This window comes from Rhinoderma darwinii, chromosome 11, assembly GCF_050947455.1.
Source record: "Rhinoderma darwinii isolate aRhiDar2 chromosome 11, aRhiDar2.hap1, whole genome shotgun sequence".
In the NCBI taxonomy this organism is placed as follows: domain Eukaryota; kingdom Metazoa; phylum Chordata; class Amphibia; order Anura; family Rhinodermatidae; genus Rhinoderma; species Rhinoderma darwinii.
The window spans coordinates 36,508,411-36,643,269 of record NC_134697.1 but is presented as its reverse complement, the minus strand read 5'-3'; the positions used below and the strand labels follow the sequence as shown (position 1 = coordinate 36,643,269).

The 134,859-nt window shown below is 41.9% G+C and overlaps 4 protein-coding genes and 1 pseudogene across 6 annotated transcripts; all 5 read left to right on the top strand.

The window, feature by feature from the left end:
- Window positions 1–33,580: 33,580 nt before the first annotated feature.
- On the top strand, window positions 33,581–40,908 carry LOC142663666 (calcium homeostasis modulator protein 3-like). 2 transcript variants are annotated; one of them, XM_075842418.1, is made up of 3 exons: window positions 33,581–33,858; window positions 37,626–37,881; window positions 40,262–40,908. In XM_075842418.1, exons 1-3 carry the CDS (start codon window positions 33,581–33,583, stop codon window positions 40,607–40,609), a joined length of 882 nt encoding a protein of 293 aa, XP_075698533.1. In that variant the 3' UTR covers window positions 40,610–40,908. The 2 variants fall into 2 exon arrangements, 1 of the variants encoding a protein (XP_075698533.1); XR_012851130.1 differs by lacking the exons at window positions 33,581–33,858; window positions 37,626–37,881 and adding an exon at window positions 39,705–39,791 and having other exon boundaries at window positions 40,262–40,336.
- A 413-nt stretch (window positions 40,909–41,321) lies between these two features.
- Window positions 41,322–44,705, top strand: CALHM3 (calcium homeostasis modulator 3). The gene is made up of 3 exons (XM_075842417.1): window positions 41,322–41,608; window positions 43,212–43,467; window positions 44,280–44,705. Exons 1-3 carry the CDS (start codon window positions 41,322–41,324, stop codon window positions 44,703–44,705), a joined length of 969 nt encoding a protein of 322 aa, XP_075698532.1.
- Window positions 44,706–66,630: 21,925 nt separating this feature from the next.
- CALHM1 (calcium homeostasis modulator 1) lies at window positions 66,631–71,526 on the top strand. The gene is made up of 2 exons (XM_075842763.1): window positions 66,631–67,179; window positions 71,065–71,526. The coding sequence occupies exons 1-2, from the start codon at window positions 66,631–66,633 to the stop codon at window positions 71,524–71,526; spliced, it is 1,011 nt and encodes a 336-aa protein (XP_075698878.1).
- Window positions 71,527–95,927: 24,401 nt separating this feature from the next.
- On the top strand, window positions 95,928–109,614 carry CALHM2 (calcium homeostasis modulator family member 2). Of its 2 annotated transcripts, none has more exons than XM_075842415.1 (3): window positions 95,928–96,005; window positions 105,007–105,592; window positions 107,997–109,614. In XM_075842415.1, exons 2-3 carry the CDS (start codon window positions 105,050–105,052, stop codon window positions 108,411–108,413), a joined length of 960 nt encoding a protein of 319 aa, XP_075698530.1. In that variant the 5' UTR covers window positions 95,928–96,005; window positions 105,007–105,049; the 3' UTR covers window positions 108,414–109,614. The 2 variants fall into 2 exon arrangements, with proteins under 2 accessions (XP_075698530.1, XP_075698531.1); XM_075842416.1 differs by having other exon boundaries at window positions 104,826–105,592.
- Window positions 109,615–117,512: 7,898 nt separating this feature from the next.
- On the top strand, window positions 117,513–134,263 carry LOC142663662 (RING finger protein 24-like; annotated as a pseudogene).
- Window positions 134,264–134,859: the final 596 nt, after the last annotated feature.

Sequence of the window (134,859 nt, the reverse complement as noted above, 5' to 3'; positions counted from 1 at the left end):
TTGACAGCTTAACTCCTCCTCCCTCTGCCCCTTCCCTGCGCAGTGACCTCTTCATATGTCACAGAGCATGCCCGTATGAAATACTACATTTACCCTGTAGTGGCAAATGCATGGCCAACCAGAGTCTACCTAGAAATAAAAACTGATTGCCATGAGTTTCTGTAGCCTAACTCCAAAAGATCAGATGATCTCTGAGACGGCTTGAGTATTAAAAAAGGGGTTGGATAAAGAGAAAACCCCTTAAAAATAAAAATGACCCTAAATTCCCGTTTTGTGGTCCTAAAATTAACCAGTAAACCAGGACAGGAAAATAATTCAAAACAACTGCCCAGACTAGGAGACATCCGTTCCCTCTTACTGGTGTGAGGGGAAGAAAAGAGAAATTTGATAACAGGGGCACAAAATGGACTATTACCCAGTAGTAACATTTGGATTGTAGCGACTGGATCATCCCGATCATGCTGGGTGTTTTTGAAAACTTCCCTTTAAGCACTAAGTGTACATTTCATCATATTTTTAGGTTTAATAAACATTAGAACATACATACAATAACTGGTAAAAATAAATATATGTCCTGTTTCTTAAATTCTCTATATGCCAGTGCACTAGGAACTGAATGTTTGCCAAAATGGACAAAATTCACTACAGTATATAAAAACGTACATAAATAAAACATACGCCATTCTAAAAAAAAATTGAGAGCATATAGGACTTTGTAAAGAGAAATGATTGGATGTCTATAGACAGTCCATTGTAGTGTGGCCCATTGGATGGCAGAAGCACAGACATTACAGACAATTAATAAATACACAATTTTACAGTTTATTTCTTTATTAAAGCATAAAAACTTGAGTAAATATTTTGCTTTACTTATGCAGCCTTAGGGTATGTTCACACACAAACTCGAAAACGTCGCAAAATACGGAGCTGTTTTCAAGGGAAAACAGCTCCTGATTTTCAGAAGTTTTTTAAGCCGTTTTTGAAGACGTTTTTAAGTTTTTCGCAGCATTTTTTACGGCCGTTTTTTGGAGCTTTTTTCGATAGTCAATGAAAAACGCCTCCAAAAACGTCCCAAGAAGTGACCTGCACTTATTTTTCACGGACGTTTATTTTACACGTAAAAAACGCAGCGAAAAATGCTCCGTCTGAAAAGAACGCCGTTTTCCAATTGAAATCAATGGGCAGATGTTTGGAGGCGTTCTGCACCCGATTTTTCGGCAACTTTTCGGCCGTTTATGGCCTGAAAAACAGCCGAAAATAAGTCGTGTGAACATACCCTTATAACCTGCAATATAGCCAATGCACCATTCTCCAAGTTACTGCTAGAACCTATTATTTAGCTGCTTATGATCTATGCTGCACTGCCTTCTGGGATGGTAATGTTTATTTTTTTTTAATTACTCTCCAGTGTATGCTGTAAAACCATTTTTGCTGAATGCAAATCACCACAGCAAAAGCTGTACAGACGTTGAACAATCAGGAAATACTGGGAGATTTTAGCTCAGAAACCAGATGTCTGAATGCAGCTCTAGAATAGGAGACATGCTTAAGAATGTTTAGGCATCTAAAATACATATAGGAATTAAAGGGGTTTTCCCATCTTGAACATTTATGGCATATTCATAGGATCCATATGGCCATTTCTGTAATACCAGTCACCTTGCCACTGATTGCCCACCTGGATGTGACAACCAACGGCTGCCTCACAAGATTGGATTGGGGAGCCCCATTTTTGAGATAGGTGCGGATCCCAAAAGCTGGGACCCACATCTATCAGACACTTATGGCATATCCTGTGAAAATGCCATGAATGTCTAAGATGGGAATACACCTTTAAGAATTCTGTAAAAATGGTTGTCTAAGCAAAAACATTGATAGAATTTGCTATCAATGTCTCATTGGGCAATAGTCCGACCACTGTGACTCCCGCGAGAATAAAGTGGCAACAATGCTAGGAGTTTAGCACCACTTAATCTCCTGTCAGCTCCATTCTGCTTTTTTCATAGGCCACGTGGCAGACCCAATACTACAACATTACAGTATGTAAACCCTGTTGTCTTTCTCCTTTTCTACTTCTCCGTGGTCAATATAATCTTTACAGGGGTATGCTGTCCGTTTCCCTAAATCAATCTCAAGCCTTTGCACAGTTCATAATTTTACCCTAGAAATCCACAGAAAGGCCTTCCGAAAACCGAAGGCATTTGCATAGATTAATCAAATTGTACATCAAAAAACAAGGCAGATAATTCTCATTCAAGGGCAGTGGGCATGTTAACATTGGCTAACTAGGCAACTAGTCGCGGTTACATCCCATTGTAAAGTCCCCTAGTGGAACTAAAAATACATATTTTTTTTTATAAAAGTCAAATAAGGTTTTATTTAAAAAAAATATATATTTTTTCCCATAAAAGTGGTTCTATTGTTCAAGAGTGTTAAAAAAATCCTGCGTTAAATAAAATTGTAATAATATTTGGTATCGCCGTAATCGTAATAAACCGTATAATAATGGTAACACGTACTTATTCCACACGTGTAAAAGAAAAATATGCAAATCCAAGTAAATCAATCAGTCCCATTGGGGGCCATTAAAATTTTTAATACAACTGATCCCGCTATAACACAAGCCCTCATACGGCTACTTTATAGGAAAAATAAAACAATGATGGCTTTCGGTATGAGATGATGGCCACAGGTAATTGAATAACTTTTTCTGTATTTGGCTATATATATATATATTCTGTGTCTCCCTTATCTGGGATCTGATTCTAGACATTGATTCCTTGGTGGATAAGTAGTGATACACACTGTGACTTGATACTAACCTGATTAGGGTCATGGTGTTTTTTTTTCACTTGAGGCTGTTTTTAAATTATGTTTTTTTTATCCTTTTGTATATATTTGTGTGGGGCGGGGTATTTTGTCCAAATTTTGGACTAATAGAGATTATATAATAAAGAACTTTTTTGGACTATTTGGTCCGTAGAACTGCTCTGGCCTACCCATTTTTTTGGTATTACTTGTGCAAGTATTTATGTCTTGATTTTTTAAATTATGCTCAGCATATATATAGGTGTATAAAGCATTTTAAAAATAACCTATACATATTTGTTATCGCCGTAATTGTTCCCACCCATAGAATAAAGTTAACATGTTATTTATGCTGCATGGTGAACAGTGTAAATTAAAAACAAAAATCAATGGAAGAATTATTGTTCTTTTTCCATTCCTTTTAAAAAAAAAAGTTACCTAATAAGTTTCATATACCCCACAATGGTGCCACATGTCAATAATAGAAGGAAACTAGTCACTGAATGAAAACCAAAATACAATTACTTAAAAAAAAATATCAAACGAAAAAAATCCCAAGCAACACAGTATTACCCATCGGAGTCTTCATTATAATTTTGATTAGTGTTGACTCTCAGCTGACCTGTATATATTCGCATAACTTACAAGAAAGAGTTAATGAGAGTCAACTAGAAGTGGGTAGAATGGAATCTGTCCGTGGAGGAGAGAAAGCCCCAGAGTTTAGATGTTTATACTGTGTAAATGATCTAGTAGGGTATACGGCCTCCCTGTGATTGCTATAGAATGTACTCATGGCTCCAATGCGCAGTGTTTATACATAAACGGTTTATTATGTAAAATGTACATTCGTTATATTAGACAAATGCTCAGAGGACTTTTCTGAAATTCAACCCTGATTCAAATCTGATGTTCGCGTAGATCTGGCTGTACATTGAACTAACTGGTTGTCAATAAAAAATTGTACAAACAGAAGCTGGGTCATGTACAATGTATTACAAAACCGCAATGGCCCCCATGTCATCACACTGCGATTCGCTAAAAGAGACCTCAGCGTCAATCCAAGGTCCTATGGATGCGCTGAGAAATGGAGTCTGTGGTTTGCTGGATGTGGAACATGTGAAATTCTGCAGAGAACTGTGGAAAATGCCGGTTGTATTATTGGTAATGGCTGGAATGTACTTATTAATCACCTGTACTATTTACTAAGGGAAACTGAATGGTTACAGAACTACAGTATAACGCACTTACCTCTTTGCAGCTTTGTGCTCAATTTATAGAAGATAGAAGAAGCCTTGTTCAGGGACAGGGGCAGAAGGAAACTGAAGAAAAAAAATAAAACTAAACGTTATAACACATTAAATAAAATAAAATAAAAACAGAATAGAAAAATATAAGAATGTCATATCATATTATTTATAATGATAAAAACAACGGTGATAAGTTTCCTTTAAGGATAAATCCTGTTAAGATAAGGAAAATCTTGGTTCTCCGTTTCTTCCTAAATATTTATCAAATTATTACGAAGCTGGGAGATCTTGATCCAAGACCCCAACAATGCATTGAATAAAATGGGGCTTGATTTGTGTATATTAAGGGGATTATCTGCTTTAGACAATTCCTATCAAGGGCATACAGACTTTAATAGATCAGGAGCAGACACTGACAACATAGAACAACTGTGCAAGAACAGTACACATGCTCCTTAAATATATGGTTTGACCACCCCTGAGCTTACCTGGCTAAAACTAGTTATGATGTCACAGTAGCTTACCTGACTAAAACTAGTGATGTCACAGATGCTTACCTGAGTGATGTAATAATAAAGCATGTTAACTGTCTAAAACCTGCGGTTTACTTCAATTTAACACTGACAGACGTTTACCTGACTGAGACCCACTTATGATGTCACAATAGTTTACCTGACTAAAACGGTTGTGATGTAAAGCCAGGTATGATGTCACAGCAGCTCACCTTACTGAAACCCATTTGTGATATCGCAGTGGTTTACCCAGGGGCAGACAAAAACACAGAGGGCAAAAACACACTATGAGCTCTATGTGCATTACACGGACCATCCATTACTTTCAATTGGCGCCGGGTAATTACTCATTGAGGAATAAAATTGAAAAGATTAAAATGGGAACTTGTGGCCGCTTTCCTCAGTGCAATCAGATGACTGCGGGTGAGTCCCACTATTGGGTGTGTGGCATGGCATGCCAAAGCTTTAGACTATGCAGAAGTAGAAAACACCTTGGGGGCTAAAGACCACCTGGCTACAGCATAATAGCAGAATTAAAAGAAGGTTGTGCAAGGTTCCTCTATTTATAAAATACTTGCGTTAAGATCATTTTGGCACGTTCTTGAACAGACTACACGGGCCATGCAATCAGACAAAAAAAAGTCCAAGATTTTTTTTTAATACATTTTGTCTCAGTGGGTAACCAGAATGAAACTTGCTATAAAATCACAATCTTCAATGGAGCAATCATTTGTAGGTCAGCTTTCTTAACACAGTACCTCATATAAGTCATAGACAAGGGCGCTATTAGGATAATTGGTGCTCTGTGCAGTACTTTCTGTTGTTTCCTTGCCCCACTTATGGTGTACCATATAGTGCCCAAATAACATGATAGTGTACAAACGGGGGGGGGGGGGGGGGCCTGAATAACGCTGCAGCTCTTTCTAAGGTATGTTAGTAATACATCATTTTTATTTAGATTAGGGCACCATTTGCTTTCTCTAAGGGTATGTTCACACGTAGTCAACCAAAACGTCTGAAAATCCAGAGCTGTTTTCAAGGGAAAACAGACCCTGCTTTTCAGACGTTTTTTTACCAACTCGCATTTTTCGCGGCGTTTTTCGCGCCGTTTTCGCAGCGTTTTTTACGTCCGTTTTTGGAGCTGTTTTCATTGGAGTCTATGAGAAAACAGCTCCAAAAACGTCCAAAGAAGTGTCCTGCACTTCTTTTAACGAGGCTGTATTTTTACGCGTCGTCGTTTGACAGCTGTAAATAACAGGTCGTCTGCACAGTACGTCGGCAAACCCATTCAAATGAATGGGCAGATGTTTGCCGACGTATTGGAGCCGTATTTTCAGACGTAAAACGAGGCATAATACGCCTCGTATACGTCTGAAATTTGGCCGTGTGAACATACCCTTATAATTGCCTCATAGGTCAGCCATATGAATTACTAATCTCATGATCACACAGTAAACTCCTGTAAACTTATGCGCGGTCAGATGTTTGGTTGTCACAGTAGTAAATGTGTAACTTGTTCAAGTGCTTTTATTACAGAGAATTTTTACATGGAATAAATTCCTGCAGTCACCTCAGCATTAGGTTTGTTCCCACGTTATTGTTTTTTTGTTTTTTTTTTCTTTTCAATGTTGCTTATAGTTTATTTATAGCAAAATCCTAACTCCTGAAATAAAACATTACAAGTAATGCAAACAATGGAGGGAATTTATTAACTTTTCTATTTACATCAGTACTCTGGCATAGAAAAGTCACAAATGGACAAGCATTTTTTTAATCACTGGCACACGAACAGCCAATTTATTAACCCCTTAGCAAAATGTGACGTAATTGTTCGTGAAAGACGCCAAGGGGGAGTATGGAGCGAGCTCACGGACTGAGCCTGATCCATACTCAGCGGGTGTTGGGTGTAACAGTCGACACCTCACTGCAACTCCGATCCTGGTTGTTTAACCACTTAGATGCTCTGGGCAATAGCGACCACGGCGTTTAAGCTGTTAGACAGAGAAGGTCAGCCCCCTCCAACAGCCCATTCCACCCCACCTCCCCGTGATGCGATTGCTGGGTGCCAGTTTGTCAAGGCAGCCTGGGGTCTAATAAAAACACCCAGGTCTGCAAACTTTGTATTTGTACGAGCGATCCAAATAAATGAATAAAAATTAACATAATTAGTATTGCCGCGTCTGTAAAATTATGAACTATTTTAATATAATATTTATTAACCCACACTGTGAATGCCGTAGGACACCTCACTTCCCCAAAAGGACGTAAAAAAAGGGATCAAAAAGTTGTATGTTCCCCTAAATAGTACCGATAAAAACTACAGCTAGCTCCACAAAAATAAGCCCTCACTCCACTCCATCGACAAAAAAAAATGTAAAAGTCATGGCTCTCAGAATATGGCCACATAAAACAGATTATTTTTTTTTTTTTTTTTTTTTTTTTTGTAAAAGTAGTACATTCTGAAAAGAACTATATCAATTTACTATCGCCATAATCACATTGACCTGCAGAATAAAGTTAACATGTCGTTTTTGCCGCATGGTAAACGCCATAAAAACGATACCCAAAGACTATTGGTAGAATCAAAGTTTTTTCCCATTCCAACCAACAAGTAATTTTTTTACAGTTTCCCAGTACATTATGTGGTACATTAAATAGTACAATTAAAAACTACAACTTGTACTGCAAAAAACGAGCCCTGATACGGCTATGTCGACAGAACAATTAAAAAGTTATGGCTATTGGAATGCAACCATGCAAAAACAAAAATTAAAAAGCAAAAATTATCTTGGTCACCAAGGGGTTAAGAGGCGTGCACCTCTTAATAAATTAGGTGCATCTTACTCCAGCGAGGTTTATGTTAAGACTGGCAAATGAAACGCCAATTTGAATAAATTTCCACAAATATGTTATAAAGACTCACATCAAAAGCCAGGATGACTGTGGCCCCCTGCTGGCCATGGCATCAAACAACTCTCCTAAATCTAAAAAAAGGGGTATAAGTATTGGAATTAAAGCCTATTTAATGTAAAACGTCAGGTAGAAAACCTAGAAAAAAGTACTCCTTGTGTTGGGGCTCTTGTGCTCATGTAAAATGTAAAAGTTTTGTAGTTTTGTATTTTTCCACTATACTTTGGGACAATACCTCACAATTTTCAAGATCTGCTTGTAGTCATTAAATAAAACTTCCAACAATTGAAAATCTGTCCCCGTCCTGTGATAAAGTAATTAGACTGTGTGAACTGGAAATGCTGCCCCATAGCAACTAAGGCGATCACTGTTTTCATATTTAGTTTTCTATTCTGAAAAAGTTAACCCTTTAATGACAAGCCATTTTTTTGTGTTTTCATTTTCACTTTTCCTCCACCTAGTTTTTAATGACAACATTTTATCTAAATTACCATATAATTTTCTAGGAAACATTTGAAAAATAATTTTGTGGGGTGGAATAGAAACAAAAACAGCAATTTTCCCATTTTTTTTAGGGGGATTTTATTTTATGGGTAACCGCAGTAAAAATTACATATTCACTTTATTCTGTGGGTCAATACGATTACGGCGATACCAAATTTATGAAGTAATTTTTATGTTTTACCATTTTCAAAATAAAAACATTTTCTAAAAAAAAATAAAAGTGTTTTGTGTCGCCATATTCTGAGACATAGAACTTGTTTCCTTCAATGGAGCTGTGTGAGGGCTTGTTTTTGCAGGGCAAGCTTTAGTTTTTATTGGTATCAATATGGGTCACATACAGTGGCGGATTATCATATGGGCGGTTCGGGCGGCCGCCTGGGGCCCGAGGCTCCCAGGGGGCCCATGGCAGCCCGAACCGCACATAGTCTGTCAAAACTATTCAGCGCGCTAGCGCTGCTAACTGCCGCTACGAAGATGGGGAGGAGCAGAGAATTGGCCAAGATAGGGGTAGGACACGCCTCCCTGACAAGTGCGGGCACCGCCATTGAGTAACAGAACAGCGACGGACAGCTGTTCTGTTACTCCAAAGCTGGAATAGAAGAGCCGGGCGGGCGGTCACCGGCGCTGAGGTTAGTACAGGCTTATCCTCCTGCCCAACTGGTTCCCGACCGCTGGATGTATTTTTACGGCCAGCGGTCAGGGACGGGTCCTTAAAAGCCGAGACATAGACTTTCTACGGCTCGGGTTTTAACTTGCTGCCCGCGCGATCGGGCAGCTGAATGTCGGGTCTCCGGCTGTCAGTGACTGCCGGGGACCGACCCTGAGGAGAAGACAGAAGCAGCTTTCGCTGCTTCTGTCTTCTCCGATGTCTTTTTACACAGCGCTCAATGAACGCTGTGTAAAGGAATAGAGATAGCAGCAGCGGCGCTGTGTCTATTCCTCCCGGTGATCATGTGACTGGTCACATGATCGCCGGGTGCCGTTAGTGGCAGGCTGCTACTGGGTCTTACTAGACCCAGCACAGCCCTATTAGTGACAATCGTCACTATGAGAGGGCTATGCAGCTCCAGTTACAGTGGAAAAGATGGTGTAAAAGAAAGAAAAAAATATATAAAGTTCCCCAAAGGTCTTTTTTGACCTTTGAGAAACAGACCATAGTAATAAAAAAATAGTAAAGTAAAGTGCAAAAAAAATAATAAACACACATAAAATACCCACCCCCAAAAAAAACATTCCCCCTGCCAATCATTGTTGTAACGCTAGCGCTGACCCAATTACCCTAATATAGACATGCAATATATTAAAATTTACGGTAAACAATGACGATTACAAATAAAAGGTCTATTTTAGGGTAAAACTACGTTATTACCAAAAAAAAATAGCTGAAACGTAAAAAAGCTTATTTTTTTACTATTATTTTCAAACTTTATGAATAAAAATTCTAAAATAGCAAAAAAGGTGTGTATAAAAACACGAAACCCGCATTGTCTACGGAAAAAACATCGCAAAAATCACGTCGGTTTTATTTATTTTTAATAAAAATGTGTGTTTGGTGCAACTTTGTAATTACGTTTTATTAAAAAATATTTTCACTTTTTGAGATACAGCTGCTTTGTATCCTGTATCTGTCAGGTCAGCAGGACTGAGTCGTTCTGAGTCATTCTGCAGAAATGAGTCATGGCCGGGAGAAGTCGTCATGAGCGCTGGACCGGATGGAGAAGAAAAGAGGAAAAAAACTACTAGAATCTGAGACGTCGTCACCTGTGAGTCACTAGATTTATAGAGAATCTGTCACCTCTCCTGACATGTTTATTATAGGAAATCCTTGTATTTCACAAAAAGTCTTTCTGCAGTCCAGGACTGATAGACAATTCCCCTTCTCAGGAGGATGTGTCCCTGCACAGTGTGATACTGTCAGTATGTAGGGACACCGCGCTGTGACAAGGGAAATCGTAACACTGTGTTAATGCTTGCCCAAAAAGGTAGTGTTAAAAATAGTTACGGCGCGGCAGGGCGGCGGTGAAGAAGGGGGGCCCAAGTTTGGGTAACAGCCCAGGGCCCATGGTCTACTTAATCCGCCACTGGTCACATATGACTTTTTTTGGGGGGAAAACGAGTAAATAAAACAGCAATTCTGGCATTTCTATTCATTCTTTTACTGCGTTCACCGTGCGGGTAAACAATGTTATATTGTAATAGTTCAGATGATTACGGATGCAGCGAAACCAGTTATGTTTTTTACATTACTCTTTGGGAAAAATGGGAAGAGGACGTCAATTTCCCCGCCGCCATATTGCCAATCGCCTAGGAACTGCTAACCTTACAATGAAACACAGTCAACCAAACAAAAAACAATTGCTACACGGAATACACACATGCAGATCCCACCTGATCCTCTTCTGTTCTTGTAAAACGTTCAGGAACAGTTTAGCATTTAGCATTGCAACAATTAAAAAAATAGTGATGGCCGTTCTTGACAGTCTCTTTCTGCACACCTTAGGATCCTACACCTTACTTATAGATGCAACATACGGAGCAATGAGATGAAACTATGATATTGAGTGGCTACAATTTAAACAACGCATAAAACTATTTTTATATGTAAACACAGATTTTTTTTTAATTTTTAAATATTTCTAACTGGTTATAACAAAAATGATAAGACATTTACACAGTTATGTAAATACACTACTCTACAATATACTTCATCGTCTGCTGACTGTTACCATTTCCTGAATATTCATCCAGGTAATATTAAATTTTCTGTCCACCAGAACAAATAGGGCGGCTCTGAGAAGTAGTCCACATAGAACGATGAGCACTTCTGCTAAATCATGTCAATGTTGCGAAGACTAAAGGCTCATTTACACGGACCAGTGATCGGGCAAACGTGCTTTCGTTCATACGAATGCTTTTTCCTGATCATAAACAGGGCAGCGATCAGTTGATGAACGAGCAAACGCTCATCCGTCAGCTGATTTAATCTTTCATGTTGCCCTGAAAAACATAGTTGTCGGGAGCCCATCTCCCACGTAAACAGGGTGAAGTGCTGCCAACATTACGTATTCTGTATAAGGACCAAACAATCGTATAAACGATCCTTCGTGGGAGTCGTGGGAGTCATGTGTCTTGAAAGGACATTCTCGGTCCTCCAGAGTGAGATGTTGTTTGTAACTGCTCTCCGATCCAGCTAATTGATGGCGGTTATGAATGAGGAACTTTACCCCCTAAACCCACTGCTAACTCAGAACGCTAATAAGGTATTCAAAATGGGTTGTTTTTCAAACCAGACTACTCCTTTAAGAATTATAAGATTAAACAGGGGCCATAGAACTACTGACTTGGTGGTAAATATGCATATACCTAAAAAAGAATGCAAAGAATGCCAGTAGATATGCCTTTGCATATTTAGAGTAATGGCCCTACGGTGCAGATTTACAGAATATATATATTCACACATACATAATGTTTATTTTTGGGTTCAAGTTAAAATTTTAGATGTGTTCTTTATAAGAATTTGTTTTTTCTTTGTGGTTAAACACTCAAACTTACTACATCAGTCCATGGTTTATGTTATTAAATAAGGCTGATATATTGCGGATTTCCAGCACCATGCTTTCCACAGTTTATGCCAGTGTATAAAAATGGAATATTAAAAAAGTTCAGAGATCTTTCTTAATATCAAACTACCATACAAGTTGAATTTATTATGAATTCCTAAAAATGGTTCCTGGATTCAAGGACAAGATAATGAGCAGCACAGCCCTTATATTCTATACTGTTAATAATACAGGATGGTAATTTATACAACAGTCTATATCTTGCATTCTATTCACAAACTATAGACTGTGGAACGGAGCGCATTTCCCTACTGAAGGATTCAATGGCATAAAATTTGTCATTCCCTTCATGTGTGTCCTATCCTATAGGTGGCACTAGAGGGACAGTTTTCTTCCTTCTGAAGGAGGGCTGTTTTGCATACTTTTCCCAGGGAGCATTGCTGGATCTCCACAAGGAGAAACAGTACTTTCCAAGAGCTACAATAACAACTGCAACTTACTTACTTCTATAACACATCTTTGTAGTTTTATTCAACTGTAAACCTATGATTTAAACATAAAAATAAGGCTTAAGAAAAAAAAAAAAAAAAGACAAAGATGGAAATAAATGTAAGTAGGAATCACACGAAACAGCTGTGTAGCCTAATGGCCTTAGAGGTGGGGTTTAGCCAAAGAGACAGCCAAAGAGACAGCGCTTAGTTTGCATGATTTCCATTGCAATTTTATTTCACCTTAGTATCCCTTTAACTAAAACTATATTTTAAGTCAGCTTGGCCCTGATGTCTGCACGGACATAAAAACTGATAGTTTAATGAATTAACAAAGCGAGTCCTATCATCCTCCCACAGAATAATAATAAGCACACGTTTTATTCTGCTGTAATTAATTAATAACTTCCTCAGTAATTGCCCCAGGAGCATGATCCCCTACCAGTGCCTTGATCTCCTCTCCTGACACCAGTCTATGCAGCTCTTGTCTTGTGACCTGCAAGCATGAGGTAATACTGAGGTTATCTCTGTACTGTGGCCATTCATAAATCAAGTTTGCCTTCCCACGGGAAAGTTCTTTTTTTCCAGTTATAAATGATCTCTTACTACAAAGATTAATCCATGACGTCTGTGCTGAAAGTCACCAATACTGCTCATTATAGACTTTAGAATTGCTGCATATATATCGCTGTGTTTACTTATGCAAAAGACAGAAAGAATTAATCAGAATTACAGAGACAGGTTTTTTTCTGAAGACTGAAATTTGATTTGACATGTTTGACAGAAAGGGTTAATATCACTTTGATATAACTTGAAATATTGTTCTACTACATTCTCATATGCTTGTGTAGGAAAAGTCAGACTGTTCTGCGAAGCAAAGTGCATAGAGAACCTCACAGTTGTATTTCTAGTTTCTAAACAGATCCATGCGATTCCCATACATACAAAAATGGCAATCAAAGCTGTTCTCGTTTTATCAGTACCCAGGACATGCAAACGAGGTGACTGAACAGTATTTACTCATTGTACCATGTTCATGTAAAAATAAGTGGAATTGTTCTCTATATTTGTGCAAAAAGAAGGACAAAACAATTTTGAAATAGAGAAGGAATTCTCTTTTAAATTAGAAAAAAAAACCTGAATGTGGTGCCAACCATAAGGCTATGTAAATACTGAATTCCGAGCTGTACAGGTGGTACTGCCCATCAGAGCCCATGCAAATAAAGGGCCCAAACTCACTTGTGAGCTGCCACTCACCTGCTACTCACTAGTCACCGCATTTGCACTTATTTAATAGATAATGATGTGCAAACCGGGTTCCTAACATGGTGCCCTAAATTTCACATGTGTAAATGCACAGGCATCAATTAATATTCGGTTCCCCTCCCACATGGACCAACTAAAAATATTATATGGACCTGAGGGGCTGCATTAAGATTATGTTTTTCCAATTAATATCAAATTCCCTGTGAGAAGTATAACCGCCTTTCCCAAGTGCTTATTAAATATGTTCACAAGGATGGTGTTTGGTGAACATAATAAGAAGTTCAGGGGCACTGACCATTTGCTTGTATGGGGCTAATATTTATAAATGCAGCCCAGTCTGAATTTCAGACAAAGGGCGCTATGGGACTTTTTTTTTTTTTTAACAATCTTAACATTATATCAGCCAATGACCATCAGGCCTGCAATTCTAAGTGGGTTATTTAGATATAGATTATGAAGCAAAATGTGCCAGAATTGGGTCAAATTGGGCACTCAATGGGCTCAAAATCACATCGCTCGACAACATAAATCTATTCAAAATACACACCAAAAATGATAAAAATTCTACTTCCTGTTAGGGGCGTAACTATAGGGGTGCAGAGGTTGCATAAGCACCTGAGCCTTAATGTCACCCCAAAAATTTTTTTTATATCAGTTTGATGTTAGTGTTTTATTAAAAACGTTTATATTTATTTGTGTGTTTGTGTGTTACTTTTTTTTATTTTTTAACTTTTTCTTCCCTATGGGGGCTGCCATTTTTTTCTCCATTTCTGTATGTGTCGATTAACGACACATACAGACATGGAGTACGGCAGCTACAGTCCCATAGTGAATGCGAACGGGGCCCGTTCCATCCACTATGGTGTACGCCGTCTGTGTGGGAACGGCGCATGCGCCACTCCCACACAGTCCAAGTTGAAATGTGCGCCGTCCGGCGCCATTTTCCTGTAGACCGGAAGTCGCGGCCGGACAGTAAGATTACTACTTCCGGTCGCGTCTTCCGGACTTGTGCACTTGGAGCAGCGGCAGCAGACGGAGCGGACGGACCGGAGGGAGCGGCGGCGACTGGAGCAGGTAAGTGATTTCTGTGTATGTAAGTGTTATACTGTGTGTTTACTAGTGTATGTTAACCTACTACACTGTGTGTTAGCTCAAAAAATGGCGACACACAGTGTAGGAGGTTAGACCGTTCAATCCCCTCGTTTCTCCCGGCACTAGCCAGGATAAAGGAGGGGGGGATTCTGAGAGCTCACTAGAGCGAGGGATTTTTTTCCAATTTTGCAGCATAAAGCAATGTGGTTGCTTTACCACATGCAATGCTGCAATTTTGGGAATTGCTCCATCTAGTGACCAGCACTGGGAAATATTATAAATTAGAATCCAATTTATAATATTTCCTGACTCGTGAAAAAAATAAAAAAAATTAGAACAATGTTTAATCACCTACACACTAATTGTTTAACTAAAAAAAAAAAAACATGTTTTGCTAAAAACACATTCCCTTTAAGGACCAATGGTATCTTTGTCAAATAAGGGCACACAAGTGTTTTTTTTATCCCTGCACTGACATTACTGCGTGCATTGTCCTTGTATTATGATGCTGTGTTTATTATCTCTGTGGTGTGAGATCACCATGTGCATTATCCTTGTATTACAATGCTGTGTTTACTATCTCTGTGGTGTGAGATCACTGTGTGCATTATCCTTGTATTCTGATGCTGTGTTTATTATCTCTGAGCTTTCATATCACTGTGGTCTTTAACCACTTGCTCTGACATCAATATGTTTATTATCTCTGTTCTGTGACATCAGTCTGCAATAACCCTTTTCTATGACATATCCATATATTGTGGCATCACTGTGTTTGTTATTCCTTCTTTGTGAGCATCTCTATATTGTGAAACACTGACCATAATTACTGCACTGTGACATCACTGTGTGCAATAACCCTTTCTTTCTATGAGCTCCCAGTATTTATTATAACTGTACTGTGACATTACTTCTACTATTCATGCTTTGCTGTTACTTCACTTTGGCAATGGCCCATGTGCTGTGACGTCACTTGGCTCATTATTCCCATACTGTGATATCACTGTGCACTATAACCTATCACTTCAGATGGTTAACTATCCATATACTGTCAGATCACTGTTTGTTATTTTTGTTTTGTGACATCACTGTGTGCATCATCCTTCTATTGTGATACCTCGGACTGTTAAAGAGGCTCTGTCACCAGATTTTGCAACACCTATCTGCTATTGCAGCAGATGGGCGCTGCAATGTAGATAAGAGTAACGTTTTTATTTTTTTAAAAACAAGCATTTTTGGCCAAGTTATGACCATTTTTGTATTTATGCAAATGAGGCTTGCTAAAGTCCAAGTGGGCGTGTTTAAAGTAAAAGTCCAACTGGGCGTGTATTGTGTTCGTTACATCTGGGCGTGTTTACTTCTTTTACTAGCTGGGCGTTCTGATGAGAAGTATCATCCACTTCTCTTCAAAACGCCCAGCTTCTGGCAGTGCAGACACACAGCGTGTTCTCGAGAGATCACGCTGTGTCGTCACTCACTTCCTGCCCCAGGTCCTGCATCGTGTCGTACGAGCGAGGACACATCGGCACCAGAGGCTACATTTGATTCTGCAGCAGCATCGGCGTTTGCAGGTAAGTCGATGTAGCTACTTACCTGCAAACGCTGATGCTGCTGCAGAATCAACTGTAGCCTCTGGTGCCGATGTGGCCGACACGATGCAGGACCTGGGGCAGGAAGTGAGTGACGTCACAGCGTGATCTCTCGAGAACACGCTGTGTGTCTGCACTGCCAGAAGCTGGGTGTTAACGAACAGAAGTGGATGATGGTGATTCGTCAGCATCATACACTCCCATTCCTAACGCCCAGCTAGTTAAAGAAGTAAACACGCCCCGATGTACGCACATAATACACGCCCAGTTGTACTTTTACTGTAAACACGCCGAGTTGTACTTTTGCAAGCCTCATTTGCATAAATACAAAAATGGTCATAACTTGGCCAAAAATGCTCGTTTTTTAAAAATAAAAACGTTACTGTAATCTACATTGCAGCGCCGATCTGCTGCAATAGCAGATAGGGGTTGCAAAATCTGGTGACAGAGCCTCTTTAAGCTGGCCATAGGCACGAGATATTTATCTGTAGACCATTGGCAGATCCAGCTAAATTTGGTGAGATCTGCTGACTATCGGATGTCTGTGGTGGTCATACACATACGATTAACAGCAGATGCTACAAAATTAGCTGTATTTTCCAATGATCTGCAGATAAATAATTAATGTCTATGGCCAGCATTATTCCTGTGCTGTTACTTCACTTTGGTTATTACTTATGTGCTGCGTCATCACAATCTGTATTATACCTGTGCAGATATATCACTGTTTATTATCTCATCTCTGTATTGTGACATCACTGTGTTTATTATCTCTGTACTATGACTTCACTCTGTTTATTCCCATCCCTGTGGTATATCAGTATTCCTTGGCAGTGAGATCATGGTGTGCGTTTCAGGGGTATAGATATATGAGGTCCAGAGGTTGTCCAATGGTTACTCTGCCTTAGAGGATACTACTATTGTAAATTACAGGTAAAATTAGGGGCCATGTTACAGAGTGTGTTAGGGCCCAGAAAAGTTATGCCTCTGCTTCCTATTACACGCAAATTTGATAATTATCATTCTAAAACCTTATAAGTATTCAAATATTATATATTACCATTACATCAATGAAGGCAAATAATGCTATAAACTTTTACTGTGCAAAATCGCTGACAAAATGACTGATACAACTAATTCTACAGCAAAAGCAATTAAAGGGATATTCTGGTAGTAGGAAATGATCACCAATCCACTGGATAGGTGATAACTGCTAGATCGGTGAGTGTCCAAATGCCGAGTCCCCATCGATTGCCAGAATGGGGGTCCTGTGTCCCTCAATTCCCCAGCTGCAGGATCGCTGTCCGGATGAGTTGAAGGGTGCAGAAGTATCTGTCAGTGCCATAGAGTTTTAAAATGGAGCGGCAGGGTACTCCTGGCAGAGGTATTGGGGCTGCGAGAATGGGAACACAGAACCCCATTCTAGTGATCAGTGGGAGTCCCAGTGGTCCCACTTCACGAATATAGCAATTATCACCTATCCAGTGGATAGGTGATAATTTGTTATTACCGGAATACCCCTTTAAAATATATTGAATTTGGTATAGGACCAGGATATGCAGTGCCCATATATCTAGTACTAAGTATACTAACAATCTTATAGACCGAAACAGACAGAGAATAGTGTGCGGTGTCTGAAAAACCATACCAGGAGCAGCTCTAAGTTTTAGGTGTCCCCTAATGAATGTGCAAAAGATTGAATGTTTATATTAAAGTGACAAGTATTCCCTCTCCAGTGTCTTCTGCCGAGAGGGAGTCGACTGCGCTATTGATTCCATCAAGGACAACGGTACCCTGTCACAACGGTGACATACGGAAACCATGAGCAACATTTTGATCAATGGTGAGGGAAACGGAAGCTAAGGTTTCAGTTTGCCTTTCCATTGAGGGGTTAACCCAATGGAAACCTCCGATGGAACCCCTCAACGGAAGGGCAACGCTGATGTGAACAGGCCCTAAGATGTTTCACCGAAAAGCAGAAATTTATTAGGCTGTGAAATAAAGTAAAAACCACTGGAGGGCACTGTCTACATTCATTTGTAAAAGTTGAATTGATGTCTAAGTGTTCTCTTGGTTACAGTTTCCCTTAGTATTATGATTATTATCCTCAATGCAGTATTATACTCTCATTAATTCATCAAAAGTGCAAAATAACAGATCAGATATTTAGAAAAGATTCAGAGAAACATTGCAGCCTTAAGAAAATATCCATTAATTTGCTGATCAAAGTATTTGCTTCAAGCCCATAAACGCCAAGACCCCACAGAGCACCATTGACACATTTGTGATGCAGCCGGCAGCTGAGCAGGCACTGGGTTTTCAACTTTGCAGTTAATAACCACACGGTATTGCTGGTAAAACAGCTATTTACCTGCAAAATCGTGCGGCCATTAACCCCTTCCCGCCGCAGACACTTTTGGACTAAATGACAAAGCCACATTTTTCAAATCTGACATGTGACACTTTATGTGGTAATAACTCTGGAATGCTTATACCTATCCAAGCTACCTATCCATGTTTTCACGTGACAAATTATACTTTATGTCAGGGGTAAAAAAGTGAAACATTTTTTCAAAAAGAATTCGCTTTAGCTCAAATTTTTTCATTTTCTCAACAAATAAAGGAGAAAAAGCACCCCAACATTTGTAAAGCAACTTCTCTGGAGTACAGAAATACCCCATATGTGGTTATAAACTGCTGTTTGGGCACACAGCAGGGCTTAGAAGGGAATTACTATTTTTAGTGCAGATTTTGCTGGATTGGTTTCTCCGCACCGTGTTGCTTTTACAAAGCCCCTAAGGTATCAGTACAGTAAAAACTACCCAATAGTGACTCCATTTTGCAAACTACACCCCTTGAGGAATTCATCTAGGGGTGTAGTGAGCATTTTGACCCTACAGGTGTTTCATAGATTTAATTAGAATTGGGCAGTGAAAAAATTACTTTTTTTCCCCCAATAACATGACAAATCGGCGCTGTAATGTAGATAACAGCAGTGGTTTTTATTTTGAAAAACAATCATTTTTTAGCAAGTTATGAGCAATTTTCGATTTCGTTTCTCAATGGACAACTGGGCGTGTTTTTACTTTTGACCAAGTGGGTGTTTGTAATGGCAGGAAGGGGGTGAAGGGAAGGTGAGCCCAAATCTACCCACCGCCCTGTCCCTGCCTACTTGCAACGACCCGCCCTAGGCGACGGGGTACAACTGGGCGGCGGTCCCTACGCTGACTAAGTGCACGGGAGAACAAACAGGGAACACGTAAGGGAAGGGGCAGTAGCCCACGGAACGCCGAGGAAAGGGAGTGGTGAATGAGATGTCAGGACCAGGATGAAGTGGAGTATACCCAAGTGAGCACGGAGGAGGAAGCAAGCCGGAGGCAAAGCAAAGCGGGTTAAGCAGAACAGCAGCAAGGCAGAAGCACGGCAGGAGCAGGCAGGAGCAAGCAGCAGTGGGGCCAGGAATCCAAAAGAATTACAAGCACTGAGGAGGAGAACACAGCATGTAATAAAGGACAGGGGGCGGAGCTAACTCAGACTGACCAGGCCGCGATAGGCTCTCCCACTCCTGAGCCTGCCACCCTGGTTGGTGGGAGATGGTGTCAGTCGAACAGGTCTGGCCTCAGGTGTGGATTTATTAATCCCAGGAGTATACCTAGACGTAGTACCTGGCAGATCCCTAACAGTACTCCCCCTTTTATGAGGGGCCACCGGACCCTTACTAAGAGGACCCGGTTTAGTAGGGATAGGATAAGGTAAATCAATAAAAGGCATTTTTAGAGACATAGCAAATTCCACAGACATGATATTAGCAGATGAGCCAGAATCCACGAAGGCACTGCCAGTGGCAGACCGGCCAGCAAACGAGACTTGAAAGGGAAGCAAAATTTTATTGCGTTTCACATTAACGGGAAATACCTGTGCGCCCAAGTGACCTCCCCGATGATCACTTAGGCGCGGAAGTTTTCCGGCTTTTTATTCTTGCGCCTGGGACAGGTGTTCAGAAGATGCTTGTCGTCCCCACAGTAGAAGCAGAGACCATTCATTCTGCGAAACTCCCTACGTTGTCGAGGGGACATTGAGACCCCGAGTTGCATAGGTACCTCCGAGTCCTCCGTGGAGGGGCGAGGAGAAGGGACCTCGGGGGGGATCGCAGAAAAGTCAGAGGGGAGCACATTGAAGCGTTCAAGCTGACGTTCCCTGAGACGTCGGTCAAGTCGTACTGCTAGGGCCATAACCTGGTCAAGGGAGTCAGAAGAGGGGTAGCTAACCAGCAGATCCTTCAGGGCGTCAGATAATCCTAACCTAAACTGGCACCTTAGGGCCGGATCGTTCCACGGAGAAGCTACGCACCACTTCCTAAAATCAGAACAGTACTCCTCAACCGGTCTCCTACCCTGACGTAAGGTCACCAGCTGACTCTCGGCTAAAGCAGTCCTGTCAGTCTCGTCGTAAATGAGTCCGAGGGCAGAGAAAAAGCGATCAACAGAGGAAAGTTCAGGGGCGTCAGGAGCCAAGGAGAAGGCCCACTCTTGGGGCCCTTCCTGGAGTCGGGATATGATGATACCCACCCGCTGGTTCTCGGAACCTGAGGAGTGGGGTTTAAGGCGGAAATACAGTCTGCAACTCTCCCGGAAGGAGAGAAACGTCTTACGGTCCCCTGAGAACCGGTCAGGTAACTTGAGGTCGGGTTCTAGAGGTGAGGTGAGGGGAACTACTACGGCAGCGTCACCCTGGTTGACCCTCTGGGCCAGGGCCTGGACCTGTAGGGAGAGGCCCTGCATCTGCTGGGTCAGGGTCTCAAGGGGGTCCATGATAGCGTCAGCGTAGGGGAAATGGTAGACTAGGTAAGAGGCTTGTAATTATGTAATGGCAGGAAGGGGGTGAAGGGAAGGTGAGCCCTAATCTACCCACCGCCCTGTCCCTGCCTACTTGCAACGACCCGCCCTAGGCGACGGGGTACAACTGGGCGGCGGTCCCTACGCTGACTAAGTGCACGGGAGAACAAACAGGGAACACGCAAGGGAAGGGGCAGTAGCCCACGGAACGCCGAGGAAACGGAGTGGTGAATGAGATGTCAGGACCAGGATGAAGTGGAGTATACCCAAGTGAGCACGGAGGAGGAAGCAAGCCGGAGGCAAAGCAAAGCGGGTTAAGCAGAACAGCAGCAAGGCAGAAGCACGGCAGGAGCAGGCAGGAGCAAGCAGCAGTGGGGCCAGGAATCCAAAAGAATTACAAGCACTGAGGAGGAGAACACAGCAGGTAATAAAGGACAGGGGGCGGAGCTAACTCAGACTGACCAGGCCGCGATAGGCTCTCCCACTCCTGAGCCTGCCACCCTGGTTGGTGGGAGATGGTGTCAGTCGAACAGGTCTGGCCTCAGGTGTGGATTGATTAATCCCAGCAGTATACCTAGACATAGTACCTGGCAGATCCCTAAGGGTATGTTCACACGGCGGGGGTCCGTAACGGCTGAAATTACGGGGATTTTTCAGCCTGAAAACATCCCCGTAATTTCAGTCGTACCGGCATGTGCAGGCGCTTGAACGCCGCGTCAATTACGGCCGTGATTAGCGCTGCTATTCATTGGAGTCAATGAATAGCGGCTCCAATTACGGCCAAAGAAGTGACAGGTCACTTCTTCTACGCGGGCGTCTATGTACGCGCCGTCATTTGACAGCGGCGCGTAAATATACGCCTCGTGTGAACAGACAAACGTCTGCCCATTGCTTTCAATGGGCAGATGTTTGTCAGCGCTATTGAGGCGCTATTTTCGGGCGTAATTCGGGGCAAAAACGCCCGATTTACGTCCGTAAATAGGCCGTGTGAACATACCCTTACAGTGTTGTAAAGAAGTGTATGAGGCTGACCAATCAGTGAGCAATCAGTGACCAATCAGCGTCATACACTTCTCATTGTTCCAGCCCAGCTTCTTTCACTGCACAATCACACTGTGCTGAGGATCATGCTGGGCTGGAACAATGAGAAGTGTATGACACTGATTGGTCACTGATTGGTCAGCCTCATACAGTCCTCTGTACAACACCCAGTTGGTAAAAAGTAAAAAAAACGCCCAGTTTTCTATTGAGAAACTAATTAGCATAAATCTAAACTAGCTCATAACTTGCTCAAAAATGATCGTTTTTCAAAATAAAAACCACTGCTGTTATCTACATTACAGCGCCAATCACATTATGTAGGAGACAGGGCACTTATAATCTGGTGACAGAGCCTCTTTAAGTAGGTTCTCCAGAATACAGTAATACCCCATATGTGGTCATAAACTGCTGTTTGGGCACACTGTCCGGCTCAGAAGAACCACCATTTGGCTTTTGGACCGCAGATTTTGCTTGGTAGTAGGTTTGTTTGGGGTTTTACTGGTATTTCAGCTTATAATGTGGGGGCATATGTAATCTGTGCGGAGTACATCAGGGTATATGTAAGCTGGGCGGAGTACATCAGGGTATATGTAAGCTGTGAGGAGTACATCAGGGTATATGTAAGCTGGGCGGAGTACATCAGGGTATATGTAAGATGTGAGGAGTACATCAGGGTATATGTAATCTGTGTGGAGTACATCAGGGTATATGTAAACTGGGCGGAGTACATCAGGGTATATGTAAGCTGTGAGGAGTACATCAGGGTATATGTAAGCTGGGCAGAGTACATCAGGGTATATGTAAGCTGTGCGGAGTACCTCAGGGTATATGTAAACTGTGAGGAGTACATCAGGGTATATGTAATCTGTGCGGAGTACATCAGGGTATATGTAAGCTGTGCGGAGTACCTCAGGGTATATGTAATCTGTGCGGAGTACATCAGGGTATATGTAATCTGTGCGGAGTACATCAGGGTATATGTAAGCTGGGCGGAGTACATCAGGGTATATGTAAGCTGTGAGGAGTACATCAGGGTATATGTAAGCTGGGCGGAGTACATCAGGGTATATGTAAGCTGTGAGGAGTACATCAGGGTATATGTAAGCTGGGCGGAGTACATCAGGGTATATGTAAGCTGTGAGGAGTACATCACGGTTTATGTAAACTGGGCGGAGTACATCACGGTTTATGTAAGCTGGGCAGAGTACATCAGGGTATATGTAAGCTGTGAGGAGTACATCAGGGTATATGTAATCTGTGCGGAGTACATCAGGGTATATGTAATATGTGCGGAGTACATCAGGGTATATGTAAGCTGTGAGGAGTACATCAGGGTATATGTAAGCTGTGCGGAGTACATCAGGGTATATGTAAGCTGGGCGGAGTACATCAGGGTATATGTAAGCTGTGAGGAGTACATCAGGGTATATGTAAGCTGTGCGGAGTACATCAGGATATATGTAAGCTGGGCGGAGTACATCAGGGTATATGTAAGCTGTGAGGAGTACATCAGGGTATATGTAAGCTGGGCGGAGTACATCAGGGTATATGTAAGCTGTGAGGAGTACATCAGGGTATATGTAAACTGGGCGGAGTACATCACGGTTTATGTAAACTGGGCAGAGTACATCAGGGTATATGTAAGCTGTGAGGAGTACATCAGGGTATATGTAAGCTGTGAGGAGTACATCAGGGTATATGTAAGCTGTGCGGAGTACATCAGGATATATGTAAGCTGGGCGGAGTACATCAGGGTATATGTAAGCTGTGAGGAGTACATCAGGGTATATGTAAGCTGGGCGGAGTACATCAGGGTATATGTAAGCTGTGAGGAGTACATCAGGGTATATGTAAACTGGGCGGAGTACATCACGGTTTATGTAAACTGGGCAGAGTACATCAGGGTATATGTAAGCTGTGAGGAGTACATCAGGGTATATGTAAGCTGTGAGGAGTACATCAGGGTATATGTAAACTGTGTGGAGTACATCAGGGTATATGTAATCTGTGCGGAGTACATCAGGGTATATGTAAGCTGGACGTAGTGCATCAGGGTATACAGTGGCCATCAAAAGTTCTGGAACAGCCTTATAACTTTTGAACGGCTCGAGGTATATGGTTGAAATTTGGTGGGATTTAATGGGGTCATAAAATCTACCAGTTAACGCCCCCAAAAAAACGCCCCACCCCCTTGGGGGCGGTGGGGTGGGCGGGGTCAACAAAATCTTAAATGGCACAGGGGGCTCTTTTCAATACAAAATCAATGGCGCAATCGATTTTGAGATAGGATTTTTTTTTCGCTGAGATATTTAACTTTAAAGTTATCATCTTCATTATCGGCTACCGCCGGTGTTAGCATTACCCAAAATGTACCGCACAGGTAAAATCCTAAGTGTGTGGGCGCGTGTGTGTGTGTGTGTGTGTGTGTGTGTGTGTGTGTGTGTGTGAGTGTGTGTGTGTGTGCGCGAGCTTGGGAATGTCACATCAAGGTGACTTTAAATTACGTATTATTACAATCAGCCTCTGCGATACAAAATGGACCTTGTCTACGATTGTAACATGATTTCATGTGTACAGATTTCGGTAGTCGCTTGTGAATTTCAGAGAAGATTATCATGTACAGTGAGCAGAACCATCTAAAGCTTTTTCGTCATTACTCGCATGTTTGGGTCTTCCGGATCTTGGTGCGTCTTTAATTGAACCGATTATTTTCGAAGCGATGAACATTTCTTTTAACAGTTGACAATGAAATTGGATCACGGATGGGATAAGTGGCATTGAATAAAGCCGCTACTTCTCAATAGGATCTTATTTTTTCTTCGCCATACCCTCTCATCATCAATAAAGGGATCCTTTCCGTTTCGGTCAAATGCATTTTGTGATATGACAATAGAAATGTACAAAAATGAAAATTACTCTCTGAATTAGCGCTCTCTGAAATTCACAAGTGACTACCGAAATGTGGACACATAAAATCATGTTACAATCGTAGACAAGGTCCATTTTGTATCGCCGAGGCCAATTGTAATAATATGTCATTTAAAGTCACCTTGATGTCACATTCCCAAGCTCACACACACACACGCACACATTTAGGATTTTACCCGCGCAGTACATTTTGAGTAATGCCAACACAGGCGGTAGCCGATAATGAAGATGATAACTTTAAAGTTAAATATTTTAGCAAAAAAAAATCTATCCTATCTCCAAATAGATTGCGGCATTGTTTTCGTATTGAAAAGAGCTTTCAAATGAGCCCCCACTCGACCCCCCGTGCCATTTAAGATTTTGCTCCCCCTAAGGGGTTGGGTGTTTTTTTTTTTCATTAACTGGTAGATTTTATGACCCCCATTAAATCCCACCAAATTTCAACAATCTACCTCAAGCCGTTCAAAAGTTATGAGGGTGTTCCGGAGCTTTTGGTGGGCACTGTATGTAAGCTGTCAGGAGTACATCAGGGTATATGTAAGCTGTGAGGAGTACATCAGGGTATATGTAATATGTGAGGAGTACATCAGGGTATATGTAATATGTGCGGAGTACATCAGGGTATATGTAAGCTGTGAGGAGTACATCAGGGTATATGTAAGCTGTGTGGAGTACATCAGGGTATATTTAAGCTGTGAGGAGTACATCAGGGTATATGTAATATGTGAGGAGTACATCAGGGTATATGTAATCTGTGCGGAGTACATCAGGATATATGTAAGCTGGGCGGAGTACATCAGGGTATATGTAAGCTGTGCGGGGTACATCAGGGTATATGTAATCTGTGCGGAGTACATCAGGATATATGTAAGCTGGGCGGAGTACATCAGGGTATATGTAAGCTGTGCGGGGTACATCAGGGTATATGTAATCTGTGAGGAGTACATCAGGGTATATGTAAACTGTGTGGAGTACATCAGGGTATATGTAAGCTGTCAGGAGTACATCAGGGTATATGTAAGCTGTGAGGAGTACATCAGGGTATATGTAAGCTGTGTGGAGTACATCAGGGTATATGTAAGCTGTGAGGAGTACATCAGGGTATATGTAATCTGTGCAGTTCAATGCTGGATCCTACCATCCCCAGGTATATATGTAGGCTTAGTCCCAGTTCTGGGTGTATGTGCAGCGTAGGTACCCACCTTACAGAGGTCGCCTTGTCGTGGCAGGTGGGCTAACACTTTTTGATCAAAATGTGCACTAAGAACCTCCCTATTTGTAAGTAGATTTAGCTTTAGTGCATATTTATTTATATTTAGTGGTTTAGGTGGCATTAGTGTTGCAGGGTGCTGTCGCCATTTTTTGTCTGCTGTATTTCTGCAGTCACAGGTGTTCTTGCACCTGCATACATTTTGTATCATTTAGTTGGAATGTGCTGTTCAACTTTTTGTTCTGTTTATGTGTTCCATATATGTGGGGTTAGTGACTGCCTCCACTTGTTGTTCTTGCACTCCTCCCATTCTGCCCTGGGTGATTTTAATCAGTTCAATGCTGGATCCTACCATCCCCAGGTATATATGTAGGCTTAGTCCCAGTTCTGGGTGTATGTGCAGCGTAGGTACCCACCTTACAGAGGTCGCCTTGTCGTGGCAGGTGGGCTAACACTTTTTGATCAAAATGTGCACTAAGAACCTCCCTATTTGTAAGTAGATTTAGCTTTAGTGCATATTTATTTATATTTAGTGGTTTAGGTGGCATTAGTGTTGCAGGGTGCTGTCGCCATTTTTTGTCTGCTGTATTTCTGCAGTCACAGGTGTTCTTGCACCTGCATACATTTTGTATCATTTAGTTGGAATGTGCTGTTCAACTTTTTGTTCTGTTTATGTGTTCCATATATGTGGGGTTAGTGACTGCCTCCACTTGTTGTTCTTGCACTCCTCCCATTCTGCCCTGGGTGATTTTAATCAGTTCAATGCTGGATCCTACCATCCCCAGGTATATATGTAGGCTTAGTCCCAGTTCTGGGTGTATGTGCAGCGTAGGTACCCACCTTACAGAGGTCGCCTTGTCGTGGCAGGTGGGCTAACACTTTTTGATCAAAATGTGCACTAAGAACCTCCCTATTTGTAAGTAGATTTAGCTTTAGTGCATATTTATTTATATTTAGTGGTTTAGGTGGCATTAGTGTTGCAGGGTGCTGTCGCCATTTTTTGTCTGCTGTATTTCTGCAGTCACAGGTGTTCTTGCACCTGCATACATTTTGTATCATTTAGTTGGAATGTGCTGTTCAACTTTTTGTTCTGTTTATGTGTTCCATATATGTGGGGTTAGTGACTGCCTCCACTTGTTGTTCTTGCACTCCTCCCATTCTGCCCTGGGTGATTTTAATCAGTTCAATGCTGGATCCTACCATCCCCAGGTATATATGTAGGCTTAGTTCCAGTTCTGGGTGTATGTGCAGCGTAGGTTCCCACCTTACAGAGGTCGCCTTGTCGTGGCAGGTGGGCTAACACTTTTTGATCAAAATGTGCACTAAGAACCTCCCTATTTGTAAGTAGATTTAGCTTTAGTGCATATTTATTTATATTTAGTGGTTTAGGTGGCATTAGTGTTGCAGGGTGCTGTCGCCATTTTTTGTCTGCTGTATTTCTGCAGTCACAGGTGTTCTTGCACCTGCATACATTTTGTATCATTTAGTTGGAATGTGCTGTTCAACTTTTTGTTCTGTTTATGTGTTCCATATATGTGGGGTTAGTGACTGCCTCCACTTGTTGTTCTTGCACTCCTCCCATTCTGCCCTGGGTGATTTTAATCAGTTCAATGCTGGATCCTACCATCCCCAGGTATATATGTAGGCTTAGTCCCAGTTCTGGGTGTATGTGCAGCGTAGGTACCCACCTTACAGAGGTCGCCTTGTCGTGGCAGGTGGGCTAACACTTTTTGATCAAAATGTGCACTAAGAACCTCCCTATTTGTAAGTAGATTTAGCTTTAGTGCATATTTATTTATATTTAGTGGTTTAGGTGGCATTAGTGTTGCAGGGTGCTGTCGCCATTTTTTGTCTGCTGTATTTCTGCAGTCACAGGTGTTCTTGCACCTGCATACATTTTGTATCATTTAGTTGGAATGTGCTGTTCAACTTTTTGTTCTGTTTATGTGTTCCATATATGTGGGGTTAGTGACTGCCTCCACTTGTTGTTCTTGCACTCCTCCCATTCTGCCCTGGGTGATTTTAATCAGTTCAATGCTGGATCCTACCATCCCCAGGTATATATGTAGGCTTAGTCCCAGTTCTGGGTGTATGTGCAGCGTAGGTACCCACCTTACAGAGGTCGCCTTGTCGTGGCAGGTGGGCTAACACTTTTTGATCAAAATGTGCACTAAGAACCTCCCTATTTGTAAGTAGATTTAGCTTTAGTGCATATTTATTTATATTTAGTGGTTTAGGTGGCATTAGTGTTGCAGGGTGCTGTCGCCATTTTTTGTCTGCTGTATTTCTGCAGTCACAGGTGTTCTTGCACCTGCATACATTTTGTATCATTTAGTTGGAATGTGCTGTTCAACTTTTTGTTCTGTTTATGTGTTCCATATATGTGGGGTTAGTGACTGCCTCCACTTGTTGTTCTTGCACTCCTCCCATTCTGCCCTGGGTGATTTTAATCAGTTCAATGCTGGATCCTACCATCCCCAGGTATATATGTAGGCTTAGTCCCAGTTCTGGGTGTATGTGCAGCGTAGGTACCCACCTTACAGAGGTCGCCTTGTCGTGGCAGGTGGGCTAACACTTTTTGATCAAAATGTGCACTAAGAACCTCCCTATTTGTAAGTAGATTTAGCTTTAGTGCATATTTATTTATATTTAGTGGTTTAGGTGGCATTAGTGTTGCAGGGTGCTGTCGCCATTTTTTGTCTGCTGTAATCTGTGCAGAGTACACCATGGTATATGTAAACTGTGTGGAGTACATCGGGGTATATGTAAGCTGTACGTAGTGCACCAGGGTATATGTAAGCTGTTTGGAGTGTATCAGGGTATATGTAATCTGTGCGGAGTACATCAGGGTATATGTAATCTGAGCTGGAGTACATCAGGGTATATGTAATCTGTGCGGAGTGCATCAGGGTATATGTAATCTGTGCGGAGTACATCAGGGTATATGCAATATGTGAGGAGTACATCAGGCTATATGTAAACTGTGCGGAGTACATCAGGGTATTTGTAAGCTGGTTGGAGTACATCAGGGTATATGTAAACTGGGCGTAGTACATCAGGGTATTTGTAAGCTGTGCGGAGTACATCAGGGTATATGTAAGCTGGGCGTAGTACATCAGGGTATGTAAACTGGGCGGAGTACATCAGGGTATATGTAAACTGGGTGGAGTACAACAGGGTATATGTAAGCTGGGCGGAGTACATCAGGGTATATGTAAGCTGGGCGGAGTACAACAGGGTATATGTAAGCTGCGTGGAGTACATCAGGGTATATGTAATCTGTGCGGAGTACATCAGGGTATATTTAAGCTATGTGGAGTACATCAAGGTATAGGTCAGCTGGGCGAAGTACATCAGGGCATAATAGGATGATGTAATAATGGGGTGAATGAAGAATAAAATGAATAATCCATGGATTGGTGTGGTACGATTTGAACCAATCCTTTATGCACAGGCCAGCTTTTTTGGGGCAGGTGTCACACTGATAAATGGTGTCCTTTCTTATACCCTTTTTGGAACACACTCTGCACTATTCTTAGGTCCTTCCCTTGTTTGCGGTTTGGGGAGCCTCGCTGAGTAAGTGTTGCCCTGCTATATTAAGGCAGTACGCTTCCAGCGGAGATAATGAAGCTTTGGGGCAGACGTGCTTGGGCCCTCCCCGGTTCCCAAATACTAGGGCCTTGATAATTACCTCTTAAAACTGAAGGAATGTTCCCAACTGACGTGCACATCGGTATAGCAAATAAGCGTTATACAATGCCATCTGTATGATGTGCACGGCCAGCTTTATGTACCATGGGCCACGGCTATGTGGTAAATTCGGGGTATTGCACAAAATATCTGCGCTCCAGGATTGCCTAATCTTTGACTTATTCACTAGCCCTATAATCAGTACAAGGCCCTAAAGTGTCCTCATCTCCGCCGCATCTACGGGGCCCACCTGTGGTGTCTAGCAAATGATGTGGGGTTTTTAGTGAAAAACTACTAGACCTAAAAAAATTAGTCTGGGCCGTCATTTAGCATCATTGCGTTCTGAGAGTCATAACATTTTACTTTTCCGTTGACGGAGCTGTGTGAGGGCTTGGTTTTTGTGGAACGAGCAAGTAGTTTTTATTGGCTTAATTTTGGTGTACATGCGATTTTTTTTAATACTATTTATTCTATTTTTTGGGAGACGAAGAAACCAAAAACAGCAATTCTAGCACTGTTTGATTTTTTTCTTTTTAACAGTGTTCACCATGCAGTATAAACAACATGTTATTTCTGTGGGTTGATACGATTACGGCAATACCAAATTTCTATAGTTTTTTTTTTTACGTTTTGCTACTTTCCCACAATAAAATTATTATTTTCTAAAAAAAAATCATGTTTTAGTGTCGCCATTTTCTGAGAGCCATAACTTTTTTTATTTTTTAGTTGATATCGCTGTGGGACGGCTTGTTTTTTTGCATGATGAGCTGTCGTTTTTATTGGTACCAATTTTGGGTACTTGCGACTTTTTGATCACTGTTTATTCAATTTTTTTTAGACAAGGTGACCAAAAAAATAATTTCTGTCATTGTTTTTTTATAAAAAACAAATTACGGTGTTCACCGTGCGGTAAAAGTAACATTATATTTTTATAGTTCAGGCTGTTCCGAACGCAGCTATTATGTATAGGGTTTTTTTTCCAATTATAAAGGACTTGATCGGGGAAACAGGGTGATTCTTGTTTTTATTACTTAAAGGGGTTTTCCACGTTCTGACAACTGATGACCTATTCACTTGATAGATCGTCAGTATCAGGGTTCACATCTGCATCAGGGTCCTGCTCTGGCGTTCCATCTGAGCTTTCTGTCAGAACGGAACCCTGACTGAGACAAACGGAAACCATAGGCTTCCATTTGCATGACCATTGATTTCAATGACGACAGATCCGGTGCAAATGGTTTCCGTTTGTATCAGTTGTGCAAGGGTTCCCTCGTTTTGACGGAATGAATACCATAGTCGACGTCGCTATTCATTCCGTCAAAACGACGGAACGCTTGCACAACTGAGACAAACAGAAAACCATTTTCACCGGATCCGTCATCATTGAAATCAATGGTGATGCAAATGGAAACCTATGGTTTCCGTTTGTTTCAGTCAGGTTTCCGTTCTGACAGAAAGCTCCAACAGAACGCCAGAACAGGACCCTGACGCAGATGTGAACGAAGCCTAAGAGCATGGACAGCCACAATCAGGGATCCATAACGTAGAATTTTTTTTAAACTGGACAACCACATTAGTTCAGGCTTTAATGTTTTTGTAGAATCAGAAGGCGTTGCAGTGGAAACGTGTGGCTGATTGCTGAGGGTATTAGCAGCCAGCAGCGATGGCAATCTGATGTGTTTAAAAGAAATGTTGTGCAGAAATATCACTATAGTAAACTTAAAATGGCGCCCCCTTGTGTTTCTTGTGTGCGAATCTGTGCACATCTACCTAGCTGCGACACAGAGTAGCAGGATCACCTAGACCGGCTCGTTCACCCCACGGCGCTGCACTGAGTGGTGAGTGTCTCAGATTTCTATTGTATTGATACACCATCTGCTTAGTTTGTGTGTCCGGCTTATTGAACTAGGCTTTTGTACTACACTGGTGGTCAGCTCTGTTTGGTATGTGTATGGTCCCGACTAGGTGATATATCCTGTTACTCTGTGTTGTTGCTAACTCCTGTGAAATCAGTGCGATGGTATAATAAAGGAGGAGCCAGCCAAAAAGAAACTGCGTATACTGTGCACCAGCTAGGTGGATGTGCACAGACTCTTACACAAGAAACACTAGTGGGCGCCATTGTAAGTTTATTATAGCGGTATCTTAAAAATAATTTTGTTCATGGGACAACCCTTCCTAAATGGTAATGTGAACTTCTAATGATTATTAAATTGTATTAATGAAAGTTAAAACAGATGTTCTGAAATTTATATTTTTCACCTTTACCTGCGAATCTGCAGCCAATGAACCGTAGTGATATATTACAGAACATAAAGCATGTCTTTACCTATCACAGGTACTGCATTCTAAGAAAACGATCCGCGGAAGCTGGAAGGTTTTTAGCCCTTTCTTAAGGTTTGAAATTCTAAAATATTTTATTTAAACAGTCTCTATTACATCAGCAAACAAACAATAATAATAATAATAATAATAATAATAATAATAATTTTAAAAAAAGATGCCATTTTATGGCATAATTAAAAGGGTATTTCCTTTCTTGCACATTTACGGGAGGATATACCATACATGCCTTATGCATGTCCTACTTCTGGGACCCTCACCTATTAGGAGAAGAGGGGTTCCATGACCCCTGTTCACTGATTCGAAGAGCCGGTCAGCGGGTGCTTTTTCCATTAAATCAATTGGGCACGGCACTCTACTGAACTGAGATTGACGGAAACAGCAGAGCGCTGTTTGCTCAGCTCTTTCTACAAATCCCATAGACCTCAATGGAGAGAGCAGCGCACAAGCATCATTGTCAGGCTGAGTCCGCCAGAGCAGGAACAATGCTTTGCTAGTGGCTGTAATAGCGAGGGTTCCTGAGCAGCATCCCTTTAATGTTAGATAACGTCAAATCCAGTACTCTATAAAATGCCTAAACTGATTTGGTGCTACAGAAATTTAGTTTGGCATGAGTTGGGTCCAATAGCAACTAATAGGATCTGTTAACATGTGTCCAAAAAGACCCTTATGACTGTCAATGTTCTTATCAGAATGAAAGTCTATGTACACCTTTGAAATATTTGTATTTATTTTTTTCAATAAAAATGTGTATCAGTGTGTTTTGTGCAACACTTTTTATTAAAAATAATTATTGCTTTTTGAGATACAGCTGCTTTGTATCCTGTATACAGAGCAGCTGTATCTAGCACTGAAACTTGTATCTGTCAGGTCCGCGGGACTGACAAATTCAGTGACAGCGGGTGCTGATTGTCTCTGACACGCAGGATCGAGCTGCTATTCATCACATCTAAGTTCATAAATTAGATGTGATCAATTACAGGAGGATCCTGCGTGACCCGCTTTCATTGAAACCGTTAGGGCTTGTGCACACGACAAAGCCCTGGGCACGTAGCCTGTATGGCAGTGCCCGGAGTCTGCACGGCTCCGTCAGACTACGATGTATCGAGATACTTGGCCCTAGAAACAATGCTCAGTACAAACCTGAGCTGTAATACACCTGTGTGCATAAGCCTTAGTAATGGTAAAGTTAGGAAATTGCATCTTCCGATATCATAACAGTCAGGGATGGAGGAAATTGTCCAACCGCTTAGCTCAACTGCAAGCACTGAAATTCTATATGGTCGCCAACCCTGTAAAGCTATGATCAGTTTTGCATTAGTTCTCTTCTGCCAGGTTTCCGTTACTTTAACGGTCAGAATAGCATAGCACGCTGTGCTATTCTAGCATATGGAAAAGACAAATCAAAACAGATCAGTCATATAAGTAAAGTCATAAAGCCATTGTGAACAGGGCCTTACTAGTCTATCTTTCAGGCAAGCAAAATACTTTTCTACTTACTATAAAGTGCTAACAAAGATAAAAGTATTGCTCTTTGATGTTTGTTTTCTAGAAACCATCATGGAAAAAGTTATAAAATACTTCAAGTCGGGCGCAGAAGCCAAGATGAATGTAGTTTGTGGGATAATTGTCCTAGCAAGCATGATGGTTTACAAGACCTATGAATTCAAGTGCCCATGTGTACCAGGCTTCAACAAACCTTATGCTCTGATGGTCTTGCTGGCACCACCATTTATTTTCTTCTTTGTTGGGATTCTTGTCAGTCAATATTGTGGTTCTTTGACAATAGAATATTCTAGACCTGAAGGAAGCCGAGCGAAAAATAAGAAGGTTTTAAAGTAAGTCTAAATCATATGAACAATTTCCTACTTCCTACTAAGAAAAAGTACTGTCTGCTGCTAGAAACGGAATATGAGTGTATGGGGTTGTAGCATTTGCAATCTGTTTTATGGATATCTGTGAATACGACTTCCACAGTGGTGTATGAGAAAGGGGTGATCATAGCAAATATCAAAATGGGCTCTCCATTATGATGCCAGGTTCTATCACCAACGGATTGGTGTTTGTTTCCCACCTCTACATACTTTTCCATGACCCTTGAGTCAACTCCCCACCCACTAGCTCGCTTGCCAACAATGTAGTTCCTATAGAGCGGGGAATCCTGCACATGTTCCCATCACCCAGTAGCAAAGGGGATAGCTGCACTTTCCAACCACTTTTACGGTTAAGAAATGCCTACAGGGCAGAATTTGCCTCTCCTTCTGTTCCAAGTCTCCACTAATACCACCATTCAGCGTCCTGGCTGAGCAGTTGTTACTCCTAGAGTTTCCACTTCACAATAATGGCCCTTACAGTTGACTGGGACAGATCTGACACGTCAGAAATTTGACAAACGGACTTGGCAAAGAATGACCTATACTACTACCAATGTTTATTTATGGAGATTGCATGACTGTGTGCTTGATTTTATGCACTGATTTGAAACAGATATGGCTTAAAAACCTGAACTGAATAATTAGGAGGAGGGTCCATATACTTTTGGCCACACAGTGTAGCTTCCTCCAAAGATCAAGGTTGCTCATGTGAATGAATTGGCTTGGTGTATGGTTACAATTCCATTTATTTAGCAGAACAATATATGTCCATTATATCTCACATGCAGAGCCACATGTCCTATTACTTTGTTTGTCATTGTTTTCATACCTTTTATTTTTGTGTGTCTTAATCCAGTATCATTGCACAGCTATGTACACACACACACACACACACACACACACACACACACACACAATGCTTCAAAGTTAATGCTCATCAAACTATTATGCTGATCTGTTTGCCAGTTTCTTTTCCCTCATGTGGATGATAAAATGTATCTGGGTACTTGTCCTCAAGTGACTGATGTAGGTATTTGTGTGGGCTTGCTTTGGGTACTCCGATTATGTGCCACACTGAAAAAACGACTCACCTGAGCATACATACTTTATGCAGTCAGAGGCAGAGAGTGTAACCAGACCGCCTTTGTGCCAGCTTATGTCACGGAAAACAATGGCGGTCATCAAATGCAAAATCTCAACTGCTATAATCTCCCAAGATCAGTCACCTAGGGAGGGGGGGGGGGGTCTGATGACATGAATATAAAACTTATGTTTTATTATAAGGGTTCAATCAGAGTTTTTCCACCAGGGTTTTCTAGTGAATCCACAACAAATACATGTCAATTTTGCTGCAGTTTTCTGCGTTGTAAGTTCCCGGCAATTCTGCAACATAATAGGCATGCTGCAGGTGTAAATTCTGCACAGATTTTATTCTGCTACATGTGGATAGGTATTTTAAAAAACAGTCACATGTATTTTATTGTTATTTGTCACCAAAAATCTGAAACAAAATCAGCCACATCTAAACAAGGCCTTAATGCCAGATGTGAACCAATTATCGGGCAAACGAGCGTTCATATGAACACTCATTCCCGATCATTGCTCTGTGCAATCAGAGCAATGATCAGCCTGTGAACGAGTTTGCTCGTTCATGGGCTGATTGTATTGTTTATGCAGCAAGAAATATTATAGTAAAGGCAGAAAAGAACCACGGCACTCGTATTCACAGAGTTTTTATTTATTTTTGCGGAAAAACAAGGCCTTGACAAAGCGTGGGTGCAGGCGAAACGGCCGTAGGCTTGAGCTCCAAATCCATACTGCTTTTACCTGTTTTGCCACAACAATAAATGAAAATTCTACTGAATGGTGTCACGATCTGTGGGTATGTGGACCCACTGGGCCGTACCACCGTAGTGGGATAGCAGCTGGCCAAACAGTGTACCAAGTCAATGTATATATAGTCCAAGCACAAGGGTACCTGTAGTAGTTCAGATAGTAGCAACGGCTAGGCTCAGATGGGACCTTGGCAGCACACACTAGGCGTGGTGTAACACAACAGGCGTGACCGGTGGCATAACACGACTCCAACTTTCTAAGGCACAGGAACAAGGTAGCACGCAATACAAGATACAGGTACCAGGTATGGGAACACTGGGAACAGGAGAACACTAAGGGACCATTTGCAAGACTAACACGGGTAAACACAACAATGCTCAGGCAATGAGTAAAAGGGCAGAGCACCTTTTATAGTCCAGGGTGATCATGGGCTAATTAGAGATACTTTTCATGCGCACGCACTGGCCCTTTAAGGCCGGGCGCAAGCTCATCCTACAGGACCCAGTGAGGCAAGGCGGAAGTGAGTGCTGGCGTCTCCTAGGAAGGAGATCCTGGCCAGCACTCACAGAGTCATGGCCGCGGCCGTCGAGGGTTGAGTAGGAACGACCGTCCGCGGCCATGGCCGTTACAAATGGTAAGTGCCGTGGATCTTTTCTACCTTCACTATTGTACCGAAACTTCTCTCATCATACCACTGAGCACCGCCTGTTGTGGATCTAATGGAATCCATTTAGATTTGTGTGGTTGTTTGATTGCTGAGACTCATAGTGCTCCAAGAGCCAAAGCAGTGCCGATCTTTTTCTATCTTGGACATTTGCAAGAAATATTATGAGTGTCGGCAGCACATCTCCCTGTGTAAACATGGACATGATAGAAATGTATGGGGACGAGCGATCGTAGTAATGATCGCTCGTCCCCATACATAGCTCCTTGTGAAAGGATCAAACAAGTGCCGATCAACTCGCTGTCTCATTGATTGCCGCTCATTTACACGGCCCACGTTGGCCGTGTAAGTGGACCCTATGAGTGTAGTACAAACTTTCAGAAGTTATAGGAGATCAAGGTAACGGATGAATGGAATACTGAAAGGCTTCACTCTTCGTACCTTAAAGCGAGTGTCCATCTTTTAACACTATGTCATTTTAAGCTCTAACATTCTACCTTGATAGGGGTCGGTGCTTTGTTTTTCTTATACAGCGCTTCAAATCACCTGTAAAGTTAAAATTAAATGATACAATTCTGGATGCCTGCAAGTGACACCAAGGGGAGCTAGAGAGCCTAATGCATACAGTTTTACTCTTGAGTTCAATGTGTAAGTTGTATGCTATAGGTGGGGGGGGGGGTTTACATCAGGTTCCCCACCTAATGGGAGAACAGGGATCCACAGACCACATCCTACAATCAGTCAGCCGTTCTCCCAATAGGTGAGGATCCACACTATCAGACACTTATTTCATATTCCGTTAATATCCAATGTATTTGGAGCACTGTATCAGGAAAAACAGAACTCTAACTGCTACAAAGATATATTAATTCTCCTATTTTCTAAATAAATATAATATAATTAACAAATCAGACAAAGATAAAATATAAAATGCTGTTTAAAAGGTGGACATTACTTTAAGATATGCTAATGTAATATATAAAATCTTAACAATATGCCTTTTTTTGAGTTTGTTGAAGAAGGAGCCAGTCCTTGTCAATGTGTTTTTGATCAACACATTAGCTAACATCTTTGTGAGTGGATAGAATGGGAGGACAAGAAATAGTGTCCTGGGACCCAAGTGACTGAGAAAATATAGTGAACCTCACAATAACGGAGTCATACAATTCCATTCAACACAGAGATTGCAAACCACTACGATAGAACTGACTGGTATTTTCTCCTGTTTCAGGCAAATGTTCATAGCAATGTTGAGCAGAGCACTAGCAGCACCCATCTTGTGGATCCTTGTCTGTTTACTAGACGGAAAGCCAGTAGTCTGTGCATTCAGTGAGACACTTGATCCTGACCAGTTTGGGGGATTTGCAGACTTCCCTGAATATGATACATCAGTCCTTCTGGCTAAAGTGCCATGCAAAAACTTTGACCTTCTCCATAAATCCACAACCAGGAAAGCAATATCCAGGTTCCTCAAATTTTTATCACAGGTAAAAAGCACTGGTTGAGGGGAGACGTGTAGTTATATAGTAACAGTACAAAATCATTTTATGCACATGTGGAACATACAGAAAAGAATGTACAACAGAACAGGCTGAGTAAATAGCAATGCCATATCTCAATCTGTCCTAATGGTTTCTTCTGCTGTCCATTTATTATACAGTTTTTTTGCTTCTTATTCCCCCAAAAAATTTTACAAAAATATATAAAAATGTGTATAAAATGTATATACAATACCCAACGGATTAGACAGCAGACTGGAAAATGTACTTTGAGTACCGGAAAATAAGGTTTTATTTTAGATTTAAGTGGCAAAACCAAGCAAATCTGAATATCAACAAAATTGGCTAATTTTAAGTGTATTTTCAAAGTGACCGAACCAACTATAAAAACACATCCTTGTCTAAACATTCCAATCAAAGGTTGATGATCAATATACAACAATCTTCAGAACTTCATTTGGTTACCCATCATTGAAGGGATCGACCATTAACATACATTATGGTATAATGAAAAGTTAGAAAACCTAAATTTATTTTGCTGCTCACCCAGAGACTTTGTAAATGTATACAGTTGCAAGAAAAAGTAAGTGTACGCTTTGAAATTACATGGTGTGGTTGTTATCTAAGTTATATTTATAGACAAACACAATGTAACTAAACTAATAGCACACAAACAGTTGTACTGTCAATGTCTTATATTGAGCACATTGAGTAAACATCTACAGTGCAGGGAGAAAAAGTGAACCCTTGAATTGAACCCCTTTATGCTCCATGATGAAACTACATGTCATGGTACGGGGGGATTGCCTAGACTGGATACATTGTAGCAAAACCTCAGTGGCGAGAAGTATTACATCTTTACAGATTTTTATCACCCATAAGGCTTTCACATTGCATTTTGGGCTGTCTATGTGCCATAAAGTGAAATCTACGAGTTAGCGTAGATTTCCGCTATAAATACAGCCAGCTTCTAGAGTAAATTATAGTAAATCTGTTGAGTCGTGGATGACCCCGTCCCCTCTCACTGAGCTCCACCCACTTAAAAAAGTGCCGTGATCGACAAAAAAAAGAAAAAAGACGAAAATTATTGCGTATATATGGCAAGCGCCATAAATTGCGACTTTTTTAAATTCCCCCTTGTGTTTCAATTCCTCACCATTTTCAAGATATTGGTTTGCTGTTAGTGAATAAGAACACTACTGTAAAGATTCCCAAGTTGCAAACTGGTACAGACCTAGTCCTGCTCTCAGAAGAGAAGTAGATACAACTGTATCCAGTGTAGACAATACTCTAAACTGAACATCCTAGATTGAAGACTGATACATTGTAGCAAACTATCAGTACGATTTGTGAAGCTGCTGGGAAAAAAAAGCGACATGTTACATCTTGACACGATTTCCACGTGCATTCCGAACGAAAACCACATTGGGTGTCCATACGCAGATTAGCCCCATTGAATAGGCTACTCTGCATGCGGCAGAAATACAAGGTTCAGCCTCGGATATCTGCTTTGGATTCTTAGCCAAATCGACATCAGATTTTTTTCACATGAAGGGTAGGAATACACAGGGCGAATACACAGCGTATCTGTCCTGGAAGCCGCAGAAAATTCTGCCTGATAAATTGCTCCAAATTGTGGTGCAGTTTTTCAGGCGTCATGTCCGTTGCAGAAATATTGCACGAATTTAAAAAAAAAGTTTATAATTACCTCCCACGTGTTGCCTTGACAACGCGTCCCTCTGTTCTGAACGCAACCCGACCTCCTGAGATGACGCTGTAGTCCATGTGGCCACTGCAGCCTTCGATAGGTTGCAGCGGTCAAATGGGATGAAACGTCATCCCAGGAGCCTGGGCTGCACTCAGAACAGAGGATCGCGTTAGTATGAGAATGGCCAAGGGTAAGTATAAGTTTTTTTAAAATGAATTTTACATTTAAAAAAAAAATATTCTAACTTGCGATTTTTGCAGCATTTCCACCACAAAAGTTACAACACATGGCTCTTTGTTGCGGGTTTTACCTCCCCATTGAATGTAACTGAAGAGCAGCGATTCCGAAGCATAAATTGAAATGCAGCAGCTTAAAAAACTGCACAGCAGGTGAATTTATGAACGTTTTTTCGGCTGATATTTTTCTGCTGTGCTTGGATGAGATCTGTTCAAATGTCATCCACACGGATGCTGTACTATGCTGCGTATTTTAAAATCTGCACTATATACGCACAGTGTGTTCCTATACAAAAAGTTCTCTGTGTGATCGTGGTCTTATAGTTAACTGTTTTACTACCTTACCTATTGTGTTTGTGAGCTGTGGTCCTTGTTTGTTTTATATTATTGTCAGTAGATGTGACTTTGTCTTCTCCCTTTATAGGGCATTGGCTGTATATCAGTTCTGACACTTATCCTGCTTGGTGCTATTATGCGTTTTGTGATTCCACTTTTCAGCACTCATGAAAATCTGCAAGTGCGCTACTGGAACAAGTACTCCGACATGGAGGAGAAATGTTTTGAGGAGATGTGTACTGATTACAATCGTAAGCTAGCCGAGAGGTGTGTGAAGAATTACTTTGAAGGGACAAGAAAGGACAGAGAAGAGGAAGTATATTATGATAGAAAAAAATTCAATGATGCTCCAGTGGAGACACTGGTATATGTCGACCAATGGTACAAATGCCGCCCTCCAATACTTGGTGCAGATTTTCCAGATCATCAAAGCTAAATATATCTAAAGAAACATATTTTCCAAGGAGCAGAGTGATACAGGGGTCCAAAAACATATTGAATTATTAGACGGCGAGTTGTCTTTTTGCCAAACTTCTACCCACTACAAGAAGATTCAGTCATCTTAGATCTAAGCTGCTGCAAAGTGGCTTTAGCTGCCCCTGTGCCCACAAATGTGACATGGATGGTACAATGTAGTGACAACTGAGTTTCCTTGACTAACAACAAAGTGGCTCTGCCCGGCTAAGGAGTCTTTCTTACTGTTTCTTTATTGTTTGTGCTATTTATATTAATTGTCTAACGGGTTGTGTGTATAATGTAAAACCTGATCTAAATAAACAAAATATATACAAACATGTCACAATATATTCTTTTTAATCAAATTGTTTCAAATTGATTTTGTATTCTCATGTGTCTGTTCTGTAAAAGAGACAACTCCCTTTCAAGAGAACAGTCAATAATATATTCATGAAGGCAAACATTTGACTAGCCCATTTACCTACACAAGCCTGACAACCTCTACATCACACTCTACGAGAACATTCAATCAAGCTTTATCCTGTAGACCGATCTACTGCGGGACGATACATCTTCAAATCTAGACAATAATCACACCTATAAAATACTTTTAAAAGCAGGGTTAGGGTTAAAGCTACGAGTTTACAGAGTTCTTACACGTACTTTGGAATAGAGAACAAATCAGAACAACCATGGATCGGTTTAAGATGATATTTCAGTACTTCCAGTCAAACTCAGAATCGGTTATGAACGGGATTTGCGGACTTCTAGCTCTGGCCAGTGTTAAAATCTACAATTCACTAGATTTTAATTGCCCGTGCCTTCCCAGATACAACATGATATATGGCATGGGGATTATGTTTGTGCCTCCAATTGCCCTTTTTCTTTGTGGTCTTATAGTGAACAGACAATCGGTTATCATGATAGAAGAGTGGAGGAGACCCACAGGCAGAAGAAAGAAAGACCTGGCGATTGTGAAGTAAGTGTTCATGTCAAGTCGTGTGAAGAATGTTCGTTAGATATAGTAAAACTACATAGCATTAAATAAGTAAGAAAAGCCCATAAGGGTTAATTGTTTATGTTGTGTTTTAATAGTAAAACTAATTGAGTTTGACAAATGATAGACCTGTAATCAATATAAATAATGGAAAATATTTCTACTTCTGGAGTAATACTGAATCCTTTGCACAAAATGCTATACATGACCATAGACCTAAATATTGCCAACCCCGACCCAGTCAAATCTTCTGAATGTTTTATTAGATGTGACTAGTTGTGGACCTTATAATCTGGAGGCCAAAGCTGCATCTATCCACAGTTAAAAAAAAATTGTGTAGTCCTATTACTGCTCAATTCATTTTTTAACCAATTCACCAGATTTCATCCATTATTTTACCATAAATGCACCAGATCCCTACTATGTGATGATCAGGCCCAAGGGCCAAAATCCGTGTGTGCACTGGTTAGCCAATACGGACTCATTTTCTGTGATGCCTTCTAGAGTGAGATATGAGGGGAGGCGATTTTTTTCAAAACTGGTGCAAAGGAATACATGAGCAGTCCATTTATTCATTTGGTTGTTATGGGAAATTGCTCTACTTGTTATTTCGTTAATCTCCTATTGACTTTAGAGAGTTTCCATCAATTTGGAGTTAAATTGTATTCATATTTTTCCCAGGTAGAATTGCTCAAACTGTCCTTTCTTTTCTGCACACCCTACCTAAGAACAATCAGTATTCTCTGGGAATGTTGTAAATTGTTACATCAATACCTTTCATAGCAACAATATCAACGACTTTGTAAGCAATGCACATCTGGTCTAATAGCTATCTAAAAACTCCTAACCTTCCCAACCTTATTATTATGAGGGAACCCCTGAAAATATTTATCAGAGAACCCATACTCTCATTATCTCGAAGACATGTAAAGAATTCTATAGTTGCCCAGAACTTTAATTTGGCTGAGATATGGCAAATGCTTTTTCAAGCATCTTTGAGTAGGAGGAAATCTGTTTATCTTTCCTACTGTAAAAGTTACAGGTCTTGCTGTTGCTTTGTTCTGTGGAACCCCTGATCAGGGCCCAAGGGACCCTGTTTGGGAAACAATGCTTTAGGCTCTGCGGATCTTGATTTACAGTGTAGATAATAATATGCACTACCTCTGTAGTAGTATAGTCATGTACTGAAACTTATATTTCATTGTTAATATCATATAAATATGTAAAATAGACATGACATTTTTGTCTACAGCCAATAACGTGTATGCTCAGCAGAGCTATCATGGTTAACTTTAGGGACTCCTACTTCAGGCACCAATGGAGCTTGTTCAACCTCCAACTAAAAGGCAGATTTTGCTATATGCCCTAGCAGCAGTATGATTTAATAGGACAACCAGCATTGTTTCATGTTGCCCTGAATGAGGCTGTTCAATAAAAGGGTATTACCAGATGCTTCTCCACTTGACCGTGGGGGCTGAATCATGGCAAATTATTGCAGGTGAAAGCTGTTTCAGGTCATGTCATAAAAGTGTTGCGGAATGTTTCATGTGTAAATATGTATATTAATTTAACTTTGTACTTTCAGATATATGTGTACTTCAGTCTTCACACGTGCCATGGTTGCTCCAGTGGTCTGGATTCTGACTACACTCTTGGATGGAAAATGTTTTGTCTGTGCATTTAGCGGCTCTGTGGATCCAGACAAATTCCCAGGCTTTGCAAATAACACTTCCCCAGAAATGCAATTCCTGCTCTATAAGGTGCCCTGTAAGGATGACGTCATGATCAGGAATAACACTTCAAGAAAAGCGGTTTCAAGATATTTAAAATGCTGGTCACAGGTAAATCATCCTTAGTCCAGTGAAAACAGCGATTTTGCACTGCATAGTGCTATGTAATGGTTTGTTATGTAACAAGCTTATTCGTGATGAGCCTTTTCATAAAATATATTGCTTTACATGGTACCCCTTACAAATGTTTGCGAGAACGGGAGTCCTGAACACCAAGATCCTCCTCACTGCATCCCCTGCAGTGAGGAGCTTAAATGGAGCGGCATTCGAGCATGCGCTCGCTGCTCCATTCAATATCTTTGAGAATGATGGAAACAGCCGTCCGCTGTATCTACTATTCCCATACACTTTGAATGGAGCGGCAGCGCACATGCTGGACCGCCGCTCCATTCTTCAATGTCCTCCTCATTGCAGTCAAGCAGTGAGGAGGATATGGGGGAGCAGGACCCCCATTCTCACAAATCGGTGGAGGTCCCAGTGGTGGGGGCCCTAGTAATCAGAAAATTATCATAGGGGGGCCCTATGAATCGGTGATAATTTTTTATTTTAGGACAACCCCTTTAAAGGGGTTTTCTGAAAATAGAACATTGATGTTCAATAGGTGGGGGCCCTCTGGGACAACAACTTGTCCGTATGTGCGGTTGTATCTGGTACTGCAGCTCAGCTCCATTCTGAAGAGTGGTGGGGGTCCAATAGTTTGGAACACCACTAATCAATCATTGGTGGACTTTTTTTTTTCTTTTTTTTTTTTAAGGATAGGCTATCAATGTTCACTCCATAAAATCCCTTAAATATTTTCATTTATTCTGTTCCCATATCACACTTAATGCTTCACAGTTTATTTTATTATACCTTCTATCTAGGCTTTAGGATGGAGTATCCTGTTGTGCCTTATTATCTTGGCATTCCTTGCTCGAACTCTCAAGCCCTGCTTTGATCAAACATCTTTTCTACAAACTCGCTACTGGAGTAACTACGTTGACATTGAGCAGAAGATCTTTGATGAGACTTGCTGTGAACATGCAAGGGACTTTGCCCACAAATGCATTCTCCATTTCTTCCAAAGTATGCACAAGGAGATGAAGGTTGCACAAATGATAAAGAAGGCAGAAGAGGAGGAAGACCACTTGCATGGAATCACTGAGCATGAGCAAGTAAACAAACTCCTGAAGTCTTGGTATCAAAGCAAACCCCCACTTTCTATAAATCTCCCAACTCATCGACAACATGTGAAAGGAAAAAGCAATGGCTGCTTCTTGGACAATAATGGCAAACAAACAGATGTATAAAGTGAATGCTAATCTAGAAACACATAAAATATTTACCCCAGAAATTGGCTTCAAAACTATTCACCCATTTAGGGTAGGCCCACCTTTGAATAAACTTTTACAGTTTATATATAGTAAAAAGTTGAAAATCTTCCGCTGATCTTGGGTTACAGCCTTTATTACAGTTCAGAGCTGCACTCAGTTCTGCTGGCCATCGTACGATAGGCTTTTACTCCTTAAAGGGAGCCTGTCACTATATTTTAGGACACTAAACCACCAACATGTTGTTATACTCTGAAGTTTTTATAATGCGATAGAGGAATAATTTCCTCTCTAATTATATTGCTGAACAGTGCCTGGTGTAATAAGATACTTTAAGAATGCAAATCACCAGCAAACTCTGTGCAGATATTGAGCCAGCAAAGAATGATGTTATATTTTAGCTCTGAAGCCAGCAGAATGGTGAATAGAGCCCCCTAGATTATAATATAGGCTGTAATTATACAATATAAGTAAAGCAAAGAAAGTCAAACTTTTTACGTAGATTGGGTAAACTGTAGACAGTATTTCCTCATCACTCAGCTACAGTTTTCATTTTCAGTGTCTTTACAGTTCAATAAACTCACGACTGATGACGCTGCAGATCATGATGATTTCAATTTTTATATGAACTCCCAGAGTAACTGTTGATGCAGAAATCATAATAAGTATTTCTATAGTAGGCATCTATGCCAGTAAAAATAATAAAAATGTGTAATTCTAAAAACATAGTATAGTACATACAGCAGCAAAGAGATCTTGTACAATTACTTGCATCACTGATGTCACTCTATTCAACCAACTTATTTTACCAGCAGCAACATAAAAACTCAAAGCAGACTCTGTAGATTTGTTCGTTTCAGTTCACATTTCTAAATCGCCAACCCATACTGCTGCATTATACTTCTAGGACAATCCGAGAAAGAATCTTATGTTTGTGTAACTTTTTTTAAACAATAACTTATTTTTCTTGTCTTTAAAAGCGAATCTGTCAGAATGTAACCCCGCCCCAAACTACTGTAATGGCAGTATAGATGAAAAGCTGCGGATTCCAAAAATGTAATTCTTGTATTTGTACTCACCGACATTCCTCTGCAATAATACTGCAAACTATCGGCTTGCTTTATGCTAATATAGTATAATCCGCGCTCACTCTTTCCCGCTTGTTGAATATTCAGTTTATTCCAGTTGGTCCGCCTCACACACCGATAAGATTATCAAGTCTTCAATCAATTAAACAGGACGGGCAGGGATTGACTTGGGCTATTTGTATACCTAGGACTCCCTAGTACAGCAAAATAATACAGAGAACTCCTAAGAACACAGACCAATTGCAGGATTACAGCAGGGAATGCTAGGGATAATTATATATTCTGAATCAGCATCTTTACACCTATCCAGGTGTTACATTAGTTGTAGGGGGGGGTTAACATGGTGGCAGATTATCTTTAGGGACATTTTCCAACCTTTGCTAAACCTTTTAATATTGAAAAAACATGAGGAAAGAGGGAGGGAGGAGGGAACCTCCACCTCACCAGCTTTGCGTCCTGCACTCAGATCTCGCCCCGATCTCCGCGACGGCACACGGCAGACAACATGGAAGAAAATAGAAGTAAGATCAAGCGACGTACGGTGGGTAAAAGGAAATCCTGGATCCACTTTATTGAGCAGTCAGAAATGACATGTAAAACACGGGAGGGAGAACGCAATGTAGGTGGTCTTCCAAAGGCAAGTAACAGAAGCCTACGCGTTTTGAATACAAACAGTATTCTTAATCATGGCTGATATCGGTCATGATTAAGAATACTGTTTGTATTCGAAACGCGCAGGCTTCTATTACTTGCCTTTTGAGGACCACCTACACTGCGTTCTCCCTCCCGTGTTTTACATGTCATTTCTGACTGCTCAATAAAGTGGAAACCAGGATTTCCATTTACTCACCGTACGTCGCTGGATCTTACGTCTATTCTCTTCCAAACCTTTTAATATAGCTTGAAAACATTTGTAATGGAACGCTGTCTGGGGAATTATAATGACCTTTCCATTGCCCAGGCCAAATATTTAGTTTGCTGCCCTAGCCTTGTGTCTAAATACCATCCCCCCGGCTATGCTCTAAGCACAGGCACCACCACTAGGAGGTAAGCCTCAGGTAAAAAACTGAAAATTATAATTATGTTAGTATAGTGCTGATTAAGCAATGGTGATTCAAAGTATTTTGATAGAAACAGATTAAAAAATACAATAGTCATATAAATACATTGCCCTTATCAGGTGCGGATGCAGGATTGGATTCTTAGTGGGAGAGGTAGCGGCACGAATAGCTACAACAGAAGACACCCCCAACTGGTACACCCAGCTGTCAATTTATTTATACATTTCTAACAGGAAAAAGGGCTCCTGAATAGTTTTTTCATGGGAAATACAATTATTTACTAAAACAGACCCCTTGAGGAAAGGTGATAGGTCTTCTTTTAGCATATTGCTTGTTTCACATTGCTTGGTTTACTGAACTGCAGAAACTATTTTAGCACTTTCAGAAGAAAATGTAGGAATGTCTAAAGTGACACAATTCTTACACATACAAGATGTATTTGCAGGCTGTCATTCCGGTTTAGACTAATAAATGTCACATTCCCCACAAATGTAAAGCCGGCCCCACGTTAATTACTACCTGTAATTTTAAATCAGAAGTAAAAGAATAACAAAAAAAACAGAAATGGTTATATCTGATAGGTAAGACTCCCATTACGATTTAAGCCCACATTGGAAGTATAAGTCGGGAGGACTCCCGATGGATACCTGACAATTGGCTGCAATGTATCCTACTGTACAGACAAACAGTGGGATATGTCCCCCATAGGTTCACATTGGGAAAAAAAAAGAAAATTCATACCCCGTATACATTTTTTTTACAAGGTTAGGCCCTAACGTAATGTTCTGAACACTTTTCACAGCCTTCAAGTCCTAGCCAAACACAATCTTCAAACCCCCAACAACTGAACCACTATACTACAGATTTTTACGCCTCATGCACACTTCCATCACCGTTTTCACGGCCGTTTTTCACGGATCCGTGTGTCCGTGATTGGATCAGTGTGGTTCCCGTGTGTACTCCATGTACACTTCCGTGTGCCGCGCATGGTAATCACTGTCCAGCGGTAGTCACTGTTCAGGGTGCTGAAAGAGTTTAGTGCTGGATAGAGAGAAGGGGCTGCACTGATCGGCAGTAACTCTTTCAGTACCCTGGACAGTGACTACCGCTTGACAGTGAGTACTATGCGAGACGCTTACAATATAGATTTCTAATTTTTCCTACAAAAACCCCGAACTCAGAAAAAAATAAGTTTATACTTACCAGAACTCCCTGCTTCTTCCTCCAGTCCGGCCTCCTGGGATGACGTTTCATCCCATGTGACTGCTGCAGCCAATTACAGGCTGCAGCATTCACATGGACTGCCGCGTCATCCAGGGAGGTCGGAAGAGGGACGCGTCACCAAGACAACGGCCGTATGAACTGCTTTTTCTTTCTATCGCTGCGGTTGCTCTGCCCAAAAGGGCTGCCCCTTCTCTCTATCCAGCACTGATAGAGAGAAGGGGCTGCCGATTAGTGCAGTGCAATATCTCTTCTGTACTTCTGCCCGCCCGGCCGTTGCTAGGCAACGGCTCCATCACACATGGATAGCACACGGATGCCTTCCGTGTGCCTTCAGTTTTTTTGACAGACCCATTGACCTTTATGGGCCCCACAGTCACGGAATCTCGGTCCAAAGTAGGACATGCTCTACTTTTGTCGGAACGGAACAACGGGACCGTCAAAAAAACTAAAGTGTGCATGGCCCCATTGAAATGAATGGATCAGGGTGCTAGCCGTCAAAAAAACGGCTAGCACTCTGAAGGAAAAAACAGAAGTGGGCATGGGGCCTAAACCTATTTACCACTGCATGGCCCAATAAATTGCTGATTAGAGTTACTCCCTTCTCGAGTCTTTAAAAGTTCTGCTGACATCATCCAGGACGGGGCTTAAGAGCATACAGTAATGAAAAATAGAGCGCACTTAATGGAACCCACTTGCTACATGCAGGAAATTAAAAGTTGATCACAGGCTATGCTGCCTGTCTGATGTACCAGGGCCCACCATCCTGCTATACACAACCTGTCCCATTTTAAGTGTGTACTATAATAATAATAACAATAATAATAATAATCATCTTTATTTATATAGCACCAACATATTACGCAGCACTTTACAATTTAGAGGGAACATGAAACAAATAATATCAGACATTACATAGTGACAAAGTTAATTTACAATTCAAACCTGGGGAGTGAGGACCCTGCTCGCAAGAGCTTACAATCTATGAGGAAATAAGGGAGACACAAAGTGTAACAGTGTTTGTTCTGTACAATGGTCCGGCCATTTTTATACACATGCGGTGGTAACATAAAGCTGCATGAGCCGGTCACCAGCCAGTATCCGTGTATGACGGACATGAAGAGAAGGAGTGTGAGGGAATCTTATTCTGATGACTAATCTAAAAGGAGGGCCATGGAAAGGAGTCAGATTAGGGATTGTTATAGGCCTGTCTAAATAGATGTGTTTTCAGAGCACGTTTAAAACTGTGGATATTTGGAATTAATCTGATTGTCTGGGGTAGCGCATTCCAGAGGACGGGTGCAGAATGAGAGAAATCTTGGAGACGGGAGTGGGAGGTTCGGATTATGGAGGATTTTAATCTAAGGTCGTTGGCAGAACGTAGAGTCCGAGTAGGGTGGTAGACAGAGATGAGGGAGGAGATGTAAGGAGGTGCAGCGCTGTGGAGAGCTTTGTGGGTGAGAGTAATAAGTTTGAATTTTATTCGGAAGGGGATGGGCAACCAGTGCAGTGACTGGCACAGATTAGAGGCGTTGGTGTAGTGGTTGGTCATAAACATGAGCCTGGCTGCTGCATTGAGGATAGATTGGAGAGGGGAGAGTTTGGTGAGGGGAAGACCGATTAGTAATGAGTTACAGTAGTCAAGACGAGAGTGAATCAGAGCAACAATGAGAGTTTTGGCGGTTTCCTCCGTAAGAAAAGAGCGGATTCTGGAGATGTTTTTGAGGTGAAAATGACAGGAGCGTGAAAGTGTTTGTATGTGAGGAGTAAAGGAAAGATCGGAGTCAAAAATAACCCTGAGACAGCGGGCGTGCTGCTTAGGAGTTATGATAGTGCCACACTGTACTGTACTGTTATAGCGACACACAGGACATTACAGAAATAAGGATTTATAGTTTATTTGTGCCCTAACCCTAATAAGTGAATTAACCCCCTCCAATTATTATATAATTTCAGAACTTGATCTTCTGCTCCTACCATGGGCCAGTCAGTCCCTTTTGCCCATCCTACCATGTCAATGTGATGACCAAGCAGAGAAGAGGTTATTTTAAAACTAGCAATGTCTCTTTCTATCCAGAGCCTAAATGTATACACTTTCCTACGCCCATGCTCAACCTGGCGCTGTCCCCCTTCCCTCTTCCCTTCTGTAGCTTTGATCCCTCCCCTCTTCTCTTCCCTCTGCATAGAGCCATTGGAGGTACAAGTCAGGAGAATCTCCTGACATATACCTCTGATGGAAAGGTTGCAACATATCCCACTGTATAGGCATACAGTGGGATATGTCAACTTTTGTAAAACAATAAAAATACTGCAAAGGCCTTTTTCTCATTTAATAGTAGTGTATTAAGGTAATTTATACACTAACATATGGAGCCAAATATAGGGTTTAATGTGTAAATCCCGAGTTGTTTTAGATTTAGCAGATTCTGAGTTCTTCTAAGAAGTGTTTGTACAATGCTATATGCACACATGTAACAGGAAACTAGAATTTACATAGATTATAGGTAAAGAAACAGATTAAGCATTGCATTTGGTTGGCTCTAGTTGACTACGCTATTCATTTAGTCAAAACAACGGAATCTTTACACAACGTTGACAAACGTAAACCATTGGTACCGGCTCCGTCACCATTGAAATCAATGGTGATGGAAACGGAAACCTATGGTTTCCGTTTGTGTCTGTCAGGGCTCTGTTCCGACGGAAAGCTCAGACAGAACAGAGCCCTAGGCATCCCCATACCCTTTTCCCTTCCCACCAATTCCCCCTCGCATACACAAAAGTTATTCTTATAACTAACGCAGCCACCACGTACATGTGCCCTGGCCCCATTCATTTTGACGTCGGCTGGTCACCTAGCAACATTGTGACGTGGCTGAAGCCAACATCGGGCAGGCGCAGCCTCCAAGTGACAGCCTGTTGCCTAACAATTGGGCAAACAGAACTGATTCACCGGAAGGAGTTTCAGCACCACAAAGCTGACCTCCCCAGCTGCTCCACTACCATTACCACCGAGCGAAATGTCCTAACTGTCCACAAAGAAAGGGGATTCCCCCCCAAAGCGCGTTGTACCTCGAGACCCTCCCTCTTTTTTATATACATTTTATTATGATCTATTGTTTTAGACAAATTATATTTTTCCCCAAAAACGTGTTGGACTCGTGGAAATATTGCGCCTGGATGGTGTTGCTTTTTAACAGTAGATCCCACCTGGTTCCCATTGTTTTTATCTACCTGCATTTACTCCCCAGCGAGGTTGGCACCTGACACTCTAGGGATTACGGCACCAGCAGCATCCTTTCTAACCATCTGGCTCCGCAATAGTGTTGTGCCTATCCATGCACAACCCCTAAAGGTGACATATCCGCTTTGAGGGTGAAAATTGTGAACACAGGAAAACTTGGGGAAGCTGTAATGTCGGGGTAGGGAGACAGACAGGTGAGCCCTAATCTACCTGCCACTCAGTCCCTGCCTACTTGCACGGCCCGTCCTAGGCGACGGCGTACAACTGGGCGACGGTCCCTACGCTCAATATGTGCACAACAGACAAACAGAAAAGGGTACACAGCAGCTAAGGGAAATGGGGCAGTTGCCCACGGCAACACCGTGAGCAACAGGAGTAGTGAACGAGCCGAGTCAAACCAGGAGTGTACAAGGTACCAAACGCAGTGCAGGAGCGCTGTCAGTAAAGCCAGGGTCAAAATGAAGCAAGGTCAATAGTAATAGCAGGAGCAGCAGAGCCAGGAAACAATCACAGGCAAAGACAAGCAGGAAATCAAGGTATAAATAGACCGAGGGCGGGAGCTAGAACCGTCTGGCCAGGCTGTGATAGGTTCTCCCACTCCTCAGCCTCCCAGCCTGAGTGGTAGCAGATCGAGTCACTCTATGGGTATGTGCACACGATAGCTTCCTTTTACGTCTGAAAAGACAGACTGTTTTCAGGAGAAAACAGCTCCGTCGTTTCAGACGTAAATGCTCCTCCTCGCATTTTGCGAGGCGTCATTGACGCCCGTAATCTTGAGCTGTTCTTCATTGGCTTCAATGAAAAACGGCTCAAATTACATTTCAAAGAAGTGTCCTGCACTTCTTTGATGAGGCAGTCATTTTACGCGTCGTCGTTTGACAGGCTGGGTTCACACAACCTATTTTCAGGCGTAAACGAGGCGTATTATGCCTCGATTTACGCCTGAAAATACGGCTACAATACGTCGGCAAACATCTGCCCATTCATTTGAATGGGTTTGCCGACGTACTGTGCCAACGACCAGTAATTTATATTGCAGGACACTTCTTTGAAACGTAATTTGAGCCGTTTTTCATTGAAGTCAATGAAGAACAGCTCAAGATTACGGGCGTCAAAGACGCCTCGTAAAATGCGAGGAGGAGCTTTTACGTCTGAAACGACGGAGCTATTTTCTCCTGAAAACAGTCTGTCTTTTCAGAAGTAAAAGCCACTTATTTTGTGCACATACCCACAGCTGTCAAACGACGATGCGTAAATTACTGGTCGTCGGCACAGTACGTCGGCAAACCCATTCAAATGAATGGGCAGATGTTTTGCCGACATACTGTAGCCGTATTTTCAGGCGTAAATCGAGGCATAATACGACTCGTTTACGCCTCAAAATAGGTCGTGTGAACGCAGCCTATCAGACCTAGGAGCAGATGCAGACTGATTAACCACGGGCGTCGACACAGAAGCTGTGTCTGGCAGATCCTTTACAGAAGCCAACTCCAGTATTCTGTATAGTAGTGGGTGGCTCCACAGAGGCACTTGTTAAGTCAAGTCTCCCGAGACATGTTCAACGCACTTCAAGCTCGGGTGAAATCCATTGGGGTCGATGTTTACCACCTCAATTGATAGTGGGACAAACTACAGTGCCAAAAAACAACATACACCAATAGTTTCTTAAAGAAAATACTTTTTCCTAAGAAGGGTCTGATTTGTCCTCACCATCCTGTTAGGTATTTGTACACTGTATGATAGCAGTCCATACTGGGGAGGAGCGCCAACAGAAGGTACCGCACAGAATAGAACAACTGGACAGAACATGAAAAATCACGAGATGGGTCAAAAAACCTATTAGGTATGTTCACGCATAAAGTTGTATTTCAGTTTGCAATGATTTACCCAAACAGTCAGATTGGGAAGGTTGTTTATTTTTCACTCTGTTGGGATCCGTTCACATAGTTAGTTAAGAAAAAATAGCCATTCACTTTATGCATAAGGAGAGAGTGTGACATGTTCTAAAAAAGAAAATGGTCAAATTACCTAATGGCAAGCGCTGTACGGACATACAATGTAGAAAGGAGTTTCTAAATGGTCAAATAACGCACACTGCAGATGAACTGGCAACAATATATTAACGGTATTTTGCTTTGACACTTACATTTGAGTGAAATATTTAAAGGTTACCTTTGAAACCCTTTTTTTTTTCAGTGTTTTTGAGGCTACTTTCTCTGACCCACAGGATCCACCTGAAACCAATCACATCTAAGTTATGAACTTAGATGTGATCGGTAACAGCTTGATCCTGCGGACCTGCTGTCACTGAATCAGTCAGTCCCGCTGACCTGACAGATACAGGTTTCAGCGCAAGATACAGCTGTTCTGTATACAGGATACAAAGCAGCTGTATCTCAAAAAAATAAAAATAATTTTTAATAAAATGTAATTAGAAAGTTGTACTAAACACTCCGATAGGCAAAGGTGTACATTTGATTTATTTGTAATGATCTATGTCCTAAATTAGGTAAAACCGAATGTGACATGAAAGACATGCCCTCTTTTTTGTGACAGCTTTAAATATTGGTACGTTTCATTCAAACCCTTCTTTAGGATCTGCATTTGAGAATTAACAATGTGACGACAGTCAATACATGCTCATGAATAGTCCTGCAGGAAATCTTTACAATAATGTCAATGGAGCGTGATCAAGCACACATGACCATCTCTCCACTGAGAATGAGGCCCTTGCTTTCTCTGGATCATGAGGGTCCGTCCCTGATAAAGCTTGATGGAGTTTCGAACTTGTATGTCATAAAAAGTGTTTGCGGGAAAACCGGTTTGCCCTGGTCTACACAACTGGGTTTCATACAGGTATGAACATGGCTACTAAACCCTATTTATGAACTGTACTCATTCTACGTCACTGATGTGGTTTACATTTAGTTTATCATAAAAAGTGATTATTGAAATGGATCATAATCAACTGAATATTTCCTGGTAATTACAGTTCTCTGGATCTGATAAGCACAACACCATGATATTTCACCAAGGAAAGGAGTTTGTGAAACACAGCAATGTTTTTTTTTATGCCAAGAATGCTGCCATATGCAAAGGTTCAGATATTTAAGCAACTTTGGTTCCAAACTAGACATTATGCAAAAATCAGATTTTCCTTGTGGCCTTCTCTCCTATGGAGATTTCACATGAGCAAGAACATTTGCATGATCTGTTTGCATCCTCTGTACAGCATGACATGTTGTCCAGCACTGAAATAAATGCAAAACATACCCACTGCTATCAATTCAGGGGTCAGATAGGACCAACAAATTATGTTTTAAAGGGCTTATTTATGTTCTAAGAGTCCTGTATCAATAATAATTATAGAATACCTAACCTTTCAGATGACTTTTCAGGAATGAGGAATAACACTATTTCTGGCAATTATAGGACTTGTATTTTGCATTTTTTTTAGCAGTTTTCCCCTCTGCAGCAAGTGGGTGGAGAATAACCTCTATCATGTTTGCCATACATTGTATGCATAGAGAAGAGAACATCCTGCTCCACTATCTCTTTGTAGTACACCCTCAGACACAGCAGCAACATGGAAGACACCATACAGATTTAACACTTACTAGAAGACTTCTATGGGCAGCTACAACCTGATCCTTCAGTGAGCTGATAGTCCGTCTCGTCTTGAGGGACAGAATTTAGCAGTAAATTCAGAGTGAGTGAACAGTTGGGGGGGGGGGGCGGGCGAGCCTGATAAGTGAAGAAGCATTTTACTAAAATAGGATTTATTAAAAAGTTTTATATTGTATTATTGATTTATGCAAAGTTTGTTGAAAAGTTAGTGACCATTTCAAGTAGAATATTTTTTTTCAAGATTCCCGTCAATGACTATTAAAGTGCTGTTATATCCAGAATTTTCCTTTTACCAAGTGACCATTTCCTGCTATAGCGGACCTTTTATCGAGCAGTAGTGACCTAGACATACACAGCCTTCTAATAAAAAAACACATACAAAAAGCATGCTTACATTGTTGCTAGTACCTAAAGTATTATGAACCTACTTAAGCACTTCGTAAACAGACTATTTTATCCTTTAACTTTTCCCATGTTTTTAAAAAAACAAACAAAAAAGACACTAATTGAGCCTAGTGGAAAATCAATACTCTTAAAGTCAACCCCTTGGGCATATGCCCGTCATAGAGAGTCCATAAGCTCGGATCATTACCAATTCTTCAACAAGAAGTCTCAGGAGCTTTATGGAGTATCAGAACTCCCTTACCTTTACTCAAATGTTCCACTGCCGTAAAGCTCTGACACACATTTTAAGTACATTGCATTGAATAGAATGGCCCTTTTCAAGGAATATTCGGTCAAAGTTTCCAGTAACAGATCTCTGAGCGGAACGAAGGAGGGTCAGAGCTCACAACTTTACTGATGTCATCTTCTCACAGGTCTCTAAAAAATGTCGAAAGCTCACTTTTCAGTCAGTTTATACTGCTCAATTAGGGTATGTTCACACGCTTAACAAAAACACGGCTGAAAATACAGAGCTGTTTTCAAGGAAAAACAGCCTCTGATTTTCAGACGTTTTTTAAGCATCATGCAGTTTTTTACGCCTGTTTTTGGAGCTGTTTTTTATTGAGTCAATGAAAAACGGCTCCAAAAACGGCTCAAGAAGTGACATGCACTTTTTTTCACGAGGCGTTTTTTTACGCGGCCGTTTTTAAAAACGACCGAGTAAAAAAACGCCCCGTGGGTACGGAATGCCATTTTTCCCATTGAAATCAATGGGCAGATGTTTGGAGGCGTTCAGCCCCTGCATTTTTAGGCGTTTCTCGGGGCGTTTACGGCCCAAAAAACGCCTGAAAATAGCCCATGTGAACATACCCTTAAGACTGCTATAGTAAAGTGTGTGAGACTATAGGGTTAAAAAAAAATTATACATATCTGTCCTGGTCATGTAATGGACACACAGGTGAACAGCGCGTTACAGTTCGAGTACAATTGCCTTGTAACAAGCAAAGCACCTGTGTGGTCACATGATCAGGAGAGATTTGAATCCCTAGGAAGTAAACAATGAAGGTTTCCATTGAAATACAGCAAGACAATATCTTGAAAACGTGAGGAATTGATACATAAAGGGTAGTGGAAAATGTTATAACTTTTCATTGTACGATGAATAAGCTTTATTTGCCGAAACTGTAATATCATTTTAAAACAAGAAACATACCCACTAGAAGAAATATATAAAAATGTTCTTTAGTGTACATTAACCAGTTAGTGGCACCAATACGCCTTTTCACAGCGGTCGCTAATGAGTCTTAGGGTAGGCCGTCGCATTTTCACGGAGGCCTAGTCTAAGTCCTGCTCGGGTGTCCCTTGCAGGCTGGAGTGGATGCTCGGCTGCCTCATGACAGCCGGGCTCCTGCTCCAACTGTAGCGATCAAATTTTCCTTCAATCGCTACCATTTAACCCCTTAGATGCCAGTCAATAGCGACCGCTGCATGAAACTGATTTACAGAGGGCTCCCTCTATCACTCATCGGCAGCCCGCAAATGCGATGACCGTTTAACCCCTTAAATGCTGCAATCACGATCGCAACATCTAAGGCGTTAGATTCGACAGCTCCTCGCCCCCTGCAATGTGATTGGGGAGTGCCGATGGTTGGCATCTCCACATCTCTTTCTTCATCTCCTGTTAAGCCCTGCCACTTAACAGGAGTCTGTAAAAATGACGATATACTGCAATACTAATGTATTTTACAGTGTATTTTACAAGTGGTCTAACGATCTCTGGTTCAAGTCCCCTAGAGGGACTAATCAAATATGTAAAAAAAAAATTGCATCGCCGAACCCTTAAAAGTCTGAACTATTACAATATATCATCATTTAACCCGCACCGTGAACGCAGTAAAAAATAAAAAATTAACGCCAGAATCGCAGTTTTTTGGTTACTTCATATTCCACAAAAATGTAAATAAAAAGTAATCCAAAAGTCTCATGTGGCCCAAAATGGTACCAATAGAAACAGCTCGCCCAGCAAAAATAATTCCTCATATCACTCAATCGACGGAGAAATAAAACAGTTACGGCTCTAAGAATGTGGTGACAAAACAGAAATTTTATTTTTAACAGTTTCTGTCACATTCTTATAAAAGTAGTAAAACATAAAAAAAAAAAAGCTATATAAAATTTGGTATCTCCGTAATCAAATTGACCAGTAGAATAAAGTTAACATGCCATCTTTACCGTACAGTGAAAGCCATAAAAACGAAACCCCTCAAAAGATTTTTTTTTCCAGTTTCCCAATACATTATATGGTACAATAAATGGTCTACAGTCTTGGAGCCATTGGTGCGGACACACAAAACTGACCTTACATGACAGTGGAGCAGGGAACAAAGCCGCAATAATGCTCATGTTTGCTGTTAATGGGCACAGCCCACAGAAAATCTTCAAACACAGTAATTGTAAACACTATAAGCTTTTATGTGGGGAGATTTTAGATTTCAATTAAATGATCCATTGTTGTACACAATACATCTCAATGTTTCTCATTGATATACCCATCAACATGTCAGCAACCAAATCACTAAAAAAGATGCCCAGGTAAACTCCAGTAATGTATGTTGTCTCTGGTTTCACTATTCGAATATAAGAGATTCAAAGACATGTATTAAATTAGATACAGTGCCTTGCGAAAGTATTCACCCCTTGATGTTTTTCCTGTTTTCTTGCATTACAACCTGAAATTAAAATGGATTTTGGGGGGGTTTGTACCATTTGATTTACACAACATGCCTACCACTTTAAATGTTCATAATTTAAAGACAAAAAAAATGGAGATCTTTAATGTGCAGAAGTATTCACACCCTGAAAGCCAACTCATTGTGGAGCCACCTTTTGCTGCAATTACTGATTTAAGTCTCCTGAAATATGTCTCTATTAGCTGAGCTCATCTACACACTGGGATTTTTGACCATTCTTCCCTGAAAAACTTCTCCAACTACTTTAAGTTAGATGGGTTGCAGCAGTTTCAAGTCATGCCACAGATTCTCATTTGGATTACCGTCTGGGCTTTGACTCGGCCATTCTGAAACATTTTAGTTTTTTCCTTTACAAACCACTCCACTCCCTTTCCAAACCACTCCAGTGTTTCTTTAGCACTATGTTTAGGGTCATTGTCCTGCTGGAAGATCAACCTCCGTCCCAGTCTCAAATCTCTGGCAGACTGGAACAGGTTTTCCTTGAGAATTGCCCTGTATTTACTGCCATCCATCTCTTCTGCAATCCTGATGAGTTTTCCAGTCCCTCATGATGAAAAGCATCTCTACAGCAGGATACTGTCAACACCATGCTTCACTGTGGGAAAGAATGGCCGTAAACGAGCCACACGGCATAGGGGGAGGCCCCATGACGAGAGGAAGAAGAGGAAGGGGAGGAGCCGAGGGACGCGAAGCTGCTGGTTTAGACAGCGCTCTGGTTTGAGCGCCAGTCCGACCAGAAGCAGCAGAAGGAGCAGTTTATGGGCAGAGTGGCGTCAGATCCTTCTTGAGCTTCAAGGACCCCTTCGCCAACTTTATGTCAATTGTGGTGATTTATTTCTTGTATATTTATTTTTTGCATATTTATTTGTTGAATTGTTGGTTGTTTGTTAATAAAATAGCTGCTGTGGCCAATTCATTCCAAGCAAAGTCTCTGTGTCTTATTGGTCTTTTTCGAGTTATGGTAAGTGGGAGGTATAAAGGATTAGGGGTGTGAATTGGCATAGTAGCAAGGTGTAAGGTAAAACAGGACCGCATTCTATTATTCCTTGTCATGGTGTTCTTGGGGTGATGGGAAGTGTTGGGTTAGCGCCAAACATAGCGTTTCCCATGAAGGTCACAAGGTTCCATTTTAGACTCTTCTGACCAGAGAACCTTCTTCCATGTGTTTGGAGAGTCTGTCACGTGCTGTTTGGCGAACAGAAAATGTGTTTTCTTCTGTTTTTCTCACAGCAATTTGTATTTTCTGGCCATTCTTCCATAAAGCCCCACTCTGTGGAGTGTACGGCTTATAGTGGACAGATACTTCCATCTCTGTGGATACTAGTGTTATCAATGGTGTTTTTTGTTTAACCTCAAATTAATGCCCTCCTTGCTTGGTCTGAGTTTTGATGGGTGGCCTTTTCTGGTCAGGTTCGTAGTTGTGCCATATTCCTTCCATTTTGTTATAATGGATTTAATGGTGCTCCGTGGGACGTTCAAAGTTTAAGATATTTTGTAACTATGTAACAGGAGCCTGTAAAAATTACAATATACTGCAATACATCAGTGTTGCGGTGTATTGTACCAGCGACCTAATGATCGCTGGTTCAAGTCCCCTAGGGGTACTAATAAAATGTGTATAAAAAAAAACAAGTAAATAAAGTTATTATTAGTGGAAAAAATAAATAAATATTTAAGGCCCAATATACTGTTGGGAACCAGACAGATGCTTTCAGGAACAATACTGTAAATTTATTAATGCAAATTTGTTCATTATGTCAATGTGTACTGTCCCATCAGGCCACTTTAAAATGTATTCTTATTACATAATCTAGGCATACTATCTATTTCTTGCTTGGCATCCTGGCTAGAAGATGGAATCAGAAGTGTATAATTCCCATGCAAACAGCAAAGTGGCTAATGAAAAATGAACACAAATTCCAGAACATTCTCTGAAATTTGCGTAAAACATGCATTAAAAGTTGCTGTTTCACAAGTGCTGTCACACCTCCGCCTGTGGGAGAAGATATGTGCTACATACAAACAAGACAAAAATAGACTTACAAATGTAGTTTGGCAATGAAATACTCAACACAACTTGCTGATATAATCTGGGACAAATAAGAAAACTAAATGGACAATGTTAAAATGAGAAAAGTTGTTGCCTTAATCCTAAACTATATTTATAAAACAGGACTATACAATTCTGGCAATATATTGCTGTCCCTGTTATATATCTGCTTGTAAATTATGATTTCTCCACACTGTAAAGTAGTTAAAAATTGTAGCCAGTAATTTCTTAGTTAAACCGGTTTCTGGGAAAGCTTAGCGACAAGCAATATGGCAGCCACTAGAGCTCCCACAGAGATGGTCACCAAGCATTCCTGAAGATCTGAATGGCAAATCTGCAGTATATAGTGATATAGCACATACCCATCTTTTCTTTTTATTGCTGGGGTTTTTGTGTGGGTGCACTGCTTCTGGACAGAGTGCTCTTCAGTGGACTACAGTGTTATCACGTTGGTTTGTTGGCAGGGTTCAGGTGGTTTCCCATCCGGCGTCTTTGATTTGAGGGAAATTGGGGCTTTTCAAAAAAAAAAAACAAAAAAACTTATTTTAACCCCTTAATGACCAGCCTATTTTAAACCTTAATGACCAAGCCATTTTTTAAGTTTTTCCATCGTCGCATTCCAAGAGCTATAACCTCTTTATTTTTGCGTCGACATAGCTGTATAAGGTCTTGTTTTTTGCGGGACAAGTTGTATTTTTTAATAGCACCATATTGAGGTACATATTATTTATTGATTAACTTTTATTAACTTTTTTTGGGGGGGAATAGAAAAAAACTTGAAATTTCGCCATTCTTTTTCGCATCTTAAATCTACGCCGTTTACCGTGTGGTATAAATAACAGAATAACTTTATTCAGCGGGTTGTTACGATTGCAACGATATGAAATTAGTATAGTTTTTGTATGTTTTACTACTTTTACACAGTAAAAACGCTTTTTTTTAAAAATTATTTGTTTTTGTGTCTCCATATTTTTATTATTCCGCCGATGCAGCTGTTTGAGGGCTTTATTTTTGCGGGAAGACTTGTAGTTTTTATTGGTACCATTTTGGAGTAGATGCGACTTTTTGATCACTTTTTATCACATTTTTTTTAAGTCAGGATTTACAGAAAACAGCAATTTTTCCATAGTTTTTTATTACATTTTTGACGGCGTTCACTTTGTGGGTTAAATATAGTCATAGATTTATAGTCGGGGGTCATTACGGACGCGGCAATATCAAATATGTGTAATTTTTTCACTTTATTTTGTTTTTTTAATAGTAAAGCATTTTGTAAGGGGAAAAGGTGGGTTTTTCATTTTTTTTCAATTTTTTTCAATTTTTTTTTAAAATTAACTTTATTAAACTTTTTTTTTACTTTTTTACTAGTCCCACTAGGGGACTTTAATATGCGATTCTCTGATCGCTATTATAATACACTGCAATACTTTTGTATTGCAGTGTATTACTGCCTGTCCGTTTAAAACGGACAGGCATCTGCTAGGTCATGCCTCCGGCCTGATCTAGCAGGCATTCGCTCCAGGCAGACCTGGGGGCCTTTATTAGGCCCCCGGCTGCCATTGGAGACACAGACACTCGGCGATCGTATCGCCGGGTGTCGGCGGGAGAGAGAGGGAGCTCCCTCCCTCTCTCCAAAACCACTTAGATGCGGTGCACGCTATTGTGCACCGCATCTGAGGGGTTAAACGGGTGAGATCAATACTTATATCGATCTCACACGGCAGAGCAGGGACGCCCCCAGCCCTCAGCTGCCTCTGGCAGCTGAGAGCAGGGAGATTTGACGGCTCCCTGCTCTATTTACTTATCCTGATGCAGTGCCGTAAAAAGGCATATGCATCAGAATAAAGCCCGTTAGTGGCTGCCGTGAAAAGGCGTATTGGCGGTCACTAACGGGTTAAGGCCACTAATGTGGTGGGAAATCATTTAATAAATTCCCTTCATTGTATATGAGCTAATAAATTCTTCAAAACCTTTGATAAAGAAAGCTGTACTGCATCATCTCAAGAATTTAATAAATCTCCTGATGTCAACAACCAGCTGGAGGGTTGGCCCTTTCTCAGGAGTGCGGTCATGGGCGAGAATGAAAATATTAAGCACAACTATAACATTTCTAGATTGAAAAAACCTTAAAGTGTTTTCACCAGAATAGAAAATGATGACACATCCTGACAATGAAGGGGTCTTAGCTATAATTTAGCACTTCACGAACATCCACTGCAGGGAACTGCAGCTCCATTGAAGCACTGTGCACTCCCCATACTCAGGATCACCACAGCTCCCAGAGTCCCCACCATTTAAAATGTTATGATTGATGCTACATGTGTGAAACACAACTGTTTGGAACTGAGTATTTGGGCCCTGAAGCCAGTTGCGGGTGACAAACAGGTGCCTTCTCATGGGTTGAGGTGTAGTGTGAGCTGTGGTGCATTACAGGCAGTAGATATAACATTTTGATCGGCACGTGTGTCAGAATGTGGCAAGTCAGCAAGTGCAGTCAGATGCGGCCTAGTAGGCCTAAACACGGGGACCATCCCCTGCATTAGGGAGGAGTGCCCTTGGCTCTGTCCGAGACAAGTGAAATACAGCAAGCCATCAACCACCTGCCTAAGTACGTTATACAAAGACAGTGCCTCTCACATCTGTGAGTAGTGTCATGTTTCTCCTTTGGCCGGGTGTGCCGTTATCACCGGCTTACTAAAGTTTTTGTTGCCACGACTTCATGGTCTCCGTTCTTTGTTTTCTTCGACAACGCTGCCAGGGGTCTTACACCACCTAGGCCCCCGTTCTTACATCTTATGGCATAGTTGATAGGATGTCCTGGCCCAGGAGCAAAATAGCGAACTCACATATTCAGCTGGGCAGCCGCCATGAGTATGGTAGTAGGGATTCCCAAATGGTAACAGGGTTAGGAGATAACTGGGCAAAAGATGACACAAACAACCATTTATTAGTTATAGATGGCCATTTTTTTTTGCGGAATAAATAGCGCAGTCGACTACGCTATTCATTCAGCCAAAAAGAAACAGAAACCTTACGGAATGGAGACAAATGAAAACCAATAGGAACAGAAGTGTTACCATTGAAATCAATGTCAAAGCGAACAGAAAGCTATGGTTTCCATTCGTAAGATTCCCCTGATGGAAAGGTCTGACGTAACCCACGAATGGAACCCCGATGCACATGTGAACAAAGCCTTACATGTTGATAGAAATCTTCAAGAGGGTTTAAAAATCTAAATTTTTCACCAGTTTATACAGCTGAAATTATCTACACATGAAATTTCCTAATATAATCTCACTAGTTGTCTTTAGACTAGTGAAGGTCAGTAGTAGTGTAATGGCCGCAGTCGTGGACCGCCGCCTCCCCTTACCTTCTGACGGCCGCATCCACAAACTTTCCTCCTCTTGCCGACGTCTCCTTCCCCAGATACGTCAGCGCATCCGGCTGCTCTATCCTGCAATGTCCGCGAGGGGGCGTGCACTGGTTCCTGGCCTTAAGGGGCCAGCCTGCGCATATGTAATTAATTTATTATTTTCCAGATCACCCTGGACTATAAAAAGGGCCCTGCTCTTTCACTCCTTGCCTGAGCGTTGTTGTGGTCTACCCATGTTCGTATTGCAAATGGTCCCTGCTAAGTGTTATCCTGCTCTCAGTGCTCCCGTGCCCTGTCACCTGTATTCTGTATCCCGTGCTATGTTTCGTTCCTGAGCCTTTCTAGTGTTGGAGTCGTGTTGTGCCGCCTGCTGTTATACACCACGTCTGGTGTCATCTGCCACTCCTGGTATCATCCGCCATGTCTGGCGCTACCTGCCACGTCTAGCCCCATCCATGCCAAAGCCTCTGCCACTGACTGGACTATCTCAGGCACCCTTGTGCTATGAACTTTTGTATAGACGTTGCATAGACTGTGGCTTGGCCAGCTGCCTCTCAGCTACAGCGTAGCGGCCTAGTGGGTCCACATACCCCTAGATCGTGACAAGGAGAAATCAAATTCCTTAAAGCTTTGGACAATCACTTATTGTTAGAAAGGCCTTCTGACAATAAGCTGATCACAAAATGTTGCGCAGCGATCAGCTGTATTCTTTGGAGGAATGTGGCACCCAGTTTTCAATTCTTCTGCAGCCCCACCACAGAAGAAATAAAGAATTAGATCGTACATAACAGAATCCTTCAGAGAGAAAAATGCTCTTTGTTGCTGCTTCTGCTTGTAGATGAGGATCTTGAACGAGGCACCCTTCTAATACGTTTTTTAAATTACTTTCACAATGTTAGATTTTCTATACCAGTTTACCCCTTTAATCTACTTTTTTCTAAAGATTTCCCAAAGAGCGCAGGCTGCAGACCGTAAAAGATGGGCCACAAAGGATGTGGGGAATTTGATTCCCCCTTACTACCGATACGGGGAATAATTCTGCTAGTCAGACAATATTAACCCCTTAACGACATACCACGTACTAATACACTGTAGGGGGAAGTATGGAGTGGGCTCATGGGCGGAGCTCGCTCCATACTCAGCAGGTGACGGCTGTGTTATACAGCCGACACCTCACTGCAAAGGGCGGAATCAAAGATCACTTTGATTCCGCCCGTTTAACACCTTATATGCCGCAGTCAATCGCGTCAGCGCGCTCCCCCCCCCCCTCCCGCGATGGGTTCGGCCGGTGTCTATGGTTATTATGGTCGCCTGGGGGCCTAATGAAGGCCCCCATATCTGCCATCTAGGCAGGGCTTCAAAGGAGACTGTCAGAATCACGATATACTGCAATACATTAGTATTGCAGTAGATCATGCAAGCGATCCGACAGTCGCTGGTTCAAGTTATAGCTCTCAAAATATGGCGACACAAAACATTATTTCTTTTTTAGCAATTTGTTTTTTTTGTTTTTTTTTTTTAAAAGTGGTAAAACCTAAAACAAAACATATAAATTTGGTATTGCCGTAATCGCATCAACCTGTAGAATAAGGTGAATATGTGGTTTTTACCGCCAGGTGGACGCCGTAAAAACAAAACCCCCCAAAAAATGGTGTAATCACTGTTTTTTGCCTATTACACCCCACAAATAATTTTTTGCAGATTCCCAGTACATTATGCAATACAATAAATTGTGCTATGAAAAACTACAACTTGTCCCGCAAAAAAAAACAAACCCTCATATAGCTATGTCGACAAAGAAATAGAAAAGTTATGGCATTTGGAAGGCGGGGAGGAAAAACCTAAAATGAAAAAAAATCTAATTGGCCTGGGGTCAAAGGAATTCAGATAATGTAAATTGCCAAACAGAAGGTACACACAAGCATTTTTTCGATGTTATTCTATTTTATAATTTTCACAGAAAAACAAACGGAAACATGTCTATTAACATTCTCATTGGTTTTCATGTGCTTTTTCTAATGGCAAATCATCAGAAGGCTTCAGTAAACCTCCATTGTTGCTGATTTTGCTGGGCAAAAATAGCATAGTGTTCTGTATTATTCTACCCAGTGTAAGAAAAAAAAAACGACACCTCTGCAAATCTTACTAGTCAATAGGATCCATCATGATTATTCTTCGATTTTATTCTTTTTAAAGCGCGCCAGTCTAAAATATAAACCTTGATGCAGATTTGAAGTTGCATTCTATGGACCAGAGAGATAGAGAGTTGTAATATTGTAAATTCAATCACTAACAAGAACAATCACAGCTACATAATGATATCAATCTATAATGTCTCGAAACAGAAGCTTCCTGAGAAAAGCATTGCCCCACAAGTGGTGACAGACGCACTCCTAATCATGTCAGTGGGAGATACAGGAAACTTTTCAACTCTGTTGCCCGAGCTATTATAAAGTTGCACTTTGAGACATTTTATATATTCTTGTTGTGTCAAAGTCTTAAAACAATACAAGCAGAGCCCAACAACTAAAGTAAGTAATAACCTACTAATAAAGTAAGGTTTAGTATGTGGCGCTTGTGCCACCCCTATAATGTCTGATCCTGCAGAACATAAATATTTACTTCCCATTAAAAAAAAAAGTACAGCTTAGTCGAAACGAAATAAGTTACTCTTCAGCCAGTTTTCTGCTCTCTGGACAAAGATGAGATGACATGACATGATTGCCATCTAGCTCCATCTAGATTTTGCATAGGTGTGTTGAAGGTTGGGCATCTCTCTGTGGGAGTGAAGACGTCACAAAAGCATATGCAAACAGCTTCACATGTAATAGATTTCAGAGAAAAGCCGAGATTCTATACGGACTGCAGAAGAGACTAAACCAATTTCATTTTTCATAACCACATATGTATTTTTTTTCTATATAACATCAAGCTGAAAGGATTGAGCAGCAGGCAAGATTTTAAGAGAATAGAAAAGTCAGAAGACTTCAGAACAGGTAAAAGATTTCCAAAATCACCCCTTCCATCCCAAGTCGTGTATCATCGTTTCAGAGTCTTAAAGCACAACAGGCAAACAATTCATTTGTTTGAGAAATAGAAAAGCCTAACGATGGATAAGTTTCGTATGATCTTCCAATTTCTGCAAGCCAACCAGGAATCATTCATGAATGGAATATGTGGTATTATGGCACTTGCGAGTGCCCAGCTATACACAACATTTGACTTCAACTGTCCATGCCTTCCAAGCTACAACATGGCTTATGCCATGGGTGTTATGTGTGTACCGCCTATTGTATTATTTTTACTTGGATTTGTAATGAACAATAACGTGTCCATGCTGGCAGAAGAATGGAAGAGACCAACGGGCATGAGACAAAAAGACTCGGCTGTACTGCGTTACATGTTCTGCTCAATGACACAACGTGCATTAATTGCCCCAGCAGTATGGATCTCAGTGACCTTATTACATGGGGAGTGTTTTATATGTGCCTTTAGCACATCCGTCCCTATCGATAAACTGGGAAACATGACTGATGTAACCCTGTCCGAAAAGGAAATAAAACGAATACTAGCCAGGATCCCCTGTAAGGACATTTATGATGGACATGATATTATTCCACAAGAAGTGGCATCAAGATATCTGCGCTGTATCTCACAGGTAAGACGTTCCATGCAAACACTATACTGTATAATATGGCTAGGGGTTACTTTCCTCTTCGCCCGTTTGTATTATTTTTCAAAATTATCAATATAAATACTTATTGGTTCCAAAAAAGGTTCACATACAAATACAATATTCTACCTTATGACTTAAATTTAAGTCTTGTTTTATATAGCGGGCATCAAAATTCTTGAGATATGATACATAACTCAAATACCCATATAAAAGAGAAATATAAATTTATGTTCCCATATTCTAAATATATTTGCAGTATTAGATATGTACAAGATATATGGATAGATATACAGACATCGCCATTTAAAATAGAAATCCTTATTGAGAACTTCTGCCTGAAATAAAGGTCTCTTAGTTGTCAGACTAGTTACATAACGAGGCAGTGGTGCAAGTCAGGAAAGCCGTGTGACAATTTTTTTATAAAAGGGATCCTGCAAATATATATGCATACATACACACAAACAAGATATACAGTTGCATACATCAGGGCTATATGTTCTGCGTATATATTGAATGCGCACCACAAATGTGATGTGAACAGAGCTGCAATACCAGACACGACCCATGGACAGGAGTGGTGCTGTTTCTGGAATAAAGCAACCATGTTTTCCTAATCTTAAACACCCTTTTTAATACCTGAATTTTAATACCCTCTTTATTATATGCCATTTTATTGTACTGCCTAATATTTCTCTATAATTTTTATATCGTTTATTTTTACAATAAGCATTCCTTATTCGAACATGCAATATTCCTATTCTTTCATTTATATCTTCAGTTTAGTATTCTCCACATGACATTCTCAATTGCAGCCAGTGCTATTAACCAGATTTTTCTAAAAACAAATTCAGGTAAATATATTTTTTAATCTACATGGTCAGGTGTCCAGTTTTAAAGGGAATGTGTCGGTAGAATTTTTTTTTTAGTTAAACAAGTCAGGAAATATTATAAATTAGATTCTAATTTATAACATTTCCCTGTGCTGGTCACTAGAGGGAGCAATTCCCAAAATTGCAGCATTGGCATGTGGTAAAGCAACCACATTGCTTTATGCTGCAAAATTTGAGAAGACTCACTCGCTCTAGCGTCCTCAAACAATCCCCCCTCCCTTATCCTGGCTAGTGCCAGGAGAAAGGAGGGGATTGATTGTTCAAACCTCCTACACGATGTGCCGCCATTTTTTGAGCGAACACACAGTGTAGTAGGCTTTTATACAGTAGTAATCACACACTAAAACACGTACATACACAGAAATAACTTACCGGCTCCTGCCGCCACCGCTCCCTCCGGTCCGTCCGCTCCGTCTGCTCCCTCCGCTCCTAGTGCTTGCATCAGAACACATGTCCGGAAGCCGCGACCGGAAGTAGTAATCTTACTGTCCGGCTGCGGCTTCCGGTCCACGAGAAAATGGCGCCGGACGTCGCTCGGCCGAAGACCTTCCATTTGGACTGTGTGGGAGCGGCGCATGCGCCGTTCCCACACAGACGGCGTAAAGCATAGTGAATGGAACGGGTCCCGTTCACATTCACTATGGGGCTGTATGTGCCGTATTCCATGTCTGTATGTGTCATTAATCGACACATACAGAGATGGAAAAAAAATGGCAGCCCCCATAGAGAAGAAAAAGTTCAAAAATAAAAAAAAGTAAAACACAAAACACACAAATAAATAAAACATTTTTTTAATAAAACACTAAAAACAAATTGATATAAAAAATAATAATTTTCGCGACACCCATCCTTTAAGGGCTTTTTAATTAGTGAGAACTCTTAGCAAAGGGATCACATGTTGCATTTTCTTTTTTTCTGCTCTGGTCAGTTATCACATTGCAGTAAGTGGGACTTGCAAAAATCCCATTTACACAATCATGCAGTACGTTATGCTATGCCAAGGTTTATATATATATATTTTGTTATTAATTTTTTTTAAGTAGTTACATTTTGTAGCAGATCTGCCATTGAATTCAATTGCGGTTTTTCAGTGGTACCATGACTCGGTTATCCATAAAAATAGTTCTAGGAGCATTTTCTGCAAACTGTGTCTTTAGCAAAACCACAGTACCTCCCAACTTAAAGTATCGCAAAGAGGAACAACTGATGCGGCGCGTGTAGCGTGGCATGGCAAACTTATTTCCTTTTTAAGCCATGCCTCTAATCCCACCCATACACACCAGGATCAGCCCACACAGTATCATGCTCCTATAGTGCCTCCGACACAGTGTAACGACCTCTAGGTGCCCCCACACAGTATAATGCCCTCTATCTGACACGATACAGTATAATGCCCCATAGCTGCCACCATACAGTATAATGCCGCCATAGCTGCCACCATACAGTATAATTTCCCCACAGATGCACCCATACAGTATAAAGCCAACACAGATGCCCCTATACAGTATAATGGCCACACAGATGCTCCTATGCAGTAAAATGCCCAAATTTCCCCATACAGCATAATGCCCCATAGCTATAGCCATAGTTGCCCCCACAGTCTAATGCCCCCATAGCTGCCCTCATAGTATAATGTCCCATAGATGCCCCCATGCAGCATAATGCCCCCTTAGCTGCCACAATACAGTATAATACCCCCTTATCTTCCCTCATTCAGTATAATGCCCCATAACTGCCCCTATACAGTATAATGCCACCATCGCTGCCCCTATACAGTATAATGCCCCCATACACTATAATTCCCCTATAGCTTCCCTCATACATTATAATACCCTCATAGCTGCCCCATACAGTATAATGCCCCCTTAGATATGACCATACAGTATAATGCCCCCTTAGCTACCACCATACAGTATAATGCCCCCTTAGCTACCACTATACAGTATAATGCCCCCTTAGTTGCCCCTAGTGCCAGTACCCACATATAAAGTGTTAGGGCCCACGTAGATAGTGCCACAGTGCCCATGTAGCTAGTGCAACACACAGTGCCCATGTACATGGCGCCACAGTGTCCCCTGTAGATAGTGCCCCTATGTAGTGCCACAGTGCCCATGCAGATAGTGCCACACCTCCTTGAAGACAGCGCCACCCCCAGTAGATAGCGCTACCCCCACTGTAGATAGTGCCATTGGGGCTCCCTCTGGGAATGGAATGCCCGGCAAGAGCATAGGCAAGGCTCTTGCAAGGGATTTCACTCCTGGAGGAGTCAGTGACATCACTGTCCATATATGGACAGTGACTTCAAGGGTTTCCCCGAGCGTTGTGCCCGCTGAGTCCTCGACGTGTAGAGGAGCTCCCTCTGCTCTGTACTAATGCTGAAGCAGGGAGCTGATGGTTTCCTGCTTCAGCATTGAGTTCAACTGCATCTGTGTCCTGAGGAATTCGGACTGTCCCGTGGAATCCGGGACATTTGGGAGGTATGTGTGACCTTATGGGTACAGCGGGTGGGACAACATATAATTAATTTGCACTTGTTATGAAAGTCATCTACAAGATGGCCAATAAGGTTTAACCTTGTAGGAAGATTGTATACTGTGTGATAATGGTCCCAATATCGATATTTGGAGAAAGGGTTGCATCTTATTGAAAATGAAATGGGTCACACTTTGCATTGTGCTGCGGCAAAAGCATGAGAAAATCATGTAATTTTGCTACAAATTGGCAAAATTGCTAGATTATCAAATATTCTGGATAGTCACAGAAAAGTAAAGTATAAAAATAAGACAGCCCTCCAAAAAAAGTACAAAATACTATAGATGCCAATGCTCAGGCCTGTGCAATACCACAGGGATCTAACAGCTTCCTAAGTTGCATTCTGCATAAAGCCATCCTCAACATCATTCACAAACTTATATACTAGACCCACTATAAAAATAAAATTCTAAATTAAACCAAATTACTTTCCATTTTTTTCTAGGCATTTGGCTGGACCTTCGTCCTACTGATGACTTTCCTGGCCTTTCTTGTAAGAGCCATTCGACCCTGCTTTACACAAGCTGCTTTTCTGAAAAGCAAATACTGGTCTCACTATATTGACATAGAAAGAAAACTATTTGACGAGACCTGCACCGAGCATGCAAAAAGTTTTGCAAAATTGTGCATTCAACAATTCTTTGAGAACATCAATAAAGATTTTAACATGGGGCATTCCCACATATTAGAGAAATCAGAAGAGCAGGAAGAAACAGATAAACTCCTTGGAGTCACCAGCCAGGGGACAATGAACACTCTTCTGAAGAACTGGCACAAATGTAAACCCCCTCTCAACCTGAATTCATTTGAACATCAAAACGGGAATGGATGTCTTAAAAATGATCAACAGTTCAATAATCTAAATGGACCCAAGAAAGAAATTGTAACTTATTACAGCAAAGTTTAAGACAAAAATAGATGAATCCTACGTAGACAATGAAGCTGCGAAAACAACTTCTGCTTTGAAGACGACAGAAAAATAAGACAAGGAACAAAAGGAGTTAAGAAGAACATTCTCTGGGTTTATTCACGATGGCAAGGTGTTTATCAAGAGCAATTATGCAGGGACAGAGAAGAGGCTTTGTTACATAACTAGGCAGAGGTGCCATTCAGGTGTAGGAAAACAAGTGTTTTGGGAACAAAAATATTGAAGGATGTTACATTATATTGACATATAATGCCAAATGAAGCTACAAAAAAATCAGAGAGGTTCTGCAACAGTTGCAAAACTAGGGAAAGTAATGCCAACCAATTCTGTGCGAGAGATTTTGGGAACGATATTTTGGTTTACAATTAAGGGTGAAAGTTTAAGCATGGACATTACTGGGCAAAGCCTGTCAATTATAAGTGGGGCCTTGTGGACCCAATAACCTATCAGACCCAAAGCAAGCATTACCCATAATTGTAATATTCTCTTCATAAACTTTTTAAGACACTATATTTAGTGTTTTTCCGTGGTAAAAGCTTTTCAGGGTAAAAGTATAAAATGAGAAATATTTTGATCAGTATTACAAAGAAATAGAATTTTGACTTGTAAAATATGACATTTTGTGACTTATTTTTTTCTCATGTTAGTGTCTGAATTAAGGGTATTTTTTTAATTGTAAAGAAATCTATCAAAGATTTTGGATAGATATGATATAAAATAAAAAATGATAGAAAAACTACAAGCTCTTGTAAACGAACAGCAAAACTTTTTTGAATTTGCATTCCACAGTATATATTTGTTCGGCAATATGAAAACCTTTTAGACTTTTAGCTATGTATAGACCGTCTTTTTCAAAAACTACTGCAGACAGTTATGGTGTTGCCCATGCTTTATCATTTAGCTCACTTTTATATTGGAACATCACAGTAGAAGCTTTACTTATTGCCATGGGTTAGAGTTTTTTCTTTGAACTAGGTGTTTTGAGCACTGGTTCAAGGCAATCAGCATTCGGTGGTCAACTGTTTGCCAAGGATTACCCCATGGCAGACATAGATAAGCCACTGTAAAAAGTGACTGGCACCTGCTGGTCTCCCTGTCCCTACTGAAAGAAGCACGCACAGCCAAACCAAATGGCCATATTTATGGTGAACTGGGGAGAAAAAAAAACAAAAATTGTTGGCTGACAGTGCATGGCCAGCACTATAGAAATGGGATTTATTGGCAGAACCAGACACATTAGTGGTATCAGCCAACAATGCATTCTCTGTGGCCTATCATAGAGAAGTCGTTTACAGATTTCATTAAAAATGGCTGGATCTGTCAACAAATCAACAATAATTCGTACCAACAGTAATTTTGTTGAAGTTCTTCGAAATACGGTGAATAACTATTCTCACCTCTCGTAAATCTACAGGGATGTAGGAATCTATCTACCCCGGCATCTAACATTATCCTGATTGTAATACAGTATACATCAGTAGCTGTACAAGATGCTTATGGATCACCCAGTGGATGCCCATGCATGACCATAGACTATATGGGATTCTGCTATAAATCACACTATCTGAACTTTTTCAACACTGTATTAGTTTTATAAAATAAGTATGCAAACAACAATAGAAAATTCAGTTTTTTATGTTCTCCAACGGTGACTAATAACAGGACTCTGATCTAGGGCTTCTTAAAACCAAACCAATCCTCCAGGGGTAACAACATTCCAGGCCATAAAGCCATTTCAGCTTTAATTATCAGTGCGACACTCACGCTGACTAGTTCTAAAGCTTACATTTTTAGGGCAGATGGAAACTTTACAAAAATGCATTGTACCTTCAGGCATCTTCAATAGACTGTGCTTTAGTAAACATTAAATGAGTACCTATCCTTACAAAATAAAATTTCAATGTATCCTTAAAGAGGCTCTGTCACCAGATTTTCAAACCCCTATCTCCTATTGCAGCAGATCGGCGCTGCAATGTAGAGAACAGTAAAGTGTTTTATTTCCAGTGTTTAAAGTTATGTCCCAGTGGGCGTGTATTGTGTGTGTACATCTGGGCGTGTATTATGTGTCTACATCTGGCCGTTTTTACTTGTTTTACTAGCTGGGCGTTGTGAATAGAAGTGTATGATGCTGAAGAATCAGCATCATCCACTTCTCATCATTCCCACCCAGCTTCTGGCAGTTCAGACACACAGCGTGTCCTCGCTCATCCGACGCAATGAAGTTCCTGTGGGAGGAAGGGAGTGATGTCACAGCGTGATCTCGCGAGGACACGCTGTGTGTCTGTGCACTGCCAGAAGCTGGGTGGTAACGAAGAGAAGTGGATGATGCTGATTCGTCAGCATCATACACTTCTATTCACAACGCCCAGCTAGTAAAACAAGTAAAAACGCCCAGATGTACACACACAATACACGCCCACTTGGACATAACTTTAAACACGCCCAGTTGTACATAAGAAAGGCTCATTTGCATAAATATAAAAATGCTCATAACTTGGCCAAAAATGCTCGTTTTTGAAAAAAACAAAACGTTACTGTTATCTACATTGCAGCGCCGATCTGCTGCAATACGAGATAGGGGTTTGAAAATCTGGTGACAGAGCCTCTTTAAGTAGCTGTAGATGTAAACTATATGGCCAAAAGTTTGTGGACACCTCCAGTTATTGAGATAAAAAGTGTTTCAGCCACACCCATTGCAAAAAAGATGCATATATCTAGCTCACAGCCATGCAATCTCAGTAGACCAACATTGGTGGGAAGTTAACTTTGCCACAAGTCTGTTAATAAAATGTCCGATCTGCTAGATCTGTTCCGGTCACCAGTAAGCGGTAGTATTGTGAAGTGGTAGCATCACAACAACTCCGTTACAAAGGGTTAAACAAGGTAAGCTCACTGGGCTGACTGCTGAGAGCTGCAGGGCTTACAAATCTCCTATCCTCTGTTGCATCACTCATTACAATGTTCCAAACTGCCTTTGAAAGTGACATCAGCACAAGAACGGCAGGAGCTTTATGAAATAGGCTTCCACGGTTGTGCAGCTGCACACTAGCCTGAGATCGCCATGCACAATGCCAAGTGTCCGCTGGACTGATTTAAAGCACAGCGCCACTGGACTGGATTGAAGCCTGGGAAACTTTTCTTTGGAGTGATGAATTGTGTTTTGCTATCTGGCATTTGGCAGATTCCAGAAGAATGCTATCTACCAGAAAATGCATAGTGCCACTGTAAAACATAGTCAGGGAGGAATAATAGTTTGGGGCTGTTCTTCAGGGTTTAGACTGGACACATTATTTCCAGTGAAAGGTAATGTTAAGGGCTTGTCCACACACAACGGAATTGTTGCAGAAAATTTCTGCAGCAATTCCGTTGAAAGTTGCAGACTTTCCGCTGTGGCAAAAACGCACCATTTCCTGCGTTTTTTACGGCAGAAAATTGTGCGTATTTTGCTGCGTTTTTCACAATGCAAGGCCTCTGAAAAACGCAGCAATTCTGGCCAGCAGGAATTAACACGCTGTGGTCCGAAAATTACGCACCGCAGGCCAATTTTGGCTCTGAATTTTTACGCAGCGTGTGGGTGAGATTTGTTAAATCTCATCCACTAGGCTACTACTGTATCCTGCTGCGTTTTTTCAGTCCGCAATTCCGGATGGAAAAAAAAGCAGCAATTCAGCTGCATGTGGACGAGCCCTAATACTACAGCATACAAAGACATTTTAGACAATTGTATGCTTTTACCTTTTGTGGAAACAGTTTGGGAAAGCGCCTTTCCTGTTCCAGCAGGACTGTCCCCCTGTGCACAAAGCGAGGTCCATAAAGACATGGTTTGACGAGTTTGGTGTGGAGGAACTGAATTGAAATGCTGATTGTGCACCACACCTTCTCGTTCATAAATTCTCTTTTGGCTGAGTGGGCACAAATTTCCAGACACACTCCCAAATTTAGTGGAAAGCCGCAAAAGGGAGCCAAACTCCATATGAACACCCCCTTTATTTTGAAATTGGATGTCTATCAAGCTCATATAGATGTGATGGTCAGGTGTCCACATACTTTTGCTGCAAGAAATGTTTTTAACCTAGATATTTTGGATACTTGAATCTGTATCATAATTGCAAATGTTAATTTTCTCTCATCATGCACATTAAATGGATGGACTCTTCCAGGTGTGATGTCAGACCTGGGTTATATGCTCTGAGTCAATCAGATGTATCCCCTGCTGCCCCCTCGCCCTCAACCAGTTTTACACAAAGGCTCCAGGCACACGAACGTGCTTTTGCGGCCGCAATTCCCCCGAAAATCCATGGGAGAATTGCGGCCCCATGCATTCCTATGGGGCCATGCACACGACCCCGTGGTTTTCATGGTCCGTGCATGGCCCCGGAGCCCGTACCGCAGAAAGAACGGGCAAGTCTTATTACGGCCGTGTTCTGCGGTCCGGGCTCATTGAAAATAATGGCCGCGGCCATGTGATCGGCTTGCGATTTGCGGGCGGCTCACAGCTGTCACTCCGTGGCCGGCCGACCCGGAAATCACGGCCGTGCACATGGCTACGGTCGTGTGCATGAGGCCAAAGGCTGAGGCAGGGAGACTGTAACATGATCCTCCCCTCTTACAGCACGAGTCTCAAACATTGCTGCAGCTCCCTCCTCCCCCTTTCCTCTCTGTGCAGCATTTAATGTTTTATCCTAAACAAACTTTTCGGGGAGTGAAAAGATTCCCAAATATTTTTGGAGAGCCTGCAGGGAAAGGAGAACTGCAAGCTGCTTACAGATATATTAATAAGATAAAAAACATGTTTAAACAGTTTCTTCTAGTCACGTCTGCTACTATTTCTTTCAAAATCAATTATAACAATAGTTAAAAGCAGGTAGAGACATAATGAAATGACATTAAAATAATCTATAATTCAATGACTAACAAGTTCATATAAAAAAAAAACAAAAAAAAAACCAGTGAAAACAATGTATGGTGGTTCACGCAAGGTTGTCGTGTAGATCTGCCCCTGCAGTAAACGTCATCACACCCACTATCGAATGTTTGACATACTTCAAGTATTACTTTCGGTAGCTTGCATTAAACCGGTCTGAGTCATGTGTGCAGAAGAAGGATTTTTCATACAATATTGAATGTTCTTTTAAAGGTACTCCATCACGGACAGCTAATATAACAAGAATGCAGAATTTCTTGGTGCATGTGGTCCATTAACTTAAATTTTGTGAAAGCAAGTACATTCTTGACCCCACATCATGTGTGTAACTCAGACAAAAGAAATAGAAACTATAGTTCTGTGACTGCTCAATGTCCTGTCATCTATCAGAATGAACAAAATAATGACCTTTATTTTACAATGTAAGGCACATGACCGTAGCCGTAATCACGATCCGTGATTACGGGCACGGATGACCACGAACTGTCATCCGCATTCGTGGGCCGTGCACCCATTATAAGGTATAGGAGCACATTCCATAAATTCAAAAAAGGGGACATGACCATTTCTACAGCCCGCACTCCTTCCCATAAATATACGGCAAGGTATTCGTGGTCCATAGAAATTAATGGATCAGTATTCTGATCCGCAATTACGGATCCTTAATTGCAGATTAAAATGACGGTTGTGTGCATGGGGCCTTAAAGGTGATTTTCAACCACAATTTTATTTTTATTTTTTAGAAACAGCTTACAATAGTATAAAATAACAAAAGGAGTCATACACCTTACCAATCCCCTGCCGCTCCTGTGCCCACGCTTCTCTGGTCATCCGCTGGTCTTTGGGGGACCAGTGGGGGACCAGGGACCATCTTTTTATCGTCTTTCAACTATTAAATGGTTACAGATTCCTGAACGTCTTGACATTGGCGAATACAAAGAGTTAACTACTACTTTCTTTCTAAAACCGCCCAGTGGTAACCCCCTTACTAAAAGATGCTACTGCTGCGGAAAAAAATATGTTTTGACTAACATTTGCTTAACATAACACAACCCTGGTAAACATGCGTTGTTTAGACTGCAGGATTAAGGTCGGATTTCCGCAACTCTGTTTTTACTTCTCTTCTCATCTCAACATAGAAGCATTACAAATCCACACTTTCTTCAATGGAGATGGATATTAAGTGCAGTCTATATCACCACCCAACCCAACAACACGTCATTGATGGAGTGTACGGCCTCAGTGCAGAAACATGGCAATGGCTGGCATATTTGTCTGATGGATCTGCTGCAACCATTTATTACAATGCCGAGCAGGGGTCGTCGTAGTACCCCGAAAACCCTCCTCTGAGCAATTCAGTGGAAAAAGATGGATTTTAAAGCTAAAATTCTTCCTGCCACCACTAGGGGGAGCAAATTAATTTACAACGTATAATATAATATATAAAGTTCAATGGGATCTGTATAAATTACTCTGCAGTGAGCTCCCTCTAGGTGTGGCTGCTGACAGATAAAATGTGATCACGTTACTCTTGGCTGTGAGAGGGGAGGCAAAGTATTTGGAGCTCTGTAGCAGAAAACCAGAGCTCCAAACCCCACTAAGAATTTTGAGCATATTAAGAATAAGATTAAATTGCGAGTATACTTTCCTGCTTAAGGCCACCAACATTAACCCCTTATATCCTAAACAACAATAACCATATACTGTAATTGTAATTATTATATAATATTAAGTATTAACTACTAAACCACCCTAGACCTCCAGAGACATTAGATATTAACCTATCCCACAGCAGCATATAATTGTTTTGTGGGCACCAACACACATGCCAAACATCAGATAGATACATAGAAAATATGGATGTGGTGTCAGAGTAAGGCCCCATGCACACGACCGTAGATTTCGACCGTAATTACGGACCCATTTACTTCTATTGCCCATGGACACATTCTCGTATATTTACGGGTAAGTGTCCGTGCCGTAGAAAGGCTCCGCAAAAGAAAGGACATGTTCTATTTTTTGCTTTGTACAGACCGTGCTCCCATATTTTATATGGGAGTACGGCCCTCAAATGCGGATGGCTGTCCGTGGCCGTCAGCAGCCGGCTGTGCCCGTCATCACGGACTGTGATTACAGGCACGGTTGGGTGCATCGGGCCGAACCAAGCACATTGCAGACTGATTCTGGGTTCATATGCACATAATTATTGTTCAGTCTGACAGATAACAATTGTTTGTGCCAATAATTGTATGAAAGTCAGTTAAGAACAATGAAAATTCAATCAATTTGATCAGCCATGCTTGAAAATCTCTTTTTCGTCAGAAGATCTACAAGGTTAATCACCCAAATCTTTTACAGTATATCAGACCATTGTTTAATTTGAACTTGATCGCTGTAAAATTGTTATATGGGTTTAACTTTTTTCGATTGTTTGATCCGGAAATAGTTCTGCAAAAAATCTGTACATCTGTATAACAGTTCTCACCAGTTTGTTCGTGGATCCTCGGTGTCGTCTGGGAGATGGTGCTTGAAACCCAGGCAATGCTTTGCACAGCGGGTAGAGGCGGTCGGATGGATAAGCAGAAGTCAGGACAGGCAGCAGACATCGTAACGGGTATGGCAGCAATAGGTCAAGGCAGGTGGCAGACAAGGATAGTCAAGTTCAAGCAGAGGTCAGTAACGGGAAATCCAGACAAAAGGCAGAAGGAACGGAAACAGGGAACTAGGGCACAGGGAACTCACAGGGGGAACTTGGTTGAACAAGCAGGGATGGCAGGGAGGAGGAACCTTAAATAGGAAGTTCTAGGAATTTAGGCGCGCGCTGGCCCTTTAAGGCAGGACGAGTCAGCGCGCGCGCCCTCTAGTGACTGCAGCCGCACATCGAGGATGCCCACTGCGGAAGGAGGTAATCGCTGCACTCACCTGACGCCGTCCAGGGCCAGCAGAGCGTCCGGACCGGGTAAGTGGAGCTCGGGATGAGCAGCTGATGAGGGAGGGCGCCGGAACCGGAGCAGAGGCCGCGGGAACGGCGGGGAACGGCGCGGCAGCCGTTACAATCTGTATCCAGCATAAGTATTTTGCTAAAAGAAAAACTGCTCAGAAACAAATTTATTCAAAATATATTCCAGTGGATAAAGTACTTTAACGACACATAAGGGAAACAAACACCATACACACAAAAACACACATTTCTGTGCAAGGAAGTACATACCCTAAAGGTAGTCTTTGCGGTGTATTGGCTCAGGTTGGCCCCATTCCCCTCCCCCATAGCGTAAACCCGTACAGAGCTCCCACTCTACACAAGTATACCAATGTTAGCAAACAAGGATCAAGCCATTTTTCTGTCATAAAAACAATGAGAAGAAAGGGGCACAACCACCATGAGCTCGCCTGTTTAAAGAAGTTGTGGTGGTGAAAAGAACCTGTACCGAGAAGAACCCCGGATTTGATTTTAGTTATAGCGGCCTTCTTTCTTCTATGTATAAACCTGTTAGTGTGTGTTTATATGTGTCTGTGTGTATAGAAAGAATATGCAAACATTTTTATGTTGTTTTCTTTCCTATAGTTCAGTGCATTAGCCTGCCATCATGAGTACACATTGGATACTGCAGGTAAAATACAGGTTCCCTGCAAAACTCATGAGTCATGTAATCAAGTAAGACATCAAATATCTAGCTAGATGAAATATTCTCTCCATCAAGCATAAAGCTAGAGCTACATGGCGACATTTGGTCACCTGCGAGCCATGCTAAAATCCAGCATTACTGCAACGCGACCTCAATGTTTCCCAATAAGACACAAGGAAGACAAAAACCTTTCGGACCATCAGGGCAATTTTTTTGAGATGGTAGAAAATGTGTCCTTGACCTTGTTTTTCATTGGAAAATATTGAGGTTACATTGTGTTGTTGTCACAATCTTACCACTAAGTCCCTCTGTAACCCTGTAAGAAATGAAGGTTTCAGGAAATAAAAAACCCTACATTAAAAAAAGAGACAGATCTAGGACTTGTTTACATGGGAAAGCAATGTGTAAGGACCCTATACAGTAGCAGCAAACACAGTCCCTACAAGTCCATTTGAGGATAATCACAATTCTAAGAGAGCTTTATTACAGATCTATGACCGTGTGCATGAGGTTTTACACCCAGAACTACCATGAAATAGGTTGGGAAAGTAAGAACGATACGTAAGGTGTGTCAGAGAGATGTTAGGGAATTGGAATAAGAGAGAAAACAATCTAGAATAATAATAAAGCAATTAAGTAGTTAAGATATAAAAAGAAAGAACTTGGTTACTAAAAGAAGAACTGCAACAGTTTGGCCATAAACCCCCAACTGCTGCTTTATTTCATTATACACAAAACTGCATGGAAAGCTTAAATACAAAACACATCCACTAGCGTGACTTTATAGATGTTACTCTTCTTTGTCTCATAACTTGCGTCTTTTGTGTTATTTTTGAAGTCTTCAGACTAAACACAACCTTCTTCAGCAATCTTAAAGACTTTATTCCATAAGTCACTTAACTTGTCTGAAACCTGCTTAACCTCTACATCACCCAGAAGAAATATTTCTGACAACCCTGCACTACAAGCAGAACAGAAGTATTCACAGACTACTTAATGATTATAAAAGAGGCACTTAGAGATGTTTATATAAATAGAAATGTAGCAGAGTGCTGTAAAACAGATGACGGACTTCTAATATCAAGATACAATGGAAGAAATGTATTTACATAATACAGAACCTCCTGCTGATGTACAATTCTTACCTTTTCTATATACAATCCATTATCTGTAACAAAATAAATGGTGAGATAGATAGAAGTTAGGAAATAAGGAACAGATATATGACAATGCCCTACAGCCTACAACAGCACCACTTGATCGAGCCTGGAGTCAGCGGAAAAGCGGAGGGAGATTTAGGCTAGGGCTACACGGCGACTTTAGCCACGACACAGGCTGCGCTGCCAAAGATTGCTGTGTTGCCCAGAAGGCATCTCAGGTAATGAAAGTCAATGCGGCCTCATTACAACCCACAGATTGCCACAACCGCGACAGTCGCAAGACGTCTGAACTTGCTGGATTTTTTACGACTGTTGTGTCGCAGAAACCTGTGGGTCGCAACATGGCCTCTTTGATTTTCATTATGTGCAATGCATGCAGGGCAACACAGCAATATTTGGCCGTGCGCCCAAATTTGCACATGGTTAATAGCACCACAGGCGTTTTTTTACGCTTTTTTTGCACAAATTGTGCCGCATTTATGCCGCATTTTTTTACTGCTTTCTTCAACAGGCAAAGGTTCAACATCAATGGTTTTTGCCTTAAAATGCATCAAAAAATGTAAATAACATGTTGTTAACTCTATTGTACGGAACACTACGATTGTAATATTTATTTATTTTTACAGAACAAAACCACTGTTTTATAATAGATTTGTTTATTTTACGGTGTACACTTTTAAAAAATAAATAAACTTTATTTAATTATTTTTAGACCCACTAGGGGACTTTACAATGCAATCCTTTCTTTGATTGCTTCTGTATTGCTATGGTATACTTGGTATACCAAAGCATTACTGTAAATCAGTCTAAAACTGACAGACATTCTATTAATCATACAGCCATCGCAGGCCTGAGGGTCTTTGTTAGACCGCCAGCTGCCATGGCAATCCATCGGCGCCCCATGATCATGTCGCGGGGTGCCGATGGGATGACAGAAAGAATCCCCTCCCTCTATCAAACCACCTAGATGCCGTGGTCACTACTGACTAGGGATGCACGATGCATCGAAACTTCGATACTGTTTCGATACAGTGCACCCTCAAATGGTTCAATACCGTTATTTCATGTATTTTGATACGAAGCTGTGCGGCCGCACAGCTAAGTATAGTAATATATGAATGTATAAGAGCGGAGCCCCGCTCCCGAGAAGTGCCCGCGTGGTCAGCATGATGTGATGCGACCAGCGCTGCACTAATGAGCGGCGGCACTGAAGACAGAACAAGATGGGCGCACTACAAAACATCCCCATGTTCTGTCTTCGGTGCCTGCCCCGCCGGTCATTAGTGCAGTGCCGGCCGCATCACCTCATGCTGACTGCGCGCGCACTTATTGTTAGGAGCGGGGCAATGGCTGAATTACACACATTAACCCAGTTTTGTCCATTATGACAGAGGAACATGATGGGGTTAATTACTATTAATTTGAGACACATGGAGGTTCAAAATTCCTCACGCCACGTGCCTCACATCAGAAAATGGAAGAACTTTTTATTTTATTATTATTGTTGGCAAAAGTATCGTTTTGGTATCGGGTATCGCAATACTACACAAAGTATGAGTATCGATGTCCAAATTCTAGTATCGTCACATCCCTACTACTGACGACTGCATCTTAGGGGTTAAACAGCTGGGATCAGAGGCAACATCGATCTGGATACAGCTGGATGTCGGCTGTACATTATAGCCGGCACCTTTTGTGGATGGCACGGTCACAGTCCCATGAACGTAACTGTACGCCCATTTACGCAATGGACAGACAGTAACATACATTTGCGGAAAGGGATTAAAAAAGATGAAGCTGCATCATATATCCCTATGGTGTGACATCACTGTGTGCATGATCATTCTAATGTGAAACCACCATGTGTGTTATGTCTATGCAGTGACATCACTAAATGTACATTACAATCCGGCACATGCTCAGAGTGGAGACCAAAATAATCAAGATAATTATAAGCTTTTCATGTTATGAACTCACTGCTGAAGCTGGTCACGGTGGAATAGAGCCACATTCTATGTTCTGCTATGGGGCTCCATGGAAACTTGTTATAACCCTGTTGTAATGGCAGGAAGGAGGTGAAGGGAACAAGTGAGCCCTAATCTACTCACCGCCCTGTCCCTGCCTACTTGCAACGACCCGCCCTAGGCGACGGGGTACAACTTGGCGGCGGTCCCTACGCTGTCTAAGTGCAAGGGAGTACAAACAGGGAACACGCAAGGGAATACAGTAGCCCACGGAACGCCGCGAGGAAACGGAGCGGTGAATGAGCCAGTCAGGATCAGGAAGTAGTGGAGTATACAAACGGGAGCACGGAGCAGAAGCAAGTCAGGGGCAGAGCAACGCAGGATAAACTGAACTGAAGCAAGGCAGAAGCACGGCAGAAGCAGGCTGGAGCAAGGCAGCAGTGGGGCCAGGAATCCAAGAAGAATAACAAGCAAGGAGGAAGAGAAAACGGCAGGTATAAATGGACAGGGGGCGGAGCTAACTCTGACTGACCAGGCCGCGATAGGCTCTCCCACTCCTGAGCCTGCCACCCTGATTGGTGGGAGCAGGTGTCAGTCTCAGAGGTCTGGCCTCAGGTGTCGACTGATTAATCCTGGGAGTATACCCAGACGTAGTGCCTGGCAGATCCTTTACAGTACTCCCCCTTTTATGAGGGGCCACCGGACCCTTACTAAGAGGACCCGGTTTAGTGGGGAAGAGAAGGTGGAACCTCCTGATCAATACCCCAGCGTGAACATCTCGAGCAGGTACCCAAGTCCTCTCCTCCGGCCCGTATCCTCTCCAATGGACCAGGTACTGGAGGGAGCCCTGGATCATCCTACTGTCCACAATCTTGGCCACCTCGAATTCCACCCCCTCAGGGGTGAGAACGGGAACAGGAGGTTTCCTCGAGGGGGACCAGGACGGGGAGCAGCGTTTCAGGAGGGAGGCATGGAAGACGTCGTGTATGCGAAAGGATGGGGGCAGCTCCAGACGGAAGGATACAGGGTTGAGGACTTCAATGACCTTATAAGGTCCAATAAATCGGGGAGCAAACTTCCTGGACGGGACCTTAAGGCGCAAGTTCCTCGACGACAACCACACCAGATCCCCGACGACAAACCGGGGGTTAGCAGAACGTCTACAATCAGCCTGAATCTTTTGTACTCTCTGGGACGCCTCTAGGTTCTTCTGAACTTGGGCCCAGACTGTGCACAGTTCCCGATGAACGTCCTCTACCTCGGGATTATTGGAACAACCAGGGGAAACGGAGGAGAACCTAGGATTAAACCCGAAATTACAGAAAAACGGGGAGACCCCTGACGAGTTACTGACCCGGTTATTCAGGGAAAATTCGGCGAGGGTAAGGAATGAGACCCAATCAAATTGACAGTCAGAAATGAAACACCTTAAATATTGTTCCAGGGATTGGTTAGTCCTTTCCGTTTGGCCATTAGTTTCGGGATGGAAGGCGGAGGAGAAGGATAGATCAATCTCCAACTTTTTACAAAAAGCTCTCCAAAATAAGGAAACAAATTGTACCCCTCTGTCCGAAACGATATTGACTGGGGCCCCATGGAGACGCAGAATGTGTTTCACAAACAAAGAAGCTAACGTCTTGGCGTTAGGTAGTTTCTTAAGGGGCACAAAGTGGCACATCTTGCTGAAGCGGTCTACTACCACCCACACCACCGACTTGCCCTGAGATGGAGGCAAATCGGTGATAAAATCCATGGAGATATGGGTCCAAGGTCTCTGGGGAATGGGCAAGGAACGTAGTAAGCCCGCAGGTCGGGACCTAGGGGTCTTGGACCTAGCACAGACCTCACAAGCGGCGACGTAAGCCCTAACGTCTTTAGGCAACCCAGGCCACCAATAGTTTCTGGTAATGAGGAGTTTGGTACCCAAGATGCCAGGATGACCAGATAGAGCGGAGTCATGGTTTTCCCTGAGTACCCTTAGCCGGTATTGCAGGGGGACAAACAGTTTGTCCCCAGGGAGGTTCCCGGGAGCTGAACCTTGATCAGCCGCGATGTCAGAGGCTAAGTCAGAATCAGTGGCAGAAACAATTATACCAGGGGGTAAAATACAAGCAGGATCCTTCTCAGAAGGAGGATTAGCCATGAAACTACGTGACAGTGCATCAGCCTTAATATTTTTGGACCCAGCCCTATAGGTAACCAAGAAATTAAATCTGGTAAAGAATAGTGCCCAACGAGCTTGTCTAGGATTAAGCCTCCGGGCAGATTCTAGGAAAACCAGATTCTTGTGGTCAGTAAGGACCGTTACCTGGTGTCTGGCCCCCTCCACGAAGTGACGCCACTCTTCAAAAGCCCATTTAATGGCTAAAAGTTTGCGGTTGCCAATATCATAGTTACACTCCGTGGGCGAAAACTTCCTAGAGAAGTAAGCACAGGGGCGGAGATGGGTGAGGGAGCTGGTACCCTGGGACAAGACGGCCCCCACTCCCACCTCGGACGCGTCAACCTCCACAATAAATGGCTCCCTTTGGTTGGGCTGAACCAGCACGGGGGCCGAGATAAAGCACTTCTTGAGGGTCTCAAAAGCCTGGACGGCCTCAGGGGGCCAATGGAGGACATCAGCACCCTTGCGAGTGAGGTCCGTAAGAGGCTTAGCGACGACCGAGAAGTTGGCAATAAATCTCCTGTAATAGTTAGCGAACCCCAAAAAACACTGTAGCGCCTTCAGGGAGGCAGGTTGGACCCATTCCGCCACAGCCTGAACCTTGGCAGGGTCCATGCGGAATTCATGAGGAGTGAGGATTTGACCTAAAAATGGTATCTCCTGTACCCCAAACACACATTTTTCGGTCTTCGCAAACAGATTATTTTCCCGAAGGACCTGGAGGACCTTCCTGACATGCTCCACGTGCGAGGACCAGTCCTTGGAAAACACCAGTATGTCATCAAGGTACACTACAAGAAAATTACCCAGGTAATCTCTCAGAATTTCATTAATAAAATTCTGGAAGACGGCAGGGGCATTACACAACCCAAAGGGAATGACTAGGTATTCGAAATTACCTTCGGGCGTGTTGAACGCAGTTTTCCACTCATCCCCCTCTTTGATGCGGATAAGGTTATATGCCCCCCGTAGATCGAACTTAGAGAACCATTGGGCCCCCTGAACCTGATTAAAAAGATCCGGAATCAAAGGAAGGGGATACTGGTTCCTTACTGTGACCTTATTCAAGTTCCGATAATCAATGCACGGCCTAAGACCACCATCCTTCTTCCCCACGAAGAAGAAGCCCGCACCTACAGGAGAAGTCGAGGGGCGAATGAAACCCTTGGCCAGGCATTCTTGGATATACTCCCTCATAGCTTTACGTTCAGGACATGAAAGATTAAATATCCTCCCCTTAGGAAGCTTGGCACCAGGCACCAAATCGATGGCGCAATCGTAATCTCTATGAGGGGGCAACACCTCGGAGGCCTCCTTAGAAAACACATCAGCGAAGTCCTGAACAAACTCAGGAAGCGTGTTTACCTCCTCCCGGGGAGAAATAGAGTTAACCGAAAGACATGACATCAGGCAATCACTACCCCATTTGGTGAGATCCCCAGTATTCCAATCAAACGTGGGATTATGCAGCTGCAACCAGGGAAGACCTAATACCAGATCGGATGATAATCCCTGCATCACCAGTACAGAGCACTGCTCCAAATGCATGGAGCCAACACGGAGTTCAAAAACAGGAGTATGCTGAGTAAAATAACCATTAGCAAGAGGAGTGGAGTCGATACCCACTACCGGGATAGGATAAGGTAAATCAATAAAAGGCATTTTTAGAGACATAGCAAATTCCACAGACATGATATTAGCAGATGAGCCCGAATCCACGAAGGCACTGCCAGTGGCAGACCGGCCAGCAAACGAGACCTGAAAGGGAAGCAAAATCTTATTGCGTTTAGTATTAACGGGAAATACCTGTGCGCCCAAGTGACCTCCCCGATGATCACTTAGGCGCGGAAGTTTTCCGGCTGCTTATTCTTGCGTCTGGGACAGGTGTTCAGTAGATGCTTGTCGTCCCCACAATAGAAGCAGAGACCATTCTTCCTGCGAAACTCTCTACGTTGTCGAGGGGACATGGAGGCCCCGAGTTGCATAGGTACCTCCGAGTCCTCCGTGGAAGAGCGAGGAGACGGGACCTCGGGGGGAATCGCAGGGCAGTCAGAGGGGAAAACATTGAAACGTTCAAGCTGACGTTCCCTGAGACGTCGGTCAAGTCGTACTGCTAGGGCCATAACCTGGTCTAGGGAGTCAGAAGAGGGGTAGCTAACCAGCAGATCCTTCAGGGCGTCAGATAATCCTAACCTAAACTGGCACTTTAGGGCCGGGTCGTTTCACCGAGAAGCTACGCACCACTTTCTAAAATCAGAACAGTATTCCTCAAAAGGTCTCCTACCCTGACGTAAGGTCACCAGCTGACTCTCGGCTAAGGCAGTCCTGTCAGTCTCGTCGTAAATGAGACCGAGGGCAGAGAAAAACCGATCAACGGAGGAAAGTTCAGGGGCGTCAGGAGCCAAGGAGAAGGCCCACTCTTGGGGCCCTTCCTGGAGTCGGGATATAATGATACCCACCCGCTGGTTCTCGGAACCTGAGGAGTGAGGTCTTAGGCGGAAATAAAGTCTGCAACTCTCCCGGAAGGAGAGAAAAGTCTTACGGTCCCCTGAGAACCGGTCAGGTAACTTGAGGTTGGGTTCTAAAGGTGAGGTGAGGGGTACTACAAAGGCAGCGTCAGACTGATTGACCCTCTGAGCCAGGGCCTGGACCTGTAGGGAGAGGCCCTGCATCTGCTGGGTCAGGGTCTCAAGGGGGTCCATGATAGCGTCAGCGTAGAAGAAATGGTAGACTAGGTAAGGGCTTGTTATTATGTAATGGCAGGAAGGAGGTGAAGGGAACAAGTGAGCCCTAATCTACCCACCGCCCTGTCCCTGCCTACTTGCAACAACCCGCCCTAGGCGACGGGGTACAACTTGGCGGCGGTCCCTACGCTGTCTAAGTGCAAGGGAGTACAAACAGGGAACACGCAAGGGAATACAGTAGCCCACGGAACGCCGCGAGGAAACGGAGCGGTGAATGAGCCAGTCAGGATCAGGAAGTAGTGGAGTATACAAACGGGAGCACGGAGCAGAAGCAAGCCAGGGGCAGAGCAACGCAGGATAAACTGAACTGAAGCAAGGCAGAAGCACGGCAGAAGCAGGCTGGAGCAAGGCAGCAGTGGGGCCAGGAATCCAAGAAGAATAACAAGCAAGGAGGAAGAGAAAACGGCAGGTATAAATGGACAGGGGGCGGAGCTAACTCTGACTGACCAGGCCGCGATAGGCTCTCCCACTCCTGAGCCTGCCACCCTGATTGGTGGGAGCAGGTGTCAGTCTCAGAGGTCTGACCTCAGGTGTCGACTGATTAATCCTGGGAGTATACCCAGACGTAGTGCCTGGTAGATCCTTTACACCTGTATATAGTAATAACTGGTATCAACACATACAGTCATACATTATATTAAGAAATTAAAGAACGATTCAGAATTTTATACACTTTAGGTATTAAGGGATTTTGGTTTTGTCATAACTATATTAAGCACTACTGACCTCTAGTGTTAGTTACGTGCAATTGTAAGACCAAATTGCAGCAAACACACATGCAGATTTTATTGCAGTTTTCTTTAGACAAAGTCAGGAGTGGATTAAAAAGGAATGGGTAGTATAAAGGAAGGAAGTATAAAGGAAGGATTAAAAGCCTTTCCGTTCCTGTTGGATACACGGATAGCTTTGGCTAGAAAAAAAACTGCATAAAACTATAAATCAAATTGAATTAAAAAAAACAAAACTTGTGTGATTCCAGCCTTAAAGTTTCATAAAACTTCTGACATGTCATAGTAACATACAGCACACAAGAAAATGGCGACAGCACTCTGCGAACACTAATGTCACCTAAACCACTAAATATAAATAAATATGCGTTACTGCTGAATCTACTTACAATAGTGAGGTTCTTAGCGCACATTTTGATCAAATTGTGTGAGCCCACCTGACATGACAAGGCGCCCTCAATAAGGTGGGAACATATATCTGGGGATGGTAGAAACCAGAATTAAACTAATTAAAATCACCCAGGGCAGTATGGAAGGAGTGCAAGATCAAAAAATGGAGGCAGTCACTAACCCCACATATATGAATCACATAAACAACAAAAAAGTTTGAACAGCACATTCCAACAAAATAAAACTAAAGGTATATACAGGTGCAAGAACGCCTGTGACTGCAAATTTATACAGTACATGAGAAAATGGCGACAGCACTCTGCGAACATTTTTGGATGTATGCAGGCTTAGTCCCAGTTCTGGGTGTATATGCAGCGTAGGTTCCCACCTCATTGAGGACACCTTGTCGTGGCAGGTGGGCTCACACAATTTGATCAAAATGTGTGCTAAGAACCTCACTATTGTAAGTAGATTCAGCAGTAATGCATATTTATTTCTATTTAGTGGCTTGGGTGGCATTAGTGTTCGCAGTGTGCTGTCGCCATTTTATTGCGTGCTGTATATTCGCAGTCACAGGCGTTCTTGCATCTGTATACATGTTTTGTTTCATTTTGCTGGAATGTACTGTTCAAACTTTTGTGTTGTTTATATGTCATAGTGACATGTCAGAAGTTTTGAAAGGTGGGGATCCGAGCACTGAGACCCCGACTGATCGCTAAAACGAAGCGGCAGAAGCGCTTGGGTGAGCGCTGTGTCCCTTCGTATCTGATCGGCTTTTCTATTGACTTTCTATTCAGCCCGTACACCAACTGCTCGGCTATCCGAGAAAAGCCGATTACAAACCAAGCGGCTCAACGCTCATCCGAGTGCTTCTGCCGCTTCGTTTTAGCAATCGGTGGGGGTCTCAGTGCTCAGACCCCCGCCAATCAATACTTCTGATGTCACTATGACATGTCAGAAGTTTTCTGAAAGTTTAGTTACCCTTTAATGCAGCAGAAACATGGCCATTATTACCTGAATGTAAGAGCACAAGAGTCCTGATTTGCGGAGAAATTATTTCCAAAGATTGCTGAATCTCCTAAAATAAAATAATATGATAAACTGTAGTACACTAGTACAATGAGCATACGAAATGCCACGCATGCTTCATGGTTCTTATATGTTTTGCTTTGTTAGCATATTACTTAAAACATTTCTAAAAACTGCAATATAATTCTAGAAAAAATGTTTTACAAACTTTTTCAATGGCTTTGTTTATTGAGGCATAAAGGTAAGGCCTCATTTACACGAGCGTATTATACGCGCGTGCGACGCGCGTGCTTTTCACGCGTGTCGTACGCACCTATAATAGTCTATGGGGCTGTTTAGACGATGCGTGAATTTTGCGCAGCGTGAGTGCGTTGCGTAAAACTCACGACATGTTCTATATTCTTGCGTTTTTCACGCAACACGCACCCATTGACTTCAATGGGTGCGTGAAAACAACGCATGCCACACTGACGGTCCTGCGTTGCATGCGCGAAAATCACGCAAGAGCTGTCAAACTCCTGAATGTAAACAGAAAAGCACCACGTGCTTTTCTGGTTACAAACATCCAAACGGAGTGTCAAATTAGAGATGAGCGCACCGAACTTCACCGGGTTCGGCAAAACTCGTTTTGACCGAAACCGGTAAAAAATGTTCGGGTACGCGACGTCAGGAGACAGTCTCTGTCCACGGTGCTGAAAGCGTTAAACTGGTTCAGCACCATGGACAGTGACTTCCGCTCCGAAAATCCATGAACCTGTAAAAAAAAAAAGACGTTCTGACTTACCGATAACTCCGGTCCGACCTCCCGGGATGACAGTTAAGTCCAAGTGACAGCTGCAGCCAATCACAGGCCAAGCACAGGCTGCAGCCAATCACAGGCTGCAGCGGTCTCATGGACTGCGGCGTCATCCTGGGAGGTGGGGCCGGATGACGAGAGAGGGACGCGTCACCAAGGCAACGGCCGGGAGACCGGACTGGAGGAAGCAGGCAGTTCATGGTAAGTTTGAACATCTTTTTTTATTCACAGGTTGGTGTATATTGTGATCGGCATTCACTGTCGAGGGTGCTGAAAGAGTTACTGCCGATCAGTTAGCTCTTTCAGCACCTTGGACAGTGACGGGCGTCGACTAGCCTCATCTCTATGATGGCGGCTGCGCGAAAATCACGCAGCCGCGCATCATACACGGATGACACACGGAGCTGCCAAGTGCCTTTTGCGCGCGCAAAACGCAGCGTTTTTTGCGCGCGCAAAACGCACACGCTCGTGTAAATGAGGCCTAAAGGTGAAGGTGAAGCCACGATAAAGCAAAAGACAACAACCTCCAATGACAGGTTTTAGTATCAGATGCCTTAGAGCCTATTCACATCAGCGCTGTGTTCCGTTGAGGGGTTCCGTCTGAACTTTCCGGGAATTGCGAATTTCCGCAACGGAATTGTGTGCGGGAATACCGCAGCATTTACAGTAGGAGCAAAGTAAATGAGATTTAGAAAATCTCATGCCCCTGCCGCGGAAAAACCCCCCACATCGTAACCGTTAATAAATTGACAAGCGGTGCGGAATTTAAATCTGCAGCATGTCAATATAGGCTGCATTTTTGTTGATTTTTCCATTGCAGGTTTTCCCCATTGAATTCAATGGGGAAGCAAAACACGCAACAGAAAACACAGTGTTGCGACTTTTGCGGCGTATTCACAGCGATTACCCCGCAAAAGTCGCAACTACAGAAAGCAAAACAAAAAAAAAACATACTTACCCAGAACACCCTCCTCCTTTCTGCAATCCGGCCTCCTAGGATGACGCCTGAAACATCAACGCACGAGGCCGGAGCGGACGTCAAAAGAGGGAACGGGTAAGTATGAACAGCTTTCTTCCGCAGCGGATATTTTTCAGACAATGTCCTGCAGGTTCCAGTTCGGACACGCTGCACAATTTTTACGCAGGGTATCCGCATCGTGGGAACCTGGCCTAAGGGTAGATTCACATGCGGTACATTTTGTTGCAGAAATTTCTGCGACTGAAAATTAGTTCCATTAAGGGCTTGTCCACACGTAGCGGAATTGCTGAGTTTTTTTCCGTCTGGAAGTGGACGGAAAATACGCAGGATACAGTAGCAGCAAAGTAGGTGAGATTTTACAAATCTCATCCACACGCTGTGTAAAAATTCCAACCAGAAATTGACCGTCATTTTCAGGCCGCAGCATGTCCATTCCTGCTACTTTCACCAGAATTGCTGCAGAAATTCCATTACGTGTGGATAAACCCTTAACTAAATGGGGTTGTTTCTGCTGCATTTGTATAGATTTCTACAAGTTTTGTTCAGATGAATGGAACGGATTTTCAGTTGCAGAAATTTCTGCAACAAAATCTGTCAGACATGACTGCACCCTAAGGCCACATGCACACGATGTGTAATACGTGCAAATAAGGGTATGTGCACACACAAAATTATAAACGTCTGACAATACGGGGCTGTTTTCAAGCGTTTTTTCGCTCCGTTTTTTACGGACGTTTTTGGAGCTGTTTTTCTATAGAGTCAATGAAAAACGGCTCAAAAAACAGCTCAAGAAGTGACATGCAGTAAAAAACGCCCCGTCGGACTAGAACGCTGTATTTCCCATTCAAATCAATGGGCAGATGTTTGTAGGCCTTCGGCTTCAGCTTTTTCAGCCGTTTTTCTGGCGTTTACAGCCCGAAAAACGTCTGAAAACACTACGTGTGCACATACCCTTAGACGCACAGGTTTTCCTTCAGCAAATCCACAGCAGAATACAGTACCAGCAAAGTAAATGAGATTTCAACTAACCTCACCTAAACTTTGCAAAATTTTTCCGCATTTAAATTGACTTGCGGCGCGTGGTTTCAAATCTGCAGCATGTCCATTTATCTTGCGTTTATATCTCAGAATTTAATCTGTTTATATAAAAAAAACGCACCAAGATCCACAGTATAAAAACCACACCTATCTCCAAATCAAAATCTAAAATTGACACATACAAAAAAAAAAACACAGTATTAAAGGGAATGTGTCGCTAGAAAAACCTTTTTTTTTTTTTTAGTTAATTAGTGTGTAGGTGATTAAACATTGTTCTAATTTTTTTATTTTTTTCACGAGTCAGGAAATATTATAAATTAGATTCTAATTTATAACATTTCCCAGTGCTGGTCACTAGATGGAGCAATTCCCAAAATTGCAGCATTGCATGTGGTAAAGCAACCACATTGCTTTATGCTGCAAAATTTGGGAAAACTCACTCGCTCTAGTGAGCTCTCAGAATCCCCCCCTCCTTTATCCTGGCTAGTGCCGGGAGAAACGAGGGGATTGAACGGTCAAACCTCCTACACTGTGTCGCCATTTTTTGAGCTAACACACAGTGTAGTAGGTTTACATACAGTAGTAAACGCACAGTAAAACACGTACATACACAGACCTAACTTACCTGCTCCTGCCGCCGCCGCTCCCTCCGGTCCGTCCGCTCCGTCTGCTACCGCCGCTCCAAGTGCACAAGTCCGGAAGCCGCGACCGGAAGTAGTAATCTTACTGTCTGGCCGCGACTTCCGGTCCACAGGAAAATGGCGCCGGACGTCGCACAGTTCAACTTGGACTGTGTGGGAGCGGAGCATGCGCCGTTCCCACACAGACGGCGTACAGCATAGTGGATGGAACGGGCCCCGTTCGCATTCACTATGGGACTGTATGTGCCGTATTCCATGTCTGTATGTGTCGTTAATCGACACATACAGAAGTGGAAAAAAAAATGGCAGCCCCCATAGGGAAGAAAAAGTGAAAAAATTAAAAAAAAGAAAACACAAACACACAAATAAATAAAAAAATGTTTAATAACACACTAAAGTCAAATTGATGTAAAAAAAAAAATTTTTGTGACACTTGTCCTTTGAGTGCGAATTTTACCTGCGAAAAATACCTGTTTACCTGTGGTGGTGTTGTTGCGAATTTTACGCATCAAATTACGCAATGTGTGCATGTAGCCTAAGCTCACACGTAGCATAAACACTGCAGAATTTCCATGAGGAAATTCCGCAGTGTATTGACAAGACAAATTGACATGCTGCAGGTTGGGGATCTGCACTGCAGGTGAGTTTCCGCACATCTTTCTGAGAATTGTTTCCGCAGCGTGAATGGGATTTGTTTAAATCTCATCCTCTTTGCTGCTACTATAATACGAAGTGGAATGTTCAGGCGGAAATTCCACAGTATTTATGCTACGTGTGAACTTACCCTAAGGCCGGATTCACACGAGCGTGTGCGGTGTCCACGTGCAAAAAACGCGCCGTTTTGCGCACGCAAAAGGTCCATAACAGCTCAGTGTGTCAGCAGCATATGATGCGTGGCTGCGTGATTTTCGTGCAGCCGCCATCATTATGACACTCTGTTTGTATGTTTGTAAACAGAAAAGCACGTGGTGCTTTTCTGTTTTCATTCATAGTTTTGACTACTGTAGCACGCATCACGTGCGGCACACGGAAGTGCTTCCGTGTGCCGTGCGCGGTTTCCACGCACCCATTGACTTCAATGGGTGCGTGATGCGCGAAAAACGGGCAAATATAGGACATGTTGTGAGTTTTACGCAGTGGACACACGCTGCATGAAAATCACGGACAGTCTGAACGGCCCATTTGACTAACATAGGTCCGTGCGACACACGTGAAAATCACGCGCGTTGCACAGACGTATTATACGTTCGTCTGAATAAGCCCTAAGGGTATGCTCACACACAAACTCAAAAACGTCTGAAAATACGGAGCTGTTGTTATTATTTTCTTGTGCTTGATAGACCTGGAATGAACATGATAGATGTGTAGTTTATAGTGGAATGAACACAAGTTCCATAGAAACAGAATCTCTTTCTATGGAATATGTGTTCATTCTACTATAAACTACACATAGATCATGTTCATTCCAGGTCTATCAAGCACAGGAATTTTATAATTATAATTTTTTTCTGTTTATATGGAATTTGTGTTTATTTCCTCATTAACTACAAAGAAAATCTGTTCACGTCATGTCTACCAAACATAACAAATTCATTATGCCCTTTTTGATATTTTCTTCCCATTAGTAATAATGTTCATTCTTTTTCTTCATTCTTTATAGTTTGTCCCCCAAAATGCAAAAGTCTGAACCCAGTTTACAACTGGTAACATTATTGACATTGTCTGATGCTTCTCATCCACTGCTGTACAAAGTATTCAGAGATCATGAATTATTATCATAGTTGTAGGACCCACCCTGTAATCTGCTGCCAGGTGTCTTCATACTCTCTCAGTCCCATCATATGCCTCAGGTGCCGTGTAAGGAGGACGTCGTCACTGACAAGAAGCCCGCCAAATGTCACAGGATTCTTTACAAACATTAATGAAGAGCATGCCAATATATGTCATGTGTGTGTGTAAATAAAACTCGGTGTATGATGTAAAGCAATAAGACAAGGGAATAGACCTTTTTTTTTTTTTTTTTAGTAGCCCATAATGGTAAATGCAGCTTGAGGGGAGAGGAGCAGGAATAAACTTTTCACATCCCAGTTGTTTTTTGGCTGGAGCCCCCCTTGAAGCGGAGATCACGTGACGTTTCCTCCGCACACACCCTGGGAGGACTCCTGGTCAGTGAAGTCTGAGCTCTTCAGCAGAGTCTTGTGGAGCTGCCCCCGCCCCGGCTGCGAGGCTCCTTGGAAAGCGGTGTGCGGACAGCTGAAGACCCTCCGAAGCGGCTGTAAGTTATATTATTTAGCAGACGTGCTGCAGTACACAGGGAGCTGCTAATATGCAGAATTCTCCAATATTGTGATGTGTCCATTATAAGAGGGAACTGGAAAAAGTGACTCGTGCTTCAGACTTTCCTCTCTCTGCTGTTTTTGGTACACGGGCTCTGCTGGCTGAACTAATGCACATGTGGAAGGAAGGAGAGGGGACTGCTATTGACTATTGTGATTTTATTGTTGCCATCAAGATTTGTTTTTGTGGGAAATGACTAAATATGGAGATGACTGAGTGAGTTCGATACTTTTTAGTAAATATCTCTATTACACGTCCTCATGTGTCTCTCATTAGTTACATTTCTGGTCAATTTGCAAAACTAGAAGAATATGTTATATAAAGCCTCAGCAAGCGCCAACATTTGCTCAATTTAAATGAGCTCAGCATCCGGGAGCCATGAAAAATAACAAATCCCATGGGACACTTGTACATGTAGTTTACAATATCCGTTATCACCCCACCGCAAATACAATGGAGGGGAACAGAGGACTGATAGGGGAAGGCGCATCAAAGGTGGCTAGTCAAGGCTCGGAATTGGCACTGAAATTCTGCAAGAAGTACAGTACAATGTATGTGAATGGACTCTTAACAAAACTGTTCTGCCTGGCGTTGCTCGCCGTCTCTTCGGTAACTGAAGTGAGTGTTTCACAAGGTGCTATGGGAAGGTATTACCCCATTTTTTGGACTTAAAATGTTATTCCCATGTAAAAAAAATAATAATTATTGTAAATCACTAGGTGGTGCCATCATTGATTGGTGGGTGTTCATCCTCTGGGACCCCCACTAATCCTGAGAATGAAGGGGCAGCAGTGCTGATCTAGCTCTGTGTTCCCTTCTAAGTTTTCCCTGCACAGCGGCGCTCCCAGCCACCCCGGTGTGCTGCAAATGGGCCCCATTCACTTGATCGCAACAAGAATTTAAAAGCGTATTCAGATGGTGTGGTAAAAATCGCAAGCATTTTTACCGCTTTTTGCATTTCTTTTCTCTTACCGCAACCGCATAGGAAAATGCATCTGTTCGCAGTTACAATATATGTGGTTTTCACCTCACTTTGACTTCTGTATGCACTCTGTTTCCCTAGGATTTGCCATTAATGTGTGATTGGCGGTCTGATCATTGGGGCCGCTCCTTTCTTGCCTGCCATGTGACTGTAAAGGTGTAATCACATAAGATATTTTTTTTTTCGCAGCTAAAGGGCCTTTTGCATCGGCCGGTGCAGCGAGCATCGTTGATCTGCGCTCATTTGCTTCTGTCACACGGAGCTGTGGATGGGGACAAGCGGTCGTCACTCTGATCGCTCGTCCCCCATACATTATTATCATGTTGGCAGTGCGTCTCCCTGTTTACACACCAAGATGTACTGCCAACAACGATAATATATTTTACTTTTTTTTTTAAACTATACGACCAGCAGATGACCATGCGTTGGCTCGTTCATCTGCTGATCGCTGCCCTTTTTACACAGGGCAATTATCGGCAACGAGCGTTATGTGAATGCTTATCTGCACAATAATCGCCCAGTGTAAAACCCATTTTTTTGTTTTTTGTGATTTTCGTGATTACTTTAAAAAAAATTGTGATAAAAAAATGTGACCAAGCCATGAAAAAAAGGCTCATTAGGCCATATTAACATGAGACGGTTTGTGAGATTTGGGAATTTAGGATCAAGATGGTGCACCGCTGATAAGTATGGGAAATGGACTTAAAAGGTACAGTAGACTTGAGTGTGCATTTTGTTAGATGAGGATTGCATTAAATCACAAATGGCAAAAAGTGACACCTTTTGGTGAACCTATGAAAATGTATTAAGGCAATTTCCTATATAGTAGTCTCGTAATATAGACCTGTCGGAATTGCTAAATTTAGTAATGTCTGCATTCTAGTAATGCATCTGGGTAGCCAGGGGAGTTCAGAGAACGTGACTTCTGCCAGCCCATTGCCATCTTACTGGTTAGTTTACAATAGGTTGTGCCCCATTCAGTCTGCATTCTCTGCTGCAAACTATAGGCTCTAGTTTTTATTACACATAATTACACAATACATGTTTTATTTATTTTTTGTTTTTTTTTATTCATTTATTTTTACACGTTATGTTCTATTCCCCCTCCTCACTTTCTTTCTAGGTAACATCCTGGCTAATATTACAAACAGGTTTGTACTTGTTTGATGTGGGACAGCTTTGCATGCAAACCTACAAAAGGGAATGCTAGGCTTGGGGCGTAGTTCCACTAATATCATTTTACTGCATAAAGTAAGGATGACAGAGACACCTTCACACAGATCAGTTACAGTCCTCGCCTTCGAAGAAAAGGAAATAATGATTACAATATATTATGCATAGAAGTGTTCTCTCTATGCCAACGAATATACAAAGCAATACTCCTATTAGTACTTATTCCAGTCCTGTTTTTTTTTATAGATTGATGCAGATTAGTAGTCAGATTACCAAAATTTGTCTCTTCATGCTATTTTTAGTGCCATTTTTTTTTTTTTTAAATGCTTTTTTTTCTACACTCTATTTATTTTTTTGTGTGTTTTTAAGGTTTACTGAACTCTGTGGAAAAACTTCAAACATAGAGCATTCTGTGTTGTAGGGGAAAAAAAATACACAAACAGGGGCGTAACTAGGAAAGACTGGGCCCCATAGCAAACTCTTGACTGGGGGCCCCCGCTCCAGTGCCACAAGCAGCCCCCCTTATAGATAGTGCCCCCTGTAGAATGTGCCATACAGCCCCCTGTAGACAGTGCTATAGAACCCTGCCTATAGACAGTGTCACACCCCCCTTGTAGATAGCGCCTCACCTCCCCCCTTGTAGATAGCGGCTTAAAGCCCCCCTATATATAGCACTATACAGCTCCCACTGTAGATGGTGCCGCACAGCCCCCCTCCCCTTAGTAGATTGCGCTGCACACAGCCCACTGTAGATAGTGCCACAAGGCAATGGCGCATCCGAGAAAGTTGTATCAGCCAGGGGGATGTCCATAAAACATGAAAAGGTGGGTTTGGAGGCAGGACTATGTGACTCTTCAGGATGGCCGCCCCGCCCCATGACCCTTTAATGAATAATTAGCATATAGTGTGCGCCATATTAAAAGTGGATTTTAGGATTTTGCTGCATCTGAAAAAAACATACTTTTTGGAAATATTGTCAGGTCATTTATTACTGCATGGTAGCGGTTCAAGGGGTTAAAACTACCAGACAGGTTCCCATGAAATATACAATGAATTGAGAACCATTACATCTGTCCTGCAATTTTGTTGTTATAAATATATTCTATATAATTACAGGTGCAGATCCAAGCTCATATATATATATATATATATATATATATACAGTACCACAACCAAGCTCAGTACATAAATACGGCGCCAGAACCAAGCTCGGTACGTAAATACGGCGCCAGAACCAAGCTCGGTACGTAAATACGGCGCCAGAACCAAGCTCGGTACGTAAATACGGCGCCAGAACCAAGCTCGGTACGTAAATACGGCGCCAGAACCAAGCTCGGTACGTAAATACGGCGCCAGAACCAAGCTCGGTACGTAAATACGGCGCCAGAACCAAGCTCGGTACGTAAATACGGCGCCAGAACCAAGCTCGGTACGTAAATACGGCGCCAGAACCAAGCTCGGTACGTAAATACGGCGCCAGAACAAAGCTCGGTACGTAAATACGGCGCCAGAACCAAGCTCGGTACGTAAATACGGCGCCAGAACCAAGCTCGGTACGTAAATACGGCGCCAGAACCAAGCTCGGTACGTAAATACGGCGCCAGAACCAAGCTCGGTACGTAAATACGGCGCCAGAACCAAGCTCGGTACGTAAATACGGCGCCAGAACCAAGCTCGGTACGTAAATACGGCGCCAGAACCAAGCTCGGTACGTAAATACGGCGCCAGAACCAAGCTCGGTACGTAAATACGGCGCCAGAACCAAGCTCGGTACGTAAATACGGCGCCAGAACAAAGCTCGGTACGTAAATACGGCGCTAGAACAAATACAGCTTAATTTAGTGCAACCCCTGCCATATAGGTTTGTACAGCGTAAAACTACAGCTCCCAGTGTGTCCCGGGCAATAGTAAGGTTATGTTAGGAGATGCTGTTTCACAAAAAAGAATCCTACAACCCATCATCTCACTGCAGATCATACAGTGACTACAGTACTGATTGGAGGCAGAATAAACATTTACATTAAGTGACTCACCGGTGACATCACAGATTCTAGTTATTTTCTTCTCCCTCTGGTCCAGACCTCTATGATGGATTTGTCCCAGCCACGACCGAGTTTTCCGCTCAGATGTCATCCGCTTCTCACTTTTAAAATATTTCTGCACCTCTAAATATAATAAAGCGCCATACACTGCACCACTAACTATAATAGTGCCATACACTGTGTCCCACACACACACACCGTTCCCCCATAGAGCCTCTGTAGATGGTGACACCCATAGAACCCCCTGTAGATAGTGCCCTACATAGAACCCCCTGTAGATAGTGCCCTACATAGAACCCCCTGTAGATAGTGCCCTACATAGAACCCCCTGTAGATAGTGCCCCACATAAACTCCTCTGTAGATAGTGCCCACATATGGACTCCAGAGCTGCAAGGCAATAGCTTCCCCTATAGTTCTCCACATATAGCCCACCTCTGTAGATAGTGCCTCACATATAGCCCACCCCTGTAGACAGTGCCCTACATATAGCCCCCCTATAGATGGTGCCCCACAGGTAACCCACTCCTCTATATAGTGTCCCACGTATAGCCCAACCCTGTAGATATTGCCCTATAAATAGCTCCCTGAATAGATAGTGCTCCACATATAGCCCACCTCTGTAGATAGTACCTCACATATAGCCCACCCTTGTATATAGTGTCCAACATATAGCCCACCCCTGTAGACAGTTCTTTACATATAGCCCCCCTGTAGCTAGTGCCCCACAGGTAACCCACCCCTGTGTATATAGTGTCCCACATATAGCCCACCCCTGTAGATAGTGCCCTACAAATAGCTCTCCCTATATATAGTGCTCCACATATAGCCCACCTCTGTAGATAGTGCTTCACATACAGCTTCCCCTATATGTAGTGTCCCACACATAGCCCACCCCTGTAGACAGTGCCCTACATATAACCCACCTGTAGCTAGTGCCCCACAGGTAACCCACCCCTGTATATAGTTTCCCACTGTAGCTCCCCCTGTATATAGTGGCCCACATATAGACCCCCCTGTATATAGTGGACCACATATAGACCCCCCTGTATATAGTGGCCCACATCGCCACATATAGAGCCCCCACTATAGATAACGCCACTCCGTTTTAGTAGAAAAAAAATTATTACTTACTCACCCTGATCCCGTTCCCACGCTGTCCGGTGGCACTGCAGATCTGCTCTCTTCTGAGCAGGTCTGCTGGAGCAGAAAGACGCAAGCAGCGTGTTCAAAGGTGCTTATTGGCAGGGCAGAATGACTTGCCCCGTCAATCAGAGCCTTTCAAGCACGGAAGCGGCGCGATGACATCATTGCGCCGCTAGCGTCGGTTGAAAGGCGCTTTTTGGCTTGGCAAGTCCTTTTGCCCCACCAATCCGCATCATTGTAAGGCGCTGAATTGTCGGGCACAGGGCATGGCTATTCAGCGCTAATGCATGTATTTGTACCTGTGTGCTATAGACACAGGTACAACTACTGCTAGCGACACCTCCGGACATGAGAGGGCCTGTGTCGCCCGGCCCATACATGTTAGAGGCTCGGCGGCGCGTGCCCCGTAGTAGCGTCGCTACCGCTGTAGAAGCCATAACGGCTGCTAGCGGCGCCATCAGGCATGTGGGGGCCCTGTAGCAGCCACTACAGCTTTTACAGCGGTAGCTGCAACGCTAGCCACAAACCAAAATGCTGTGTTTTGTAATAGTGCTAAAACCTTAACATTGTGTGCGAATCCTGCCTAAGGCACTGTTCACACTGAGTTTTTTTTGGCGCTGGTTTTGATGCAGAAGTCGCATCAGAATCCGCGCCAAATACCGTCAAAATCACCCCCTCATTTATTTCAATGGGAGTCAGAGGCATTTTTTTTCCCCCAAGCATGTCTTTTCTTAAAGCCGTTTCCACCTCTGACCTCCAATTAAAATCAATGAGCGCCAGTAAAACGTGGGGAAAAAAGGGCAGGGAGTTCAACATCTGCCTCAAAACTCCTGAAGGAATTTTGAGGCAGATTTTGTTTTCTGCCTACAAAAAAACTCCATGTGGACAGGGCCTTATGGTGTTCCTGTTAAGTTACAACAACGAGGGACCAATGCAAAACCATTCAAAGATTTAAATTAAGTTGACTTGATCGGGGCTGAGGTGCTGTGCCAGACACGGCAGCATTTATGTTTTGACCGCCACCAATCACACTCTGATGACCTATCCTCAGGATAGGAGATAAAAATGAAAACGGATAGTTCCCTTGGCACTGCCTTGTGTTCAGTTTGCTCGTGTAGAAAGTCTCCTATACAAGTAGTAAATTAAAATGGTTTATTACTAATGTGTCTAAAAAGTAATGCGTTTTGAAGACAGACCGGCTTTTTCCTCAGGCCAAACATGTACAACAAATAACCAAACCGAAAAGGCAGCATGAATCAAATTAACATGAAAAATAAGTAGAAAATATATTCGATTATATGGGCTGATCCTAGGGTGTTAAACCCAAAAAGCATCACAACTGAATATATTAAACCGAGAAAAAATGGATGCTGAGAAACAAGCAAGTAATGAAGAATAGAAAAATACTTTATTGAGACAAAAGATACAGTACAATGATAAAGATAAAAATCCAGACCAACAGTTAAAAAACAGAAACTCAACTGGGTGTCTCCCAAATAAGCACAGATTGCCAATTAAATGTATGTTAACCCTTCAATCAAAAGCATATGTGTTGTAGCTATGACCATGTATAGATATAACATTGATTTATTTGTGCACCATAGTTGTATAAGATATGTATAAGTAGTAATCAAAGAGTCAATTTTCAAATACAAATATGGCCCATCAGAGTAATGTAATCATGGGATAAATACCACATGTAAACGTGGCCCTTAGACAAATTTGTTGTACATGTGTTTGGCCTGAGGAAGAATCGGGTACGGCTTCGAAATGCGTCGCTTTTTAGACTGGACGCAAGTCGTCCAGATCGAAAACCCAGGCTGCAGCCTCGCCATATAGGAACGCTGTGTAGGATGTTGTGCTCCCAGCACAACAAAACTAAGTCAGCGCAACTGATCACGTTTTAACTGCTACCTTCTTAAAATTGGATGACGCACCTTGTGTGTTTTTTACGCCTTTCTTTTTAGCATTCTATCCTCAGTATAGGCCATCAATGCATATTCCTGGAAAACCCATTGAATTTTAGTATGTGTAGAAATATGACGTGACAGCTGTGATTTTCCATATGGAATCATATTCCTCTTTGGAAGCGGAATGCTTGTGATATACAGTAAGCAATTTGCTTCCGTAATGTAGTATGTAATGCACACGGGAAAAAAATAGACCCCCTTCAATGAGACAAGGAAAGCCTTCATAAAAGAAAGCTTTAGGAAAGACTCTCCTGATCTCAGAATGAAATAGAATTTCGGCGTTGTCCTTAAATGTACGGCTCATGCACAGAGTTGTAATATGCTTCTGTGCATAAGTCTTAATACTGATTACATAGAAATTGTTTTTTTTGTGGAGCACAAATTGCCATTCTGCTTTGATTTGCCATTTATTTAATTAAAATAGAATACCACATCAGGAGTCTTTATGTATGGTGCCTTAGGACTTGTACACATAGTCGTGCTCATCATCAGCTGCCGTATGTTCGGAAGCATTGCCTCTGGTGTAAAATATCTCTGTACATATGGAAACACACTGAGGTCGTACATCAACGTGCTACCTTTGTGCACTGGCATACAGGTAGATTCACATGCTAGGTAATTGATGCAGAAAAGGTGAGGATTGCTCAGAAAATATATATTATTGATGAAGTAAATGCAAGAAAATAGAAATTTACAGCAGACATAAATCTGCACAATTGTGAGGGCATACACTGGAAATTAAAATCCACAGCATGCCCTATCTATTGAGGAAATGGCAGTGGATTTCTCCATTTATTTATTTTTAAATGGATTCAATATGCATATAAGGCCTCTTTCACACGGCAGTATTTTGTATCCTTATTTGTGAGCCAAAACCAGGAGTGGTTACAAAACATGAAAGAGGTGTAAGTCTTTCCATTATACTTTTTCTCTGTGTAAGTTTCACTCCTAGCTTTAGCTTACAAATACAGATGCAAAATACTGACCCAAATACTGCCTTGTGAAAGAGGCCTAAATCGTTTACTGAAAAGAGAAGCACAGTTCATCAGTAATCTGTATTTTTTTATTTTGTTACAATGTATTTTATCACAGGCATTTTAACAAGGGTTTTTTTACAACTTCAATGTCCTTGTATAGAACGTGTTACTGTTGTCCATACACGAGCTGCATAAATTGATACATTTGCACATAGAATATTCGCTGTTGGCAAATCTATGCAAAGCTTGTTTCAGTGACTACATTCTCACGTAGAAGTTTTATGTTTGTATTTCATCGTATTATTTGAATTATAGTCAGTACCACATTATATTGAGAATATTATAAATTGTGGAAATTTTGAATGTGTTTTGTAGGAAATGAGCAGTTCAAGAACAAATGAGGCAAGATCTGCACAAACGAAAGTTTTGAGCTAACGTAATTTTGTTTCCTTTTACCACATTATCTGTAGACTGCTGTCTGGTGGAAGTTGTGGCAGAGCTCAAAAGGAAACAGACATGAGGGAACGTCAAAGGAAGTGGCAGCAGAATTATTTTTTTTTAAATATAAATATATATGTAATATTAAAATGCTCTGTTTTTTTTGTTTTGGTATTTTCTTCACTTTGATCGAAACTTTTATTTTCTCCGCAGTGTAAAATTTGCACATTTGACTTTACCTTGAAACCAAAGAAGAATGGCCTCCCTAATATCTGAAAACTTGAAATTCTTTTCTCTGTTTTTCAAGAGCAGAGATGTGATGATATTCAATGGACTGGTTGCATTGGGGACGGTTGGCAGCCAGGAGTTGTTCTCTGTAGTGGCATTCCAATGCCCTTGTTCTCCAGAGAGAAACTACATGTATGGACTGGCAGCTATTGGAGTGCCAGTCCTTGTCTTGTTTCTCATTGGCATCATGTTAAATAACCACACGTGGAATTTAGTAGCAGAATGCCGGAAAAGGGCAGTAAAGAACTGTTCAATCCCTGCTACCTTCTTATTATTTGGATCCATAGCAGGAAGGGCAGCTGTGGCCCCTGTGACTTGGTCTGTTATTTCACTTCTCCGGGGAGATGCCTATGTGTGTGCCCGCAGTGAGTTCTTGAACCCTGCCACATTTCAAGATTTCCCTCTGGACAAGGGCCGAGAAGATATGGCTAAATTTCCCTGCAAAGACACACCAACTGAGCTTTTGATCTATAAAGAAGAAGTTATACGGAGGTTAAAGTACGAATCACAGGTAAGTTTCTGAAGTCCTGAAATAGCCCATAGATAGACGTGATATATAGAAGATATATCCCGTTTGGTGTGCTAAAAGCTGTTCACGTTCTCCCATCATTTCATATTTAACTTTTAAAAGTATTCTGGCTAAGCTTGTATGTCCCAACATTGACCATTGGCGTTACGTATCAGTATCCTAGTACATGTAAATACATTTTTCCCTCTAGCGTATTCAAATGGGAGAACATGATGCACTTATTGGATCCATAGACCCAGAGCTTTAAAGAACAGCGTTATCAGAGGATGGTGCTCATTATCTGCTATATGTGACCGGAGCTAAAATAACCCTAAATAAAAAGTCTACTATAAATAGGGAAGTGACTGATTCCTTCAGTTTGTGCAAAATACTTCCAGTGCAGGACACAAGATCAACATCACTAGCAGTATATTTTACAATGCAACAGTCTTTGGGCTAGGGCTTCACAGCGACAGTGTCCCTGCAAGTTGCAGTACATTTTTGGGATTACTGCAATGCTTTACTATAAGGGAATAAAAGGTGCATGACACTGTATGGCCATCATAATAATTCCAATCATGATTTTACTGTGACTAATGGCTAAAGCTATGGCTTTTGTTTGTTGAGACGCCAAGGAACAGATATTTGCTATGTTAGCAATTGGCCAAGTAGCTGGGAGAACAGTTGGCTAAATTGGAAGGAAAACCTTGCATAATGTATCTAGTGACATGGCAAGTTTTAGGAAAAAAATTTTTTTATATATAACTTTTCAAAAATGTCTTTTAGATCACACAAAACATAACCATTATTCAATTGGAGCCATTTAAAATAAAAATGCTTTTGTGTCTAGATATTGATGTTACATTCTTGTTAGGGGGAGTTCACACAGTTTTTTTACGCGGAACCGCGTCGGAAAATGCTCCAAAAAACGGTCGAAAAAGCCTCCCCTTGATTTTAATGGGAGGTGGAGGCGCTTTTTTTCCCACGAGCGGAAAAACCGTCTCGCGGGAAAAAGGTACATGTCCTATCTTTGGCCGTTTATGCCTCTGACCTCCCATTGACATCAATGGGAGGCAGAGAAAGCGTATTTCGCTGCGTGTTTTTTTTACCCGCGGGACTCAATGGCCGTGGGCGAAAAACGCAGCGAAAATCGTCGTGCAGGCAGAATAAAAATCTGCCTCAAAATTCCAAACTGAATTTTGAGGCAGATTTTCCGCCTGCAAAAAAACTCTGTGTGAACCCAGCCTTATGGCCGTCCCAGGTGTTTTTATTTTTCATCTCCGAACATCCAACAAATGTGTCCAGTACCAGTGAGAAGACACCACTTCGACTTCGCCAATTTATTACTGGCTAATCTTAACAAGAGCCGGAATCACTCTGTCCGCCATGTACAAGAGGATCCAGGCAGTGGGACTGAGCTTCTAAGCATGTGTGGCCACCAGCATTGGACATGTTAGGTGGAGGTTTTGAACAGTAGTCGTCTTTGGCTGCTTCTACAGACAAGATATTGATCTAGATGCTGTCAATCATAGTCTGGTTCCATGATTTTCAGTGGGTAGAAGTAGGACTGGTGGGGAGACTTTCAGAATGGTTGATTTTTCTACTTCCCATTGCTTCCAGCCCTGAACGGGAAGTCCAGTACTTTTGTGTAGTTTCCGAAGTGATGACGATACAATTAAATCAGGCAGCTCTACCCTTGTCGGATCAATAGTGTCCAATTATAATACCAAGGCTTAATCAGCCATACATCCTCCTCAGGAGAAAGGTGTGAGTAGGTGATTGTCAGCGTTTTGTACCTGTAAACGTACACCCCTATTTTGCATTTCTACTTGTCTACTTAATATCGGCACATAATTGGACTTGGGTGTAATCTTATGTTCTGTAAGGAACATAAAGAAAACCGGAAAATCTGCTAAACCCACCAGAAAGTCGTACGGTCCCTCCGCAATTGATGTGTATGAGGATGTATGACCGCAGATTTCAGGGATTGAAGGATCGAGTAGATTTCAGGGAACAAAGGATTGGGTATGTTGGATTAGAACATTCTCTTTTCTTTGTTACCACGGAAGATAAGCCACTGCCAGAGGTGTTTGGCAGTGGCTTATTCCGCTATCCCCATTGAAAACACATACACGCTCGGTATGTATGATGGATTCAGGAGGAATAGATGTTGGTGGAACGTGGGTTTGACCGCTTGTAAGTGTATGGGCAGCTTCAGATACGGTCTCCTGAGGTTTTCTTTCTCCTGCTTGATCTCAGTTTTCTCAGGAGGAAAAAAAATGGGTCATATAGAAAGAAAAAAAGACATACGATTTATCTTGTATTGATTTTTTGTTATTTTTTTTTGCCTGTCTGTGTTCGGAGGCTAAACTTTTCATTTTTTTATTTTTTTTCTGTCCCCTTTTAGTTTCTCGGCTGGATTCTAATTGGTGCAGTTGCTTCAACTATATTTCTTCTAAAGTGTTTGCACCATTGCTGTTCTCCTTTAAGTTACCACCAAGAAGCATACTGGGGCCAGTACCGTATCACTGAGAAAGATCTCTTCAACCGAACTGCCGAAGTCCACGCCAAGGTCCTGGCAGCCAGTAACGTAAAGCAATTTTTTGGCTTTGTGGCTTTGAATAAAGAAGAACAGGAAATAGTAACGGAATATCCAGTGGATGAGGCTCAGCCAAGTCCTCAGTGGAATGAAATAACAGGATTGTATCTGTATCGGGAAAACAAAGGCTATCCCTTGTACAGTCGTCTCCACAAATGGGCTAAAAAGGTCATTGGGAATGGCACAGATGATGGAGGCAGGGAAATGGCACTGCTTGCAGTGTGAGATGGTGATCATCTGTAAAAAGTAAAGGGTAGTAGACTGACCGATCACTGGGTTGGAAGATAAATTAAGACATTAACAAAACTATACAGGAAAAACGATAGGATTTGGAAGAATACGAAAACCCTGAAACCACTCTTTTTAACCAGTCCCTTCCAAAAAGTCAAAATCAAAAAGGTCCATAGGAGAGTTAAAAACTTTTCTGCTAAACAAGGCATTGTGTAGAGTCCTCTTTCCCAAACGTCATATCTTGTACAGGGAATTAATTTTACGTGCAAGGTGCTATATGCAACTATTGACTGATTCATGTTAGATGTGTAGGAGTTTGATAAAGATGATGTCAATTCATTCGTATGCAACCACTTTCTTAAATCTGCTGTCTGCAATTTTATACAATCTTTGCTTCCTGCCATTCTCAAAGTAAGGTTCTTGGTTTAGACATCCCTCTGTTAAGTGCCCTGTAATTACATTTTGTGCTGATGGGGGTGGAGATTGGGGCCTGATCTGTTCCGTCTGCCCGTTATTACCTCTACTTACTATTTCAGAGGACTACTGGCTTTTATTTAAAAACAATGTACTCCCATTCACTTCAATAGAAGTTTTTTAGGTCCATTACATAGCAGCTCCCACACTGATAGCAGCTGATGGTGGATTCTCATAGGAAGCAGTGCATCTCCAGGCAAACCAAAAACTTAAAAGGGGTTATTGAAGCTGGAAAAAAAAAACCTTAGAGACCCCACCCCATTACAGGAGCATTCCAGCGGAATCCTTTTACACTGTCATGCCTAGTGCAGGGCCGAAGGCGTTGGTGCGTGATTTAGGGATTTAAAGAACACCAAACAGAGAATCCCTGACTCATTTACGTTTCCCTCCGGCTCTACATCAAACATAACAATGTATCAGGTTATCATGGATCGTTCCTTTTAAGAGATGTTACAACTGTCATAAAGTTATGTAAAGTAGTTATATATTTTTATTGCATTTTTGTTGAAATTGCTGCTGGCCTGGGACCTTGAACAATATTGTAAATCAGAATTATTTAACAAATGGCTTTGCAACTGGGACTGGTGTTCTGAAAAAGCCACAATGATTCTCATTAATGAATGCTGATTGAAAAACAACATGCTGTAAGATTTGCTATCAATTTATTAGAAAATATGTCTATCAATTATACAGGTATGTATAAGACTCAGGTACTGTTTATTGGTGTATGTATCTTTTTATAATTAAATATTGCATATTTTCACAAAGCTCCTGTAGTTCCCCTCATTTTATTATACATTGTTATTCATGCATAATTTTCATATTTATTAATCTCTTCCTGTTCAAGCATATGGTTCTCATTTAGTGTCTTGATTTCTTTATTTGGTTTCTAGGTTGCACGGGTACTTTTCAAAAGAAGTTTCAGAAAATCCATATGCTACACAGTGGGGCAGGTTTATTTATTGTGGTACAGAGAAGTAGTCTGTACAATGCACAAACCTATTCAATACATGCGTAATTCCCACAGATTCACAACAATCGGCGGTAAAGATTCACATTTTTCATAAGAAGTTAAAAGGGTTGTCCAGGTTTGGAAAAACATGGCTGCTTTCTTCCCAAAAATAAAAATATGCAGTAAATGTCCACAGATTGTGTGTGTGTGTATTGCAGCTCAGCCCCATTTACTTTAATTAAGCTCAGCGGCAATATCAAACAGAACCCATGGCCAAGGGTGGTGCTGTTTCTGGAAGAAAGCAGCCATGTGTTTCTGGATAACATATCCTGTGAACTGTCTCCGTCATGACTTCCTCTGTTGCACTGGTACTGATACGATGTCACGAGACCTCATACAGCGTTGTATCTTTCCTGTAATGATGGAAACTGATACTAGACCAAGACTGCACCCACCATAGGGAACTGCATTTAAACTATTGCTTGTTTTCTTTCGTTGCTGTTGTGTTTTTTTTTTTCCCTGTTTAAGTTTAAAATCTGTGGTTGTTTTTTTTGCCTCCGTTCAGATGTGGTAGAATCAAGTTGAGTTGTAAATAGTGAGACTTGCTGTATATTTAACAAAAACGCTAAGGCCTCGTTCACCTTTAGGCTGGGTTCACACGAGCACATTAACGTCCGTAATGGACGGACGTATTTCGGCCAGAAGTCCCGGACCGAACTCAGTGCATGGAGCCGGGCTCCTAGAATCATAGTTATGTACGATGCTAGGAGTCCCTGCCTCTCTGCAGGACAACTGTCCCGTACTGTAATCATGTTTTCAGTACGGGACAGTAGTTCCATGGAGAGGCAGGGACTCCTAGCGTCGTACATAACTATGATGCTAGGAGCCCGGCTCCCTGCACGGAGTTCGGTCCGGGACTTCCGCCCGAAATACGTCCGTCCATTACGGACGTTAATGTGCTCGTGTGAACCCAGCCTTAGGGTCCTCCATCGCAGATCAAGCTGTGAATACTGGAAACCATAGTGTAGCATGCTGCACTATTTGTATCGGTAAAACCATGGACACCTGACGGAACCCAGTAAAGTCAATGGGTTCTGCAGACCACCGGTGGTGTCCAGGTGCAACGGAACCAGCGCGTCCAGTTATTCCCTTGTTCTGCTCCTCTGATGGAGTAGAACAACGGAATGACAAATGCTGATGTGAACCCAGCGTGAGAGAGAGAGAGAGAGATATAATATATATATATATATATATATTTAAAAAAAAAAATTCTTCAAGACTTTTTTAAAAGCAAAACACAAAAGTGCTTCAGTAGCAGGTGGTAGGGCTTCGGCTTGTTAGAAAGTTGTGTACCAAGAGGGGGACTTGAGTCTATCTTCCTTTCTTTGGTCCTGCACTTTATTCCTCTATGTTTCTCACCCCGAAGCTGCGTGGTTTTTGTTGGAGTTCTAGGACTTCAGTGGGTTCTTATCCTGTGACCACTTATTTACATATACTCGATGGTCACCCAGAGAGGAAATCGAGTGGTTGCTAGGTAATGTGAGAGCGTGACATGCAGAATACACTAAACTATGAGTATGTAACTGCTGTAGTGGTTTAAATGTAGTTTCCAATCCAATTAAAATAGACATAAGTTCTGTTGTAAAGGAAAAAAAAAACCTTATGCTAGCACAAGTGCTCAGAGCGGTTAGCTGCAAGTTCAGTTTTTTAAGATCTATTTGACACTCCATGAATAACCGTGAAAAACATGTTATTTTGGTTTAGTTCTTGTTTGGCAGCTGGTGGTTTTTTATTTTTATTGAATTCACCATAACAGTAAGTGAAGTCACATCTGAGTCATGAACTAAAAATACATGGACAAGGAAAGAATTGTACTGAGCAGTCTACATTGCATGTCGTGGCACAAAAGGGGCTTTTGTTTCTGTACACAGTCTGTTTTTTTTGGGGGGGGGGGGTTTTTATGTCTACTCCTTTTGCTTACTACATTGTGACTGCACAACTTTGGGTATGAAGAGACTGAAGTCCTATCATCATTTTATACATTTTTACCAAGGTTCTATTAATCTCATTATCGCTTACTGACCTAAACAACCCATAAAATATATATAAAAGGACTGTCCTTATTTTCCATAAATGGCTTGTTTTGGTGATAAAAGTACGGGAATGTTACATAGTTACATAGTTAGTACGGCTGAAAAAAGACACATGTCCATCAAGTTCAACCAAGGGACGGGAAAAGGGAAGGAAAAATTTCTACACATAGGAGCTAATATTTTTTTGTTCTAGGAAATTATCTAACCCTTTTTTAAAGCCATCTACTGTCTCTGCTGTGACCAGCTCCTGCGGTGACTATTCCATAGATTCACAGTTCTCACGGTAAAGAAGGCTTGTCGCCTCTGCAGCTAGAACCTTTTTTTCTCCAGACGGAGGGAGTGCCCCCTTGTGTTTTGAGGGGGTTTTACATGGAACAGGATTTCACCATATTTTTTGTATGTGCCATTAATATATTTATATAAGTTAATCATGTCCCCCCTTAGTCGTCTTTTTTTCAAGGCTAAATAGGTTTAATTCTTTCAATCTTTCCTCATAACTTAGATTCTCCATGCCCCTAATTTGCTTCGTTGCTCTTCTTTGTATTTTTTCCAACTCCAGGGCATCCTTTCTATGAACTGGAGCCCAGAACTGAACTGCATATTCTAGATGAGGCCTCACTAATGCTTTGTAAAGTGGTAATATTACATCCCTGTCCCGTGAGTCCATGCCTCTTTTAATACACGACAATATCCTGCTGGCCTTTGAAGCAGCTGATAGACACTGCATGCTGTTATTGAGTTTATGATTTACAAGTACACCCAGATCCTTCTCAACAAGTGACTCCCCCAGAGTAGCTCCCCCTAGGACATATGATGCACGCAGGTTGTTGGTACCCAGATGCATAACTTTACATTTATCTACATTAAACTTCATCTGCCAAGTGGACACTTAGTTTGTTTAAATCTGCCTGCAATTCATGAACATCTTCCATAGACTGAACTATATTACATAGCTTGGTGTCATCTGCAAAAATAGAAATAGTGCTATTAATCCCATCTTCTATATCATTAATAAATAAGTTGAATAATAGTGGTCCCAGCACTGAACCCTGGGGTACACCACTTATTACCGGGGACCATTCAGAGTAGGAATCATTGACCACAACTCTCTGGATACGGTCCTTGAGCCAATTCTCAATCCAATTACAAACTATATTTTCTAAACCTATAGTCCTTAATTTACCCATTAGGCGTCTATGGGGACAGTGTCAAATGCCTTTGCAAAGTCCAAAAAACACTAAATCCACAGCGGCCCCTCTGTCTAGACTTCTGCTCACCTCTTCATAAAAACAGATTAGGTTAGTTTGACAACTTCTGTCCTTAGTAAAACCGTGCTGGCTGTCACTTATAATACTATTTATTGTCACATAATCCTGTATATAGTCCCTCAATAGCCCCTCAAACATTTTCCCCACGATGGATGTTAAGCTTACTGGTCTATAATTACCCGGGGAAGACCTAGAGCCCTTTTTGAAAATAGGCACCACATTTGCGCTGCGCTAGTCCCTTGGCACTATACCAGTCACTAGAGATTCTCTGAATATTATGAAAAGGGGGACAGAAATAACTGAACTAAGCGCTTTAAGAATTCTAGAGTGTAACCCATCTGGTCCCGGGGCCTTGTGCACATTTATTTTATTTAATTTAGCTTGGACCATATCTACATTCATCCAATTCAGTATATCAACTGATATATTAACAGCACTGGCACCGGCTACATCAGCTGCTCTTTCTTCTGTTGTTTATACAGAGCTAAAGAACCCATTTAGTAACTCTGCCTTCTCTTGATGCCCTGTGATCAACTCCCCATTACCATTATCTAGGGGTCCTACATGTTCAGACCTTGGCTTTTTAGCATTTATATACTTGAAGAATTTTTGGGGATTTGTTTTACTATCCTTGGCCACCTGCCTTTCATTTTGTGTATTTGCTAATTTTATTACATTTTTACAGATTTTATTAAGCTCTTTATATTTTACAAAGGCTACAGCTGTACCCTCAGATTTGTATTTTTTAAATGCCCTTTTTTTGTCGTGTATTGCCCCTTTCACAGAAGGTGTAAGCCATGTGGGGTTTAATTTGAGTCGTTTATACTTGTTACCTATAGGAATAAATTTTGCACTATAATAACTCAAAGTAGATTTGAAAATCTCCCATTTATCATTTGTTCCATTATTTGACATTAGTTCTTCCCAGTCCATATCCTGAATTGCCGCCCTCATCCTGGGGAAATTGGCTTTCTTAAAATTAAATGTTTTTGCCCTCCCAGCCTGCGTTTGTTTTTTACAGTATAGGTAAAATATAACTATATTATGATCACTGTTACCGAGGTTTTCACGAACATTGACATTCCCAACAAGATCTGCATTATTAGAAATGACCAGATCCAACAGAGCTTCACCTCTAGTCGGGTCTTCCACAAACTGGCCCATAAAATTTTCCTGCAACAGGTTGAGGAAATGTCTCCCCTTTGCAGTTGAAGCTGAACCATGACACCAATTAATATCCCGGAAATTAAAATCTCCCATTATCACTACAGTACCCGCCTGTGCAGCCCGCTCCATCTGTTTATATAGCTGAACTTCCATCTCCTCAGTTATATTGGGGGGTCTATAGATTACACAAAAAGTAATTTTTTCAGTGTTTACCTCCCTTTCTAGTTCCACCCACAAGGTTTCAACCTCCTCACAGTATTCACCCACTATTGTCTCTTTCAGACTCACCTTCATATCATTTCTCACATACAGACATACACCACCGCCTTTCCTATTTGTCCTGTCTTTACGAAAAAGTGTAAAACCCTGTAGATTTACAGCCCAGTCATGTGAAGAGTCCAGCCATGTTTCAGCAACACCAACTATATCTATATTTTCTTCCAGTATCAAGGCCTCCAGCTCCCCCATTTTGCTTGCTAGACTTCTGGCATTTGTGAACATACACTTTAACTTGCCTGTCAGTTTTTCACTTTTATTATCAGAAATGTGATTTGACATTATTTGGGCCTTTTTATTTACACTGATGTTTTGTAACGAAAGGATCTCCTTATCTTGTTGTCTAGTCCTCTCCCCACATTCTGTTTCTCCCCCCCACCAATATAGTCTGACCCCTCTCTAACCTGGCTACCCCTTTTTTTTCTACATTGACCTCCCTCCTCAGCCCTAGTTTAAATACTCCACCACCCCAGCTAGAATTCTCTCCCCCAGCACAGTGGACCCCCTTCCATTTAGGTGCAAATCATCTGCAGAATACAGTTTGTACCCCAATGAAAAGTCAGCCCAGTGCTCTAGGAACCCAAATCCTTCTCTACACCAAGACTTCAGCCATGCATTTAACTCCCTGATCTCCCGCTGTCTTTCCTGTGATGCGCATGGCACAGGCAGTATTCCTGAGAATACTACTTTGGAGGTCCTTCCCTTCAGCTTGTAGCCTAGTTCTTTAAAATTATTCTTAAGGCTCCTCCACCTACCATTTATTCTGTTGTTTGGTACCGACATGGACCACGACAGCTGGATCATCACCAGCCCCTCCCAGCAATTTGTCCACCCGTTCCACCACATGCCGAACCCTGGCACCAGGGAGACAGCAAACCATTCGGTTGAGGTGGTCTTGGCGACAAATTATTCTATCAGTCTTCCTGATTATAGAATCCCCTACGACTATCAATTGTCTTGGCTTACCTGCTGCTTACCTGTTGCTTCTTTTTGTGGGGAATAACAATTTGGTGTCTTTCTGCTATCTAGCACTACTATGTGGTGCTGTAGTATATGGCACAATTATCCATACCTTGTACTTATTGCTGTTTATGCTGCTGTTTCAGTTTCCTGTCGCTAGGTGGCGGGGGCCCATCTCATTTTGCTATGGGGACCTATGATTTCTAGTTACGCCCCTGCTTGACAAATTTGTCTCTTCATTTAGGCCCCATGCACACGACCGTATTTTTCATCAGTAATTACGATCCTATTCATTTTACATTGGCCACAGACACCTTTCAGTATATTTACTGATGGGTGTCCGTGCTGAAAAAATTATACAAGCTGTCCTATTTTTTTTTGTCCGTAATTACATGGACTCTTCCATAGAAGTCTATGGGAGCTTCTGTAAATACGGACGGCTATGGCTGTGCATCCGTAAACTGTTTGTATTTATGGGAGCGTTGCTAGGCAATATGTTGATGACCTCATTTGCAATCTCCTTCTTTTTTTTTTTTTTTTTTTTTTACGGATTTGTATATACGGATCAATACGGACCATATTTGCACACACTAATCCGTAAATACCGGTGAATTATAGATTCGTATTTACGTACAGTATTTACTGATTGATGAAAATACGGTCGTGTGCATGGGGCCTTAGTGAGGAAATGTACAGAAGGCATTATTACGAAGTAGCATATATGAATTGTTTACTTTGTGTTCACAGGTTGCAGTAGTTTATTATTTATTTTTTTTGCTTACATTTTTGGAAAATTGCTGCAAAAGTTGAATACAACCACAGCATGTGAACGCTTTATACTCGCACTGCATGTTGGAATAAGTTATCTCAGTAATTGCATTATTTGTGCGTAAAGATGCCAAAATTTCCAGATCTCATTAGAACAGACATATGTAATTGAAGGTTGGATATAAGGAGAAGAATTTACACCGAAAGATCAGAGAACATTTCTGTAGTGGATTGAAACCGAGGGAGGAAAGGGAGGAAGAGAAAATTTTTCCTAAGAAATGGAATAATGAATGGTTCTTCCAAAAGCTAAAGTCATTGTTTATACATCTACACTATGAGTCACTACGTTATGGTGTATATGTGTGCATCTTTACCACCGCGCAACATTCAGGACAAGCGGCCCCGGCTCTTTTCCAGAAATTATGTTTTAAGGGAGATTTTTAGACTCTGGGGAGCAAACTTTAAATCGTTACGATTACACCACATTAAAAATGTCATTCTGATCATAGAAATGTTTACCTAAGATAGTCCTGGTGTACTAGAATGTATTGCCTTTTAGACCATTTGTTTGATAACACCATATGTGCTAACGTATTTTGCTATTTTCTGCAGAACATTTTTAATTCCTCGAGAAATTCTTGGCCAGATCTAAAAAACGCCCTAAAGGCGTGAAGATTGTCGTCTTTACTGCTAAATTAGTCAGGGCAGTTGTATGATACTTTACATTGTGATGCTACTTTTCACATCCTGCTTTTGCAAACTACAGGCGAATGAATATCAAAGGCAGCAGAGGAAAACTGCAAACAACTGAACATACTAGTGACAGGGGGCAATAATAAGAGAATCTCCAACAACTCTACAGTCTCTTCTGGGTGTTCACCTTCTGTGAAATAAAACATAAGTCACTTGACGATCATCATTAGAATAGTTGTTTATGGAAACATGATTTGGGGACTCCCATGGTTCTCTGGATTTCTGTATGGGAACACTGGATCTATCAGACTGTAGTCCGATGCCTGTTAACTTTACTTGTCCAGAGGTGGAACCAGAAACCCCTGAAAAATTTCGCTGTTACATTTGATGTAGGTCATTGCTGACTTTAAACTTCTGCTATAACCTCCTGTTTTCACACAGCATGTCCCCAGGCCACCCTATGCAAAAGTTTAATATGACGAAGGAGACTGTCGGTGCCGTGCCTCTGAATTTCTTCATTCTCATCTTTGGTGCTGGGTTCCTGCTACTGATATTCTGCCTTATATTTTGCTGCTACCTTTTCAGGCAAGGCTTTGGTGGTAAATGGCATTCCCAGCTGATGCTGATCCAATTTACAGTAGTAAACATCAAAGTCTTCCATAGGAGGTATATGTAGGGAAATTCTCCTGATATACACATGCAAATGAAGTCTGAATTGACCCTTATTTGCAGTCTGTGTTCCCATCCAATTATTATTTTTTGTTTAATTATATCAACAGGATTGGGGGGGGGGAACAGCTTTCCTAGAGACTTTCCTCCTTCCCTTTCTTAGGATCTGTTGCTGTATTCAGCAAACGGTGAATGGTAGGAGGACTGACTACAAATATGACAATGTCCTTAAATACAGTACCACTTATTGAAACCAGCATGAAGCAGTTTCAGGCTGGGTTCACACGACCTATTTTCAGGCGTAAACGAGGCGTATTATGCCTCGATTTACGTCTGAAAATACGGCTCCAATACGTCGGCAAACATCTGCCCATTCATTTGAATGGGTTTGCCGACGTACTGTGCAGACGACCAGTCATTTACGCGTCGTCGTTTGACAACTGTCAAACGACGCGTAAAATGACTGCCTCGGCAAAGAAGTGCAGGACACTTAGGGTATGTTCACACGTAGTCAACAAAAACGTCTGAAAATCCAGAGCTGTTTTCAAGGGAAAACAGACCCTGCTTTTCAGACGTTTTTTTACCAACTCGCATTTTTTGCGGCGTTTTTTACGTCCGTTTTTGGAGCTGTTTTCATTGGAGTCTATGAGAAAACAGCTCCAAAAACGTCCAAAGAAGTGTCCTGCACTTCTTTTGCTGAGGCGGTATTTTTACGCGTCGTCGTTTGACAGCTGTCAAACGACGATGCGTAAATAACAGGTCGTCTGCACAGTACGTCGGCAAACCCATTCAAATGAATGGGCAGATGTTTGCCGACGTATTGTAGCCCTATTTTCAGACGTAAAACGAGGCATAATACGCCTCGTTTACGTCTGAAATTTGGCCGTGTGAACATACCCATATATACACTATGTGCAGGACACTTCTTTGAAACGTAATTTGAGCCGTTTTTCATTGAATTCAATGAAGAGCAGCTCAAGATTACGGGCGTCAATGACGCCTCGCATAATGCGAGGAGGAGCATTTACGTCTGAAACGACGCAGCTGTTTTCTCCTGAAAACGGTCTGTAATTTCAGACGTAAAAGCCAGTTCTCGTGTGCACATACCCTCAGGCTTGTTCGCTCTCATCAGTCGAAAACATGGCTTAAAGCATAACTAAACTTTCAATTAACTTTTTTTATTTTCTGGCAGCATGTGTAATATAAATACATTTTGTAATGTACTTTCATGTATTTGGGGTCCTTTTTGTGTAATTATGTATGTGAAATAGCCACTCTGAGCCTTCTTTAGCACATTTTATTTCTAGGCTATTTCTTGTTGCTAGCAGAAATTTGTACACCGTTTTGTATGTATTGCCTGGGTGTACAGGTGGTCTGTGCCCGCATAGCATGTTTGTCTCCATCCTGACACCATGCAGCTAGCAGAGCGCATCATATTCTCTTCCCTGCGCTCTGCTGCTGCCTGTTCCATAGTATGTAGCAGGGTTCTCTGCATAATAAGTGCCCATCTGGCGGTGCCTCCCTGTACCCTCTCTATACAATCTGGAACCGGTAGCAGTAGAGTGCAGTGAAAAGAATGTGATGGGAAATATGGGCAGATTGAATATTGCATTCATCACACACTGTAACAAATGTCCCTATCATCTGGCCAGAAGCAGAAAGTGTGAGAGAATAGATGTGGACTGTTGCACAGGGAAAAAAGCTGAAAAAAGGTACTTTGAAGTGAAAAACCACTGTTTTTCCCATAGTGACATAATAGTTTTGTTTTGGTTTTGCGAAAGTTTAGTTACACTTTAACCCCTTAATGACCAGCCTATTTTGGACCTTAATGACCAAGCTATTTTTTACGTCTTTCAATCGTCGCATTCCAAGAGCTATAACGCTTTCATTTTTGCGTCGACATAGCTGTATAAGGTCTTGTTTTTTGCGGGACAAGTTGTATTTTTTAATAGCACCATTTTTAGGTACATATTATTTATTGATTAACTTTTATTAACTTTTTTTTGGGGGGCAATAGAAAAAAATCTGAAATTTCGCCACACTTTTTTGCGTCCTAAATCTACACCGTTTACCGTGTGGTATAAATAACACTAACTTTATTCAGCGGGTTGTTATGATTTAAACGATGCCTAATTTGTATAGTTTTTGTATGTTTTACTACTTTTACACAGTAAAAACGCTTTTTTTTCTAAATTATTTGTTTTTGTGTCTCCATATTTGAAGAGCCGTAACGTTTTTATTTTTTCACCGATGCGGTTGTATGAGGGCTTTTTTTTTTGCGGGACGACTTGTAGTTTTTATTGGTACCATTTTGGAGTAGATGCGACTATTTGATCACTTTTTATCACATTTTTTTACAGTCAGTATTCACAGAAAACAGCAATTTTTCCATAGTTTTTTATTAATTTTTTTACGGCGTTCACCGTGCGGGTTAAATAATGTAATAGATTTATGGTCGGGGTCGTTACGGACGCGGCGATACCAAATATGTGTAACTTTTTAACTTTATTTTGTTTTTTTAATAGTAAAGCATTTTGTAAGGGGAAAAGCTGGGTTTTTCATTTTTTTCACATTTTTTTTTAAATTAACTTTATTAAACTTTTTTTTTTTTCCACTAGGGGACTATAATATGCGATTCTGCGATCGCATTTATAATACACTGCAATACTTTTGTATTGCAGTGTATTACTGCCTGTCCGTTTAACACGGACAGGCATCTGCTAGGTCATGCCTCCGGCATGATCTAGCAGGCATTCACTTCAGGCAGACCTGGGGGCCTTTATTAGACCCCCGGCTGCCATTAGAGACACAGACACTCGGCGATCGTATCGCCGGGTGTCGGTGGGGGAGAGAGGGAGCTCCCTCCCTCTCTCCAAAACCACTCAGATGCGGTGCTCGCTATTGAGCACCGCATCTGAGGGGTTAAACGTGTGAGATAGATACTAATATCGATCTCACACGGCAGAGCAGGGACGCTCCCAGCCCTCAGCTGCCTCTAGCAGCTGAGAGCAGGGAGATTTGACAGCTCCTTGCTCTGTAAACTTATGCCGATGCCGCGACGTAAAAAGTCTATGGCATCGGAATAAGACCCGTTAGTGACCGACGTAGAAACACGATAGGCCGGTCACTAATGGGTTAAAGAGGTTCCTCACTTTGGACAATTCCTACTTGTTAGAAGGGTCCCTTGACAAAAAGATCACATAGTGCACCCCACTTACGATCCCCAGCAATCCGCTGTAATCTGTGGGAAATCCTGGCTGTAAAGAACCTTTTACACTGGTCAAATATCGGGCAAACGAGCGTTCACGATAATTGCCCTGTGTAAACAGGGCAGCGATCAGCAGATGAACAAGCAAACGCTCGTTCATCAGCTGATCGGATAATTTTAAATGTGTCAAATATTATCATTGTCGGCAGAATATCTCCCTGTGTTAACAGGGAGACCCATTGCCAACATGATAGAAATGTATGGGGACGAGCGATCGGAGTAACGAGCACTCGTCCCCATACTAGTTCCTTGTGAAAGGAGAAAATGAGCGCCAATGAACGAGCTGTCTCTTTGGTCGGCGCTTGTTGCGCTAGGCCATAATTGGCCAGTGTAAAAGTACCTTAGCCTTCAATTTCCCTGCAGCACCACCACAGGAGAAATTAAGCATTACACAGTGCCTATTCAAATCAAGAAGTTGTCTGTGTAATACGGGACAGGACAGGTCCTCCATAGTGAGAGACGCTCTTTGTAACCGCTCTCCACTCTTGCCAAGATACGAGGATCGTGAAAAGAGGACCCCATCTATTAACTCCGAATTCTTTATTAAGGTATATGAAAATAAGTTTTCTAAACTGGACAAACCCTTTAAGTTGTGCAGGGCTTGGGAAGCACCATCACGACTGGTAAACCCAAACAAAGTGTGTTGCGTGGGCAAGTAAAATCCTTAATAACTTGATAAATCTTATTCAGGGGGAAAAAAAATAATAAAAAAATTGTACAGATCTGCACCTTCGCGTCAATGATACATAATTTTCTTAATTTTAGACTCAAACAACAGGAGCAGTAAATGAGGCGTGGCTATAAGAAGGTATGCTTATTTCTTCAATAGATTAATTTAAAAAAAATTCTGTTCTTTTATTTAGCTTTTCATTACTTGAAATATTAGGTCACATTTTGTTGAATATCAGACTATGAACAGATGCTTACACATACCGCCCAACCATTCCGTTTTCACTGAGCTGTTCCCACACAGACGGCATATGCTATAGTGAATGGAACGGCTCCCGTTCGCATTCACTATGGGGATGTATGTGCCGTATTCTATCTCTGTATGTGTCGTTAATCGACACATACAGAAATGAAAAAAAAAATGGCAGCCTCCATAGAGAAGTAGAAGAAAGAAAAAAGTACAACACAAATAAATAAAATTTATTTTAACGATATACTAAAAGCAATAACATAAAAAAAAAAAAATTCGTGACACCTTCCCTTTAAATGTACTCGTGGTGGGCTTTCCTGGGTGCAGTGGGTGTGGGGCTAAAACATCCTGTGAATGTAGATTTATACGTTGGAAGGTTACATAGCACATTAGGGCCAAGATCACACCCACACAGTTTAGATGCAGATTTTGGCTCTGTTTTTTTTAAAATCAATAAATTTTTATTGAAAAAATTTGTACAACTTTTTTTCAAACAATAAAGAAAACCATCCTTGGTCCCAGAACATGGACCTGTGTACAATAATACATACATGTGATATGTCATTGAAGGATATACATAATCATAACCAGAAAACAACAACAAAAGAACGTAAGAACTTTACTATGCCATTTTCAAACCAATGTTAATATTAAATATGTCATATTGCCAGCGATCTTTCTGCACTTAAGTGTAATACTTCGAATTTACCCAAAGCTCCCAATACCGTGAATTCTTCGCATACCCAGAGGGAGATTGTAAAAGCATGGATTCATGATGACATGCTATATTTACCCTGCCTATCACCTCCGATAAAGAAGGGGAGATAGTTGATTTCCATGACTTAGCTATTGCCATTCTAGCAGCAATGAAAACATGGTGTATCAGTACCCAATGCTCCGCCATTATGTCTTCCAAGCCAATGTCTAAAATAGCCAATTCTGGGCAGAACCTCATAGGTTCTCCTATAATTTCAAGAATGAGGCGAAATACCTCCCTCCTCAGTACCCCCACCCTAGGGCAGGACCACCACATATGCAACGTGGAACCCAGGGAACCACATCCTCTCCAGCAGCCATTAGAACTGCCTTGGAATATGTGTGCACATCTGGAAGGAGTTAGGTACCATCTCATGTGGATTTTACGGGTGAGTTCAATATGGTTAACACATTTGGAGTGATGAGTAATCCAACTAGAAGCTTTCATCCATTGTGCCATGGAAAACGTCGAACCCATCTCCCGTTCCCATCGTAATATGTGAACTGTCTTCCCTGAGGACTGTTTTTTCAAAATTAGATCATAGCTACAAGCTAGACCCTTACTGTGACCTTGCCATTTAAACAGGAATTTATGATATGGGGAAAGACTTTTGGGTTGAGCTGGGATGGCTATAGTTTGTATCATATGCCGTATCTGGAGATACTGGTAAAACATGGATTTATTTACGTCATATTCCCTTACCAACTGCTCAAAGGATTTGAAGTGTTTTCCCTCATATAAATCTGAGAGAGCTGTTACGCCCAGCGATTCCCATGTCTGCAAAAATACATGTGGGACCAAAGGTTGAAACGCTTGCAATGGTATATGATCATTAGATAAGTACACCCAGCGATTTGCGCATACCTCTAATTTCCAGCCTCAATTGAAACGCACTTTGTCCAACTTTGATATGGCATGGGCAGAATCAGGGTTGACATACCTGGGGATAAAACTCTACTCCTCGTTGTCTCTGGTTCTGCAGGAAAATTACTCAGGGCTAATAGCAGATTTACGACTGGAGTGTGAAAGACTGAACAAGTTCCAGTTATCCTGGATTGCTAGAGTCAATTTGGTTAAAATGTTACTGCTTCCCAAATACTTGTATTTCTGTAGGACTATTCCACTGTTAATACCTACTAGCATCACTTCTCAAATTCAACATATGTTTCTCCAGTTCATTTGGAATAATAAAAGAGCGAGGGTTGCCAAATCTTTATTGTATCAGAAGGTTAAGGAAGGAGGTCTGGGAGTCCCAGAGGTAACGGCATATAACGTAGCAGCCGTCCTAGACCAGTTAGGTTCGTTATGGAACTCCTCGGCTCCGTCACTTTGGGCACAGTTGGAAAATGAGATGTTTCCCCGTTCCTCCATTCGTAATCTGATGGCCGCGACATATGTGGGGACAGATAGGTCTAAGGTGGTCTTGGTAACCACATCTGATGCACTGAAATGCTGGCTCTGTTTTTTTTAACAAAACACAGTAGTGAACACAAAAATAGGAGATGCATCAGTCTTTTCTTTATAACGTTTCTTTTGGATCCACTTCTGGATTTGGCTTAAACACCTGAAAACTGATCCAAAAAGTGCATCAAAACTGTGTGTGTGATTCTTGCCGTATATTGTAGATTCTGCATTCCATGGGGCAAAGCATCTTGGTATTAGTCAATTTACATTATGCAGTTTTTTATGGATTTTTTTTTAAGCCAAACACTGATGTGGATTCTAAAGGAAGGACAAGCATAAAAGGAAAGATTTACTGCCTTGAATCACACATGCAGTTTTTGTGGCAGTTATTTTCTTTACCCAAACACCGGAGTGGACACAAACGAGCGAAGTATCACTCTTTCCTTTTATAGGGTGCAGTCACACGTGGAAGATTTAGTTCCAGAGATTTTCTGAGTCTGAAAATCTGTTCCATTCATCTGAATGGGGTTGTTTCTGTAGCAGGTACCTGGATTCCTGCAAGTTCTTTAGAGATGAATGGAGCTGATTTTCCCAGGCTGTTCATGAGATCAAATGTTAACTTGTAAATGTTCCCATTAGATACTATTTATAGGGCACAGCTGCTCACTAATGCCATACAGAGCTGGTTACCTGCATGTGTCCAGTTTGCACAAAATCTCCTTGAGAATCCACCCATACTTTTCCTTTTTTCTGGATGCACGTGCCTGCTTTCTTAGGGTATGTGCACACGGCAGCGTCCATTACGGCTGAAATCACGGAGCTGTTTTCAGGAGAAAACAGCTCCTGAATTTGAGACGTAATAGCATGTTGCCGGCGTTTTTCGCTGCGTCCATTACGGACGTAATTGGAGCTGTTTTTCTATGGTGCCAATGGAAAACTGCACCAATTACGTCACGAGAAGTGACAGGCACTTCTTTGACGCGGTCGTCTTTTTTTACGTGCCGTCTTGACAGCGGTGCGTAAAAAAAATGACCGTCGGCACAGAACATCGTAAAGCCCATTCAAATGAATGGGCAGATGTTTGCCGGCGCATTGGAGCCGTATTTTCGGACGTAATTCGAGGTTAAAATGCCAGAATTACGTCCGTAAATAGGGTGTGTGAACCCAGCCTAAAGGAGAATTTGGCTTGTGACAAGATAGAGCTCTGATAACTGTAACTAGTGGCGCACATGTGTCCATCGCATAACCAGCACTGATTTGTATTCCCTTGGCGTAAACATAAAAGGTTCCTATTGAATGAAAGCAAACAGATCTTGAAAACAATGAGGAATTGATACAGAAAGTATAGTAGAAAATTTGAACTTTTCATTACTGAACAACATGTATTTGCTGAAACTGGAATGCCCTATTTAAGATTCCGATAGCTGTGAGTCAAGTCTCTCTTAGGACGATCTTCCAAACTTCTATGTATCTGCTCATGTAACAGAGATAAAATACAGGCTGTTCATGAGATCAAATGTTAACTTGTAAATGTTCCCATTAGATACTATTTATAGGGCACAGCTGCTCACTAATGCCATACAGAGCTGGTTACCTGCATGTGTCCAGTTTGTGTCACTGAAATGACAAGTCTTCAGAGACATCAACCTTTATGCTTATAAAATAGATTTAATGAAATGTTATTTCTATTTCCTGTTAAGGCGGTGTTCACATCAGCATTGGTTTCCGTTCATGGGTTCTGTTGCAGCTTCCCATTGGCGGAACCCATGAACGGAAAGCCAAACGGAAACCAAATCTTCCGTTTGCATCACCATTTATTTCAATGGTAATGCTTCCGATACAAATGCTTTCCATTTATTTCTGTTCCATAAGGTTTCCGTTTTGTGTTTTTTTTAGCGTGTAGTCGACTATGTTATTGTTTCCGATAAAAAAACAAACCTGAAACCTTATGGAATGGAGACAAACAGAGACCATTTACAATGGAAGCATTACCATTGAAATCAACGGAAAGCTGCAACGGAACCCGTGAACGGAAACCAATTCTGATGTGAACAGGCCCTTAAGCAAATATTTGATGCAAAGATCAGTGATTTGTATAGCATCCTATTATTCTTTATTTACATGCCAATGATATGTTACATAATGTTGTGCAAAAATTTAACATTGGTTTTTACATAGATTACTGTGGAGTGAAGTTCACAGTCTAATTTCCCTGGACAGACACATGAAGCAGATTTAGTTTCACAGGATGTCCGTATATTTTTAGCTATAGATTATGAAGTGTTGCCTACGGTATTCATTCCTAAAAAAAAAACACATGTATCATAAAAAAGTAGGCCTTTTACATTGTTTTCTAAACAAAAAAATGCTGACAAAAGTGTGTCTGAAGGAAACCCAAAGGGACTTTACAATTTAAGAGAAAAGTAACAAAATAAAAATAGTAATGTGTTTTACTTGGAAGATCAAACCGATTCTCCATACACCAGCCATGGATCGGCAGTTGTCCTAATGACATATACTATACACAGAGGTTTATATTTCATGGATTCACAGAATCTGTGAGGTAAAAAAAAATTGTAGTGTCTTTCAATGCATGCGGTATCACGGAGATATTCTCCTTTAGAAGCATTGCTTTTGGGGGAAACATACAAAGGCACCATATGCCAGCACACGGACGGTATGCTAACCCATTTGGTCAGATCCGAACATAAATAACTATTTGTAATTGGAGTCTCCATGAGTTATTGCAGTGCTGCTGTTAAGACTCTGTTCACATCTGCGTTGGGGTCCTATTCTGACGTTCCGTCGGAGATTTACGTCAGAACGGGACCCTGAACAGACACAAACTGACACCGACGGAAACCAGAGGTTTCCGTCTCCATCACCATTGATTTAAATGGTGACGGAGCCGGTCCCGGTGGTTTCCGTTTGCCTCTTTTGTGCACCGGACCCGTCATTTTGCCGGAAGCAATAGCGTAGTCGACTATGCTATTGCTTCCGGTAAAACGACTGATCGGGTGCACAACGGAAACCACGGGCACAGTCACCATTGAAATCAATGGTGATGAAGATGGATCCTTTGGTTTCCGTCGGTGTCAGTTTGTGTCTGCTCATGGTCCCGTTCTGACGGAAACCTCAGATGAAACGTCGGAACGGGACCCCAACGCAGATGTGAACAGAGCCTAATACATTTATTTTGTATAAATCATCAGCCATAGACCAATGTATAAGGCTGGGTTCACATGACTTATTTTCAGGCGTAAACGAGGCGTATTATGTCTGAAAATAGGGCTACAATACGTCGGCAAACATCTGCCCATTCATTTGACTGGGTTTGCCAACGTACTGTGCCGACGACCTGTCATTTACGCGTCGTCGTTTGACAGCTGTCAAATGACAACGCGTAAAATGACTGCCTCGTCAAAGAAGTGCAGGACACTTCTTTGCAACGTAATTTGAGCCGTTCTTCATTGAATTCAATGAAGAACAGTTCAAATGTTCGGCCGTCAAAGACGCCTCGCATAATGCGAGGAGGAGCTTTTACGTCTGAAACGACGCAGCTGTTTTCTCCTGAAAACAGTCTGTCTTTTCAGACGTAAAAGCCAGTTCTCGTGTGCACATACCCTTCATATAAAATGTTTGCCAATCATTTCTTAGAAGGTAATAACCTGTAGGTCAATTTACATTTCCAGGTGGTTTTGAAGGATAAAACAAATCAGCCTTGTTGGGGTCTAACATATTGTTCAGTATACATTATGGATGGCACGTACTGGTAAAAGCCTCAGGGTATGTGCACACACACTAATTACGTCCGTAATTTACGGACGTATTTCGGCCGCAAGTACCGGACCGAGCACAGTGCAGGGAGCCGGGCTCCTAGCATCATAGTTATGTACGATGCTAGGAGTCCCTGCCTCTCCTTGGTACTACTGTCCCGTACTGTAATCATGTTTTCAGTACGAGACAGTTGTCCGGCAGCGAGGCAGGGACTCCTAGCATCGTACATAAGTATGATGCTAGGAGCCCGGCTCCCTGCACTGTGCTCGGTCCGGGACTTGCGGCCGAAATACGTCCGTAAATTACGGACGTAATTAGTGTGTGTGTGCACATACCCTTAAGTGAACACATTCAGGATTTGATGAGAATTTAGATGCGGATTCCATGCCTAAGGCCTCTTTCACATGAACGTTTGCGTTTTGCGCATGCAAAAAATGCAGCGTTTTGCACGCGTTACAGTTCCGTGTGTCATCAGTGAATAGTGCGTGGCTGCGTGATTTTCACGCATATGCCATCCTTATGACACGCGGTTTTGATGTTTAGAAAAAGAAATAAAGGAAGTGCTTTTATTTTTTCCTTCATTTCTTTATCTAATGTTGCTCAAATCAAGCGCGACTAACGGAAGTGCTTCCGTGTGCCGTTCATGATGCGGGAAAAACGGCCAAGAATAGGACATGTCATGAGTTTTACACAGCGGAGATGAGCTGCGTGAAAATCACTGACTGTCTGAACGGCCCCATTCACTAACATAGGTCAGTGCAACGCGCGTGATTTTCACGCACGTATCACGGACGTTAAACACGTTCGTGTGGATAAGTCCTAAATCTTTACATTACGGCCGAGCCCCGCTCTATTTCATTTTTTGTCCATATGCCGTTTTAAGAGCAGGTCCAAGTCAACAGGGCATGTGTCCGTTGCAAGAAACTTGCAACTTGCCCTATTCTGGTTTGGATTTGCAGACCAGCCTTGTCCATTGAAATCTATGGGTGCATGAAAAAAAGGGACAGCACACAGATGACCTCCGTGTGGTGTCTGTTTTTCAAGGATCAATTGCTAAGTGAAGCAGAAAAAAGCACTCTGCTAAGTCAGTTTTAATTTTCTTCCAAACAAGAAAAACGGATGACATTTGGACATAAAAAATAGACACCTGGATGAAAAAGTCTTTTTTGAGGACGCAAATCGGGCCTTATATAAGTATTTGTGAATTCCGTAATATTATCAATTTTAATAACAATTCTCAGAATTCTTTGTGTAAGCTTTATCTAGTTATATGAATCCATGAAATGGCGTAACAAAGGCAGCTATAATATAAAAAAAAAAGCAAAGCTTAAATTTTTCCTTCCCCTGAGTTCAAAGTAAGCACACAATGGGTTAATGACCTGCGTCTTCCCAGCCAGTACATAAGAAAATACATAATTAGTCTTAATTACAACTTCATTAACCCTCTGGCCTATAGTATAAATCACACCTTGACCAGACATACAATGTGTAGTAATTTAGTAATAACCCAAAAATAGGGGTGGGAAGCTGTGCTGCCTTTGAACTCAGGGAAAGGAAAATTTTCGGTCAGTAAATTTAAGCTTTCCCTATCGTTTCAAAGGCAGCACACAATGGGAATTCAAAACAATAGCAAAAAAAATGGGTGGGTATCAGCAACCTCGAGTACCCTTCTGCCAAAAGACACCTTCGCGTCAGCCAAGGTATCAAGCCTGTAATGCTTCACAAAAGTATCTGCTGAAGACCAGGTTGCTGCTTGGCAAATCTGATCTAGACCTACGTAGCGTCTTTCAGCCCAGGATGTTGATAGGGCCCTAGTAGAATGGGCCCTTAAATTAGAAGGATCCGAAAAGTTAGCTTGAGCGTAAGAAAAGGAAACTACATTTCTAGTCCAGTGACTAAGAGATGACTTGGAATCCTTCTCTATTACTTTTACTATTTGACGAGCATCAATTAGCAAATTTTCTTCATATCCTGTAGTATGCTTTAGATGTAGAAGGTCTTCTCGCACAGACCAGTAAATCAAGGACCTTATCTGACAGGCCTTTGTCAGATAGATTTCTCCTGTCAATTTCCATGCCGTCAAATGCAGTTTCCCTGGTTCTGGGTGAAACCGCCCGCTCTGCTGTAGGAGATCTTTCGATATCGGCAGTTTCCAATTTCAACCCCTGGAAAGCTCTAAGACTAAAGGAAACCAGCCTCTTCGAGGCCAGAATGGAATAATTGTTATTGCTGTAGCACGATCCTCTATTAATTTTTTTTAGGACTCTTGGGATTAAGGGGACTGGGGGGAAATGCATAGATCAGCAGATGCTTCCATGGGATGGAAAGGTTGTCCAGAGCCTCCGGATGACCTTCCCTGGAGCGAGAACAAAACCTCTGGACTTTGGCATTGTGGAATGATGCCATCACATCTATTTCTGGAAGACCAAATCTTGAAGTGATCAGAAGGAAAATACGATTGTTGATGCTCTATTCCCCCGGTTTGATGAAATTGCGACAGCCAATCTGCCTGGAGATTCAGATGCCCCTTGATGTGGATAGCAGCTTAATCTGCCACATTCGCCTACCACCCAAATCATGATTTTCTTGCATTCCTGAATTAACAATGGACTCCTTGTTCCGGTACAATACTGAAGCTAAGTTGTCTGTTTGTACAACGACTCTGTGGTGTCAAAGATAAACCGAGAAGTGGCGCAGGGCTAAGAAGATCGCTCGGAGTTCCCTGATATTGGAGGAAATCTGTGCTTCCTTTGGTTGCCACAGATGTTTGACCCACCTCTGACCTAAGTGCGCACCCCAACCCTTCTTTGAGGCATCTGTAGTCAAGACTAATTGAGGCAGTGGACTGAGGGACCTTCCTCTGCTTAGGCGTTTAGATGCTAACCACCAGTGGAGATCTAGTTTGGTCGCTTTGGAGAGGTGAATCCAATAGTCTAAGGTTTTTGGAGATCTGTCCCATTGGGACAGATTGAAGGCTCCTGAAGCGTGACCTGGCCCATGGTACTGCATCCAGTCGAGATCAGAAGACCTAGGACACTCAATGCTTCCCTGATCTGAACTCTGCGGGCTGTGATCAACAAGTTTAACTTTTTTATTATGTTGATAATTCTCTGACGGGACAGAGTGATGTACATATGAACCAAATCTATTACAAACCCTGGAAAGGGGCAGCACTGCATGGGGGTCAATCTGGATTTCTTGAGATTCAACAAAAAACCCAGATTGGTCAGGGTTCCGAGGGTTAAATTTAGATGCTCTAAGAGACATTCCTTTGAGGAGGTCCTAAGGAACCAGTCGTCCAAATATGGTAAGAGATATATTTCTCTCAGCCTGAAGAAGGCTGCAATAACCACAACGATCTTCGGGAATACTCTCGGTGAGGATGAAAGGCCAAAAGGGAGGCATGTGAACTGCAGATGTTTGACTATAGGCCCGAGCTGAATTGCTACTCTGAGGAATTTCCGTTGGCAATGGATAATAGGCATATGTAGTTAGGCATCTTTTAGATCAATATTACGGACTCCATCTTAAATTTGTTTTTTCTCATAAACCTGTTCAGAAATGTAAGATCTATTACTAGCTTCCAGCCCTGATCTTGCTTGGGGACTGCAAAGACTCTTGAATAGACCCCACACCGTCTCTGGTGATGAGACCTCTTCTAGAGCCCTTTTTTTCAGAAAACCCTGAAGTAGATCTAGCATAACTGGATTTTTCTGGAACATTTAAAGAGGCTCTGTCACCACATTATAATTGCCCTATATTGTACATGATGTGATCGGCGCTGTGATGTAGATTTCAGCAGTATTTTTTATTTAGAAAAACGATCATTTTTGACGGAGTTATGCCCTATATTAGCTTTATGCTAATGAGTTTCTTAATGAACAACTGGGCGTGTTTTACTTTTTGGCCAAGTGGGCGTTGTGGAGAGAAGTGTATGACGCTGACCAATCAGCGTCATACACTTCTCCCTATTCATTTACACAGCACATAGCGATACAGCTATATCGCTATGTGCTGCCACATAAACACACTATAACATTACTGCAGTGTCATGACAATGAATATACATTACCTCCAGCCAGGACGTGATGTGTAATCAGAATTCTGACACTTCGCTAACACAATCCCGACACTACTGCACAGCAAACGTGTTGACTTCCGTGTGACGCGCGTGATTCGCGCAACAGCAGTAAAAAGTGTGAATGAAAACAGAAAAGCACCATGTGCTTTTCTGTTTACAAACATACAGTGTCATAATGATGGCGGCTGTGCGAAAATCACACAGCCACGCATCATATGGTGATGACACACGGACATGCTCAAGTAAATCCAGCCTAACTCAGACTAATGGATGACGATCCTGAACGGACACCTTTATCGATTAACTGGGAGTTGCATAATAGAATATTTGAAAATGTATTTTAAAGGGATTGTCTAATTTTAAAAACTTAAAGCTTCGAATATTGCTGTATTTATCAGCTTTTGCCTTTCGCTATTTTTTTATAAATTTCCCCCAGTGACCTTTCAGACACATGATGGAATACTCTACGGCCTCATGCACATGGCTGTATTACAGCTCCCTACAAGTTCTTAGTTGTTCAGAGTCCTAATGTGGCATACATAGAAGTTTATAGGCCCATAAACATATCTTTGTATTCTCCCCAATTTCAGATTCATGTGGAATGTATCAGGGGGAAAAAAAATAAATATATATATATATATATAGCAGATATAAAAAAATGGTGACAGCACCCTGCAACACTAATGCCACCTAAACCACTAAATATAAATAGATATGCACTAAAGCTCAATCTACCTACAAATAGGGAGGTTCTTAGTGCACATTTTGATCAAAAAGTGTTAGCCCACCTGCCACGACAAGGCGACCTCTGTAAGGTGGGAACCTACGCTGCACATACACCCAGAACTGGGACTAAGCCTACATATATACCTGGGGATGGTAGGATCCAGCATTGAACTGATTAAAATCACCCAGGGCAGAGTGGGAGGAGTGTATATATATATATATATATTATGTACCCTCAGATGCCTTATTACTAGGGTATTCTTCCCTGGAACCATTCCTGCCAGGGAAGAATATCTTGGTAAAATGGTGCTGTATAGAGCAACATACGGCCACAAGTGCATGGCTCTGTAGTATGCGTCACCTTACAGGTCTCCTGCACACCCACTGCCATCTGCATAAGGTTTTGCTGTGGTGTTCCCATGATTTCAAATTGGTGATCCAACTAAAATACGCTAGGCTATGTTATGCTATAAATCAGCATTTTCGGTGTAGCAGGATGCAAATTCCATTTTTATTTGTGATAAAACAAATCGTTTTGTCCACATTGTAGAAAGTGTATTTGACAACATTCACATAGATCCGATTTCTAAATGTAAATGATATATCCACAGCAAATGTGTGCCGTGTGTCTGGAAGAGTTTAAAGTGAAGGAAGAACTTGGCTTGTGTCCTTGCACTCGTACTTTCCACACAAAGTAAGTGCCAGCCTGGAATAGGGTGATGCATTCCCTATACAAGAGTCATTTACAGGATCATGCCATACAGCTGTTCATAATAAGACAACTGATGACACGCTAGAATTTTAGATTGTAGGGGAGAACCAACTTATAGAAATACTACTTCATTGCTGTCCCAGCACTTAATAATTGTAAGTCTGCCATAGCCCTAAGTGGGTCTCAGTTATCACGATTTCCTGGTTATATAAAAACATTGCCCAATAATACAGAAAGCAAAAAGTTAGGACACTTATATTATGCCCCAATTTAGAGTTGTGGGACAACTGGTGCCATAGGTAAACAATACGGCCAGGAGACCATGCAGGTGATGTCATTATTTGTGGACGCATCATGTGAACCAGTGACCATATAAAATAGGTTCACCTGCCCTTACTTTCTCCACCTTGCTATAGTCTTTACCTTTTAGTGTGGATATGCTGAATTTGTGAACAGGGTACAGTAAGTGGCATTACTATGGCTTTTACTGGGTACTCTTTTAGAAGTGGGAAACACTTCTTAAACTTGTTCATGTCAGTGATGTTCACAAGTAACATTCTTGGAGACTTATGCAATGAAATAAATACATCCGTTTGGAGATAATCTATCGAGTTATTATTGTTGGTCTTGGCAAAAAGAAATAAAAATCATTCGTTATTTTGACAAAAAAAAATATCTGTAAGTTAGGACCTTGTTGTCCGTATGAGCTCTAAGACGTTTTAGTCCTTCATAGAAACAATTTTGCAGGTAATGTATGACTGACTTTCCTCTCGTTCCCTCTAGGTGCCTGACGAAATGGTTAGAAGTGCGAAACTCGTGTCCTATGTGTAATAAAACCATTTCATTGTCTATGCCCAGACCTTCCTTAGAACACATATGAAGTCGTCTTTAGCTCCATGTTTAGTTAGCTGCAGTGGAGAAAGCGTGCCAATGTGTATAGTGTGAAAAGCACCATGTACTGGTCACTCAGGCTCAGTTTTCACCACTAGTATAAATAATTATTGGGATGCTCCAGTCTCAGGTTATGTGAGGTAACAGGCACTCTCATCAATCTCCATTAAGGATTACCCATATCAATCAGGGAGCGTTAATCCATCTTCAGAAATAGATCAGATATTCATTAAGATGACAGGGTTACACAGTGCATGTTGTATTCTGGCTGGAGGAGGGTAAAGTAGAACATGGGAAAACATTGAGAGTTGGAGAAAGTGCAGAATACAGTGGAAGTGTAGAAAGTCAAGAAACTCTTGATTTATCTATAACTTCACAGGTAGCCCCATCCCAGATGAGTAAGGTCTGTTTCAGTTTGCTGGATCCCTTGCAATTTTACAGAACTAAAAGTTGGATCACCATAGGATTCAATGGTGAGCTACGTTTATTTCAGTAGAACCGAGGGAGGTCCAGGTATTGCAGCCATAATATGAACACTAAAATGCAGCCACATTATGGCCCTTTGAAACAGACTTCCTTCTCATA

Excerpts from the sequence above, each read along its gene's own strand:
- LOC142663666 (XM_075842418.1), top strand. The coding sequence starts at position 33,581 with ATGGAAAAAGTTATAAAATACTTCAAGTCGGGCGCAGAAGCCAAGATG. Across the intron at positions 33,859-37,625 it reads AAAAATAAGAAGGTTTTAAA|GCAAATGTTCATAGCAATGT; the intron begins GTAAGTCTAAAT and ends CTCCTGTTTCAG. Across the intron at positions 37,882-40,261 it reads TCCTCAAATTTTTATCACAG|GGCATTGGCTGTATATCAGT; the intron begins GTAAAAAGCACT and ends CTCCCTTTATAG.
- CALHM3 (XM_075842417.1), top strand. The coding sequence starts at position 41,322 with ATGGATCGGTTTAAGATGATATTTCAGTACTTCCAGTCAAACTCAGAA. Across the intron at positions 41,609-43,211 it reads AAAGACCTGGCGATTGTGAA|ATATATGTGTACTTCAGTCT; the intron begins GTAAGTGTTCAT and ends TTGTACTTTCAG. Across the intron at positions 43,468-44,279 it reads ATTTAAAATGCTGGTCACAG|GCTTTAGGATGGAGTATCCT; the intron begins GTAAATCATCCT and ends CCTTCTATCTAG.
- CALHM1 (XM_075842763.1), top strand. The coding sequence starts at position 66,631 with ATGGATAAGTTTCGTATGATCTTCCAATTTCTGCAAGCCAACCAGGAA. Across the intron at positions 67,180-71,064 it reads ATCTGCGCTGTATCTCACAG|GCATTTGGCTGGACCTTCGT; the intron begins GTAAGACGTTCC and ends ATTTTTTTCTAG.
- CALHM2 (XM_075842415.1), top strand. The coding sequence starts at position 105,050 with ATGGCCTCCCTAATATCTGAAAACTTGAAATTCTTTTCTCTGTTTTTC. Across the intron at positions 105,593-107,996 it reads GGTTAAAGTACGAATCACAG|TTTCTCGGCTGGATTCTAAT; the intron begins GTAAGTTTCTGA and ends GTCCCCTTTTAG.